The sequence below is a fragment of the Gossypium hirsutum genome, chromosome D05 (genome assembly GCF_007990345.1).
Source record: "Gossypium hirsutum isolate 1008001.06 chromosome D05, Gossypium_hirsutum_v2.1, whole genome shotgun sequence".
Classification (NCBI taxonomy): Eukaryota; Viridiplantae; Streptophyta; class Magnoliopsida; order Malvales; family Malvaceae; genus Gossypium; species Gossypium hirsutum.
The window spans coordinates 15,881,380-16,022,109 of NC_053441.1; the positions used below are offsets into that span (position 1 = coordinate 15,881,380).

The window sequence follows — 140,730 nt, forward strand, 5'->3', positions numbered from 1 at the left end:
CCAAAAAAATATTTGAAACAATTTTATTGATTTTTAATTTAAAAAAAGAAAAAACATGATTTTTAATTTCACGATAATAGGACGGTATATAATTAAGGACGCCAAAATTGATAGGTTAGAGAGTCTAAGGAGGCGGCCATTACTAAAATGAAGTAGCAGTCAAAACTGAAGTTGAATTTATGTAATATTCTATTTCTTGGTGCATTAGCAAGAGCAGTAAAACAAGTGTAATGACTCATGAGTGTTGAATTTTATTTAAATAATAAATGGAAGAAGCGCCTCTCCAATATTATGTGTATTATTTGAATGATGAAGTGGGTGTCAAATTTTGAAAGATCACAGATTACGTTGATTTTCGGTTTCTTGTGACAATAAATAAATGCATTTTGTTTTATAAAATAGAACAAGAAATGTTCCCCAATTTTATTGGTCATCTTTTTAATTGCATTTGTAACCTTTTTTTAATATTTCATTCGCATCAACTTTGAAAACGTTTATCTATTTTATAAAAATATTGATAAATTATTTATCCCCTGCATCTCTGATTGAATATAATAATATGCGGTGGTTGGTGGTTTCCATTGTTTCTTTATTTTTAAATATTAAGGAAACAAAAATTGTTGTATGCAGTGCTGCTCTATCTTCACATGACAGCAAAATTTAGCATCAAACCAGATCAGATCACCCCTGTCACATCTCTCTCAATCTTATATTCTTGTTTTTATTTTATCTCTTAAATATTCCATTTAATGTTTCTTAATAAACTAAAAATATATTTATTTATTTTGCTCTCTAAAATCCTCTCTTTAAATTACTTTTATCATTTTTGTCCTTTAAACTTACATTTTTTTTTGGTTAAACCACATCAAAATGGTTGTAAAAGATCAACATTTTTTTACCTTTGGTTGATGTGGCGTGGATGATAAGTCAAGGTTTAAATGATTTTAAATTTTTTAAAAATTAAAAAAATAAGATTTATTTTTAAAAATAAAAAATCATTAAAGTTATTTAAAAAGCATTAATATATATTTTTAATATTTTTATATTTTAAAAAATAATTAAATGTTAACATATTATCTATGTGGCAATCCATATGCATGACACGTCAATAAGATTAGCAAACGATAATTTTTTTATTTATTTTAGGATGATTTAATAAAAATATAAATTGAATGACAAAAAAAACAAAAATTTAAATGAATGTATACTTTTTTGGTATATTAGTCGATAAAAGGAAACATACGTAATCAATAAACTAGTGGTATAATCTCTTCTTTTCTTTATTACTTTATTGGTTCTCTACAAATATGGACATAGTGTAATGTAACCTATTTTCAGAAAGAAGAAAAGTAATGTAAACTAATTCTACTTTTTGTTTGAAGGTGTTGAAAGTGGAAACTTTTGAATGAATACCACATTGAATCTTTTCATGGAAAAGTTTTAATTACTGTGAAATGAATATTGTATAAACATTTTATATTTATAATTAAAGTAATAAAATTATATTTATTACTTAATAATAAACCATTTCTATAATAAAATTAGTTTTAATAAAAATTTTATATTTAACTCTTTTTATACTTAATCTATCGCTTCATGGGATGATACCTTAATAACACTGAATAAAAAAAAGTAAATTTAATAACAAAAAAAAATATTAAAAGTAAAATATCAAGCCTTCAATCTATTGACAATGGTTTTAGAGACAATCAAGTACAAGAATATGCATAAGCTAATGGATCGAAGTTGCATGATCACATCGGGTTTATCCTTTTCCGAGATTAACATAAGAGGAGTACGATTCTGCATGGTATAAAAATGGGTGCCATCACATATATTTTGTACTGGAGTTTTGACATCATTGCTAACAAATTATATAAGGTGTTTGGAAGGAGTGATGGGAAAGTGTATACTTTCTGGTACTAAATTTAGAAACAGAATATAAAATCATATATATAGGAATAGTTTATGCAGTTTGATTTTCCTACTTTATAGAGTCTAGCTCAACGAGAAATATATATTTTCAATATTTAGAACAAGTGATCCTAATCTATCAAACATCCATGACAATTTCTTCACATTAAAAAAAAATACTCTCATCACTAAATTCACTCATGTAAATTCAGCAAAAAAAACCACAACGCTAAAGATTTTACTATCAATATTCACTCACAAAATATAGTTCCTTACTTGAACAGATTTAGTGCCCTCAATTATCTGTTCATAAACCTATACACGTCTATTAATTTATAAAGAATATTTCGAGACTTGCTAACATAAGATCTATCATAATCCCTATAAAACAACCACAATACAATAATATTGAATAAGATAAACAAGGATTCTTGGCAGCTAAGTTTTTTGTGATTCAATCCAATTCAACTCCCTTGATTCAAGGGATTAGATAAGGGTGATCCGATTTTATCCAATCTCCAAAATATGTTTCCTCAAGTAATATGATCTTCATAGATGAGCCAGATGTCGTCCATATACTCAACATAGTCCATTCAAACCGTTCAATAAATTGCCAACACTTCAAATATGAAAACTGTTTTTGAACAAATACAGTGCTAGGGAAATGGGTACTTCCCTTCCACTTAAAGGCTAGTGTCATTTTTTTTCAACATGTAAAAATTAGTAACATTATGGTAAACTACTTCCCAATTTTTCCAGTAAAATTGAGCAAGGATCCCATCAATACCTAGGGCCTTGAAGAGTTGCATCTTAAAAACCACACATTTAATCTCCTCATCTATCACAATTTCCAGAAGACTCGTACTAATAAGAAAAAGGCGTTGGAAGCAACCTTTATACTGATAAGAAAGGTCCAATTCCGAAAAACAACCTCCTAAATAAAGTCAAGACCCTTCAGCAAATGACGTTTCGGTTATCATACCACTTGCCATTTTCCAACTGAATATAATCACACCTATGTCTCTAACTTTTTTAGGAGTCATTCACTCCAACACCTAAGATAATGTATCTCCTCAATTGAACTTGATAGACAACATAATAGTCGCTTGATTCAATTTGCTCAGTAATGAGAACTCAAAAGAATGAAAAGAAAACTAGAAAGAATACTAGTTGTATATTTTCAACCTTATATTTGAGAATACAAGTTCACTGTATTTATAACACAAAAACCTGACTACTAACAAAATACTAACTAACTACCTCAACTGCAGCTAACTATCACAACTGCTTGCATTCATTAACATGCCCCCATCGTCTTGACTCTTGCTGAGTGATCGGTTTTCATAACCACCTTAAGACACGATCTAAACTTTGTAAACAAATGTACTACTAAGGGCTTTGTAAACATATCTGCAACTTGTTCCTGTGCTGGAACATGCCCCACACTTAGCTTCCCAGCAGCAACCTTCTCTCTAACAAAATATAAGTCTAATTCAACATGTTTAAAATTTGAATACATTACTGGATTGGCAGAAACCGCAACAACTCCAGAGTTATCACACCATATAGTAGGCTTCCTTGATGGTGAAACATGAAGTTCAGACAACAAAGACTCCAGCCAGAACACCTCAGTTACTGCGCAAGCTAGTCCTCTATATTCAGTTTCCGCAGTGGACCTAGAGACCACCTGCTGCTTCTTCGACCCCCAAGCAACAGGGTTACCACCAAGAAAAACACAAAACCCTAAGGTTAACCTTCGATCATCAACATCAGTGCCCCAATTCGCATCGAAATAGCCTACAACATTCAAAATAGCAGACTAGTGAATTGAATACCATAATCCAAAGTACCTTGCAAGTACCGAAGAATTCATTTGACTACTTTAAAATGTGCATCAAGAGGTCGATGCATGAACTGACATATTTTGTTGACAGCAAAAGTGATGTCCGGTCTGGTGATAACCATATATTGCAGTGCGCCTACAATGCTGCGATATTCAAATGTATTCATAACCTCGTATCCAGGGTGCTGAGACAAAACAGAAGAGGCAATCATGGGTGTAGGAGAACTATTTGCTTGGTCCATTTTAGCCTTGCGAAGAAGATCGATCACATACTTGCGCTGACTGAGAAACAGGCTAGTAGAAGTGGAGACTACCTCAATACTAAGGAAGTAGCTGAGAGAGCCCAAATCCTTCAACGAAAATTGAGTATCCAAGTCAGTAACAAACTGATCAATACTGGCCTGATAATTTCCAGTAATGATTATGTCATCGACATAGACTAAGGCATACAAGATCACATCAGCAATTTTCTTAACAAATAATGAGCTATCAGATTTGGCCAAAGAGAATTGGGAAAACAATAGGAAATCTCGAAGTTTAGAAAACCAGGCCCTAGGAGCTTTTTAAGGCCGTACAAAGCCTTCTTTAGCTTACACACCAGTGGTTTTTCCCCATGAGTCTGTTCAAAACCAAGTGGTTGATGCATATAAATCTCTTCTAACAAATCATCATTAAGGAAGGCATTGTTGATGTCCACCTACCTAAGTTGCTAGCCAAACTGAATCGCCAATGCCAAAACAACTCTGATAGTTGTGGGCTTAATAACAGAACTGAATGTGTCCTAAAAATCAACCCCAGCTTCTTGAAGATACCCTTTAACCACCAAACGTCCTTTGTAGTGAGCAATGGTACCATCGGCATGCCTCTTGAGCTTGAAAACCCATTTACATCCCACCGCTCGTCGTTTTGCTGGTAGGGGAACTAAATCCCATGTGTCATTCTTCAGGATAGCTTCATATCCTTGCTAAGCTGCAAGCGCCCACTTCTTGCTCGCAAGAGCCTCGTTAATAGTAGCAGGCTCTGTGTCACTGAGCTTAGCAGTGAACACTCTTGGCTTAAAAATACCATTCTTGGATCTAGTTGTCATAGGGTGAGAATTGACATAGGAGTGATCGGGAGGATTCTGAGTATTCAATACTGGAGGATGACTAATACCAGGTGAAGAAGCAGAATCAGAGGTACCACTGAAAGATACAGCCTATGGTGAAGTAGGAATATGAGACTGCTCTCGAGAACTAGTAGACTCTAAAGGAAGTTGAGCAGTAAGAGACCGAGTAGATCCTAGCAAGCAACCTAGATCCTACAAGTTGGAGGAACGGGGAACACTAGGAGAAATAACTGAAGAGTGACCTTCAAGTGGTACCACAACAGAAACTGAAGATCGTTGATGCTGTTGTTCAGATTGTATATGTAAAGAGCCACCAGTAGAGCTAGCAGTACTGGCAAAAGGAAACCACCCTTTATCAAACACCACATGCCTAAAAATAAACAACCTGTTGTTGGCATCAAGATACTTATATCCATTGTGAGTAGGACTGTAGCCAAGAAATATATAAGACAGAGACCGAAATTGAAGTTTGTAAGTATTAAACGGTCTAAGATATGGATAGCACCTACATCCAAATACTCTGAGATGTTTGTAGTTAGGCACAGTCTTATGCAAAACTTCAAAGGGTGACTCACCAGCTAGAACTGAGGTTGGAAGTCTGTTGATCTGATAAGCAGCATTGATGAAGGTATGAGCCCAAAAGTCCATAGACATGCTAGCTTGAGCTAGTAATGTTAGTCCAGTGTCAACCAAATGCCTATACTTCCTCTCAACTAAACCATTTTGTTCTGAAGTGTGAGGGCACGACAGTCGATGCTGAGTTCCTAGTTGAGAAAGAATCTTTGGAAAAGAACAAAACTCTCCTCCCCAATCTGTTTGAAGATCTTTAATTTTGCAACCAAATTGGATTTCTACCAACTTTTGCAACTGAAGAAACTTATCTAGAGCCTCAGACTTTCGGTGAAGAAGGTAAATCCAAGTGTACCTCGAATATGCATCCACAAAAGAAATATAGTAAGAAAATCCTTCAGATGCCATAGGAGCAGGACCCCATAGGTCAGAAACGAGAAGCTCAAAAGGAGCTGTGTACACAGTTGTAGAAGGCGAAAAAGGTAATTTATGGGACTTGCCAAGTTGACATACTGAACAAATTGATGAAGTTATCTTTGATACCTTTGAAGTAAGATTACATGTTTGAAGAACTGACATAACAGTTTTATTACAAGGGTGACTTAGGCGTTTGTGCCATAGATCAAAGAAAGAAACATTAGAATCAAATGACTCTAGTGATGTGGTATTTACAATAGCAGAAGAAATATTAGAAGCTGATGCAGCAGCACAGCCTGGAGCACCTGACAGATTGAACTGATATAGACCATTATGAATGCGGCCCACCAACAGTGTTGTCCCTATCTTGATATCCTTCACAAAATAATGTAGGGGTGAAACTCAATGAAAACTTGATTATCAGCAGCAAACTGAGCAACAGACAATAAATTCTTGTAAATTTGTAGGACATGCAATACATGTTTGAGATGAAAAACTTTATTAGAGCTAGCAAAGGAAGAAGACCTGATATGAGCCACTAGCACAGACATACCATTACCCATAAAGAGCCTGTTGTTACCTGTGTATTAAGTAGCTTTATGCAAATTTTCCAGATTGCTGGTTATTGGAACCCACCCATTGTTTGAAAAGTCAAAAAGGGTGGGCACCGAAAGTAGAAAGTAAAATTGGTTGGCAAGTTGGGTTAAAAGTTGGCATGGGATAATTGCAATTTTGGTCCCTAATTGTATAGGGACATTGCAAGTTGATCCTTGAACCTCAACTATAAATAGGCCTAACCATTTCTTACTTTCTTCATCCCACACTTGCCATTCTCTACTTAAGGCAATTGTTCTCTCTCCCTATTTGTAAACTTTCACTTGTATTTTTGGAGTGAAATATATTTGATAGTGCCCGAGGACGTAGGCAAAATTTGCTGAACCTCGTTAAAATTCTAGTGTTCTTTATTTTTTTGTTCTGCATATTTTGCAAGTGTCATTGTAGTGATTTATTGTGCTATTAAATTACGATAGAGGGATATTCTGGCTAGGAAAGATCTGGTATGTAAGCGATTCTCGTGATCCACCTCTCTTTCCTGGGAATTAAACTTAGTGTGATTTTTCAGTACAATAATTTTACTCTTTCACACGCTTCCGCGCAACAATTGGTACCAGAGCCAGGTTCGTACTTGGGGAATACGACCGTTTACGGCACTATTCACGTATACGGCACTATTCACGTATACAGTACTATTCACGTATGCAACACTATTCACGTATACAGTACTGTTCACGTATACAGTAGTTGGGATTGAGGAGAAAAATGGCAGCAGCATCGTCAACAGCAAGGACTACTGTGACAAATGCAAAATTTGAAGTAGAGAAATTTGACGGTACCAATAATTTGGTATGTGGCAGTGTGAGATCCTGGATGTCTTATGTCAGCAAGAGCTGGATATAGCCCTTGAAGAAAAACCTGACAAGATGGATGACAAGGAGTGGGCCAAGATCAATAGACAGGCGTGTGGTACAATCCGCCTATGTTTGGCCAAAGAGCAGAAGTACTCCGTCATGAGGGAGACATCAGCGAAGAAGCTGTGGGATACATTGGAAGAAAAGTTTCTAACGAAAAGTCTTGAAAATAGGCTTTATATGAAAAAGAAACTTTTTCGGTTCACGTATGCACCCGGTATGTCGATGAATGACCATGTGGACTCATTCAATAAAATTTTAGCAGACTTGCTAAATTTGGATGAGAAATTTGAAGATGAAGACAAGGCATTATTGTTGTTGAATTCCCTTCCTGATGAATATGATCATCTTACCACCACATTGCTTCATGGGAAAGATTCAATCACATTTGATGCAGTCTGTAGTGCGTTGTATAGATCTGAGACTCGAAAGAAAGATAAAAGAGATCACAGAGATACAACTGCAGAAGTCTTAACAGTAAGAGGTCGTTCACACAGCAGCAAACCTGGTAGAAGGGGTAAGTCCAAAGGGAGACCCGCCAAAGATGAATGTGCCTTTTGTCGTGAGAAAGGGCATTGGAAAAAGAATTGTCCTAAGTTACAAAAGGGCAAGTATATTTCTAATGCATGTGTAGCGGAGCATGATGAGGAGTCAGACTTTAGCTTGGTTGGCATGGCAATGGCATGTCAAACGGATAAGTGGATATTGGATTCGGGATGTACTTACCATATGTGTCCTAATAAGGACTGGTTTTCTAGTCTTGAAGAACTAGAAGGTGGAGTTGTTTTTATGGGCAATGATAGTGCCTGTAAGACAATGGGTGTAGGTACAATCAAATTGAAGAACCATGACGGCTCAATCCAAGTTCTGACAGATGTTCGCTATGTACCCAGCTTGAAGAAAAATCTCATATCATTAGGGGCCCTAGAATCTAAAGGGCTCACAATCACTTTGAGAGATGGATTACTAAAGGTAGTAGCTGGGGTATTGACGGTGATGAAAGGCACTAGAAGAAATAACTTGTACTATTTAAATGGAAGTACAGTTATTGGATCAACATCAACAGCTTCTGCGAAAGATGTAGATTCAGAGGCTACCAGGTTATGGCATAGGCGATTGGGACATGCTGGTGAAAAAGCTTTGCAGACTTTGGCGAAGCAAGGCTTGTTGAAAGGTGCAAATTCTTGCAAATTGGAATTCTGTGAACATTGTGTTCTGGGCAAGCAGACGAGGGTAAAATTTGGTTCAGCAATTCACAATACGAAAGGAATTCTGGACTATGTTCACAGTGATGTGTGGGGACCTACCAAAGTGGCTTCTTTGGGAGGTATGCACTATTTTGTCACTTTTCTTGATGATTATTCAAGAAAAGTATGGGTGTATCTAATGAAAAGAAAAAATGAAGTTTTGGATGCATTTCTGAAGTGGAAGAAGATGGTGGAGACTCAGACAGGTCGAAAGGTCAAACGACTTCGATCAGATAATTGTACTGAGTACAAAAATGATCCATTTCTACAAGTATGTCAAGATGAGGGCATTGTGCGACACTTCACTGTTCGAGATACACCACAGCAGAATGGGGTGGCAGAACACATGAATCGGACTATACTGGAGAAAGTTCGATGTATGTTGTCCAATGCTGGATTGGGCAAGGAATTTTGGGCTGAGGCAGTTACATATGCGTGCCATCTAATTAACCGATTGCCATCAGCTGCAATAAATGGAAAAACTCCTATGGAGATGTGGACTGGTAAACCTGCTACTGATTATGATTCTTTACATGTTTTTGGTTCCACTGCATATTATCATGTAAAAGAATCTAAGTTAGACCCAAGAGCAAAGAAAGCATTATTCATGGGTATAACTGGTGGTGTAAAAGGATACCGTCTCTGGTGTCCTGATACAAGGAAGATTGTTTTCAGTAGAGATGTAACTTTTGATGAATCAACCATGATGAAGAACGAGGATTCACAAAAGGATGACAAAACCAGTAGTACTTTGCAGCAGGTGGAGTTTGAAAAGGTTAATGATGATCCAGCTAATATTGAAAGAACAAATGATGAAGAAGTTTCGACCCAAGAACTTCTACAGCAACAAGATTCAATTGCATATAGGAGGCCAAGAAGAGAGATTCGTAAGCCTGCTCGCTTTGACGATATGGTGGCCTATGCACTTCCAATTGCAGATGATGATGTTCCTTCCACTTACACAGAAGCAATAAGTAACTCTGATGGTGTAAAGTGGAAGCAAGCTATGAATGAAGAAATGCAGTCTCTTCATAAAAATAGGACTTGGGAGTTGGTGAGACTGCCCAAGGGAAAGAAGGCAATTGGATGCAAATGGGTATATGCAAAGAAGGAAGGATTTCCTGGTAAAAATGAAATTCGATACAAGGCTAGATTGGTAGCAAAGGGTTACGCTCAGAAAGAAGGAATAGACTACGATGAAGTGTTTTCTCCAGTTGTGAAGCATTCGTCTATTCGAATTTTGCTAGCCTTGGTTGCGCAATACGATCTTGAACTAGTTCAGCTTGATGTGAAGACCGCGTTTTTACACGGTGATTTGGAAGAGGAAATTTATATGACTCAGCCAGATGGATTCAAGGTTGCTGGAAAAGAAAATTGGGTTTGCAAACTGACAAAGTCGCTTTATGGATTGAAGCAATCTCCGAGGCAGTGGTACAAGCGATTTGATCAGTTCATGAAAGGGCAAAGGTACACAAGAAGTAAATTTGATCATTGCATGTATTTTCAGAAGCTACAAGAAGGAACTTTCATATACTTGCTCTTATATGTTGATGATATGCTAATAGCATCTAAGAGCAAAGTTGAGATTGAAAGATTGAAGACTCAACTCAATCTCGAGTTTGAGATGAAAGATCTAGGAGAAGCTAAAAAGATTCTCGGCATGGAAATATGTAGAGATAGAGCTCATGGCAGAGTTAGCTTGTCTCAGAAGCAGTATTTGAAGAAAGTACTACAGCAGTTTGGCATGAACGAGCAGACCAAACCTGTAAGTACCCCGTTGGCTTCTCATTTCAAGCTTTCTGCACAACTATCTCTTTCGACGAATACGGAACGAGAATACATGTTGCAAGTTCCGTATTCTAATGCAGTGGGTAGCTTGATGTATGCAATGGTGTGTACAAGACCCGACATTTCACAGGCAGTTAGTATAGTGAGCAGGTATATGCATAATCCTGGAAAAGGACATTGGCAAGCTGTGAAATGGATTCTACGGTATATTCAGAAGACCGTGGATGTTGGATTACTGTTCAAGCAGGATAATACACTTGGTAAAGGTGTTATTGGGTACGATGATTCTGACTATACCGGTGATTTGGACAAGCGAAGATCAACCACCGGTTATGTGTTTACACTTGCTGGAGGACCAATAAGTTGGAAGTCTACACTACAGTCTACAGTTGCATTGTCAACCACAGAAGCCGAGTACATGGCTGTAACAGAGGCTGTAAAGGAGGCTATTTGGTTACAAGGTATAGCTAAAACCATGGGGTTGGTTCAAGAGCATATTAACGTGTATTGTGATAGTCAAAGTGCTATTCATTTAGCAAAGAATCAAGTCTATCATGCACGTACAAAACATATCGACGTACGATTCCATTTTGTGCGGGAAATTATTGAAGAGGGGAAAATTTGTCTTCAGAAGATCAAGACTGCAAATAATCCCGCAGATATGATGACCAAGGTGGTAACAGCAACCAAGTTCGAACATTGTTTGAACTTGATTAATATCCTGCAAGTTTAACAGTTGAAGAAGGCACTATCAAGTATTGTTGTCAAAGGCAGAAAGAATTGTGTGAAGATAAGATTATCCTAATCAAATCTTCAAGGTGGAGATTATTGGAACCCACCCATTGTTTGAAAAGTCAAAAAGGGTGGGCACCGAAAGTAGAAAGTAAAATTGGTTGGCAAGTTGGGTTAAAAGTTGGCATGGGATAATTGCAATTTTGGTCCCTAATTGTATAGGGACATTGCAAGTTGATCCTTGAACCTCAACTATAAATAGGCCTAACCATTTCTTACTTTCTTCATCCCACACTTGCCATTCTCTACTTAAGGCAATTGTTCTCTCTCCCTATTTGTAAACTTTCACTTGTATTTTTGGAGTGAAATATATTTGATAGTGCCCGAGGACGTAGGCAAAATTTGCTGAACCTCGTTAAAATTCTAGTGTTCTTTATTTTTTTGTTCTGCATATTTTGCAAGTGTCATTGTAGTGATTTATTGTGCTATTAAATTACGATAGAGGGATATTCTGGCTAGGAAAGATCTGGTATGTAAGCGATCCTCGTGATCCACCTCTCTTTCCTGGGAATTAAACTTAGTGTGATTTTTCAGTACAATAATTTTACTCTTTCACACGCTTCCGCGCAACACTGGTGACATGATTAGAAGCACCAGAATCGGGATACCAAACCTTTGTGTTCAGAGATCCTGTAGGAAGATGACTGTTCGTGGAGACAGTATTAACTTACGGACAATGAGAACAACCCTGAGAGCCTTCACAACACAAGTTTGAAGCAGCCTGAAACTAATGACAATGAGGTTGCAGAGGTTGGTTGGATACCCCTTCAAAAGACTCATGAAACCTATAGTAGCATTTCTGAACCGTGTGACCAATGCGACCACACAACTGACACTGAGGCTTATTATGAGTAAAACGCCTGTCTCGACCTCTTCCTCAAAACGACGGAGAGCCACGGCCTCTATAAGGTGGTAGAGAACTACTTACAAACTGCTCAGTGTTGTTAACAGTGGATGCACCTTGCTGAGCCACATTAACCTGCAAAGGCATACTTAAACTCGAATCTTGCTGGCGAGATTCACAATCAACTAACATTTCTTCAAGAAGATCAAAAGAAACAGGCATTGCTGAAGTAACAACACAGACTAACTCATATTCGATGGGCAATCCAGCAAGAATAATACTATTTTGTTCCTGTACAGATACAGAATAACCTGCAGCAACTAATCTATCACACAAACTCTTTATCTTGGACAAATACTCTTTAATGGTGATATGCCATTTCTTTTGAAAATATAAAATATGTCTTAGAGTAGAGACTGGCATAGTAGATTTTGCAGCAAACCTCCTAATAACAACATTCCAGACATCAACACTCGAACGGGCATCAATAAGATGCACCAAAATATCATCACAAATTGTAGACAACAGCCAATAAGCCAACAACTTGTCTTGTTGTTTATGAACCAAGAAATCTGAATTAGCCACAAGATTGCCATCACCATCAACAAGAGATTACGGAGGAATACCAACGGTGCCAATAACAAAATATTATAATTCGTAACCTTCAAGAATTAACAAAACTTGTTGTTTCCACAATAAAAAATTGTGTTCACTCAGCTTTACTGTATCATGTTTGGGAAATTGCTGAATTTTCTTCAAAACACCACACCCAGGATCAGAAGAGGAAATATGAACCGAAGGATGATTACCATTATCATTACCTGAATCTGCATCTGTCGCCATTTAAAGAAAACAACTTATGGCTCAGATACCATAATGAGAACTCAAAAGGATGAAAAGAAAACTGGAAATAATACTAGTTGTATATTTTCAACCTTATCTTTGAGAATACAAGTTCACTGTATTTATAACACAAAAACCTAACTACTAACAGAATACTAACTAACTACCTCAACTGCAACTAACGATCACAACTGCTTGCATTCCTTAACACTCAGTTTGATTCCTCAAAGTACAAACTATTTAGATTACTTACTAATATAAGTTGCCTTCTTGCATCATAATCCATCCCTGTGGTGCAACTTAGTATTAGTTAAATATTAGGTAACCGATGAACCAACATTTTCTTTGTTTATTTTGTTTTTTTATGTAAAACCGGTGAGGAAAATTCTGTACAAGATAATACCTTAACCATGAATTTTTATTAACCAATCTATTCGAAAAATTACAAACATAATAATAAAATAACTGCATATAAGGCACAAAATCTCAACACTTTTTTGGTATGATGGCAAAAGGCTCTTAGTGTACTGATGAAGGGTTCCTAATGGTGCAGGTGAAGTGCCCCATTATTGTGCTACTGAAGGGTTCCTTGGGCGTCCCATGGTTGACCCCTTCTTGGGGTGTAGAGAGTGCTTCTGTTGACATATTTAAGGGAAGCATCTTTGTTTCCCTTAAAGTTTAAACCTCCAAGAAACCTAAATATTGCAAAAACTTAAAAGACCCCTTACAATATTAAAAGCCTCAAAAGATTCATTATTTGAGAAAGATAAAAGAGCTTGAGGGGATTAAGTCAAGGATTCTTACTTATGGAAGAGACATAAGTTTTTGTTCAGTTCCCATAGATGACACCAATTGCTGTAACATTTATGTTACACCAAAGGTAAAATGATACAATGGTTCCAGTTCACACCGTAAATGGATGTGAAAAATCGCAATAATATGGGCAATTTACGTTGTAAATGGTTGAGAGAGTTGTTAGAATGGAGGTTTGAGGAAGTTGGAGTTGAGTTTGAGTAAAGTATAAAGAATGTGGGCTACTTGAATGTCTTCCTCTTGCTTCAGAGTTGAGAAAGGGCATTTATAAAGGGAGGTTGGCTAGCAGGCTCCTAGACATTGAATTGCCCACTCTATAGGTGTGGTGGCAGAATGAAGACTGTTAGGTGAGGACATTACTGGAGTTGACTTGAAAGGACTAGATGAGATGCTGTGAGGTTAGAGACATAATAGATTGATGAATGTTAGCAAGAACTATTCCTCATATATATTTTTAGTACCATGTAGGCTCATTCGATGTGATGAAATATTCAGGTGAGACGTTGGAATCTATTGGTGAGGCCTTGAGTTTTACCATCCTCTTGAAATCATTAACTAATCTAGCAAAGGAGCAATTGAGTTTCACCAATATTATTTATAGTATTTTTAATTAATTTCACCATAATAATCAAAGCATTGATTTGATTTATATGAATTTTTAATAAATATATTTGTTACATTTCACTCATAGAGTTGATATACCGTAAATCTAATATTATCTATAAGTCTTCTTAATTAATTTAGTTTAAATAATATTCTCAAAAAAAATATTCTCCTGTATTTATTTTATTTTTGAACTGTTATTCTTTTTCAATATATATCACGTGAATCAGCCAAATTAGACTATTAATAAATAATCTTAGTACAGACATTTAAACACTGCCAAACTTTGGCTGCTGAAGAGTTAACGGAACAAGTTGAAGTTGAAGTTGAAGTTGAAGTCTAAGCCCGGCCGCCCTTACGTTCCCTATCCATATTTCTTTCTGCCTATAAAATACCGGTTGGTCAGAGTCTGAGTCAATTGCTCATTCTCATTTTTTTATTGGCCTTTTTTTCCTCTTTTCACCAATCACCGGTATTCAAATACTAGTACAAATACAGCTGCAGCAATTTGTCAATAACTTATTTGCTGCTTCACTGTACTTTGTGGAGAGGAGAGGAGAGAAGCCAGTTTCAATCGTCCCTTAAGAGAAACTGTTACGAAAAAGACATTGGGTCTTCCCAAATCTTGGCTTTGCATTGATGGCGGATCTCAAGTCAGCATTTCTCAATGTGTATTCCCAGCTCAAATCGGAGCTCCTTCAGGATCCTTCTTTCGAGTTTACCGATGATTCTCGTCAATGGGTTGAACGGGTATTCCACTTTCTCCCCTTCCTTTCCGTTTATACTTATCTGTCTCGCCATAGTTTTTCATTTTTCTTTTTTTGACCATCCGATTTCCTTTACCCTTCCAGATGCTGGACTACAATGTGCCTGGAGGTAATTTAACGACCGTTGTATGATTTGTTAATTTTTTAAAGCTTTTTCTAAGTTTCTTGGCTTGGATCTTCATATGCTGCAACTTGTTTGTTTTCAGGGAAACTGAATCGTGGACTTTCTGTGATTGATAGCTACCGCCTGTTGAAAGATGGAAAGAAATTGACCCAAGATGAGATTTTTCTTACAAGTGCGCTCGGTTGGTGTATTGAATGGGTATCCCTCTAATCTTGTCATTTTCTCTCCTTTCTTATTAACATAACAGACACTTGTGCTGCTTCCTCTAGTTGTTGTGCTGTTATTATGAGATGACAATAAACCTTGTGCTTGCTTTCTCGCAATAAAAACTGCAGCTTCAGGCATATTTTCTTGTTCTTGATGACATCATGGACAGCTCTCACACCCGGCGTGGCCAGCCTTGTTGGTTTAGATTGCCGAAGGTCTGTACCAAATCTGATCCTATTGTCGTATCATAATTTGCTTAAATTTTCCCTCTGCCAAAATCAATTAACTTTGTTTGAACTCCTTGTAGGTTGGTATGATTGCTGTAAATGATGGTGTTATACTTCGCAATCACATCACCAGGATTCTCAAAAATCACTTTCGTGGGAAACCTTACTATGTGGATCTGCTAGATTTATTTAATGAGGTAATGAATTGTGTGTATCTTAATTTCTCTTCATTCAAGAACTATACTAAATGTTTTCGGATATTTGGTTTACACAGGTGGAGTTTCAAACAGCTTCAGGACAGATGATAGATCTGATTACAACACTTGAAGGAGAAAAGGATCTATCCAAATACTCATTGCAACAGTGAGTGAATCTTTAGCAATTAATTTGTTTTATGAAACGAAAGTTTGTACAACCATCGTGCATAATCCAAGTGATAACTGACCTTTAATCATATTGTGGTCGAACAGCGAGAAAGTTCCACCCTTTGCCTCGTTTCAATTTCTGCCATTTCAGCTCTTTCTAATAGTATTTCTTATATATTGGTTAAAAATCTCTTTCAGGCACCGTCGCATTGTTCAGTACAAGACTGCCTATTATTCATTTTATCTTCCTGTGAGTATCAACCTCCATTTCACTTGAAGCATGCACATTGAATTATTGGCAATCTTTTTTTTCTGCAGTGTTTATAAAGGACATCGTTGCCATTCTAAATGATATTGTTTTAGGCAGCACTTACTGCCTATTATTCATTTTATCACCCTGCATCTGCTCTTGAATATTCTTAATGCATGCTTATGTACATCAATAGGTTGTTAGCTGGATTGATTAGTTGCTGCTTTATTGGCTATATCTCCTCTCAGATTAGCCATTTTGCTTCTAATGCTCCATCTATCTATTTAGGCAGCACTTACTGCTGATATTTTTACAGAGGATCCTTTCTCTTAATTCATTCAATCATCACATTAGAGTTTGATAGAATATAGTTGTATGGGTTATTTGCTTCTTATATTACCTAAATGAACCCAGGTTGCGTGTGCACTGGTTATGGCTGGTGAAAATCTTGACAACCACATCGATGTAAAGAACATTCTTGTTGACATGGGAATCTACTTTCAAGTACAGGTAATATTTGGCCAAATTCATTAGACTTTTAACCTCTACAATTTTATTCTGATATTAAAGTGGATAGATTTGAACTGAAAGTTAAATCCAAGAGTATATTTAATAGGTTAGTTGTTTGAATGTATCAGAGGTTTTATTCTAGTTGAACTTTTAGAAATTTGTGATTTCTGTTGAACATTGAGAAGGTTTCAGTCAAGAAGTACCCAAGACGGTTTGATTCCCAGAATGTGCTTGTGATCTGCTTTCTTGGCAGATGGAATTAGTTTCTTGGTTGCTCTTCTTTTATTGTCAGATACCGTATGTTAATATTGAATTTTCCTTTTCTGCAGGATGACTATTTGGATTGCTTTGGCAATCCTGAGACCATTGGTAAGGTAAGAAACTCTGGAACTAGAAGTCTTTTGGTGAAAGTTAGAAAGCTCACATCATTTGTTTTAATGAAAGTCTTACTCAAGCTCTGTGTAAATCTCAGATTGGAACCGATATTGAAGATTTTAAGTGCTCTTGGTTGGTGGTTAAAGCTTTGGAAATCTGTAATGAGGAGCAGAAGAAAGTGTTATATGTAAGATTGGAACTGTTTCTATCAGTTGTCTTATTTCTAATAAAATTTGATATGGTTACTCATTTATGTTATGCTTTGCTTCCAGGAGAACTATGGGAAACCAGACACTGCCAATGTTGCTAAAGTGAAGGCTCTATACAATGAGCTTAATCTCAAGGTTCGATATAATTAGGGATTTCTTCTTGGAACATAAAAAGAAAACAGGAAATGTTCTGTGATTTATTTAACGGTATTTCCTATTGTTGTATTGACAGGGCGTATTTGAGGACTACGAAAGCAAGAGCTATGGGAGGCTCGTAACCTCAATTGAAGCTCATCCTAGCAAACCAGTGCAAGCAGTGTTGAAGTCATTCTTAGGGAAGATCTACAAGAGGCAGAAATAGAATCCAGTTTCCAAAGATGAATGTGGCTGGATAACCTCTCCCACTCTTCTGTTCTATGCTCATTTGTTTGTCTTAAAATTTTATAATCAATCATCTTCTTGTTTTCTATTCCGACAAACATTTGGTTTCGGATTTAAATAAATTTCATAGAGTTCTGTCTCTAGCCAATTTGAATAAGTTTGCCAAAATAGGATGCATGCTCTTCTGTTTATAGATTCTGATTATTTGGATCACTTTTGTTATTATACCTAATAAGTCTACATTGGGGGATGGATGAGTTTACACACAGGAATCAAAGTTCAAACTAACCTTGGATATGGTGTTGATGAACTCGAAACCCATATTACTAATTGCCGGTAGACCAGTAACTTGTTGGCGTTTGATCTAGTTTCTACCGGCTGGATTATCGTTAAATGTTGGAAGAAATCATGGAGGTCATTTGATATTCCAGTGAACAATAATAAAATTAGTGTACAGACTCCAGACCTCCAGTTGCAGACATAGAGCAGAAAGGTAGACTGCTATAGCTAGGTTCATCATTCAAGGGCCTATAGATAACGACTCAAGGGGCTTAAGGCCTAAACTAAGGGACCAAATGAATATGAATGGGGGACCCTTTTGTTTGTTATCATACCTAACAATAAAGTTCATAATATAATTAGCAAGACAGCTACTGGCAGTATGCATAACCTAATATCTTTCATTTTTGGAAGTAAAAATACATCGTTTTTCCTTTTCACTTTTGTTACAGGTACGTATGCTGGACTAGTATTGTTCGTTCTTCAAGCGTGAAAAGGAATTATTTTCTTTCAAGATGTTTTGGAGTCCACTTTTTTGCCGCAGTTTTTAGTTGTTCTTGTTAGATCAGTTTGCTGGCCTGTGTGCATTGCTGACAGTGTGTAGTTACAATTTTTTTATGAGTTATATATCGGTTTTCTTTTGGCACCGGGATTTCTATTTCTTTATTTATTTTTAGATTGGCCCTTGAACTTTGTTACTGTTCCTCTCCTCTCCTGTTGGCTTTTAGTTGTTCTTGTTACTATTCATCTTGTATAAAAACATCTTGTGGTTTTTAGTTTATTCTCTTTTCTTCTTCTATATTCTTTTCCCTTCACTCCTGGTTTTATGGTTCTTCTTTTCTTTTTATTTGTCTTGGTTTTAAGATATCTTTTTGTCTCTTGGTTTTACCCGAAGCTGCAAAGGTTCTTGCCATTCTTTGCAGAACTTCCAGAAAATGCTAAATAATGCCTTGTGGATTCTGAGGCTGCAAGTATCATAGAAGGCATTCAGGAACAAATTGTTATACTCTCAAAGGATCATTCAACTATTGAGCTCCCTTCGTAATTAGCTTAATCAGAACGTTTTGATATTGTGTGGAAGGATTCATCGAATTGTTCAAAGTTATCATCTCTTTTCAGGTCATTTGGTTCAGGACTGCGGTATGAAAAGACTGGTAGCTCGTAAACGAATCCCCACTCTATTAGACGGCTTCTCAAGTATCCCTGATCTTCTCATTTCAGTTGAACTTGGTATATAATATAGACAATGTTCTCATCACCTGTTGCTTTACATGACATGTACCTCATGCGCTTCATCTCCTGTTGAACCATTAACTAGAATCTCTCTGGGCTCTTTCAAAATATGATGTATCCAACAGTGAGGTATCAGGTCTTAAAATGAATCTTAATTTTAAACAATCATGCCGCCGTCTGAGTTGCAATTTGTTGTCCAGAAATGGTTGAGGAAGTTTTTGCTCTTGTTACCCTTGGGAGGTAAAATTGGTTAGTATGAGTGCTTTCTTAAAGCTTAAAACAGCTTACTATATCCTAGCAGAGAAGAAGAGAATGATATGTTGCAGCATTGTTTAGTGGCGATATACAAAGTATCAGTAGTAGTAGTCATACAACTCTATTAACTAATATCGACACAGATAGCTGTAGTGGTAATAATCACTGCCACTGTCATTGGTAGTAAATAAGTAAAAATAAAATAAAATCAAGCTGAATTTTGCTTGGACTTGACAAAATCAGGCTGATTGGTGATAGACCTCACCCATTCCCATTTATGGTCCTTAATATTCACTTCATTCCTAGCTTGTGCCACATCCGCCAACGGGATATATGCATGGTTTGCGTTAATAGGACCAGTCACGAATCCAGAATACCCCGCCATGAGCCCATGGATAGCCGAGTGAGCCACGAGTGTACAATACAAGTTATCCGTAGCATTTGCTGGCACCGCACGTATCATGTAAGTAGGATCTATGTACTTCACCGTAAACAACTCATGTGGATGCTCCCTGTCCCACCATTTCTTCAGCTCTGTCTTTAACCACGCACCCACATCTAGGAAAACCATGTTCCCGGATTCGTCCCTTTCCTCTTTCTGGGCTGTGGTTCTGGGTATCAAATCCTGCCCTGCCCCTTCAGCAACCACCACCACTGCATGCCCCCTCTCTTTCAGCCTTTGTTCGAGGAATTCAAGTAGCCCTCCCTTCCCTTCCAAGTAAAATTCAGTTTCGGGAATTAAACAGCAGTCCACGTCTCGGCTGCTCAGTGTTGCATGGAGGGCTATGTGCCCTGTGCTTCGACCCATTAGCTTCACTAAGCCGATTCCATTCACTGCACTCTCGGCCTCCACATGAGCTGCATGGATTGCTTGCTCTGCCATTTCTACAGCTGTCTGGAATCCAAATGACCTATCAATTATACCGACATCGTTGTCAACTGTTTTTGGAATACCGGTAACTCCTACTTTCAGTTTCCGTCGCCGAACCTCCTCAAATATTTTGACAGCACCACGCATTGTGCCATCTCCGCCTATAATGTAAACCTACAATATATTCAACTAACTTGAATTAGACAAATTTATTATCAATTAAGACGAGAAATCCATCCAATTACTTTAGAAACTAATATATGTATACACATAATCGGCAGACAACAAACAAACCTGATTAAAGCCGTGGTTCTCAATAGCATCCACGATCTTTGTGAGGTCAAAGCCACCCCTAGATGTTTCAAGCACAGTTCCACCCCTCCTATGCCAGTTATGCACCATCTTAGGATTGAGCTCAATAGGGTGAATGGAATAGAAACCACGGTAGCCAGCTTTTATACCGTAAATTTGGCGCACCCCATAGAGGTCCCAAAGACCAACAACCAGCTCCCTTATAACAGTATTCATCCCAGGACAGAGTCCTCCACACGTGACGATAGCAGCCCTGGTGGCACAATGGTCAAAGAAAATCTGTTTGCGGGGACCTGCTCTGATATATGCCAAGTGGTGAGAAGGAGAAGCAATGGTTCCAGAGGGAGAGAGGCGGCAGGCGACTTGCCGGAGAACTATGTCGGACGTGTTTACGTAGAACCCGTCCGAAGGATGAAAAAATGGATTATGATCGAGTGGATTGGGGCCAGCAGGTCGGAGGTCTTGCAGGTAGTCGCTCAGATGAGGCAGCTTTTTGAGGGTTATAGGAGAGAATGAAAAGGCATGATCGTCAAGGCGATCCTGAAGTTGCTGTTCCGGTGGTGGGTTTTGACCGGCGGCGAGATTGGTGGCTTCGGGCTGCGATAAATTAGCCATAGCGGATGAGATGGTGTTGGCAACAGATTCAGACGGGTAGGTGTAGTGTGTTCTACTTTAAAAAAACGATGTTGTGAAAAGTGTACATATGCTCCTACGTATGCAAGACGAATGAAGGAAACACAGATGTTTTTGTTTTATTTTACCTTTGAATTTATGCATCATGGTCATTCTTGTCTATGCGTGTGTGGCATGTTACATTCTCCACACGTGGCGATCTTTTGGTGCCACTTGTAGCTACCTGGACTTTTTTTTTTAATTTCTAGAATCTAGAACTTTAATAGAATACTGTTCACTTGGGTTGGGCCTCGGCTACGCTTATTAAATTTATCCAAAAATATAAATTGCTGTGAAAGACAAAAGACTTGAACCGACCGCTTCACTATGCTTAATTGAATCAGATTCAAATGGAGGAACTGAAGTCTAAGATACTACGCAATGATGCAACAATTGCTGGGCCTTGCTTGCGTGCACCATGCAGATGAGATGCAGTACACAAGAACAGAGCCTGTCAAAAGAGAACTGAAATTATAGTTTCCATGCATACCACGCAGAAGTTGTGACTGCAAGCTAAGCTAAGCTAAGCGTTGTTTGATTATTTTGGAATTAGAAGTTTTAACATTTTCATTTTTGGGAATTTATTAGTAATTAAGAAGTAAATTTTTTAAAGTAATAGCCATTTATCAATCCATATATAATAATGGTAATGGTAGTACCAAAGTTTGACTCCATCGTCGTTAATGAATTTCGCTTATAGGTCCTACCTTCGACCAATCAAGTAGCTTAGCTTATCTTCCCTTAATCAATAATTAGAAGTTGTTCAAAAATAGAACTCTTCTTGGTATAGATTCTTATTTTTTCTGCTACATTTCCCTTCCTTCAAAAGTAACATATTTGAATTAAATTGATGTCTATCTATTTATCTATTTATTCAAGATTAAACAGAGTTCTATTTTGCATGAAACGGTGAGCAGCAACTGCAATTGCAAACTGGTTATTGGTATAAATTACTAGAATCTTTTATCCTCAAAGGCAAAACTGAATACAAAACCTGCTCCATCAATGTCACCATTCTCACGTCAAGGACCTAACACTATTACAGCAGAGGTCATTGAGGTTTGTAGTGCAAGTTCTTTTTTTATGAGGCTAATGCCAAAGGATCTTAATATCGGAAGAACAACATTTTCTATATATATCTGTGTGACAATGTTCACAGCCTGACATTAACGCACCTGGAGTGGACATCATAGTTGCTGTTCATGGAGCAGTGCCCCCCACGTTGTGTTGCCCTCACTTTTCTAGGGTTGCTGGTCTTTTGAGGACTTTTAAGCGCAACTGGAGTCCAGCCGCGATCATGACTACTGGTAAATTAAGCTTTCCTTTTTTCAGTCACCCGCGTTATCATCATCAGTTAATATAAATAATTGTAAACCAAGTTTTTGCGTGTCTGTGTGGTGTAATAGCGAGAACAAGACAGAATATGGTGATCGGATCATTGGTTAAGGCAACGCCATTTAATTATGTTTGTGGACATATCAGACCCAACCGAGCAATAGATCCTGGCTTGGTGGATGATTTGAAAGTCAATGACTATTTGGACTTTCATTTTGTCATTGGCTACAACCAGACAAGGGTTAGAGCTTTCTGTGAAGGTCCCAGTGTCACGTGTTCGGAATTTAAGCCTTGCTACTTGCGGCCTTAAGCTAAAACAACAAATGACTATCAAAAGATAAATCCAGAGCACGATTATTAAACTTATTAACAACAAAAGCACAATCCGACTTTAGAACGACTCTGAAAAACCCCTTCTCAAATGCCTTCTTAACAGCACAAGATAAAGCAAGAGCTTCAAAGTAGCATCAAAAGCCTCTGGAGGCTCATTACAAACATGAACAAAAGCATTAAAATTATTGAAGTTACTGGAGCGGCACTTATATGAAGTCTGCTTCTTAAGTTGGTTTGTCAAAGCATCAGTACTACGGTTCCCTTATCTGAAGATATGTTTGATCGTAATCATCGGAATAGTAATAGTACCATATTGCAATCATCAACCAATGTGACAAGAATGTTGCGATGATATAATATATGAGAATATATCCTACATACATACACGCAATTTATTAGAATATTTGGATCGCCATTCCTAAGATTATAAAAGTAAAAAAAAATATTTTTACTAGTACAAATATGAGTGATGAAATTAACAAAAAGTGAGCAATGTTGATGTGGACGTGGCAAGCGAAGAGAAGAAAGTAGAAAAGGCAAATGAGTGAGAGAAAGGAAAGGGAAAGGACGGCCTAATGTCTTAATCTAATCTAATCCTCTTGCTTTTCTATCAACTACGAACAACCAAGTGTCACCCATCTTATCTCACATTAAATATATATGTATTTATGTATATATATACATATATCAATATCCTCCCTCTCGTCTGCTCTCCAAACTCCAGTATTACCCCCACAAAATAAATACTATATAATACTATAGTAGTACATTAATCAACTAGTTCCTTCTTAACGGTTTTTAACTACCGGAAGAAGCATGCGCAGGGTGACTCAGCTAGTTCACACCACCACCACCACCGCCGCCGCTAATGTCTTGTCTCTACTACCCAATATTTCTACTTTCTGCACTCCCTTTGCGCCCAGTAGTAATAACTTAAGCCAAGACAAGTTTAATTTCTTCTCCCATAGGTCATTGTTTCTCACCCGGAACCAGAAATGGAGACAGCACATGTTGCTTGCAACAAGACCACTTCTAAAAGATAGGAACCTCAGTATTAATGGCAAGGAGGCCTTGAAAGATGTCCCAGAAAACATCGTAGTCATGCCATTAACGGATACCTCCGCTTTTGTTGGTGCTACCTCCCCTCACGCGACCTCCCGACATGTTTTCAAGCTCGGAGTCATTAAGTAACCACTCATCTTAATAAATTTTCGGATTTCCTTTCCTTCTTTATTAATTTACTAATACAAAATCTAAATTTTTCTTTGTTTATTTCGGATTATTATCTAATTCTGTCATTCTTTCATGTCATGTTACATAAAGGGATGTGAGGCTACTCTGCTTGTTTAGATTTAAACTTTGGTGGATGATACCCCGGACTGGAAGTTCAGCAAGTGACATTCCTCTTGAAACTCAGATGCTGCTCTTGGAAGCAAGGCGAGGACCAACTTCTAGCCAATCTACTTATATAATTTTCTTGCCTGTTCTAGATGGCAATTTTAGGAGCAGTTTGCAAGGCAACTCATCAGATGAACTAGAGTTTTGTGTTGAAAGCGGCTAGTATCATTATTTTTATTATTTTTACTTTTTTCTCCATGTATGACCACTAGTTGATTTTTTATTGATTCTCTAGCTACAGTTCTATCATGATGACCTTACGGATCCATGATTTCTTTTTTCTTTCTTTAATAGGTGATCCTGCAGTTGTTACATCAGAATCCCCGAAAGCAGTTTTTGTGAATTATGGAGACCATCCATTTGATTTGGTGAAGGATTCTATGATGTAGGTCAGCTCTCTGAGGAAACCGTTAAGTGTTTACCAACTGCTGGAGTTCATATAAATGTAGCAAATAGGCTTAATATGATCATGATTTGATTTGAACTATTCATATAAATGTACCAGGATTCTGGAGAAGCAGTTTGGAACCTTTGCCCTCCGAGAAACCAAACAGGCAAGTATTTGGCCTACCATTGTCTAGAGATAAACTAACACTAGCCAAGGAGCTTTCTTTTAATTTTCAGCTGAGGCTAACAGAGTGAAAAAAAAAACGGAAATATGTTGTGGTTTTTGAAGTGCAGACGCCAGGAATGCTAGATTGGTTTGGTTGGTGCACATGGGATGCATTCTACTCTGACGTTAATCCCCAAGGAATTAAAGATGGGCTAATGAGTTTATCCCAGGGAGGGACACCTGCAAGGTTTCTACTAATAGATGATGGGTGGCAAGATACCATTAATGAGTTTCTGGAACAAGGGGAACCATTTGTTGACGGGTTACAGTAAGCTCACTCTGCCTCTGCCTCCTTTCCTTCTATCTAATCATTAAAGCAACATATATATATTACGTATTTATATATGCTCATGCTCAATATCCCACTTTCCCTCCAAATTTCGGGTTTCGTAGCAGATTGGCTAACATTAAGGAAAATAAGAAATTCCGGAGAATAGCGAACGAAGCTAACAGCAAGACGCCCAGTGATCTTAAAGAATTTATTTCAGATATTAGGACTTTTGACCTAAAGTAAGCTTTTTCGAGACCTTTCACTAGTATAGTATAGTATGGTATAGTATAGTATAGTATAGTATATGACAACTGAAGGAGATTTTCATCTTCCTATGTGTTTTTTTCTGATTTGTCAGGTATGTTTATGTTTGGCATGCACTGCTGGGGTGTTGGGGTGGCTTGGTTCCAAATGCAGTGGCAACTAAAAATTATGATCCGAAATTGCGATACCCTATACTCTCACCAGTATATTTAGCAAATATGAGGGATATATCAATGGATTCAATGGGGAAGTATGGTATTTGTTTGGTTGATCCAGATAAAATATCTCAGTTTTATGATGATCTACACGGGTACCTTGCTTCACAAGATGTGGATGGGGTCAAAGTTGATGCTCAGAACATACTAGAAACCATCTCTGCAGGTTTAGGTGGTCGAGTCTCGCTTACAAGACGATTTCAACAAGCACTTGAAGGGTCCATAGCTGCCAACTTCAGTGACAACAGCATAATTTGCTGCATGGCTCAGACACAGACTCCATTTACCAGTAACTTGTGCTTTCCTAAAGCTCACCGAGTTGTCTATTTTCTTTAGGCAAACAAGAGGAAAAAAAAATCATCCAGCTCTGATTTTGTTGCTGCAGTTTAAAACAAAGTGCTGTCTCACGAGCCTCTGATGACTTCTACCCAAAAGAGCCTACAACATGGGCTCGACATGTAGCTGCTGTGGCTTTTAACAGCATTCTTCATGGTGAATTGGTTGTCCCAGACTGGGACATGTTTTATGTATGGCATGACATCCTTCTTTTTATCTTTATTTTTATAAAGGTCTCTCTCACATGGTATTCTGATAATCTTCTTAAAAACCTTGTAGAGTCTCCATGATGCAGCCGAGAGCAGTGGGAGGCTGTGGAGTTTATGTCTGGCAAAGTGTGCTTTTTTTTATGGTTTAACTGTGTAATTAATTAATCTAGTTAGCTATACATGTATATAAAACATGTTGCAAATGATACGATGATGCTGACAAAAGAAAAGACAGCCAACATACGTAACCTCCAATGATTTTCCAGTACTGTTCCATTTGCTCAAGGCAAGGATCATAAGAAAACCAGTCCACATGCTTTGGAATATGTCCTTGAGAATTGAGAGATAGCATTACAATATTCCTGCTTGCTTCCCTGCCCCATGTTTCTGTTTTTGGCTCACAAATAAATATGCAAACCACTGAGCCTGACCACATCTTATTTATTGCATGTATGTATGCATGTAACCTTTTTATTAACAGTGATAAACCTGGACGGCATGATTTCAAGATACTGCAGAGGCTTGTACTTCCTGATGGATCAGTACTAAGAGCTAAATACCCTGGAAGACCATCTCGAGATTGTTTATTCACCGATCCGGTCACGGATGGGAAGAGGTATAGTGTGTTCGAGTCTCTCTGAGTAATGCATAAAATTGGTCGATTCCTTATTTGGATGTTTGTTTGTTTGTAGTCTTCTAAAAATATGGAACTTGAACAAATGTACTGGAGTCATTGGCATCTTCAATTGCCAAGGAAGTTGGCCAGTGCCTTCCACAAACAAGGCATTCCAAATGGTTACTAGCTCCGAGCTCTCAGGACAGGTCTCTCCAGCTTGCGTCGAGTATTTGGAGGAGGTCATAGGGCTGCTATGGACCGGCGAATGCGCAGTCTTTTCCTTCAAAACAGGTATGCTGAATTTTCTTCTTCTTCTAATTTTATAGAAGAATATCATTTCATTTGATGATTGATGAACATGTGGTAAAAAAAACCGACTGTCAGGTGGTGTTTCTCGATAGCGGATGGAAGGGTCATTGAATGTTGCATTAAAACCTTTAGAATGTGATGTGTTCACTGTATCTCCTATAAAGGTCTTGCGTTCATACCTTTGCATTAAATTTACATAAAAATATTTCTAATAATAATTAATGATTTTATAAATACCAACAAGTGGGGCGAATCGCAGGTTTACTGTGAAGGAATCGAGTTTGCAGCGATTGGATTAATGAACATGTACAATTCAGGGGGAGCCCTGGAGTGTGTTTAGGACTCCACTGCCACTGATTCTTCAGGACGTAGTAAATATATAATACATGTGAAAGGGAAGAGGAGCTGGTTGCTTCGGTGCATACTCTAATTGCAAGCCCATCTCTTGCTCCATTAACTTGAAAGATGAGGATTTTAACTTCAATGATCAACTCAATCTTCTTACCATAACCATCCCTCCCACACATAACTCATCTTGGGACATCGCCATCTGTTACTAACTCTCTCTCTCTCTCTTTTATAACTTCATATTTACCATTAATATTTTGTTTTTAATTACTAATTTTGTAATTTTGACTTATAACATTAAAATCAATTATTATTTATATTAATTTTATCATACTCACTTTTTTAAGGTGACAAATAATTCAATTCATTCTCATGCATATATCAAATTAATTTTCATTAGATTTTTTAGGATTTATAGTTCATATATATCAAATTTATATTTATATTCAAATTCAAGTTTAACTGAAGTTATTATGAATATCAAAGAGTGAAAATCCCATATAAAAGAAATTAACTTTAATTAACAACACTCTTGGACAGGCAACTTAACTAAAAAGGCTGGTTTTAAAAATTAATTAAGAAATTAGACTTTTTTTTTTAATTTTGAAAAATAGATCGATCTTGAAGAGAAAAACAGAAAACACATATTTTCAGCTCTAACCCTGACAAGGATGTAACACCCCTAACCCACATTCGTCGCCGGAATAGGGTTACAGAGTATTACCTATCAAACAGACATAATTTCAATCATTTCATATCATATAATATTCAAGTCAAAAATAATCAAACTCATACATATTGTTCCTTTTTTGAGCCCTCGAGGCCCAATATACGTGTTAAAAACAAGTCGGGACTAATTCAGAAACTCAGGAATTTTTTTTTTAAAAAAATATTAAAATAATCATCTTAGTTGTCTAACCAATGTACCCTCATAGGTACCACAATTATATCATCAAATCCTATCAATAAAACATCATTCAAATCCAATTTATAAACATACTAAATTCAATCTATTTTGCCTATTTCATGTTCATTCAAACATTAACTTAAACATGCCATAATATGACTTCAAACATAAACTCATATTTATATGTATATACCAAACTAATATTAAACTTATAACCTCATTTACAATCAATTCACAAAATAATTATTATTTAGACACCCTAGGTACATGCCGACACAAAAGATAGACATCACTACATTTGAGTTCGGGATCATTGTTGGATGTTGAATTGGTAATCAAAATTAAGTACCTAACTTGCGCAGGGAAAATAAAACCATACGCTGAGTAAAACTCAGTGGTATTTCTATAATCCAAATATTTAAAGGTAAGAAATTACAAATACATGATTGAAATAATAACACATATTAATATTTAATTATTACAACAACCATATCATATTTCATTTATTTCACAAATATTTCAATTCTCATACTTGCTATATAAATAGCTTTTCACAATTTATTTCACATTTCACTATACAATTGCATTATTCATTCCATAATCATTTTATGAGTATATAACTCATATATTCCATATATTTGCAACATATTTCACATTCTATCTTCAATTCACTATTTCACTTCCATTTCTCATATCATGTCATTTCAATATCAATCATAAAACTTTATTATTCATTAATTACCCCTATTAACATGACTCGGACTTGGACGGATACACGAATCCAACCAAACACACCAGTTTGGCACCTAGTGCCTCATCGGATAATTCGAAGTAATAAATTGACACCTAGTGTCTCATCGGCTAAACCAAAGTAAATTGGCACCCAGTACCTCATCGAATTAATCCAAACTAGTAAATTGACACCCAGTGTCTCATCGACTCGAAGTCGAAGAAATCTCTGAACTCTTCCAATCCTATGGCATGCCATCTATATCTGACTCAACTCGATACAGTTAATAGGGCTTAATTTCACATTTCAGATATAATCAATATCCAATACTAATTTTTCATATAATCACATAATTACACATATTCTTTTCAATTCAAAAATCAATCCATTCAATGTGTATATATATCTACCAATTCAATTCATTCAATCAATTATCAAAATATTAATTACTTACCTCAACGCTTACCATATACATTAAATAAAAATTTCAACAATTAATAACTAACAACAATTAATAACTAGCTTCGGATTATAGAAATACAAACCAGAAATTTCGAGCTATTCCTTGTCGACTTTATCTTCCCCTTTTTAGTCAAGGATTCCGGTACGACGTTAGCTACGGAATTAAAACAAGTAAAATTCATCAATACAACACAATTCAATTTCATATTGAATATTCCAATTTTTACTCAATATTTGTCTAAATTCCAATTTAGTCCCTAAATCGAGACTAACTTTATTTCTTTACAATTAATTCTATATTTTCGCACAAATTTCACTTTAAACTAAATTCAACTCTCTAGTTTCACTTAAATCTCTAAATTTCAATTTTTTACAATTTAGTCCCTATTATTCAAAATTTACAATTTCATTCTACAACTCAACCCTTTTTCATTTCTAACTTAAAAATCTATCAATTTTATCCCTAATACTAAAATTATTCAACAAATACATCACTTAAAAACTCAATAATTTCTAAATTTTTGACATGGGATTTCAAAAACATAAAATTACAAGAAAATGGACTAAATTGACTAACCAATTGAACTTTGAAAAATTGAAACCCTAGCTTTCTCCTTTCTCCTTCTTTCTTTCCTTTTTCTTTCTGTTTCGTTTCACTTTGCTTCTTTTTCTATTTCTATTTCTTTTATTTTGTTTTATTATAAGGAATTTATTTTTTAATATATATAATAAATTCACAAATATCTTACTTATGCTGCCTCATTTAAAGTCAATAGCATAATTGCTTCTTTAGTCCCTTTAATTTTTATTTAATCTGTAATTCAACTTTTACCTTATATATAATTTAGTCCTTTTACCTAATTACTCTTAATTCGTGCAAATTCACCTAACCAAAACCTAATTAACCATATAACTAACTTCGTAAATATTTCTAATAATTTATTAGAAATATTTACCAGCCTAATTTACAGTAATGGAATTTCAGAAATATATTTTTCGACACCCGTGACTATCTGGTCATTACAAAGCAATCCCAAGAAAAAAATTCCAGAATTCGAGAATCCCAAGATAATTTTCAATCATCCCACACCGAGAATTTCGGACGCTCATGAGCTCCCACATAAATTTTTTTTAATTCCTCCCTGGTTGCCTATATAAATGGGGGTTTTGCTCCCCCTACTCAAACAGCTCTGTTGCCCACCGCTCCTTAGAATTTTTTTTAAATTGTTTCTCTTTTCTAGTTAGTGTTAAAATTTTGAGAAGGGAAGGTTGTTTGTGTTGGAGTTTTAGGAAGATATTGTGATAGTTTTAGGTCTGATTGAGTTCACGATGATGTAGTGGTGCTTGGAGACCCACACATTTTATTTGTCGTGTGGGAAGTGCACCATCACCATAAAGATGTCGCATTACAACTTAGACTCCCAATTTACAATAGTTATACGATCATGGGTTGAAGTATAACTAGTGCTCTCAGTTGATGGTGGTTCTGCGGTCACATGTTTACCTATAACTCAGGCCCTCAGTTCACAGTGGCTATGCGGTCACGGGTTCAAGTTTCATGCCACTAGAAAATGATACTTTATAAACTTCATAAGTTTGATATCATAATTATAGGGGAAAAAAAGGGTTCACTAGTACAATTAACTTTTTTTTCTCCATCAAAGCAGTATCCTTAATTTTATTGTCACATGTGGTAGAGTTGGGAGCAAGAAGACTTTCAAGGGGAGGAGTGTTTGTGATGATGGAGAAAAGCTGAAATGTGACTTGGGGCAGTAGCGATTGCTATGATTAAAGAACTTATTAATAACTACAATTGTTGTCGCCCCGACTCGAGTTTCAGTTTTTTCTCTACCGTCGCAGTCACTCCCCACCCTAAAAGTCTTATTGCCCCCACCTCTGACACAAGTTTTGGACAATGAGGTTAAGGATACTTCATGGAGAAAAAGAACAAGTTGATAATACTGGTGAGTCATTCCCCCTCTCATGATTACGATTTCAAACTTATGAGGCTTATAAAGCATCCTCTTCTAGTGGCATGAAACTTGATTCCGTGATTACATAACCACTATCAATTAGGAATCTTAGTTATACTTCAACCCGTGACCGTATAACCACTATGAATTGAGAGCCCGAGTTGCAATGCGACATCTTCTAAGGTGATGGTGCACTCCCCACACGGCAGATGAAGTGGGTGGGTCTTCGAGCACCATCGCATCACCGTGAACTCAAACATGCCTTCAAATTATCACAATTTTTCCCTAAAACACAAACACAAATAAAATTTTCTCCCTAAGTTTCCAATACCCAGCACAAAAAAATTGAAAGGAAAAAAACGCGTCCTCCCGAAAATATTTTTAGCTGAGGTGGTAGTAGTAAGGCTGAAAACGATTCCAACAGGAGGCATTTTCTGATTATCTCCAAAATTGACCTATTTTTTTAAATTTAGGAAAAAATGACTTAATTTCTTAATTAAAATTTAAAATCCACCTTTTCTCCTAATTTTCCCCTCTTGGACTGTTTTTTAGCAAGACAATAATATTGGACTTGGATTGTTGAGTTTGAGGCGGTTCTTCACCCTATTGGACTTGGCTTCTTTAAAATTAAATTCAGATTCAGATCATCCAACCGAAGATAATAACAAATAACAACTCATTTATTCGTTGTGTTTTGTTTGGTGACTTGGTCGTTCTCGTCGTCTTTTCTTCTTCAATAGAATCAGAATGTCTTACGCTTACCTCTTCAAGTACATAATTATCGGTGATACTGGTATGATTTACTCATCTCTTCTTTCTCCTTTATTATTATTATCGATGAATTCACCATCTAATCTTGTTCTGACCATCTCTCATCTGATTTGATCTCTCCAAGGAGTGGGGAAATCATGCCTCCTCCTTCAGTTCACCGACAAACGGTTTCAGCCGGTACATGATCTTACCATCGGGGTTGAATTCGGGGCCAGGATGATCACCATCGATAACAAACCCATTAAGCTGCAAATCTGGGACACCGTATTTTCTCCCTCTCTCCCTTTTTTTCTTCTTTTTTTTTAACCCATGATTTTTATTTCTTACCCAATTTTCTTTTAAAAAACATGGGCAGGCAGGTCAAGAATCCTTCAGATCCATCACAAGATCCTACTACAGAGGTGCTGCTGGTGCCCTGCTTGTCTACGATATCACCAGGTACCGACTTTCGTTTTTTATTCATATTCATGTTACTATCTGTTCATCTTTAAGTCTAATTTGATAATTGATTCGATTCTACACAGGAGGGAAACTTTTAATCACTTGGCTAGCTGGTTGGAGGATGCCAGACAGCACGCTAATGCTAACATGACTATTATGCTGATTGGTAATAAGTGTGACCTTGCTCATAGAAGGGCTGTAACCACCGAGGAAGGCCAGCAATTCGCCAAGGACCATGGTTTGATCTTCATGGAGGCCTCTGCTAAAACTGCTCAGAATGTTGAAGAGGTCTGCTCTCCTTTGTACTTCACAACTTTCTTCTCACTCTCAATCCTATCCTATACCATTACCAACTATTTTACCTCTCTCTCTCTTGTTATGCAGGCATTTATAAAAACTGCTTCAACCATATACACCAAGATTCAAGATGGGGTTTTTGATGTCTCAAATGAGGTTCTTACCTCTTCTTAACCATGCTTACATCTCCTTACATTGATTCTTCGAATTAATCACATTTATGCATACTGAGCACTCAAAAGAGTTGATTGATTAAAGGTTATGAACTTGTAGAATAGCTTGAAATACTGAAGGGATGAATCATATTGCTTCTTTATTTTTATTTTTTAACTTAATATAATTTTAAAAAGAAGTCCAAAATCATTTTTTTCAAGCATACCTTCTTACTAAGATAACATACTTCTATGCTATGTTTGGGAATAAGATGATGATATATTTGAAAGGTATAAAAACGTGAATTTAAAATTCGCACTTATTTTATAGGAATTTCTGTTCGTTTGCAAATTGGCATCCAATAAAGCCATGGACTTGAGAATTGATGACGAATGTTACATTTACTTGATTGCATCTGTGTCATCATACAACTTACACTATTTTTAATTCCAAATCCCTTTTAAAATTCATCCACATTCTACCCTAGTGGATATTTAAAATTCAGAACTGCTGAAAAGGATTTAGGTCATTGTTTCTGTACATGAACGAATGTACTTCCACTTTGTCAATGATCATTGCTTTGAAAGGTTATTCCATCTAAAAGGATAAAGTGAAATATGCACATTGACTGTGGAATTATAATAACAATGTAGAGACTTACAGAACTGGTTTGACAACTAAGAGTTAAGGTGAGGGTAGGAAGGTTGATGGGCTTCGTAGTATCCTGAATGACAGGATAATATTGTTTTATATTGGGTGCAAGCAAAGTTACCTTACATTTAGGCATCCTTGAATATTTGGCTGGAAATCCACACTAATCTTATAAAGAAGCTTTAATCTACTTAGATCTGGATTGCAGACTACTGCAATCCTTCTACAATGTGATACCATTATCGATATTTTTTGTTGAGGAAGTTTTGAATACTTGATGCAGGGCTAAATGAAAGTCATTGATCTTTGAATATTGACAAAAGAAGAAAATGAATTGTTTTGTTTCTTTTGCTTTACCATGTTGAATAGATAGAATGTGCGAATTCTGTTGCTGACAATCTATTCTTATTGGTTTGAAGTCTTATGGCATAAAAGTTGGATACGGTGGAATTCCAGGGCCATCTGGAGGCCGAGATGGTTCTTCTTCTCAAGGCGGTGGCTGCTGCAATTGAAATTCGATTTCTCGTTTTCTAAAATGAAATATAGCTTGTTCATGTAACTTTCTTTGTTTCTTCTTTTTAGTTCCTTGTTTAATTTGATAATCCCAGAATACTGTGCTTGAGTGTGTGACTTGTATAATCCATTTAGATGTGTTCTCCATTTGGTTGTAAATTTGATAGCTATTATTGTTTCATTTGTCGAGAACTATGGTGAAGAGAAATGGCGAAAATATGGGGAATTGATCTATAATTTTATGGTGTATTAATATTTGAATATTTGCATATGTTGATTAATAACAATATGATCATTTTTTAATTTTATCTGTTTATTGTCATTTTATTGAAAATTTTCGATAGGCTGGTTGGTAAAACGTATTCCAAGTCTTTTGGAACTCTATTCTATCCATTTCATTCCATCCCTGTACTAGTCTTAGGCGAAAAGAAAATTAAGAGATGAAAAATTGAAGGAGAAAAAAGGTAAATAAAAAAAAATATTTTTCTCATTAATGTGTTTAGTAAGAAAATTTGAAAATTCAATTTTCGGTAATTATTTGATAGAGTTGGAAAATGAGAGAAAGAAAATGAAGTGTTCCGAAAATTCATAATTTGAACTTACATTTATCATTCAATTGTTTGTTTTTATGTATAAGGATGTTTTTCAATAATTATTTTAGGTTTAAGGGTGTAAAAAATCATCAATTTTTTTTTTAAATTTAAGTCCCTTTTTTTTTGTGCATTCAATTGAGCACTTCAACTTTTAAAATGCATCAAAAAGTCCCTCAAACTACTTCAAAAAAAGCTTAAGGGCCCTTGCTTTTTTTTTTCCACTCAATTGGGCACTTGAACTTTTAACATGTATAAAAAAGACCCTTAAAATTTTTCAAAAAAGTAATTAAACCCCTACTCTTATTAAAAATTAAAAAAATATAAATAATAATAAATAATAAATTTTATAAAAATTATTAAATTTTAATAAAAATATAAGAAATTTAAAATTTATTAAAAATTAGATTTTTTTTATAAAAATCGTAAAAAATAAATTTTATAAAAATAAAAAAAAGTAATAACCCCTAGTTTTTTTCAATTAAAGTCATCATGTATTGCAACACAGCGTGACATGTGGCAAAAAATGATAAAATAAAAATAAAAATCAATAAAAGTTATAGAAAATTATAAAATACTTCTTTTGGTACGATAATTTTTATAAATATTTTTTTATGAAATTTATATTTCTTTACATTTTGTATAAATTTCTTGTGACTTTATAAAATTTTATAAATTTTTTTATATTTCTATGTATTTAATAATTTTTTTTCGATTTTTATAAAATTTTACATTTTTTTACGATTTTTATATTTTTTTCTAATTTTTTTCTAATTTATAATAATTTATTTTTTTAATTAAAATTTAATAATATTTATAGATTTTATTGATTTTAATTTTTTATAATTTCTTTTATAATTTTGAATAAAAGCAAGGGATTAATTACTTTTTTTGAAAAAGTTTGAGGGTTTTTTGATACATTTTGAAAGTTCAAGTACCCAATTGATTACAAAAAAGAGTAAGGGATTAGTTGCTTTTTTTAAAAAAGGTTTGAAGACTTTTTTTTATGCATTTTGAAAATTTAAGTACCCAAATTAGTGCAAAAAAAGCAAGGCCTTAATTTGTTTTTTTTTTTTAAGTTTGAGGGCTTTTTGCACCCTTAAGTCATTATTTTATAAAGTTGAAAAATGAAATAAAGAAAATGAAGATTTTAGAAAATGCATAATTTTAAACTCATTTTCTTTTTCTTTTATCATTCAATTGCTTGTTTTTATGCATAATAATGAAAAATGATCATCTGTGTGATATAGAATAGGAGATCCATGTTACTATTAAGATACACTCTTCAAATTCTCATTGATTGTTATTTTTTGTTTACACTAGTCCTAGGCTAGTTGAACATAAATTACTCTGGCATAATTTGAAACTAGTTTCTAAGTTACATCAACTTCCTTGGATTGTTACCAGGGAATTTAATGAGGTGGGCTTCCTTCGGCTCAAGGTCGGGTCAATTATTTTCATGCATGCTTAAATCATTGTAATCTTATCGATCTAGGGTTTAATGGTCCTAGGTTTACTTGGTATAATCTTAAAAATCAGACTAGTCTCATTTAGAATAGAATAGATTATGCCTTCGCTAATCTGGGTTAGAGGTTACTTTAGCCTGATACTCAGGTTACTCATCAGTCTAGGATTTGGCCCAATTATTGCCTTATTTTGATTTCCTTTAAAAACGATGTTTGGAAGTCTCAAAGATCTCATTTTCATTTCCAAAAAATGTGGATGAGTCATCCTGAGTTCAAATCTATCCTTAAGTTTTTTTTCTTGTCAAATTCGAATAGTTCTCTACCTTTGACTATATTTGACTTTACTTTTTATTTATCGGATTGGAATAAATCAATTTTTGGAAACATCTTTGCTCAGAAAAGACATCTCTTAGTAAGAATCTCAAGAGTGGAAAGGGCCTTGGCGGATGATCCTAATGATTTCTTGATTAATCTTCAAAAACTGTTGGTTAGTGATCTTAATAAGCTCATGCTCGAAGAAGAACTTGTTTGGACATTTAAATCCAAAGTTAATTGGATTATCAATGGGGAGCATAATACCGGATTTTTCCTCTTTACGCTTCGTAGAAATTTCAATCGTATTGCTGGTCTTTTTCATGGAAATGGTAGATGGGTTACTAAGCATTGAGATATTGAAAATTTGGTTCAGGATCACTTCATCCAACTTTTTACCACCTCTGATAAAGTATCCAGTTCTACCTTTTTAGGTTTTACTCTTGATTGGCCTAGACTTTCTGCTTCGGAAGCTCAAATCCACCTTGTAAAGGTTTCCCTGTTGATATTACCAAGGCAATCTAGTCTTTCAAGCCCCAGTCTAGATGGTCTTCACTTATTTTTCTTCCAAAAATGTTTGCTTGATGTCAAATAGAAAGTAATTAGGACAATGTCTGAGATATTCTCTAAGACTTCTATTTCGCCTTCACTGAATGGAACTCTGATTTCCCTAATTCCTAAGTCCAGAGAAGCTACTTCAATTTCTCAATTTCATCCAATTAGCCTGAGTAATATGATTTACAAGATCATCACCAAAGTATTGGTTATGAAGCTTCGACCTATTCTACGTAGGATAGTCTTCCCTTTTCAAGGTAGTTTTGTGCTTGGAAGGCAACCTTTGGGTAACGTCATTATTGTCCAAGAGATCATGCACTCACTCAATAAGATGAAAAGAAGAAGGGAGTCATGGTCATTAAACTTGATTTGGAGAAAGCGTATAACAAGTTGGAATGGAGCTTCATTAAGAAAGTCTTACACTTCATTGGGTTTCCGAATTCCTAGATAAATCTTATTATGAGTCGTGTTACTACTACCTCCTCCACAATTTTGTTAAATAGTTTTAAGGTTAAATCCTTCAATCCTTCTTGTAGAATTAGATAAGGAGATCCTCTCTCTCCCTACTTGTTTATCTTATGCATGACATTTCTTAATCTTCAAATCCTTCGTGCAGTTGATCAGAAGGAATAGCAACCAATCAAAGAGTCGATAAGTGTCTCGAGTTTCTCCCGTCTTTTATTCGCTGATGATGTCATCCTTTTTAGGAAAACTGATTTGAAAATGATGGAGTCTATAAGGTGAACCTTGGATCTATTTATGATGGAATTTGGTTAGTGTATTAACTTTAAAAAAAATTAGAATACTTTTCTCTCCCAACTGTCTACCAATATAAAGGCTTAAGTAGTTAATTTCTTAGGAATTGAGGAATCTTTGGACGCTGAGAAATATCTAGGATTTATGATCTTTCCTGGTCGGTCATTTTGAGGAGATTTTAACTTCATTATGGAAGATCTAGAACAAATTGAAAACTTAGAAGGTGAACCTCTTTTCCCCGACTGGTAGATTGGTCCTCTTGCAATCTACTATGGCCTCTATTCCTAAGTACTTTATCAGATTAGGTTACTCCCTGCGAGTATTCTCAATTTTTGAGATAAACTTAATAGAGATTTTTTATGGGGTAGTTAAAAAGGGTCAAGAAAACTTTATCCGGTTAATTGGGAGGATATATCTCATCCTAAAGCCCTAAGTGGTTTGAGCATTCTAGTTGTCAAATTTAGAAATCAAGCTCTTATTGTGAAATTGGGATGGAGACTCGTCCATTAGAAGGATAGTATTTGGGCTAAGTTGCTCATGACCAAATATGTTCAGGATCCTAGGAATTCTTTATCGGTGTAAAATGTTTCACTGACTTGGAAATCTCTCCTAAGTATTAGCTCGCTCTTGGCTTTTGGATTCAAATTGGTGATAAAGGACGGTCATTCTGTGAACTTCTGAATGGATAACTAGTCGAGCATAAGACCTTTGAGAGAATTGCTTCAAGAACTATTTTTAAGGGAGGAGGAACTCATGATTTTTAAACAAGTGTGGGACAAGTGGGAAGATCTGTAACACCCCTAACCTGTATTCGTTGCCGAAACAGGGTTACAGAGTATTACCAAAATTTACAGGTCGAATAACAAACATTTCATATCATCGAGCATTCATATCAGAAACCAATCCAAAATCAATCATATTGTCCCATAAGTGAGCCCCCGAGGCCTAAAATACACAATAGAAACAAGTTGGGACTGAACCGGGTATTCAAAGAATTTCTTAAAAAACATCAAAATTTTTCAAAGGTGCAGGGGACACGCGCCCGTGTGGCTAGGCCGTGTGGCTCACACGGTCAAGAGACACACCCGTGTCTCAGGCCGTGTGGCTCACACGGTCAAGAGACATGCCCATGTCTCAGGCCGTGTGAGTATTCGAAATAGGGCACACGGTCGTGCCCCAGCTCGTGTCCAAACTTGGGAGCTTTTTGACTTGGGTCACATGGCCAAACCACACGCCCGTGTGCTAGGCCGTGTGAATAATTTGAGTATACTGACTTGTGCAATTTATAAGATGTAAAGGAAACACAGCCGTGTCACCTGGTCGTGTGTCATACACGATTGAGACACACGCTCCTGTCTCTACCCGTGTGGACGAAAATAGCTCATTTTAAGGCCACATTTCTCACCCATTTTGGTATCAACCTAAACACAACATTTTAACACATCAATAAACCACAAAAAAGTAATCAAAACAAGCCAAAAAACATAACATATTATCACATATACCCAAATACCCAAACTTTCCTATTTAATCCATCTAACAAATCTACTAAAGTTCACCACAAATTAAGTACATACAAACATATATCACTCATACCAATATCACAAATCTGCCTCATTTCCAAACCAATATATATATTTTAAGTTGATTATATAAACAAAATTTAATTCATAACATTTACATAAGCCAAACTCTGATCAAACCCACACAAACCCTATACATGCCATATAAACCATATTGAACATTTCAAAAAGTACCGGAATAAACTGGATACTGTGACTTGAGTGTTGATCCAATTGTCCAACCTTCTGATAATCTACAAAGACATTGAACAACACACATAAGCTTAATGAAGCTTAGTAAGTTCGATGAGTTAAACAGAAATCTTACTGAACCTACTATAATAAATCATATAATAAAAATCATTCATATCAATTCCCTGTCAATCGCAACTTTAATCAATGAATACACTTGGTTTCAAGTCGATATCAAAAATAAATAACATGTCTTTCAATTTCAATAAATAAATCACCTTACCAAACCTTTCCCAAGTCAAAGAACAACTTAAGGATAATAGTACATCGTTAACAGAAGCTCATAAGAGCTGGGCCTCCCTGATACGCCAACAGAAGATCGAAAGCTGAACAGAAGCTCATAAGAGCTGAACAGAAACTCATAAGAGTTGAACAGAAGTTCGTAAGAGCTGAACAGAAACTCATAAGAGTTGAACAAAAGCTCGTAAGAGCTGAACAGACACTCATATGAGTTAAATAGAAGCTCGTAAGAGCTAAATAGAAAGTAAAACATGAGAGTTCACAACAAATGTTGAACCCCGATTTACTTGGGCAATTTGCCGTTATTTTCCTCCAATGTCGTCATGCGCCACATAATGAATGTACTCAAATCCCACGTTTCATTTAACTCGAATATTCAATTCAAAATTATAACTCCAACAATAATTTATTTCCAACAATAGAATAAATACATAATACCATCCATCAAATCAATATAAATATTAAAGTTTAGCCGTACGAACTTACCTGGATTGAATTGTAATATTTGTAAAAGTTCAGGGACTATTCTGATATTTTTCTTTTTTCACATGTATCTACAGGATATTGATCTAAAATACAAAATTACTCATTCATTAGAATATATTTCAGTTCTAATTCATTTCACAATTAATACTTTTCAATTTTTCAAATTTACACAATTACCCCAAACTTTTACAACTTTTACAATTTAATCCATTAACTAGTTAATCTATCAAATTAACTAATTTTTCTCAATTAATAATTTATATAAATATTTTAGGCCATCATACAGCCCTTAATAAACAAAAAATTTACTACCAAACCCTAATATTTTAAACTTTTCACAATTTGATCTTAAAATCAATATTTAATAAAATCACTTTATAAAATCATCATACAACAAAATTAAAGATCTAAATCCATTTTATTCATCAAAAATATCCAATATTCATGAATGATAACTTCCAAAATTTTCAATAAAATCAAAAACTAAAATAAGATTTAATTGTACCTATTTGTAACAATCTCAAAAATATAAAAATTATTAGAAACGGGTAAAATTAGACTCACATGAACCAAAAACCAGCTTTATAAGCTCTCTACCATGTCGGTTTACCAAAATTGAAGAAGAAAAATGTCTAGAAATCTCTTTTAATCTCAATTTGTATGTTTAATTTCATACAAATTACAATTTTGCCATCCATTTACTTTATTTTATTACTTTACACTAACATGCCGTCTCACTATATAAATTTAGGCATATTTATCCTTTAAGTCCTCCCTTATTTATTAATTAAGTCATTTAATCACTTATTTCTTATAATTAGCAAGTTTTACATATTTTTCAATTTAGTTCTTTTTAATTAATTATCTATCCAAACGTTAAAATTTTCCAACGAAACTTTAATACTACCTTAATAGCACTTCATAAATATTTATAAAAATATTTACGGTTCAGTTTATAGAAACGAGGTCTCGATACCTCATTTCCTAAACCACTTGACCTAGAGTTTTACCACTCGAACTTAAAAATTCATTATAAAACATAAATTGTCACTTCAAAAATCTTTTTAAACCACATTTGACTTGTAAGTACTAAATAGTAAAATTTATGAGTTTACTCATCGAATTTAGTGGCCTCAAACCACTATTTTCGACACCACTAAAAATTGGGTTGTTACAAGATTAAGGGCCTCCATGTCTTTCTTTGAATTTACCCCGAATTTTGATTGATGCGTTCCTGAGTGATCTAATTCCAAATTTTTCCAATGTCCCTGATTCCTTATGTTGGAGGTGCACTAGTAATAGAAACTTTTCTTTGGCTAATGCTTATGATCTTACTTCTATGATCTTGCTGCTAGTATTGATACCAAAGTTCCCGATCCTAATGCCTCTCTTTGGAAGCTAATATGGAAAGCCAACCCCCCCCCCCCAAGATTAATTTTTTATCTTTAGAAATGTGGGCATCTCACACTTCCAACGATGACCTTTTTTAGGAGTAGACATCTTCCATTGGAGGACCCTTGCCTGTTGTGCTCTACATCCCCTGAAGAGATCTCCCACGTTCTTTGAGATTGTGCTAATTCTCAAAATCTCTGGGAATCCTTGTCTAATTCCATTCATTATAAACCTAGACCTCAATCCTCTTGGATAGACTAGCTTACTTCTAACTTGTCTTCTAGGGACTTCTTCTTCCAGCCTCCCTTAGTATGTAGTGTTTGCATTTGCTCTTTCGGAACTCTGGTTGACTTGAAATGTTGTTATTTTTTTAACTGCTCATCCCAAAGAAAATTTTGCTCTTTGAGTGTTATCAGTAGTAAGGGAATTTGTTGCTTATTCTTCTGTGACTTGTCGTATTCCTCTCCCCACCTTTACCCCAATCTCTTAGAAACCTCCTGATATCAATGGGTCAACTCTTGGGAATTTGGGAAAGACAAGAGTAAGAGCAACTATTCGAGATTATCAGGGCAATTGGGTGATTGGCTCCTATAGACACATCCCTTGTGCTAGCAATGTCCAAGTTGAACTGTGGGCACCCAAAGACGAGCTTCAACTAGCTAAGTCTCTTAATCTCAACAACCTTGAGATTGAAGTTGATGTCACCAATGTTATTTCCTTCATGTCAAATAATAACTTTACTAATTTAATTTTTATCTCCTTTGATTAAAGAGTGCAGGATACTCCAGCAATCTTTGACTACTAGACCTTTGTTGCATGTTTTTTTGGGAAAAGAACAAATGGCACTGATGCACTTACCCAGTTAGGGAGTAGTTTACAATATAACTAATCTTCAAACGAGGCTTTACCGTCTTTTTACTTTTTATAATATTCCTCCTAATTATTTGGAACCTTCACTGCTTACTGATAAGTATGATTGTGTTTTATATGGAGCTCGAATTTTTTAAATTTCTATGAATCTAATTTCCTTTTCCAACCAAAAAGAAAATATAACCAGCATATGTTGTGTTTCATTGCAACTTTTGAGACCTACATGAGAACAAATTTAAGTAAATAGTTGAAAGAAACGGCCAACCAAAATAAAATGATACGTCAATTCGAAATTCTAAAAAGAGAAATCGCTTTTGTATCAAAATGCTGCTTTTTATTGCTATTTGCTTTTGAAACCGAAAGCAGATCGTTAAAATGAGAAAAGTAAAAGGAGCCATTTACTTCTACCTCGAAATCTGCAACACCAATGCGCTTGTATCAAAACTATTTTGTCGCTCTCCAAAATAATCTCATGTGTAGTGAAAATTAAAAAGGTAAATCACATTACTTCCTTCCTTAATCTAACTCTTAATTTTTATTAAGACTTAATTTTGATTATTAACTCTTTAAAAGAATTCGAATTATTTTTGTTAACTTTTTAAACATAACATTTTATATAACAAGTTTCATGTACTTCATTTTTTTTATTTGTTTTTATTTTTATTTTTTAAATTATTTTTTAACATGATCTATAAAATAAATTGTGTCATGTTAACTTAAAGTGCATGTGAATTGTCACACAAGTTGTCACATCAATATTATTAAAAAGATTAATGTTTTAGTCAAAGTTTTTAAAATCGACCCGGTGGTTGAACCACCAGTCTAACCAATATGATTAAAAATCACTAAAAATAAAAAAAATTAAAAACTCTGATTCAACCGATCCATACTAATTCTCAATCTAATTGGTTCAAAGTCCTTCTATAGACTAGAACCCTAGTTAATTTTCAATCCAATTGTTGTAACCAGCTAATCGGTCCACTTCACACATCATTGGTTTTAGTTAGCTTTTCTATTAAAGAAAAAAATTGATTAATAGTGAAATTTAATTAAAAAAATAAAGATTAAATTGATAAAAAATATAAATTAAGAGTTAAATTTATTATTATACGATAGTAGATAGATAAAATAATTGTAATTTCTTAATTTAGAAATACACGAAAAGAATCGCTTCAGCAAAAGAGAAGTGTAAATCAATGACAATTTATTTTTTATCTTTCCATGAAAAATCTTTTGATTAAGAAAATTCAAAAATGTACATGCATAAATGTAAGAAGAAACAAAAAAATAATAATTTTCTACTATTTATTTTATAAATGTTAAATAATTATAATCCGACTCAAAATCTGATTCGGGATTCGACTCGATTTAATAAAAGTTGACAAACGCCTCAAAGGGAGGGGGTTTCTTCTTCCTCTAGGCTTCTGGTTTTCTGCTCCTAAAGAATTGAACCACTCGACCTTATCTCTTTTCACGACTGTTGATTCAGTGCATCAACAATAAGATAAAGGTACAAATTTAGAAAACAGATAAAAGATTCAACATATATTAACAAGTAGCATTTATCGTTAAAAATTGTATGATAATATTTAAAATGGATTTAGTGATTTTTACAGCGGTTTTTAATTATTAGTGGTGCAGAATATTTTGTCACAAGACCGGTGTTAAATAATGATTTTGGCTTCTAGTTGAGGGATTAAGCTCAACTGCCTTTATTGTAACCAAAAAAAATGTATTTAGTGATTTTATTTTGAAAACTATATATTATTAATACCATAAATTTAGAAGTTTAAAAATAAAAAGAGTAGTATATACGCGCGGAAATTTGTATATCTCAACAGTAAAAACCAAAGAGTTTTAGTTCGAGTGTGTGTGTGTGTGTTTGTGTCCGTGACCGTGAGTCACCAACAGGACACCCTCGCAAATTCAGCATTATCTCACTCGCATAACATAATAAAGTAGATGGTAGAAACAGAATCCTTCTCCTCCTCAAATATTAACTCATCCTTTTTCTCTTTCCCCCTGTACTCTTTCTCTTTACTTTTGCTGCAAGTTGCAACTGTGTACTCTTTATGTTCTTCTCTTTTTTCTAGTTATTTGTAAAAAAATTAAAAGGAAAAATAAATGAAGATGAAGGTGAAGGTGAAGTATATAGTGTTGAATTTGCTATGGGTTTCCGTGTTTTCTCCCATCTTTATTTACACTTACGTGGTCGGCACTTTCTTCGATCCCTCTTTTTGTATGTCTACTTCTTCTTTTCTCTCTTTAATTATTTATTTATTGATCTTCCTGTTGTTTTACATCGTTCACGTTTCCCTTCTCTTGTTGTAATTTTCTGCAGCGAGACTCGATTTTCTTGACGATGTTGCAGCATTTGTAAGTTCCTTTTTGCAATTCTTTCTTCATTTCTCATTATATGAACTACCCAGAATTTTGAATTTTCCTTTCTTTTTTTCTTCAGACGTTGTCCGGGGATACCAGCCATCTCCATGTTGTTCCTCTGGTAGTAATATAATAAGATTAGTTCAGTTTATTTTTCATGGCTGGCTTGGCTTTATATGTTGACATTGGTATTGATTTTGGTCGTAGGAAACTTCCACAGCCCTCAAAAAACCCGTTGGGGTCGTATATTCCGACCACTCTGCTAATTCCTTCCCCAATGGTAAAACATGAAGTGAAAATTTATCTACTTATGTAATTTAAAATTTGGAGAATTGGATGATGATGATGATGGTTTTAAATTCCCAAATTACAGAGATGACGGAGCATAAATCTACAAGAGTGCTTTCTGCTGCGAGTGAAGAACGTCAACCCCTACTAAACAACCCCATTACACGGGCCTATGAATCTCAACTCTTGGTAATTTCTTTCAGTCTCATTACCATATCAATAACATGTTACTTGCAATCTCGCATTCGATTTCAATTTATGGTTGTTCCTCTTTCTTTAGTCTTACTATCCTACTTCCATGGTTACTTTCCTCTTTATGTGGTAAGGATTTTGAGTCTGCATGTAGGCCTTGTTTGCTACAATGGAAATGCTGACTGTTACTCTTTTCTACGGTCTGTTCTAAACCTTTGCTATATGAGGAGCTTCATTTGTCTGCAATACATATAACCCTGTTCTTCTACTTCTAACCCATCATTTTCTCTTTCGATGTCCTAGTTATCCAACGGTTTCCTTCAGTTTTGAGTTGCTATATAATCAAAGCATTCCTTTGATAATGTTTGTGTTAACTTTAACCTCTTAGAGATGGCATTCACCAACCCTTTCGAGGTTGTTACCCCTTTATTCTATTTTGCCTATCGATAACTGCTTAACATTTTGGAATAATTGTTCTCTACAGCTAAAACTAGTTTCTTAGTCTTTTACACGTTTCCAGGTTTCACAATGAAAGGAAACTTCTAACATGAATTTATATGTAGTTAACAGTTTTTTTTCTCCTGTTTTCTCTGTCAATAGGCTATAAGACTTGAGGAACAACACACGCTGCCCCCTGGTAAGATTGAGCAAAAAGAGCATTCAGTTAACAAATCTGACCAAATGACTGAAGCAGCAGATGCTCAGGTCCGTCGACTCAAAGACCTGCTCATCCGTGCAAAAGTGTACATCTCCCTTCCAGCCATAAAAAGCAACTCGCGTTTGACAAGGGAGCTTCGATTGCGGATTAAGGAACTTTCACGTGCTATTGGTGATGCAGCCAAGGACACTGATCTGCCAAAAAGGTAACTCATCTTTCTGAAACAAGGATGCTGCTCTTATTTTAATTATTTTTAATTTCTTTTTGTTTGGAGGATTTTAAGTGTAGAATGTGGCTTCCACTTTGATTTTATCCATCAACATGAATCTTATTGTTGCAGTGCCTTTGAGAAGTTGAAAGCAATGGAGCAATCATTAGAAAAAGGTAAGCAGATTCAAGATAACTGTGGTGCTTCGATAAAAAGGCTTCGGGCTATGCTCCACTCAACTGAAGATCAACTCCGAGTGCACAAAAAAAAGACCACGTTCTTGGCACAGTTAACTGCAAAAACCCTTCCCAAAGGTCTTCATTGCCTGCCTTTGCGTCTTACTACTGAGTATTATACCTTGAATTCTTCACAACAGAACTTTCTAGATGAAGACAAATTAGAAGACCCCCGACTGTACCATTACGCACTTTTCTCTGATAATATATTAGCAGCTGCTGTTGTTGTAAACTCAACCATTTCCCATGTTAAGGTAAATGTACTCCCCTATAGAGGCTTAACTCATACTTTCAGTCGCCAATGGAAAGTGAAAACGGTTTCATTTTTAATCTTAAGATTGTCTTAATCATTTTGTTCATAATTTTCATGATTTTGGTTGACTTATTTAACTTATTAAGTTTGCTTAATTCCTCGCAGCACCCTTCGAAGCATGTTTTCCACATTGTTACAGATAGGCTCAGTTATGCAGCAATGAGGATGTGGTTTCTGTGTAATTCACCTGGGAAAGTCACTATACAGGTTCAGAACATCGAAGAATTTACATGGTTAAACTCAAGCTACAGTCCAGTCCTTAAGCAGTTAGGTTCTCCTTCAATCCGTGATTATTACTTCAGGGCCCGCCGGTCTAATTCTGTTTCAAATCTGAAGTACCGAAACCCAAAATACTTGTCCATCCTGAACCATCTTCGGTTTTACCTACCAGAGATCTTCCCAAAACTCAATAAAGTATTGTTCTTAGATGATGATGTAGTAGTCCAGAAGGACCTTAGTGATCTTTGGTCCCTCGATTTGAAGGGCAACGTTAATGGTGCTGTTGAGACTTGTGGAGAAAGCTTCCATCGATTTGATCGGTATCTCAACTTCTCACATCCTCTAATCTCAAAGAACTTTGACCCACATGCTTGTGGATGGGCATATGGAATGAACATTTTCGATTTGGTGGAGTGGAGGCGGCAGAACATAACAGAGGTGTATCACAGATGGCAGAAGCTGGTAAGTAATGTGTAAATGCTGGCTAAACAGATAATAGGATAGGCATTAAAGTAACTAAGAAACCAAGTGAGTTCATCTTGTTTGCATTGTTAGTCTTCATTACAGATCAGCTACTACCCTATGCTAGTATATTATCTTTATATTATTATTGAAGGAAATTTTGTTTGCAGAATCATGACAGGCAATTGTGGAAGTTGGGGACCCTGCCTCCTGGTCTCATTACATTTTGGAAACGCATTCATCCCCTGAATAGGTCTTGGCATGTGCTTGGGCTTGGCTACAATCCTAATGTCAACCAGAGGGAGATTGAACGAGCTGCTGTTATACACTATAATGGCAACTTGAAACCATGGTTGGAGATAGGCATACCCAAGTACAGAAACTATTGGGCAAAGTACGTAGATTATGATAGTGTGTATTTGCGAGATTGTAATATCAATCCATAGAAAGCCTTCTTTAAATGTCCTTACACGTAATGAACCAAAAAAGAACCTTACATATTGTTTAGCGGTGACCGATGTTAATTTAGATTCATTCTTTCGTGTATACATAGTCAATTTTGGTTTAGGTTTTTTCAGTTTCTTGTCACATTTTGTTACAAAATCATGTTGATGTGGCTATAAGTAGCTACGTATGAATATGATCTGTGGCCATCATCTTTCCAAATTCCCTCTTGTAGCTGAGCGTCTTGCTCGTTTGAATTTCTTCTTATTATCCGCTCGCCATCCCACACATCATGCTAAAAGCTTTGTAACGAAACCTGCTTCTTCATCATATACGTGGGAGTGTAATGTGAGGATTAATGAATTTGGTCACCGTGGCAGTGTCGAAGAGGCGAGGAAACTGTTCGACAAAATGCCTCACAGTCTAAAGGATGCCGCTTCTTATGCTTCCATGATCAATGTTTATTTGAAAAATGATGATCTTCCCAAAGCAGAGACGCTGTTTCACTCCTTGCCCTACAGAAATATTTTTGCCGAATCTGCAATGATACAAGGATACGTGAAGGCCCGTCGTCTACCTGAAGCTCGTCGACTGTTCAATGACATGGTTGACAGAAATGCCTTTTCCTGGACTAGTTTGATTTCTGGGTATTTTGCAATCGGGCAAGTTGAAGAGGGTCGTCTGCTTTTTGAACAAATGCCTGAATCTTTGAAAAATGTGGTGTCTTGGACGACTTTTGTTTTGGTTATGCACGAAATGGTTTGATCAATGAAGGTCGCCACATGTTTGATAGAATTCCTGACAAAAACATTGTTGCTTGGACGGCTATGCTCAAGTCTTACGTTGACAATGACCAGATAGATGATGCGCTCAGGTTCTTCTACCAAATGCCTCAAAAGGAACCTGACAAAAACATTGTTGCTTTTTAATGTCTTGAGGCTAAGGATCTTGCCTCGTGGAATGCCATGATATTAGCATATTCACACCACGGATATGGTAAACATATATGCTAACATCAGGTGCCAAACCAAATGAGATCACTTTTGTAGAAATCTTATCGGCTTGCAGTCGGGCTGGTCTTATGGAGAAAGAACAATTGGTCGAGCAGGACAACTGGACAAGGCCATGAGTGTTGTCAAGAAAATGCCTCCATCCAAAAGAGATGGCTCCTTTCTAGGAGCTTTACTTGCTGCACGCAGAGCGCATGGGGGTCATAAAATAGCAAATCACATTAGCAAACAGCTTATTGAGCTAGAGCCCACAGATTCCGGTGTCTACGTTCTCTTCGCCGATGTATATGCAGCACATGAGAAATGGGATGAGTTTGCCCAAGTAAAGAAAATGATGAGGGAGAGGAAACTGAAGAAAGTTGCAAGTTTTAGTCAAGTAGAAGTAAAAGGAAAGAATCATTTATTCTTCGTAGAGGACAGATCCGATCCTCAAGTTTAAGGGATTCATGAAATGCTACGACTTATGCACTACCACCTTCTACGACCGAGGTGGGTTACATTAGATGAAATTGAACACCTAAATGTATCTTCACTCACACAGTTGTTGGATTTGCAAGGAGCTGAAGAAAAATGCAGTTTTTTTTATGTCATCTAGGTTTTGGTTCACACAGCAGTCAAAATTCGCTAACTGTAGGCATCTTGTGATGATAGACAGTGTAAAACTAACTGTCCACAAACTACACATACGTCATGAAATGCTACGACTTATGCACTACCACTCTACGACTGAGATGGGTTACGTTAGATGAAATTGACCACCTAAATGTACCTTTACTCGCAGTAGTTGGATTTGCAAGAAGCTGAAGAAAAATGGAGTTTTTGATGTCATCTAGGTTTTGGTTCACACAGCACTCAAAATTGGCTGACTGTAGGCATCTTTTGATGGTCGACAGTGTAAAACTAACTGTCCACAAACTACCCATAGTTCATTATATTGCTAAATGATAGTCTCTGTAGATGAGCATTGTATGGTTGGATATGCTTGGAGAAATGTTCTGTTCAATTTAAATACGTGGATGCTGCATTTACATTATCAAAGTAAAGCTCGGAAATCCGCATAATTATGCTTTGAGTTTAAAATGACTTGGAACACTTCATACTGAAAATACTAGAAACAAGAAAAAGAACAGCTTAATGTTTCCTGGGGTCACTCACGTGGAACCCTGCCTCCGGTGACTTACCCGTTTTAGGATGCAAAGGCGTAGCCGCTTACTAAGGGCTTCTAGCTTTTCTAATTTCTCATGTTTCGGCTTTGGGGTTGTTGAATCTCTCTTCTTCTGTTTCTTCTGCTTCTTCTGCTTCTTTTTTTCCTCTTTGGGTGGACCACTTGATTTTTGCTGCGTGCCTTTCAGAGGTGTTGCAAGCACATCAAGAGTCACCTAAAGAGACAGACACAGCCCTCTTTTCAGTAAGAAAGATATGACCGGAAATCAGATACAATTATAGCAATGATGCAGATAAAGGAGGCAGCCCATTCGAGTTTGAAATAAATCATAAATCATGCAGCAAACAAAAGCTTAGAATTTAATAGCCTCTTATATGCATTATGAGATGAAGGTAAGCCTTCATCACAAAATTGTTAAGATTCCTCTTGCCCTGAGCAGAGTTAGAGCAGACAGAGACGTAGAGCAACCTGATTTCCGTTATTAGCAGCCGTACACTCTGCTGAAGATTCTTCATCACTGCCCCCCAGTGAAGAGCACCTTCCCCAACTTTCCCTGTTTGAGCTTGTATATGAGCAACATTCATCACTTTGGCCATTAGGCTTATCCTGCAAATCGGAAAGCAAAAATCAGTAATGAAACAAAGTGTGAATAGCAGAAAAACAAGTTGCTCATAATTTATTTCAGCAGGTTCAGAAACCATGTTCAGTAACAGACAATAGTCACATTGGAGGTGAAGTCATGGGTGAGGAATGAAACTATTATTAAATTGAGTATAAATCAGGGCAATTTCTCAGGCTACCTTGAGAGTGCGTCAAGCAAAAACTCAATAAAAGAACTACCTACTCTTCCCTGTTAAAAGAATAAAATATACGTATGACAGACTTAAGTGCAGATAGAAACAAAGGAAATTCATGGATACCTGTGAATTTGATTGCTCATCACTGTCAGGTCTAATATTTCTAGTAAGCATGGGATCCTGCAATTATAAGAAATAACAACATTTAAAAATATACTTAGTTTTAGATTAACAAGCAAACAAATACCAAAAACAAAGTGAAATGGAATACTACCAATCTAGCAAGTGGTGCAACTTCTGAGACGAGTTCACTAACTGGCTTAGTCATCAAAACTCTAGGTGCAGCAGAAGATGAACTTGGAACATTGGTTGATTCAGTTTCAATGCCAGTGATTATTTCATACAACAGGCTCTAAAAAGAATTACAAAAAATTCAAGTTAATCCTTTGGTAGCTACATATCCCCATATTCCAATGTCTACAAAAGCTTTTACAGGACATACTACTATCACCAATTACTCGGGTCAGATCATCTTAGCCAAGACCTTTATCCAGGAAATTAATTTCCAGCCTAGGCATAGTAGTCTCCTTGTTGGTATGTCAGTCTATAAGAAATTTGTGAATACATGATTATGGGGATGTGTTAATACACTGAACATTACTAAAAATATATTATTTCTCAGCTGCAACCTAAAAATACCTAAAGACGAAGGAAGGTATGACATAATCATAATGCAGCCGGGCTAAACTCCTAAACTCTTGGGGGTTTACTGCTACTGATCCAAATCTTAACGGAAAAGCTTTACAATAGGCAGAGTTTCAGAAGAAAACAGAAAATATGGAAAAATATGTACATCACATAATGCAAACCGAAGGACACTGATATTTGACTCTTAAACTACTTTCTCAAAAGCTCCAACATGAAAAGAATTTCACCTCATCCATGCCAGCACCGACTTTCAAATCACCAAGATCATAGTATTTCTCAAGCTTACTTGAACAAGCAGAAGAAATTTGAGGAGGACGAAGCACATTGAAGAAGAAAATGGAGACTGAATCATAATAAAACTGTGGCCTGGAGGAGTTGTGATCACCATCAAATTTTATAACGTTTTTATCTCCCTGCATAGAATATGCATGGTTAAACACTTCCAAGATCAGCCAATACATCCAAGAAAAAGTAAGAATTTTTAAACGGTAAATTACCGCATATGATTTAAATATGAGGTCAGAGTGATGAGGTTGAATAAATTTGTCCTCACTGGCATGTCCAAATAAAGCTGGAATGAATGTTTTAGGTGCTACCTGTGAATAGAAAGTCTAGAATGTTACTCAAAATAATTAGCAGTAGGTAAAGAAACAAACCCCACATAAAATGGCGGGAAAAAAATCTGCCAATTGATCTGGAAAATAGGTTTTAACATAAAGAAGTATGAAAAAAAGTTAATTAACTCGCTAACTTGTGAACATCAACAAGTTCATTAATATGGACAAACCTTCAGACAGTTTAGATCCATAATGTCAAACTTCGCCTTCTTCTGAATTACACGTCTCATGTACTGCACAGCCATCTTAACCTAATTGAAACAGAAGGCAGAAAATACAATTTATTGCAACAAACCTCATTTTGTCAATTCACATGTCAAGACTATTTAAAAAAAAAATGTCAAGACCAATGGAGTAATTATCATTACTGTACTAGTACCACCAAAACCAGCAGAGATATACACATTCTGATAAAAGCAGCACATTAGCACCACTTACCACACCTCACATCTGGTACTTAGGTGTGGTGGCATTTTCTGACCATACCAACAGACTAATTTTGGACATTTTAGCTGGACCACTCTTTCTACTTCCATTGGGTGGCCATAATGGGTAAAATATGAGATCATGCCCCTCATGTTTAGCCCCATTATTTGCTTTGTTAGAGCATGCATATCATTCCATGGCTATTGGTCAATAACATATGATATCTTCACAAGGTATAATTTGGTCTGCATGCCTGGTTGCTTTGAACCCTCAAACTTAAGCTAACACAGATGCAGAAGATTCATACCGTGAATTTAGGAAGCCGGATTTTATACACATCAACCAGTTCCATCATAAGATCAAATAAGTTTGAGAAGGCACTGTCTAACACCATTCCTGCTATTGAAGGATCTTCTGCTCCATAAAGAAGGCTGCATTAAATAACAAAGAGAGAAACCTAACATACTAGTAAGCATACTTTTCCTAGGAAAACACAAAATACAAATCATAGAAGCATCATCAAGAGAACAAGCATTCCAAACAAGGGCTTTGAAACACATCCTGTTTGAGAAAGCAAAGAGTGTCTGAAAATGCAATAAATTAAGTGAAAATATGAAGCACCTGGTGACAGCACCCATTGATCGTCCCCAGAGACCTATACGTGATATTTGTCTTTCACTTCTCAAATATGATACCACAATCTTGAGATCGTCTCTCTGTCAAGAGTTTAAAAATCAATAAAGAAACATATAAAAAGACAAAAAGGAATACATAAATGTTCATTAAACTTAGATAACAGAGGCACTCAATTAGATTGAGTACATACCTCATGCCAACCAAGGCTAACATAATCACCATCAGATAAGCCTGACCCTGAGAAATCAAGTGTGAATACCGTAATATTTGATGGAAGAAGAATTACAGCAGCTTCATTGGCATCAGCCCTACATCCACTGTGATATCAACCACAGAAAAAAGAGGGTAAAACTTTATCTCTTTGTATGCTATGTAATCTTCGATAATGATTCAGGCCAACTCTTTTTTGAGGCACAATCCTATTTAAAAGCTATTTAAATCTAAGCTTTCATTTAACCAGAAGATACAGAAAGAATCTCATACCTATTTCCATGGCAGTATATAACACAAGGGAGTGGAGTTTCTTCAGGGAATGGTGAAGGCAAATAATGACTGCAACGCAACTTATGGCCCCTTGCATTTGTAAGCTGTATACATTTGAAATAGATAATCTAACATGTGCCAAGAAGCTAAATATAAAGCCCTGAGGTGACAGACAGAAAAAAGAGATAAAAGGCTAATTAATGTCCATACTTGCCTCCAAATCTTGTCTTTTGAATTGCCTGCCTGCAAGAGTAAACTCCTTTTCCCAAAGATACTGCTCTGGGTTATAATCAGCCCTGCACGTACACATGGCAAAAGCATAAAAGATAGTTACCGAAGGGAAGATCAATGATTGGAGCAGCAGTGCAGCACTAACTTACAAGTACTCAAAAGGTTGAATAATGAAAAAAGGAGTTGCAAATCAACAAATGAGATGGAGGCAACAGTAATTCACAAAGACAACTCTTTAACATGCATGCATCATTCAGTAGAAGTATGTCATTTTAACACGCCTCTTTAGTACACTAGTTATTGTTTGATAGTAAGACTCAGTTCAACATCTAATACACAACTTAAGAGGTCATGTAGCCCTCGTTTTCCATATTTTGAAAAAAATTGTTGCAATTGTTGAGATGCTATCCTTTTATGCATGATTTATTCCTTCCTTTAACTTAGATGTTTTCAAGATTGTCGTTGCTCGAAAAACTAAAATTTTAACTATAGCTTTTTCTCTCATCACTCATTCTAGCACTATTTTCGACTAACATAATCTATTTATTTGGTAAATTTTTTAAATTATGCAAATTTTATAAATTTATTATTTAAGAAAAACAGTACCAACTTTCAATTTTTCCAAAAACATTAATATTTTGTTTTAAGTTCTATTTTATAAAATTTTTCATTTTAAAAGATCGAATTAATTTTATTTTATAAACACAAAAAACATATATAAAAATAACATAATTGGTAAATACAGCATTTCAAAAAAAGAAAAGAAAATTTGGACTATATTATAAAACAATCTTCAAAATATGGTTGGCTTAGGGTTTTTTTATAAAGTAATACTTCAATTTTACTTATTCAACATTTTTGTCCACCAACTATTGTGAACTTTTACCATGTTATTACACTAACCAACCAAACAAGGCAGAGGAGGAGCGAAACACAAGGGTATGCAATTTGTTTCAACCCTGATACTAGCACAACTTTTTCGTTGCAAAAGAGACGATAAAGAACTAAAATGCAATGGAAAAATTAGGATAACGGCCTGGGTCGTTCCAGCTTTAAGAGATGAGCAAGGAATTAGAGTGTAGTAATGTAACAGAGACATACCTTGGCGGTCGAATAACAAAATTGATGAACTGATCAATCATCTTGCTTTGAGCGAGCTTTTTTGGTTATGATTGTGAATCGACAGAAGCGTGTAACTACTCCAGCGCAATGTACGAGCAGGTCCCCAAATTCACCTGTCGAACATTTTAGGTCGCTCCAATTGAACTGTTTCTATCTCTCTTTATAAATAGAGAGTGTGTGAGTGGGAGAGTATGGAAGAAACTTCCTTCTTTTATTGGAAGGAAGGCATCTTTAAGAAGCCGTACATTAAATTATTAAATTTCGCAGTCCCACGGAGAGAGTTGGGCAGAATGTCTCCCTCAAACATCGTCACGAAACGTCCAACCTTTCGTGCCAAAGAAAAAATTAATCGTGGAGCTGAATGTGAGCGGTTAGTAACTAAACAAGTAATAACAATTACTAGGAAAGGAGTTAACTAAAGAATAGAACACAAAACCTAGTTCACAACCTTTTTCCTTCCAGATCTAATGGGGCTGGACTTTTGGGTGAAGTCTTCTCGCAATTAAAGTTGTCAGCTGAGAGACGCGTGTAGTAGATGGATCTTTTACCTGTTTCTTGGGAAGAATCACCGAGAAAAGGGAAGCGAAGTTGAAGGAATCCGATTCCAGATCTCACAAAAACAGAAACGTACTTTTCGAACCAGAAGGTGGAAGAAAAAGTCAAACAAGAGAGAGAATTTTACCAAAAAAAATGGAGTATGGAGGGCTCACAGGTTTTGGTGCGGCTGTTGGCGGCTGAGAAGGGAGATAGCAGCCAGCAGGAGGCAAGAGCGAGCAAGCACAGCTAAGAGACAGACAGGGGCGGAGAGAGACGGAGCTTTTTCTTTTGTGCCCATTTTTACTGGGTTTGTTTATTTCATAATATTTTATTATATCCTTAAAAGTACTCATTTAAAGTTTTGATTGAATTGGTTTGACGAGTAATATTATAATACCAATTTAATTTAAAAAATATGATAAATATCTATAAAATAAATTCTGTCATTTATCTGGAAACTAATTTTAATTCTTCAAAAAAATAACTACAAACAAACTATTGTGAGCATTGGATCAAGTTTATCGAATTGAACTTAAACTTGTTAATTTAAAATTTTACCAATTTGAAAATAAATCTATAATCCTACCAATTTGAGTTCAATGAAAATAAATATGATTTGATTAATTATAAATAACATTAGTCAATCTTTTCTTAATTTCAAGTTTGTTGAGTGGATTAAAAAAACTCCCAGTTTTGGGTATGTTTTTTTTTACTTTTCTAACGTCTCTCTTGCATTTGGAGTCTCAAAATAGAAAAGAGAAGAAAAAAAACAGTTGCTGTCTCCTTAATAGATAGAAGGGTGGAAATGATTCAATAAAAGTTATTATCTAATCTACACTAAAAATGGATATTTTACTATATTTTAGAACATTTGGCAAAAATGGGAAATCCCACTTATAATGGTCCTCAAAACCAAATAAATGGCTATTAAATTCTATCCAAGTGGCTGATGACCAAAAAGAAAAATGAGTATTTTAATTTTGAAAAACTAAACGCAACCCAACCAAAAAACTTTTGAATTGATTTTGTGAATTTTTTCCCTCACCCCCCCCCCCCCCAAAAGTTAAATTCTTTGATGAATCATTTAATTTTTAAGTCGTTTTTATTTTGATTGCCTAAAATAATTTTTACAATTTCATCATTGTCATTAGAGAATGATTAATTTTAATCACCCAAATTTTAAATCCCTAACGACAGTTGACTGAATAGGCATATTATGTTTACATTTTATATTTTGATCATTCAACTTTTAAATAGTTTTTATTTTTGATCACCTAAAAAATTATTTAAAAAAAACTTAAAAGATTAATATAAAAAAAAGTATAAGCTAAAATAATGCATTAAAAATGGTCAAAATATACCTGCAAAAATTTAGAATTTTGATGCATTATTTTATTTTTCCAAATTTAAAGTTTAGAACTTTCCGCAGAGAGTCAACAAGTATATTTTGATAATTTTTAATGATTTTTTTTTCATTTTAAAAGAAATGAAAGGTTAAAAAAAGTAAAAAAAATTTATTTATTTCTTTAGCCAAAATTAATAAAAGAAAGTAATATAAAGTAATTTTAATATATTTGCTTAAGATATGGAAAGTAAAGTAAATGATTTGTTGAAATAAAAATTTTCAATTATAATCTTACTTAAATAACATATAATATTTAAATTAAATTATAAAAACTAATGTTCTTCATAAAAAAATAATTACAAGTGTTAATAAAAAATATAAATTAATTTGATAAATTGTTAATTTAATACGAACTTTTTAAAAACTAGAATACTAATAATTCAAAAATATAGAACCATTTACAATAAAGTAATAAGGTGTTATAAAATGAGAAAAAAAATCAATGCATTAGTAGGAGAAAATTTTAAGTAAAAAAAAGTCATTAAAATAAATAAAAGATAAAAATGACATTTTAAAAAATAAAAAATTATTGTCTTTCCTTTTCTTTCACTTTCCCCCAAATTGGAGAATTTAAAAGATGAAAGAAAACAAGGGCAAGGAGAATCCTTTCCCTTTGAGTTACTTAACTTCCCTTCTCTTTACCCCAATCGAAACATAATGTTAAAGTTTTTTATACCTGCATCAATACTTGAAAAAAATTCTTTCAGAGTGAACAACCTAAAAGTTGAGTGACTAAAATGAAAATATAAATATAATATGGTGTTTAGTTAACTATTGTTGGAGATTTAACACTTGGATGACTAAAATGAAAATTTAAATTTATTTTGGTAATCAAAATAAAAATAACCTAAAATTTAAGTGACTAAAATGAAAATGTAAACACGATGTGTATTTAGTCAATCGATGAAAGCATTCTCTGATGCATTTCTTATTTAAAGACCAAAATGAAAGCAAGTTAAAAAATTGAGTGACCAAATAGGGAATTTACCCAAAATAAAATAAAAATCCTCTAGGGAAGGTAATGTGATGGTAAACCCATATCACACGGCATATAGGACACAGCTGTTTCCACTCTGTAGTTTCTTTCTACCTTCTGAGTGAGCCTTTTTTTTTTATATCTTGTGAATAGTTTGCTTTCCAACTACAATTCAATTTGGGAATGCGAAACCAACTTTTTGTATCCTAAAGATAAACCACCCAATTTTCATGAAGCCTATCAGTTAGGGTCATTCACTCCTTCCTGAGGCCTCAGAAACAAACCAAAACCATAAAAACAAAACAATAAATGATCTAATGCGTAGTGTAATTGGACTCACCCAGCTGCTTACAAGGGCTTATTTCTTCCGTGTAGAATTACCTTTATACACAGTCAAAACTCTTTCAAGTAATTGTTTCACATAATCAGTTTCATCACATGCTACACTAGGACAGTATTGCATCAGGAAATCCGTCTTAACCGAAAATAGAGTTGCAGAATCTCCTTTTGTGTGTGGAATATAATGAAGCTACCAAATGACCCCAACTGTTTCAACATGGCCACCCATCAATTCGACATACTGAAACCTGTGCAAACTGGAACTGCAATGTTTCGATCAAGGTAGATTTCAACAGCTGCTACCTGCAAAGTGCAAACGACAGATCTGTAGGAACTGGAACCTGGTTTATACCATATATAGCAGCTCTTTCTCTAGCTATTGCTACTTTGAAAATTTTCTATTTTCCTTGCAGGGAGAACAGAGAGGGGAGGGGGATTAGATTTGTTCAAAAATTTTGGAATGTCTATGCTCTACAGGTTACTACTGGGTGTCACTATGCCTTGAAGCTTCCACCCACCATATCCTGCTACAGCAAATGCCTGAAAAGGTAAGACACTAGGTTCAGTAATGGTTCGCCCATTCAAACATTATAAATGATATTAAATCTGATATTAAATGGAGATTAAGCAGCACTGGTCAAGTTTTTGCATCTTCATCTCTGTAACTTTCCAAAACTGACATTATGATTGAACCATCGCTTTCTATATATGGAGATTTTCTAAATAAACAGATACATCAACAGGGGATCAGACAGAATGAACACCATAAATTCACAAGCTTAATTACACTTTTTTAGAAGGGAATCAGTAAATCTAGTTTCTAAACACGGTTAATCCCACTTCTCCCATCTGTCTACTAATGATTTATGATACTATGCCCTAATTTTCAAGGCAACACTGTTTATCAAACAAGTATCAGTTTTCAAAAGTTTTGGCACTAGGTTTCGCAGATGTTTATGCTTCAAGTGAATATACTTTGAAAGTCTATTGAATATCCATCCTGTAGCCTCTACATGAACCCCCTGAATAGCATGATTTTATGTAGGTCACACACTTCTATTCTTCTGACATGTGTCTGACTAATATCCAGCGCAGAATGCATGGCTTTCTGCTCCAAATATAAGGAAAAACAAAGAAAAATAGAATGAAACCACATTAAAATGTATATATCCTACTTTGATGGAGTACAAGCAAAAGAAACCTTATTTCATGCAATTAGTTAACGCAGAAAAAAGTAGAAGAAATGTCCAACTACATTTTTTTCTTTCAAAAAAGAAGTAGAAGAAAGACGGAAAGCTTGCATCAGCCTTGTCTATCACGTATCTTGTTCTCAAACAAAATTTCAATATACCAAACCATTAAATCTGCAAATTCTACAAGAACACAAAATAAAAATTTCCTTGAAACATAAACTGGATTATGCTTTATAAGAGCTTATGAGAATAGTTCACAAGTCCAAGTTAGCAGCACTTCTAAAGAGGTGCAGTTCTTGCAGATAATAAAAGTAAAATATATAGTAATAACGTATCAAGCGACTGGACTCGGCATATACTGAGCTTATAAATATAAGGGCAAATGAAATTGAGACAACATAACTGAGAATAGTTTATGAAGAGGGGAACTACAACCTCTTCCCATGATTTTCCAGGAGCTTCAAGCAAAGCAGCATTACAAGTCTTGAGCTCTACGGAAGCACCAGTGAACATGGAGGCCGCCTCTTCCCATCCCCTATTATGCCCCATACACCTGTATAACTAATTTAGTGTGAGTCTGGGATAAACTATGAGTAGACATTTTCTTAGGAAATAAGCACACCATTACACTAATCAGGTTTACATTAAAGAGTGGCAACCTAATGCTTGGACTAGAATGACACGTTGAAACAAAATAAAGACAGCCAAGGACTAATCAAAGCAGCAGGCAAAAGAGAAACTGACATAATGGTGAATAATTCATCCCTTGAATAATGACATATAGTTCGTTGGAGGTGTTCAGCAGTCTGACCATCCATGGCTGCAATGGAATAATAACTAGAAATGAAATGGACCTCCGCTTCCAGGAAACCACGCGCCTCTTCCTGCATGATATTAAGTGTTTCCCTGGTCCGCAGGGCATCACTGGAGCAACATAAATTAAGAGATTGTGGATTCCTTTTTGCTTTCTAATCTTCTGAAAAGCGATAGTGAGGTTTTCAAAATATGATATTTAGAGAAGATAAACTAGCTAACCTGCACAAAATAAGCTGAGGGATCCAACCCATACGTTGGAGCTTTCGAGAAACCGTTACAGCGTCAACTCGTCCGGTTTTACTGAGAGGGCGGTCATGATCTGATGGGGTTGGTGTTCGCCGAATTGTCGCATTCATCGATAAGAAAATTAAGATAGCAAGATGGATTAATAAATAAAATAAAAATAAAAAAACAAGAGGTCAGAATGCTAGTGAAAGGAATTAAAAAAGAAAAGGAACCTCGCAAAGACGGATGTTGCCAAGAACTCTTGGCATGGCGAAGTAGAATGAGGCGGCGAGATGCGGGTTGGGCCTCCGACGCGGCTAGCTCCACCTCCGTCTCCGCCCCAATCATCAAACACCTCCTCCTCCTCCGGAGCAAACAGATAGGAACTGGGGTCAAGCCAATGCTCAATGGCTTGGAGGTCGAGAGGCAAGTGCCCACACCCACTGTAGCACTAGCATTCATTTCTGATTTCAGTATCTGGAATCTTTGTGCCGCTATTTGCCAAATTGTTTTCCTTTGTATAGATGTGAAGTTAAAAATAATTGCTTGGTCTGAGAATGGGGACATGAAATTAAACATATTTTCCCATTACAATAATTCTTTTTCATATTAATCTAAAAAATGGGCCTTTTTTCTAATTTCATCTTTGAATTTTGATTTTGTTAACTTATACACCATCATTTAATTTTTTAAAAAATTTTAATTTCTTTATATCTTTAATATTTTTTGTATCTTTATTCTTGAAAAATGTCTATGTTTAAGAACCAATTAAAAAAGTTTACTATTGTTTGAAATTAATGTGGATCTGAATAAATTAGAAATCAAGTTTACAAAAATTACCCAATTTAAAGACTGATTGTTGCTTTAATCCAAAATTAGAAATCAATCTGTAGATACGTTAGAATTTTAGGTTTTGTTTGGTTGAGATGAATGAAAATTAAAATGATAAAATTAGAAGAATAAAAAATTATTATTTTCTTTAAAAATATATATTTAGTCTTTTCATAGGCAATTTTTGTATGAGAGATAAAAAAATTAAAATAAATTTTTCTTTTCATTCCATCAATGGTTTAATAGAGGTGAAAATAAAATGAAAAAATAAAATATTTAAAAAATATATAATTTTGAATTAATATTGTACATTTTTATCTTATTTTCTCTTTTTTCATCCTTCCAAATTGGAATGATTACTTTTTATAAATTAGATGAAAAACGATATCATTTTCTATTTTCTATTTTCTCGTTTTCCTTTTCAACCAAACACACTCAAAATTTATTTTTTTTCACTTTTTTTTCTTCCTCCCATTCTTCACTTTTTTACCCAACCAAACACACCCTTAATGTCCCAAGTGTTTGATGGTAAGTATGTGACCATTTTTTAAATTTGTTCAAGCTTCAATTTTATTAGATGTACCTTTTTTAGAATTATTTTAAAAAAATTTTTAATATATTCTCATTTTTATCTTTCAGAAATATATATTCCAATTTTGTAATTGGATTATACTTTATAATATTTTAATTCTAATTATACTGATTCAACCGTATATTATATATAGTTATAATTATAACTTCAAAAAATTAAATATATAATAACTTTTTTTTGAACGATCTCATTATAAGCTTTTGATTTTTTCTTTTTACATAATACTTAAAATTACTTATAATCTCTATCCACCCATAAATAAGAAGACGTGGGTTCAAAAAAATTGAACCTTGAATATGACATCCTTAAAATGAACAAACTTAAACTTCGAAATAAACTAAAAATCAGACAAAAAGCTCAATATTTTTTGTTGGGTTATGTTAGGGATTATTATTTTTGGTCATTTCTTGCCTACCCCTGTAGCTCTAAATCGATAGGATGAGTCGCTATACATTATTATTAATTTTACCAATATTATCTATAAGTTAGGAATAGGGCGAACCATTCTATCACTTACTATACATGATTATTAATTTCACTACCTACAACACATGATTCTTGAATTTATCGACACCGTTTATACGTTAGGGGTACCTTATACATGATTATTAATTTTATCGATAACAATCTTTTTGTTGGGTCTATAAGTTATGGGTTATTAATTTTTATCATTTCTCGCCGTAACACTTCTTACCTGAAAAACTCAAACAATGAATGTTATATTTATCACAGAATATTCTTTACAATCAAATACTTATAATTTGAACTTTTATCAATGTCATGCTAGATTTTTTAGAATTTAGTTAGTCTAACAATAATATTTCATTTCATTTCAAACTCGTTTCATGTAACACCCCTAACCCATATCCATCGTCAGAATAGGGTTATAGAGCATTACCGGAGTTTACAAATTAATTTACAGACGTTTCATTTCATCAAGCATTCATATTTATAACCAATCAAAATTAAAACAATAATGAGCTAACGTTGGCCAATTTAACTTATACATGCCATTATTACCAGAATCAAATCATCCAAAATTACCGATAAAACCAATGAATAGTGTGATATATCTCTAGCAAGCCTCCAACCCAATCGAGCTTTCGATAATCATTTCAATGCATCTAATAATTATACATATTACCAATAATAATTCAATTCCAATAATAAAACACATATTTATATAATATTCATCACCAAATAACATTCACTTTAAATAAAATTATACAGAATATAATTCATACGAACTTACCAGGCTAAATTGCAGAAATACCAAAATTCATGGACATTTTGGTAATTTTTTATTTTCCTCGAATTTCCACTCAATCTTGATCTAAATTAATATTTCATTCAATTTATTAATTTAAATAATAAAACAATTAATTTCATGCAATTTGGTCACTTTTTGATATTTTTACAAAATTACCCTTAAAATTTTACTTTTATTCAATTCAGTCTCTAAACCTAAAACATGTAAATTAGCTATTTTAAAATAAACTCATATTAGATGAAAATTCACATATATTTTTCCTCCTCCTCCACTCCATTCCACATCCTTGATATATACATAATACCACCATTTACTTGTTTACTCATAACAAGCTATTCACTTGAGTCATAATCACTAAATTAATTATATCTTAAGCTACAGAACTCCAAATTGAGATACAAAAATTTTATATAAAACTAGACTCACATATCTTCTTATCATAAAATTTTTAGAATTTTTGGTTTATTAAATAAGTACAGTTTATTCTTTAAAGTTTGCCCTATTTCACTGTTTGACAGTTCTGACCCCTCTTCACTAAAAATTAATTATCTCTTTGTACAGAATTCGGATAATGTTCCCGTTTGTTTCTATTTAAAATAGACTCATTAAGGATTTTAAGCATATAAATTTAAGCCTCTAATTATTTTTATTAAATTTTTTATGATTTTCTAAAGTCAGAACAGGGGAACCCAAATTTATTCTGACCTTGTCTCACAAATTTTATTATATCTCATGATTTACAATTCCATTACTTACACTGTTTATTCCATGAGAAACTAGACTCAATAATATTTAATTTCATATTTTATTCATACTATAATTCGATTTCCACAATTTATGGTGATTTTTCAAAGTTAACCTACTGTTGCTGTCCAAAACTGTTTTAGTGCAAAATGTTGATTACTAAATTTATAACACCCTTATTCCCTTTCTCTATAATATTTCCCATCACTTTCTCTTATTTTCTTTCACTAATTTATCAATAACATAAGACCTTATATAAGAAAACTCTACTATAACATTGTTTCCATGCTTTTTCAATAATATCAAACTTAAAAATATATTGAAATCTTGATATTCTTACTTTGTGCTATTGATTTCAATCTTTAACTTAATTTTCTCTCTCCTCCAGCTTCCATTTCTTGAATCTAACTTGATATTCTAGCTCCCCATTGTCTCATTGTTATTATTCTCTCTTGGAAGCTATGGAAATTATTTTGATTTCTAGGTGAAAATGGTAAATTTTTGGTGGAAGGACCAAATTGTAAAGAAAGCAAAACTTTCTTTCTTTCTCTCTTATTCTTACGTCAATGCATGGTAAAAATGGTGGGATGGTGGTTTTTCATATTTCTTTCCACATATATATATACTAAATAAAATAATAAAATATCGTTAAAAAAATCAAATCAAAATATTATAAACTAATATTTATTTATTTAATTATCTAAAATATCTCCAACACATCATTGCCTTCTAGATTTCTCTCTCCTTATTAATTTACCATTTTACCCTTCATGATCTGTTAAAATTCCATCATTGAGTCATCAGTCAATTTGGTAAAATTACGAGTTAGTCCTTTATAATTCTTCACTTATTCAATTTAGTCCTAATTCATCCATTTTCCTTAGTTTCTAGATCATTCCACCCTTAAAATATTTACACTATTGATCCTTCAACTTTTCATATTTACACTTTAACCCCTCAAATTTTAAATATTTACTATTGGGCAACAAAACTTTTCTCACTTATTCGAATTAGTCATTTCTTGCATTAACATGTCATAATATACTTTCCAATGTTGACATAAATCAAAATTTTCCTTTTTGTCACTTTATCTCATTATTTTACTATATCAAGTATACCTACATTCTTACTGTAGTAATTTTCGGGATATTACATTTCAAGTCCATTTAGGCCCAACTGAAATTTTTTAGTTTTAGGTCTGTATGTCTCGAGATATTGTCATATTACTATAGAACTTTAGCTTGAAAGTTGCATTGTCTCGAGACAAACGGGTATGGGTCTAAAAATATTGGAGCTTTTGTCTCTAGACAAAGTCCAATATGTCTCGAGACATGATATTGTAACTTTTTAACTTCGAAGTTTTTATGTCTTGAAATACTAGAGTGTATTTCTTAAATTGCTCTGTTTGGACTTAACACTCATTTTTTATCCATAAAAAACAATATTAAAAAACATTTTTAAAAAATGTATCTAATTCGAATATAAATTTAATGGCAATTCAATATAATTATCAAAAGAATTTAAATTTACCTTAAAGATAGATATATAAATAATTATCACAATCAGTTATTGGAGAAACATGTAAACTTGTAAATGCGTTATTAAGTGATTTAACTAACTTTTTATCAAAGTCAGCAAGGAAATGGTTTTTTGCATCGAAGCTCGAGCGATTCTGGAAGGTTTACGTATTGCATAGGAGAAATGTTATAGACAGTTGAAGATCGAATGCGACAATGACAATGTACTACTTGTAGAGTCCGTTCTTACAAGTAGTGCTGCTAGTAGTAACCTAACTGAATTACGTTTAATAGAAATTGAAAGACAAGAATTCGTCACATTCCTAGATTTCAAAATATGACCATTGATCGAATGATGAAATGTACTTATGCTAATCAATTCGGCTTGAAACTTTTCAAGAATCTCTTAATTTCGATTCAAGAGATTTTACAATCTGATAATAATCTCCTCAATAAAATTGATTGATTTCATTAAATTCACTCTATGCTTCTACTTAAGAAAAAGTCAGGTAGGCGCATGTCTTACTATATATTTGCTTTTATGCATTTAAATAATTTTTTTATCAAGACGGAATGGCAAAATTGGGCGACTGAGCCTATAAATACACGGCATCATGTTTAGCTATTCTTTTCCCTTTTTTTCGTTCAAAGCACCATCCGTACCTCTCAGTTCATATAACACATATAATATACGCATATTAGTTACAAATATTATGCATACGAGATATAGAATGCAAGCTATAAGTATATAGGGTTTTAAGGATTCCCGGTTACATTCGCAAAAAAAAAAAAATGGAAACAACGGTCTCATTCTTGTTGATTTATTCATTCCGTTGGTCTGTTCAAATTTCTCGGCAATAACATTTGAAATGGATAATTTCAGGGTGAGCTGGAGGGAGAAGAAAGAAGGCGACCGGTGGAGTTGCTCGAAAGCAATCCCGATGACTCTTCCCTTCATTTTCAACTTGTAAGCTGTAAATAAGAAGAAGAATAATAGCAATTATTGGTTCCTTTCTGTTTCCTTGTTTGTGCGGGTGTTTGTTCTGAGCTAATATCGGTACTAACAGAAGAAATGCACATGTGATTTTGCACTGCAGGGAGTATGCTTGTGGGAGACTCAGACGGAGAAAGAGAAAGCGGCGGAGCATTGGGTGATTTCCGTTAAACAAAACCCTAAGAACGCAGCTGCCTTTACCTACTTGGGCCATTACTACGCCACCGTTTCGGTCGATATCCCCAGAGCCATCAAGTGTTACCAGCGAGCTTTATCCCTTAATCCCGATGATTCCGATTCTGGGGTATCTATATTCCTCCTCCTCCTCCTCCCCTCCCATATTTTTCTCTTTCGTTTTCTTCCTTCTTGGATTGACCTTAAATGAAATAAAACACGCCTACAGGAAGCTTTGTGTGATTTGTTGGATAGTCAAGGCAAGGAGACCTTGGAGGTCGCAATTTGCAAAGATGCTTCTCACAACTCTCCCAGGGCTTTCTGGGCTTTCCGCCGATTGGGTTTTCTCCAGGTTTTCTTTTTTTCTTTTATCACTCGAAAGACTTGATTTTTTTTTATAGTTTTTTTTTATTGGTGTGCATCTGCATTCATCAAATTGGAGCAGGTGCATCAAAAGAGATGGTCTGAAGCTGTACAAAGTCTTCAACAAGCTATTCGGGGCTATCCGACTTCTCCTGATTTGTGGGAAGTAAGTTTTTCATTTAATTCTACCATCTACCTGTTCTGTTTTCAAAATGCTGTTTAATTTTGTTCACCCTTTTCTAATAATAACTAATTGTCTTCTAGGCTCTTGGTCTTGCCTACCACCGGCTTGGCATGTTTACCGCTGCTATTAAGGTATTTCACTTTCCTTTCACCTTTTAAACTCATTTTTACCTTTACTTTCCCCTTTTCTATTTGGAGCAATATACTCTCCTAAACTTATTCAGTATGTGATTCGCATATCAAATGTGGAATTTGGGCAAGAAAGCAATAAACTTGAATGCCCTCATCAGATAATGCTACGTAATGCTACTATCTCTCGTGCTTAACTTGGAAATACTTGAAAACAAGCAGTTAACTGCATGCTGTTTTCTCGTGGACAAATGAACATGTAGAAAGCAAGACAGTCCATTCATTTTCGATATTTTCTTATTTGTCTAAATCATATCTATGCTCACCATAACCAACGTTCATCTTCAGCTGTCTAAAGAATTCTTTCATAAATTTATCTGCTGGGTCCTATATAACCATTGAGCAATTAATTTATTTTGGCATTTTTAACAGTCCTATTCGCGTGCAATTGAATTGGAAGATACAAGAGTCTTTGCGCTAATTGAATGTGGAAACATCTTTTTGATGCTTGGTTCCTTTAGAAAGGTAAAACCTTTTTGTTATGTTTTCCCTTCTAACTCACTGAATGTCATTACCTTTTAATTTTATGAGATAGAACCTACCTTTTCACTTTTTAAGCAATATCCATGTGATAGCTTAGAGTTAAAGCTAATCTCAATGGGATCTTATGAGGCAGTAGTTATGAAATGTTTCACAGTTAGCTATCGATATCCTTTTTTGGCTCAAAATTAGGAATTTATTCCGTTTATTGATTCTTCATTCAGTCATTTGACAAGCGAGTCTATTGAAATCTTGTGTACTCTAATGAAATGTTTCACAGTTAGCTATTGATATCCTTTTAATTGATTCCTTTTTTGGAGTGCTCACGGATGTTAATCTGACAAGCTATGATTTTCATTTATTGCACTACTCATCACACACTCTTTATGAAATGATGACAATCGTGTGTGGTAACATTGTCTTTGTTCATCAAGGGAATTGAACAATTTCAGCAAGCACTAAAGATCTCGCTACAAAACATGTCTGCACTCTATGGACTTGCGTCTGGACTGCTAGGTATGGCAAAAGAATGTAGAAATTCAGGAGCGTTCAGATGGGCAGCTTCATTATTAGAGGTTAGTCATCTTTCAGTTTGATTGAATGGCTTGTAACTTTTATGACAGAAAAAGACAAGAATATAATATTAATATTTTGGTACTGGATTGTCACAGGATGCACGTAAAGTTGCAGAAGCAAGCATCAAATCAGCTGGAAATTCATCATGTACATGGAAGTTGCATGGTGATATTCTGGTAAATAATCTATATTTAGCCCTTAGATGTCCCTTGATTTTTTTTTGGGGGGTGGGAGGCTTTTTCTTTTGGTGGGGTGGGGCCATATTTTTTGCAACCCTATTTTTGAAACATGACTGATTCAATTTTGAGGGATATTCTTCTCCTGGCCAGCTTACATATGCACAAGTTTTTCCATGGACAGAGGAGAGCCAGAGTTTAGAATACAATGCAGAAACTTTCAAGAAGTCCGTATATTCATGGAAGAATACCTGTGGTTTGGCTGCTATATCTGCCAGAAACTCTTATCAACGAGCTTTGCACTTAGCTCCATGGCAGGCTAATATCTACATTGACATTGCAATTAGTTCTAATCTTATCTCTTCTTTCAATCAGGATAACACACTTGATAAGTGTACTTGGTAAGATCTTAGGTGGTTTTCTTTACAGAACCGTTTCATGCTCCTGCAGATTTGCTCTTTTGACTTACTATCTTTTTTATCAGGAAGTTACCCGAGAAGTTGACACTGGGGCTTTAGCACTAGAGGGTGAGAACTCTGAGTTCTGGGTGGCTTTGAGCTGTTTGTCTGAGTGTAATGCACTTAAGCAGCACTCGTTAATCAGGGGACTGCAGTTGGATGTGTCTTTAGCCTATGCTTGGGCATATCTTGGAAAGGTACCATCCACTTATTTTATTTTCCTGGATTTAGATTGTAATTTGAAAATAAATGAAACCAACTCTGTTATTTATTTATGAATTGACTAATATTGCATTTACAATGTGTTTAGTATGTAGAAAAATAAATCCTGTATAGGCAGGCCATATTCTATGGGAAGAATGTTAACGATTTCAGATGTCATATTCAATAGATGGTTAGTAGTTGCTGTGTTAGAAGTCACTTTCTATGGATGGTCAGGAGCTTGAAAAATGTGCAATTCTTAGCTTAAATGCAACCCTAAGGTTAACCTTTGAAGTGTGTGCTTAAACTTGTCTTGATCAACTCTCGTTGTTAAGAGTCTAATTGTTGATGCCTTGATGGGTATCTACCGCCTCTATATTTTGGCAGCTTTATAGAGAAGAGAATGAGAAAAAATTGGCTAGGCAAGCATTTGACTGTGCTAGAGGTATAGATCCATCGCTGGCATTACCATGGGCTGGGATGTCAGCTGATGCTCATACTGGGTAAGTTTTTTACTTTTTTCTGTTTACAAAAATATTTAGAAATGATTTGTCGGTTAATAGTCATATCAATACTGAACCATACTTAATTTTTTAGGGATTCAACACCAGATGATACTTTTGAGAGCTGCCTACGTGCTGTGGAGATATTTCCGGTAAGTGTTGATATCACGTTTTATGCTCTTCCCAAGGTATGAAATTAACCTTGAATTAATTGTTTGCTGCATAATCCTGTGCGGTCAGCAAAGAAATTGAGGCCGTAACCATATCCTACCAGAGCAGTTTTAACTGCTGGGCTTGACCTGCATTTTACAAATACTTTATGCAACTGTAATCAGATCTTTGCTTTATTTGCAGCTTGCAGAGTTCCAAATTGGACTTGCTAAGCTTGCTTTACTTTCTGGGAACCTTTCTTCTTCGCAGGTATTGTAGCTAAAATGTTACAGCACATCATCTTCATAAAAAATAAGAAAAAAACACACGAGAAAGTCACTAAAAGAAAGTCAACCGCAAAAATATTTGAAGCATACCACTATCTGGGAAAGATATACCTGTAGCAACAGCTGATAAGAACCATGCTTTAACAAGTATTTGTGTGATAGTTCTAGTGTTTTATAACAGGTATTTGGAGCTATCCAGCAGGCTGTGCAACGGGCACCGCACTACCACGAATCCCATAATTTAAATGGGCTAGTTCACGAGGCACGTATGCAGTTTCAAGCTGCCATTGCTTCTTACAGGCTAGCTCGCTATGCCATCAACATTTCTTTAGGCACTGTCCTCAAATCTCACTTGAAAGACATATCAACTAATTTGGCTAGATCACTTAGTAAGGTAAAGAACCTTCGCACTTTTTCATGTAAATGTGTAGTTTTTGCAGACTTTTGTTGATATATTCTTTTAATTTAATCTTATTGTCACAGACTCAGTAACATAAAACATGTAGTTTTCCTTTCCTTAATAAGCAAAAGGCTTTTTTCCCTTTTATTTCATGGGCAGGCAGGGAATGCCATTGGTGCTGTGCAAGAATGTGAAGACTTGAAGAAAGAAGGTTTTAATTATATTGATATCTGGTTACTCAGTGGTAGCTTGTTTACATTTTCTATATTGCCATGCTTTAATCTGGTAGGGGAAGGAGTTGGACTCATGCAGCAATGGTTGTTTCCAGTGAGTCCAACATTTCACTGAAGTTAGTGCAACGTGCATCTGCTAACATATCATAGTTTCAACTTTCAAGCATAATAGGTGTTTTCTTGGGAAAGCATACCCCTTCAGTCTTTTAATGGCTATCATGTTCTTCCTGATCTGATTCAGAACTGTGGATAAAAAACATAGTTGACTTTTGACTTCACAAGATTCTATGTTTTTTTTTTAATGATCTAAATTCTATGTTTGATCTTTCAAAAGGCGTGATTAATCTCTTCTATGTTAATATATATTTTTTTGTAAGGTATGCTTGATGCTGAAGGTTTGCAAATATATGCTTTCTCCTTATGGCAATTGGGTGAGAATGATTTAGCCCTCTCTGTGACTAGGGCCCTGGCTGCCAGCGTTTCTACCATGGATAGGATATCTGCAGCTGTGTCTGTTAGTTTCATTTGTAGATTGCTGTACTACATTTCTGGACCGGATTTAGCAATTGGTAGCATTCTGAAAATGCCGAAGGAATTATTTCATAGTTCAAAAATAAGCTTTATTGTGTCTGCCATTAACGCTCTGGATCAGAATAATAGGCTAGAATCGATTATTTCAAGCAGTCGATACTTTCTTGCATCACAGGAGGAGATCACTGGGATGCATTATCTAATAGCACTTAGCAAACTGGTATGCCTTCTTTGTTGATTTTAAATTGAGTATTCTATTCTGTACTAGTTTAGGCCCTATGCATTTAGTGTATGTCACTATACCTTTGGTTTACGCAGATTAAACATGGGACAAAGCACCTCCTTGGGTTTCAGAATGGAGTCAACCATCTTAGAAAAGCTCTTCACATGTACCCTAACAGTATTTTAATAAGGTATATTTTGATTCTAGCTAGCAGTTTTTGGAAGTCCCTAAGCAATGATTAGGAATTTTAATAAGGTTCTATTAATTATTACTGTGTGCATATTGATGCTACCTATACTAAACATGCAATATATAATATTTTTTACTCTTAGCTTTCTGTCAACCTACTTGCAATTCTAACATGAGTGTTGTGGGAACAGGAACCTACTTGGTTATATTTTGCTATGCAGTGAAGTATGGGGAAATAGTCATGTGTCAAGTAGATGTTCCATCGTTGACGATTCTGACTCTAAGAACAAAGAGGGCTTAAAATTGGCCTGGGAGATTTCCAGTGCTGGGGCAGTTGCTTGCCATGCGATCGGCAATAGTGAACCGAGATTCTCTTTCCCAACATGTAGCTGTCAATGCACGAGTTCTGGAGCTATGCAAGAATTGCAGAAGTATTTTAACTATTACCTGCTATCAGTTTATTTATTTCTTTCATGGTTTTTGGCTTGTAGGTTATTACTCTAGAAAACCAGTTGGTTTTTGTCTGCAGTTCAGGGGGAGTATGTTATTGCAGTCTCTGCATGGAATACATTATGCAATTCCTAAATTTGGTGCACATAACAATTTTCTTTCCTGTCCCTTAAGAAAGGCTGCCTGCATCCCCTCCCCTCAAAGGAGAGGATGCAAATATCTTTGTTTTTAGTTGGAAATTGAGTCTATGAAGATATTCCTTGTAGTTCAGTCTGAACTGTTTTTGTTGGTTATGTAATTAAGGATGAGTTGTTGTGTCTATTCTAAATTTGCAGGTGCTTACGGCGAGAGCCATGGAACCATAATGCCCGATACTTGCTTATCCTTAATCTTTTACAGAAAGCACGTGAAGAGAGATTTCCTGTAAACATCTGTATTGTTCTTGAGCGTCTCATAAGTGTGGCTCTTTCTAATGAGTTCTATTCTGGAAAAGAAGCCATTTGTCAATATCAGAAGTTTCAGATTTATTTATGTGCTTCTGAGATTCTTTTGCAAAGGGGGAATATAATGGGCTGTATTGACCAAGCCAAAAATGCTTCAGCACTTTCTCTTCCGGATAGCTTCCAGTTTTTTGGACACTTACTATTATGTCGTGCCTACGCTGCAGAAGGAAATTTAAAATTTTCTAAAGAAGAGTATGAGAGGTGCTTGGAGCTTAAGACAGATTTTCTAGTTGGTTGGCTATGCCTAAAACTAATGGAATCTCAGTATGAAGAGCAACCTGCTTCAAATATTTTTGAGTTAGCCTTCAAGGAAGGCTCAGAAGGGAGGAATAATTCATGGAATATGTGGATGGCTGTATATAGTTTAGGGATGGGCCTGATATGTTTATGGAATCAGGACTTTCTTTCAGCAGAGGAATTTCTGGAACAGCCTTGTTCGTTAACCAGTGCTGAGAGCTGCATTTTCCTTTGTCATGGTATCCACCTATTGATGGAGATTATTTTTTTGGATGATTTCTTTTTAAGTGTCAACATGCTTCTTTAAAGTTCAGCTGCATATGGATTTTTTTGTACTTTTTTTTGAGTTATAAAATTTCCCTTCACATGGAGACTATAATCGATGATTCAGGTGTCACTTCTATGGAGATTGCAAGGAGGTATCATGATTCGCAATTTTTATCCAGTGCCATAAGGAGTCTCAGCAAAGCTCATATAACTTCTTCGGTCCCAATACCCATTGTCTCAGCATTGTTAGCCCAAGCAGAAGGAAGCATTGGTTCTAGGAAAAAGTGGGAGAGAAATCTTCGCCTTGAATGGTTTTCTTGGCCACCAGGTTCACTCCTAGTCCACCCTATATTTTTAATGTCTTATATATACATACACGCATTTTTCCACTAAAGGTTTATGTGTGCACACGTCTGTGAAATTGGTTGATTACTTGGCATGTTGCTTGAAATTTTGAAGAGATTATAAAAGAACAAGCTATACCATCAATTGCAATGTTAACACCTCCTCCCTTGACTGGTTGATGGATGAGAGTTTCTTGTTCCATATAAAGGGGAATGGCAAGGAGTTGGGGTTGGTGCACTAAACAGATTTCGAAGTGCCTGCTATAGTGTTCAGTGCCTAAATAATGTTTATGTTTTTTAAAGTTAAGCTCTGACCAAAGAGCTATCGTTTGATGTCTATCCCAAAACCGTTGAACAAAAATACAAAGAGCCACAAGCAAGTATTTAAGAAGGCTATAGTCGGGTTACTCTTCCCCTTGGAAACATTACCTTTTCTCTTGTACATGTAAACCTAAAACCTCCCAATTAGCTTTCATCAACTCGTGCCAAGGACCCCAGTTGTCTTGTCAATTACCAGATGTATACCAAGTACAATGATATTTGACTGAATGATTAAAAAATAGGCAAACCTCAAGATCTGTCAAATAAATATTAAGAAATAAGAGCATTATGATGTTATGTAGCACTAAGGATTTTAATAGATCTGTGACTATTATATCAGATCAATCAGTTTATTTGGGTCTTGCAAAATCGGATCTTGCAACTCTGACCATTAATTTTTATGGCAGTTGTATGCAGAGTAATTGACTGGTGCCAGACATTAGTATTCGTTGCCACTGAATATTCCTTCTAATTTCATAAGCTGGCTTGATACATAAATGTTTCTTGACTATGTGATTCAAGGGTTCGATGCTAATTCCTTCAATGATAATTCAGGTTCTTTTTTGTGTGTGTATGTGTGTGCGTGCAGAAATGAGACCAGCAGAGCTGTTTTTTCAAATGCATTTGCTTGCAAGACAGATTGCATCCGAGTCTGACAGTTCATCCAGGGTGGAGGGCTGCCAAAGTCCCCTGCAATGGGTTCTTCGAGCCATTCACACAAACCCTTCTGACTTGAGATATTGGAAAGTTCTGCCAAAGCTTTTGTAACAACAGAGACTCAATTCCGCACATTAGCACACAACTTTTCAAGATCCTACTTTGTTTATACAGATTATAGAATGAATCCCTAGGACTACTTGTTCCTCATCTTACAATCGGGTTTTGTAGATTGACCTGTGTTTTCTTGAATGCAATTAATTAACCTCCAATTTTGTCAAGTAATTGGCAGCTGCTTCCTAAATATAGTTATGGAAAGTTCTGACACTCATTGCAGCGATCTGCTATCCAGAACCAAATAAGAAATTAAGAGAGACCGTGAGCGTTCAACGACGAACCTGGCAGTTTCTTCCGAGTTCTTTTTCATTTCCCGATGTCATTTGTAATTTTTCTAGAACAACAATAAAAAAGATTGTATGTATGTAGGGTTGTTTGGTTAGTTGAATAGGAACGAGCTTATCTTGTTAATTGGCATTTGCCAAGAATAACGTGCGCAAATGGTAGCCGGCCACGTACTTATCAAGATGAGGCTGGTGGTAGCAAATATTAAACTGAAACAGGGTGGGAGTGAGAAATGATACATCTAATGTCCATAAAGATTGATAGTAATTTTCAATATCAGACATCTATTGTGAAGTGCTAACTACAGAGCAGTGATAAATTTCGCAATATTTGTCCCTTCACTACCACTCAAGTTTCCCATCCTAACCACACATATTGAATTTGAGGGTTCCATTCAATTTGCAAAATGGCCCAAAAAATATCAATGATACATGTGGAGCATAGAGGAGCCCGTTCGCATCGCAATACTTTGCTCTGGGTATGGGCTTGATCAGCTGAATAACTAGTAGCCTAGTCATGTGAAATGAGTGGGTTAGGTTACAAGTTAGAAGCTTTGGGAAAGAAATCGGAAGATGTTGATGCAAAGCTCAGCAATATTTTCATCAAAGCCTGCGTGGGTGAAAGCAGTACACCGCACATCCTCCACCGATTCCAATTCCATGGCTGCTACCGTCCCCGCCCCCAAGTGGGCTCAGAAGACCGTAACTCTTCCTCCCCTTCGGCGAGGCTGCCATCTCGTTACGTCTCAGGTAACAATCCAAGCCTCCTGTTCTTGCCTGCCAATTCCATTTTTTTTCCACCGTTAACTTTTCTTTTGTGAGTCAGATATTGAAGGAAATTAGACCAGATTTATCAGAATTTAAGTGTGGCCTTGCTCATCTATTCCGTGAGTCTCTCTTTCACTATTTTTCACTTCACTCCTTTGATCCTCTCTCTGTACAATGATTTTTTTTTTTTAGAAAAGAGTTGTATCTATATGTGTAACGATTTCAAAATGCCAGTGCAACACACGAGTGCTTCTCTTACTATCAATGAGAATTATGACTCGGACGTTCGTGACGACACCGAGACGTTCCTCAACAAAATAGTCCCTGAGGTATAGAGATAGCAGAATACAGGGTAGAGGATTTTGTTTTTATTTTCTTTTAAATGGTGCTTGAAATTTCGTTCTTCATTTTGCAGGGAAGATCTGCACCTTGGAAGCATACGCTTGAAGGCCCTGATGACATGCCAGCCCATATCAAATCATCAATGTTTGGCTGCGCCCTCGCGTGCGTATACTTCGGTTCAATAAGAATTAAGATTCACTTTTTTTTTTCTTTTAATTGCTTCAAAGGATTTGATCTTCAGTCTTCATTTTACCTGATCTTTATGTTATTCTTACAGGATTCCCATTACAGATGGACGTCTTAACATGGGAACTTGGCAGGTACATCATATTTGGCAAATACTGACAATGATCATCAAACTGTATATATGGTCTTTATCTTTGACTGCCCATATGCATTAAGAACATGAATGTTCCCACTTCTCATGCATTGCATCTCATGCTTTGAATGCCCTCGCTTAATTTGCCCCTGCGATTGCTAAATCTTGGGTTACGTCTTGATTGAATTTGCTTTACGGTTTTCCTACTCAACAAATCGTACAATTTATGCATTGAGAAAATGAATGTTCCCACTTCTATGCGGTGCATTTCTTGCTTTGAATGCCCTGTGATCAATTTACTCGACAAATGCTAAATCATGTGTTACATCTTGTTTGAATTTTCAGTTTATTTATTTATTTTTTCTCACTGTTATGCTTCAGGGGATTTGGCTTTGTGAGCATCGCGATGCCCCAACAGCTCGTAGAGTGGTGGTGACCCTCAATGGCATCTGAGGTTCTATATACAGAGATGCTATGTTTCCCTCATCTGTGTAATGGTATTGTACTTAAGATGGTCTCGTAATGAGATTTGATGGGATACATCAATATGAGTTCGAACTCTATAAACTAGTCAGTGTTCTTTTGTCGAAATAACATTTACAGCAAGATGGCATGATTATAGTTAGTTTTGATCGATCTGTTCTGTCCTAATCTCTGCTCAATCGATTTCATAAGAGTTCTCCCTAACCTTAAACTTCTCTTCCATAGTTATTGTCGAGTAAGAATTTTTACTTCTATCCCTTTGCTTTCGTTGATTTCTTCTCTTTTTTTTTTCTTGTGTAGCCTACATCGGTCTTTTTGTTTGTTAATTTTAATTTTAGAGACCCAGCAAAAACGTGGAGAAACACCCACAAAAAACCGGCGAGGGAGGTGTCAGGGAGACTACAGCCGCCAGAGGAAGTTTTTAACCCATCTCATTCTGCCGGCCAAGGGCAGAAGAAAATGATGGAGGTGATCGGAACCCACTTTATTGTTAAAAAAGCTAGAAAGCTGGGATAAGAGAGAGTTAGAGAAAGCGTTTTAGAGACCTATAATGGAAAATTTTCAATTCACTCCATTTCTCTGTTAAGATTAATTGATGAGATATTTTGTAAACTTAAAAAATATGCTGGATATTGTTGATCGGTTCACGAAATATCCAAATTTTATTTTAATTCAGACAACATTATTGAAAAAAAATGAAAGTAATTTTCATAAATGCCTTAAATTATGATATTATTTATGATATTATTTATGATATTATTGGGAAGGACAATTGTGAATTCTAAATAATATAAACGAATATCATGAAAGTTGTGATTTTTTTCTTTTTAGTTTTTTAAGTTAGAATTATAGTATTAATAGTTTCAATTGTTTTAAAAGAGAATTTATACAAATTAAATTCAAATTAATTAACTTCTGAAAAAATATCAAATTAATTACTTATAAATAAATCAGATAAAAAGTTATTAAAATAATTTGGTAACATTATTATTGTAAGGGTACTATTGCTTCAATAGGTTAAATTGTATCGAAGATAATTTTTTACTTTTTAGAGTATGTACTTCTGATCAATTTTATTAATACTTTTTTCAAATAACTTCACATGAGTTTTCTTTAAATATCTCATGACATGAAATATACATTTTAACTTTTTTTTAGAATTGGACACATAATATTCATATTTTTTGTTTTTATTAATATGTAAAAAGATCATCCAATCCTATGTGATCACACATTTAAAAAAAAAAAGTAATCCCTCTGAAAAATAAAGATAATAGAAATATCAAATTATTGCTGCCAAAAGAAAATCAAATTATAATAGAGGGACTAAATAAGATAAATAATATATACTAAAGGAACTTCAATAGAATTTGACCACTACTAAAGGGGCCGAAAATAGTAAAGTAGAGGCCGACGGAAAAGAGAGAAAGAAAGGAAGGAATGGCAGAGAAATCACCGGTGAAAGAAGCTGCTTCCTCAGAGAGCATCCCCATCTCGAACTCAAACCAGTTGAAGCCATCTCCCCAATTACCCTCCAAATTCTCTTCCCAAACGGCACCCAACTCTGAAGTGCCCTCCACGCCCACAAGCCGTCCTCCTTCCGCCGATGCCGACGTCGTTTACGTCCCCAGCTACTCCCGTAAGTGCTGCTGCACTGCCTCTTCTCTCTCTCTCTCTCTTCTCTTAGACTTCTTTCTTCCCTCTTCCCTCCCCCTATTTTTTCTCTTGCTTGGTTGTTGTTAATCGATGCTGTTTTTCTTCCCTTGTTTTTTTGGGGTTGAAATAAACAGGGTGGTTCTCGTGGGATAAGATAGACTCTTGCGAGTCCCGTTTCCTTCCGGAGTTTTTCGACGGTCGCTCGGCTTCCAAAGGCCCCAGTCTTTACATTTATTACAGGAACTCAATTATAAAGCTATTCAGGGAAAACCCTTCCCGTAAGATTACCTTCACTGACGTCAGGAAGACTCTTGTTGGCGATGTTGGATCCATTCGGAGGGTTTTCGATTTCCTTGACCACTGGGGTCTCATCAATTACTCTGCCTCCTCTGCTCTTTCCAAGCCCTCCAAAGATACTGGTTCTAATATTAAATCCTCAGATTCCCCTTCTGTTGAATCCCCTTCTTCTGCTGCCCCCACCTCCAAACACTCCTCTAATTCCAGGCGAATCTGCGGGGCGTGCAAGTCTCTTTGTACCATTGCTTGCTTCGTTTGCGACAAGGTATCCTTTTTCCCTTCTTAATGTTATTAGCATAGTTTTCTTGCACCCTTTTCTAGTACTGTTCCCTTTGATTCTTAAGTCCTCATAATCATTATCTTAGTTTAATTAAGGAAAGGCCACTACTTTACACTCATGCTTCTAGGTTAACTAGCGATTTACCAAAAGCTGCTGTGTTTTCTTACCCTCTTTTTTTGTGCAGTATGACTCCACCCTGTGTGCAAGGTGCTATGTTCGGGGCAACTTCAGGGTTGGTCTAAGCAATGCTGATTTCAGGCGGGTAGAGATCACTGATGAAGCCAAGGCAGATTGGTCAGAAAAAGAGACATTGCTGCTTCTGGAAGCCATTATGCATTATGGTGATGACTGGAAGAAGGTTGCACAGCATGTTGGTGGTAGAACCGACAAGGATTGTGTGGCTCATTTCGTTAAGCTTCCTTTTGGGGAGGAATATCTTGGACATCCATTATCTAACGACGATGAATCTGGATTTGAAACTAATAAAAGGATGTGCCTCACGCCTCTGGCTGATGCAAGCAACCCAATCATGGCTCAGGTATGTCTTTTTCTCTGTTTAACTCGGAACGTCAAATAACATGGACTAGGAAATTGCTAAGCTAATATTTGGGCACAAAAGCACCTAATGCTTGTACTTGCATCATCTTCATCACGAGTTCCTGCTTGGCTCTGCTTAACTTGCTTTTTACACTGGTGCCACAAAGGTCTAGGAAATATGAAGTACCTGCATAAACTCAGTCATCATTCAATCTGATATGCATTGCATGCCAGTGTGGTTTTCTTATCTTGTATTGGTCTATGAAGTGCTTTCTGAGTAATGGATTTGGATCATTTACAATTAGTTGCTGCTGTTCAACAATTTGTTTCTGTCGGCAATATTTATCCCATGATTCCATTTGAGGGGAAAGGGGTGCTTAGTACTTTTAGTTGCATGCAAGATCCAATAGGTTATAAGCATTGACTTTATACACTAAATATATTTTAATTTTGTTCAGAAACATCAATTATTGGATGATGATGTAGTTCTGTTTTAGTAAACAATTTGTTTTTACTTGCTACCTCCTTTTTTCAGGCTGCCTTTTTGTCAGCTTTGGCTGGTGTAGAGATTGCAGAAGCAGCTGCCCAAGCAGCTGTTTCCGTTCTATCTCAGGTCGACGACATCACAGCTAGCAGAGTGGGGAGTGGGTCTCTTGAAAGAAACTCGAAACGAGGTTTGAATCTCTTCTGGTTTTACCCTAACATCCAAGCATTGCAGCATTTACTTATTTAGTCGTACTGTTTCCACATTGGTATTAATTGCAGTCTACCCATATCATTGCAACAAATGATGTAACTCTGTATTAAGCTTCCTTGTAGTCCGGCCATTTTCACATTTGATATGCTAAGAAGAGGTGGCTCCAAATAGTTTACATTTTAACATCTTCCTTAAGAACCAACCAAACCCGAAAGAAGTAAAGTTAGATAAATAAATAAGAAAGATCATCTAGTATTATTATCTGCACATAGTCTCTTATCAGACTTGTTGGGATTTTGTTGGTGAGATTATTTCCTTCTGTCACAGAATCTGAAATTTCATCTAATGGTGACACCAACCAAAATGCATTGGAAAGAGCAGCATATGCAGATGCAAATTCACTACTTGACAAGGAAGAACAAGATATTGAAAGGGCAATTACTGGGATTACAGAAGTGCAGGTATGTATAAGATTTTCAAGATGAGTGTCTAGGATGTTAGATGTCTTATGGTTATTTACTGTGTATCTTGAGGTGTGCAGATGAAAGAGATACAAGACAAGTTTCTTCGTTTTGAGGAGATGGATTTGCAGACTGAGAAAGAGAGGCAACAACTGGAGAGCATGAAGAATCTACTTTTTATTGACCAGCTCAATCTTTCATTTCGTAGAAACTATACATGAAATACTGAACAAGTGGTGAAGAACAATTGTTTTCTTTTTCTTCTGTATTCTGCCTCTGCAGATGGTTATGGCCAAAGGAGAAAATTTCTTGAATTGCAGGTAAATTGCGTTACAATCTTTCTGAAGTATGTAGGCAAAAAAGTGAATCGTAGTTATTATATAACCAAAGCTGGAAAAACCTGGTCCAACGTTATACGACATATGCTATGTGCTCTCTCTATTATAAATGAAAAATTGAAAACCATAACATCAGGAGCCGGAGACTGTAATTCAGGTCTTGAGCAAACAACACATGCAATTCTGGTTAAATGGTAAATAACGTGAATTCCTCTGATAATTGCTTGGGATGGCACATTAGACTATACAACTTAGATTACTTTTTGCAAAATAATCAAACTTCAATTTACTATACAAAAAATTCTTTTGCAAATATATATAATAGTTTGATTATTTTTTTATTTACATAAAAAAACTAAGTACATAAGGAAAGAAATTTGAAAGTTTACTAAATAATATGTAAGATTCATAAATTAAAGTTTATTTTTTCAATTCAAAATTAATTTGAAAAAATAAAAAAAAATAAATAAAAGAAGTCTAATCTCAATTGAAAGGAATGGAACTCAACCTGACTGTTACATCAGCTGATTTACCAATGAAATTGTGAAGTTTATATATAATAGGGTCCAATTGGATTGAACTGATTTTATTGTCGTTGGATTCTTGTATATTCGTCATTCTGGACAGATCAGACCTGTAAAAATAACCTCTTTCTTTTTTCCCTTTTAACTTATTTTGGGGTTCATTTTTCCCTTTAAAAATAAAAGATAATCTCTTCCCTTTTTCCTGGTTACTTTTTTGGTTGGTTGCAAAGAAATTACTGCATGGTAACGCCTTAGTTGGAAAAGTCAGAATTTTCTAAATTAGTGGGTCAAGTTAAGCTCACAGGGCCCATGACTCCTTTGATTAGTGGGCCCTACAAGAGCCCGGCGTGGTTTTTGTTTGTTTTTGCGTTGAGACGTTACGAAAAAAGGTGCTCAATAATCAGAGCTAGGGAGACCCCCTGATAACAACAGTATGTAAGAAAACAACGAAAATCAAAATAATTGATAAAAGTAGCCCTAAAACCTACACACCTGCTACTAGCAGCTGAAGTTGATAGGTAATCTTTCTTTTTTCATACATATATCGAATCATTTTGTTTTGTCCAATTTGATCCAAATAGTTGAAATTCAATTGAATATACAAAATTAACCACCCAAACTTGTAGCGCTCGCATCGCATGTATCTTCATTAATGCTGATGTTGTTATCTTTTACTACACAGTTGAGAGACAGCGGCAGCTTACGACACCCCTTTAAATTTATCTCATCATCATATGCCTACACGTGCCAGTGCATCGCCGACATTTCTTTTACCTTTCAAGAGACCCGTTAATTATATGCACCCCCGCCCCATCGGGCAGTAAGTCAGTGAGCAGCTCATTACTTATTTAATTCATTTGCCAATATTACTTTTCCACCAACGGTGAGTTTGATTTTGGGAGTTTCAAAAATTAAATAAAATTTTCTGACCAAATAAATGTTGGTATTTAAACGGAATAGTGATGATTAAAGTTGTAAATGCGTTTGACGTATTATTTGTAAATTGTTTATATAATGTTCACTTATGTTTATTTTTTAAGTTAAATAAACAAAGATATATTCTTTTTTTTTAATAAACGAGTTTAAATAAAAGTGTGTTTGATTCATTTATATTTGCGAATATATTTATTTATAAATTTATAACACCCTTAACCCGAATTCGTTGTTGTAACAGGGTTACGAAGCATTACCGGAGTTTACAAATTAATTTTCAGACATATTCATATTTAAACCCAATCAAAATCATACATATTGTCCCTTAAACCAGCCCTCAAGACCCAAATTTACGCATTAGAAACACATAGGGACTAAGTAGAAAACTCAAAAATATTTTCGAAAATATTTAAAGTTTCCAACACTACAGGGGTCACACGGCCGTGTTTCAGCCCGTGCCCGTGCCCATGTGAGTATACTGACTTGGGTCACACGGCCAAGTCACACGCCCGTGTGCTAGGCCATGTGAGCATTCTGTCTTGTGCAATTTTAATATACAGGGGACACACGACCGTGTGTCACACACGGTTGAGACACACGCCCGTGTCTCTGCCTGTGTGGATGAAAATAGACCATTTTACAAGTTATATTTCCCACCCAATTTTGTGTCTATCTACAATCAACATTACACGCATCAACAAGCCATAACTAGACATTTAAAACAAGCCAAAATAAGTGGCTAAACTCAACACACTACATATAAGCCATCATTAAACAAAATACTTATACATGCCATTATAACCAAAATCAAAACATTCAAAAATACCGATAGAACCGATGGATAGTATGATATATCTCCGACAAGCTTCCAACCCAATCGAGCTTCCGATAATTTTAAAAGTAGGAGAAAACAAATACATAAGCAATGAATGCTTACTAAGCTCATATAAACTTTAATCATAATACTTCCTTTTCAAATATGAAATTTATACTTATCAAGAATAATCTAATATTGCTACCACAATACTCATGAAGTTATACTTAACAACTCACTAAGTGAATAAATATATAATATCACTTATACATAATATTCCTAGCATAGTAGGATTTTAAACAATTTTAACTCTTCCAAATTTTCTTTATTTTCATTTGCGTTTCTTTACTTTCCACGCTCAATCCATATGCATAACACACCAGTCATAAGCATATCATTCAACCATAGATACAAGCTAGTGCATTTAAACATTGACCTTTTTTGAATTAATCACACGATAACTCATTTTATAAGAAATTGCATAACTTAAAACTTACCACTCTTTCATGAGCACAGTATATTTTCATTTGAGCACTTACCCTTTCAACGCATCATATAATAAACATATTACCATTTAACTAGTAACCTGGCACTTGTCTAAGCGTCAACAATAACACTTGTTAGCATATTTGAACATATTTCATATAAATTCAACATTGATAAACTTATTTTATCAACATATCACACTTGAGTTTATTACTCATCACAACTTACATAATTTTCATGTATCAACATATCAAGATATTGATATATATACATATCATGACACATATCATTCTCTTATTGTTTTTTCATATACATATATCATCCAAAAACAACTCCTGTTATTGTACCATTCGAAGAACGACTTACGGATATGAGTACATTGTTTTCAGAAGCCCGAAGGCTGAACAGAAGCCCGAAGGCTGAACAGAAGCTCATGAGAGCTAAACAAAAAGTAAACACGAAAGTTCGCAACAAATGTTGAACCTCAGTATAATTGGGTAATTTGTCGTCAATTCATCCTTTACATTCGTAGTGCCATAAACCAGTTATGGTCTTATCATCAGAATGCCATAGCCCAACTATGGTCTTGCATATAAACACTGCCATGGTCCAACCATGGTCTTACGTTCACAGTGTCATAACCCAGTTATGGTCTTATCCGTCAATTCATCTTTTGCCACATAATAATTGTACTTAATCTCACGTTCCACTTGTTTTGAACATTTAATTCAATTTCATAATTTAACAATAACTTTGTTTTCAGTAATAGATATAAATAAATACATAATACCATTAATCAATTTAATAAATAAACATTAAAGTTTAACCATACAAACTTACCTGAATTGAATTGTAATAATTGCAGGAGTTTAGAGGCTATTTCGCTATTTTTTTTTCAGGAGTATCTACGAAATCTTGATCTAAAATATATAATTACTCATTCATTAGCATATATTTCAGTTCTAATTCATTTCACTATTTATAACCTTCAATTTTTATCAAATTTACATAATTAGCCAACTTTTACAACTTTTACAATTTAGTCTATTAACTAATTAATCTATCAAATCAACTAAGTTTCCTCAATTAAAAATTTATCCAAATATTCTAGGCCATCAAACAGCCATTGATAAAACATAAATTTAATACAAAACCCTAATATTTTAACCATTTTCACAATTTGATCTTAACATCAATATTTAACAAAATCACTTTATAATATCATCATGCAACAAAATTAAAGCTCTAACCCCACTTGATATTAATAATTTATTTTAATATATTAATTTAGACAAAAAAATTCATTTCATGCAATTTAGTCATTTTGACATTTTTACAAAATTACCCTTAAAATTTTACTTTTATTCAATTTAGTCCTTGAGCCTAAAACATGCAAATTATCCATTTTTAATGAAAACCCATGCTAGTTGAATATTCATATATTTTCCAACTCCTCTCCATTCCACATCCTTAATGTATATAACATGCTTATATGTAATATTATCTATAATTCTACTATTTACTTATGTTCATATCAAAGTTGTCCATTTGAGTCATAGTCAATAAATTATTTATATCTTGAGCTACAGAATTCTAAATTAAGATTCCCTTAATGTTTTTGAAACTAGACTCAAATACCTTTCTACCATAAAATTTTTAAAATTTATAGTTTAGCCAATAAGTACAAAAAAAATCTTCAAATTTATCCATGTTCTGTTGTTTGACAGCTTTGACATTTGCTTACTAAAAATTAATTATCTCTTAGTATGGGGTTTGGATGATGTTTCCGTTTGTTTATCTTGAAAATAGACTCATCGAGAATTTAAACATATAAATTTAAACCACTAATTATTTTTTTACAATTTTTGATGATTTTCCAAAGTCAGAACAGGGGAACTTGAAATCAATTTGACCCTGTCTCACAAAAATTCAAATATCTCATAATATGAAATTCTTTTGCTTACACCGTTTCTTCTATGTAAAATTAGACTCAATAGGATTTAATTTAATACTTTAATTAACCTCTAATTCAATTTCTAAAATTTTTGATGAATTTTTAAAGTCAAATTACTGTTGCTGCCCAAAATTGTTTTAGTGTAAAATGTTGATAACCAAATTTATAGCACCCTCCTTTCCTTTCTCTACAATATTTCCCATCACTTCCTCTTATTTTCCTTCACTAACATATCAATAACATAGAACCTTATATAATAAAACTCTACTTTAACATCATTTTCATGCTTTTTCAATAATATCAAAATAAAAAATATATTAATATTTTGATGTTCTTACCTTGTTCTATTGATTTCAATCATTAACTTGATTTTCTCTCTCGTCTAGCTTCTATTTCTTAAATCTAACTTGATATTCTAGCTCCCCATTGTCTCCTTATTATTTTTCTCTCTTGGTAGCTATGGAAATTCTTTTAATTTCTCAATGAAAATAGTAAATTTTTGGTAAAATAACCAAATTGTAAAGAAAGAAAATTTTCTTTCTTCTCTTCTCTTCTCACGTGAGTGCATTGAAAGATGATGAAAATTCTTCATCTTTTTTTTATACTAACAAAAATAATAATAAAATATCTCATTAAAATAATAATAAAATAATATTTATCTAATTAAATAATTATAAAATATCATAAAAATATTTCTAATATCATCATTGCCTTCTAGAGTTCTCTCTCTTTCTAATTGACCATTTCACCCTTTATGATATTTTAAAATTTCATCTTTGAGTCATCACTTAATTTGGTAAAATTATGATTTAGTCTCTCATAATTCTTCACCTATTAAATTTGGTCCATTTTCCTTAATTTCTAAATCATTCCACCCTTAAAATATTTGCACTATTGGTCTTTCAAGTTTTTCATATTTATACTTTATCCTCTCAAATTTTAAGTATTTACTATTGGGCAACAAAACTTTTCTCACTTTTGCGATTTAATCCTTTCTTGAATTAATATGTCATAACTCAAAATTTTCCTTTTTGTCACTTTATTTCCTTATTTTACAATATATAAATGATACTATCTTACTTTCTTACTATAATAATTTTCGAGGTATTACAAAACTATTTATTTAAAGATAATATTTTGTTAAAATAATATTTTCCCTCTATTCCTATATTTAAATTTAATTAATTTAATTAATTTTTTTGTTTGTTTGTTTGGTTTATTTTTCGACAACATGTTCATTAAGCATTCGTAAATATTAAATGAATCTAGCATAATATATCAAACAATTATTTAAACATATTCTAAATTCTCATAGTCTCCTAGAAACTGGAATTGGATTCTTCAGGCTTCGTCTCATCTAACTACGTCCAAGTGCCCCGACCAAATATACGACAGACAGATCACGAATAAGAGACGGACCGACCATCGGCATTAATTGGCAAATTAAAAGGACTTTCACGTTACAACGATAAATAAGAAAGGTATTCCGGTGGGTGTGTTCTAGACCTGACAGCCTTGTTGTGCAGCAGCTAAACTAATACTGTTCATATTTTGTTTGCAGTAAATAAATAATTAAGCCCTGATAATGATGATGATATGATGATCTCACTGTTACCGATCTGAGAACCTGAACCTCAATATGAAGCCATCTCTCTTTTCTCTCTCCAATATGCTCATATACGCACGCATAAATCCCTGCCATCTGCAACCAACTATGCATTTGCATTTATTACCCCTCTCCTCCTCTCCAATGACTAACTAACATGAATCCCTATTAGATTTTTTTAAGCCTCAACTTCAATTTCTCTTGTCTTTCCGAGAAACCACTTCTAAGTTTTTCCCCGTTTTGGAAGCCCTTTCAGGTGCGCTGTAGCAGCTGCATCCCCCCGACCCTTAAACCATTTTAAGATCAACCCTTCTCAAAATAACTTCTCTCCTTCATTTTAAGTGTTTCTCTTCATATATATTTAGTTTGCATGTTACTTACCCTCGTTGTCCTATCCATTCCATTCATCCCCAATCACAACGATCCTTCATTTGTTGCACAATCACAAACTTTTCTCACTTCCCGTCTCTTGTTTTCTCATTGCAAGACATACAAGTTGGATAGCTGTGCTGGAAGATGTTAGCAGTTGAAGAAATTCTGAGTGAACTTGCCGAGGAGGAAGTAAATGGGCATGGGTTGCCGCCGGGGTTTCGGTTTCACCCCACTGACGAGGAACTGGTAACCTTTTATTTGGCTTCCAAGGTATTTCATGGAAGCTTCTGTGGAGTGGAGATTGCTGAGGTTGACCTTAACAGATGCGAACCTTGGGAGCTTCCAGGTATATATATGTTTTGCTTATCGACAAAGCCAAAATTAATAGCGTGATTATATGATATTACCCGGAATATTCTCTATCCGCCATACATCATTGCATCTTTTTTAGCATCGTACTGGATGCTTCTATAGATTCCTCAGATGAGTTCCGTTTCTTTCTTCTCAGCTGAGCCTGAGAAGATGCTCTTTTCCATGTCCCTTGTATTTTTCTTTTTGGATAAGCTTAAAATGCTGGTTTCCTTTTTAGTGGAGTCTAGTTAAGACAATGTAGACTAGTTAAGCTGTAGTTGTGTCTTCATAATCCTGTTGCATCTTGGTTTTGTTCTTCTATGAAGAAGCATAGTTTTGTGTTGGCCAGCGAGCGCCGAGATATTTAATATTAAAATAGGCCTAGAGCATTTCGTAAGGAGGAAGTTGCAGTACATAAATGTTTAGTAAGTATGTTTCCAGGAAATCCTTCAGCACACTCTAAACGGAAGAGCCCTTGCTAAGAGCACGGGTCTTGTAAACTGTTAACATGTCCACCAAAATTCGGAGACATGTTGGGTTTAACGCCATATATATATTTATTTAAAGGATTGGAACATTGTCTCATTGTCATGCAATATATACCATTAGTATTCTGACTCAATTCATAAATTTAGTGCACTTGAGAGACGGAAAAATTAAAGGATTATTGATGAATATATATACGCTATTAAATATAAATATAAAGTCTTGTCCATCTTTAGTTGAAGCTAGTAAATATGTGTAGTAGCAATTAATTTGATGTGAACGGTGATCAGATGTTGCGAAAATGGGGGAGAGGGAGTGGTACTTCTTCAGCTTGAGGGACAGGAAATACCCAAGCGGGCTGAGAACAAACAGAGCCACTGGAGCTGGGTACTGGAAAGCCACAGGCAAAGATAGGGAAGTGTACAGTGCCTCAACCGGAGCTCTTTTGGGAATGAAAAAAACCCTTGTTTTCTACAAGGGCAGGGCACCCCGTGGAGAGAAGACCAAGTGGGTCATGCATGAGTACCGCTTGGACGGTGACTTCTCCTGCCGCCCCTCCTGCAAGGTAATGGGCCCCACCGCCACACGTGCGCCGTGGGAATCTCATCTCAATCAACTTGTTTGTCGCTTTCTGGGTTTGACTTGTTATGTTTATACGATATATATTGTGGAACTGATCATCTGCAATTGATAAGGAGGGTATGGTGGTATTATGGTGTTGCGTGCATGCCGATTTGACAACTTTCACCTTATTGTTAACCACTAGAGGAAGCAGGGTAGTTTTTGATGTGATTGGTTTGGTTTTTCACTCCATCACTGTTATATGGCTGTCAGTACGTAGCAGTTACCATTTCTACATTTAATTATTCTTACAAAGCTGCTTCACCTTCGACCACCGTTTTCATAATTAGTAGTTAATTAACCTGTTAATGCACTAATTAGAAAGAAGGCTAAACCATGCACCCGCGAAACATGTTCCTAAGTCCAAACTAAATGGTTCTAATATAACCTGCTTTGTTTGTGCTTAAATCTTCTTATCCTTGTTACCACTTAATATGGTTTTTTTTGTAGGAAGAATGGGTGATTTGCAGAATATTTCATAAAACAAGTGAGAAGAATGGTCCAAAGTCTAAACTAAATGATTCTAACATAACCTGCTTTGTTTGTGCTTAAATATTCTTTCCCTTGTTACCACTTAATATGGTTTTTTTTTCTTTTTGTAGGAAGAATGGGTGATTTGCAGAATATTTCATAAAACAAGTGAGAAGAAGAATGCCCTTGCTCAAGGTCAAAGCTATGTACTGGCAATGTCTTCGTCTTCAACAACTTTCTTGCCTCCGTTGCTTGAAACTCCGACACCGTTGTTAAAATCTGAGTCTCAAACTCTAATGCAAGCTCACAACTCTTTTTTGATTCAACGCCATGAAAATGACCTGAAAAGCCTGATAAACCCAGTTGTCTCAGAGTCACAATCCCAATCCCAGCTCTTCCCATCTAATGGGTTCCAACCCTCCTTTTCACCCACTTCCACTTTTGCCACAACCGACAAGAACGCTGTGACAAACACCACCTCATCAGCAGCTATGCTCTTCAAGTCCCTACTCTCACATCAAGATTGCTTATTTAAGGAACAAGCTACTTTTCCCAAACAGTGTAAGGCAGAGGCTGATTTTTCCTATTTAAATCTGCCTGCTGCCAACAACACCTTGAACTGGATGGATAGGATTCATCCCAGCCCACCATGTCAAAACCCTTTGTTCTTCGACATGGATTATAGCGTGTTGGGGTTTGCTGAAGGTGTTAGGGGCACTGCTCGGGGGGACACTAACGCACATGACATGTCCACTTCAATTGCCATTCATACGGCCAGCGGTCAGATGATTTTAAATCCTCCCACCACCACAGCCTCTGGAGAATCCGGGCCGCTAGATTGATAAAATCTTAAATATTGTTAAGAATAGGATTCCTACTATCTATCTATGTCCATATCAGTAGATTGGGTGATGAGTTTTAATCGCTACATTTACGTTTACGTGTATCTGGAGCAGAATTTAGTATTTATCAGCTCTAATGAATATTGTTCTACTTACCTTTGTATTGTAGAACCCGCAGCCCGCTCTGCCAACAGCTTTTCTTAAAATTGTGATAAAAGAAAAAACCAAAAGCTGCTGCCGTTCCAGATGTACGCTTGAAGAGCTGCAATATAAAATTCGGTTGGAGTGTGAGACAAGGGCAAAGAAAAAGCAAAAGCTCTAATTGAATTATCGCTAATTGATTTAATAAAAAAGTTCAACTGAAATTTGTGCATGTGTTTTTTTGTTCAAAACAAATTTAAAATATTAAAAAAAATTCATGACAATTTATTTTTGTGTTTAATTCAAAAAAGTTTAAAAGAAATAAAAGAACCAAAAAAAATATAATAACAAACATTACATTATAAACATTAATTTTTTACTATTCTTTGTTTAAAATTTTTCTTGTTGACTTTTTAAAGCTTAATTTTAAGTTTTTTCAAATATTTTTAGTTTTCATATTTTTTTCAAGCTCATTGTCAAAATATTTATAAAAATATTAATTTTTATATGTTGGACTTATATAAAGTATTAGATATTTCTTTTATTGGGCCTATAATATACTCGTTTAATTTAATTAATGATGTAATTTCAAACAAAATTAATGGATAACTGAAATGCTCAAAAACATTTAATTCATCTGACCAATTAATCGAATTAATTTAATTTAATAGATAAATTCAATTAAAACCAAAACAAGAAAATGCACAAAGCAAATGAGTGAGCAGCGAGGGTAAGGTTTTGTTTGATGGGATGGGATGAAATGAAAGGTGTTTACAATGTTTGACGTCACTTATAGGCTATAAGTAGCCATCTGGGGATGGGGGAATAGGGTGTTTTGGGCATTGTACCTTGTACCTAAAGTTAGTAGGGGCATTGTGTAGGGAGACAAGAGGTTTTGGGCATGGATGGATGGATATATCATGCATTTATGAGGTATTAGTCATTATTGGATTAGAATAGTGGATGTCATCATCAATTTCTTGAGCTATTAGACGTAGATTCACTTGTCGTCGTTCATTTTCTTTTTCACTCTCTTCTTCGGCTCCCTGAAATGCATGCAAGGAAAACAGATAAAAAAGCTGATTCATTGAAGATTTACTGAATTTGAAACCAATGATCTATTGGCTATTCAACGTACGTTCATCAGTAATTGAATGCACCGACGTCTGAAATTTAACTTTTACCATAAACCATTTTTGTTTTAGATATTGATTTACCATAACCATCCAGTAAAAATTGCAAACTCCAATTGATCGTGGAAATACCCTTTCCGTCCTTGTTCTTTCTTTGTTGTACGTCATCCTTACTCTTTCTGTCTTTCTTTTAAATCTTACCTTAAATATATTTCCCCTTTCTTTTCACTTAAAATTTTCAAAATATTGGCATAAAAAAATTAAAATATCTTTTTTCAATATATAAAAAATTAAAAAACATTGTTTGATGTAATACAATTATTTCTAATAATTTTAACTGTTATTTAATAAAAATATAATTCTAATTATATTTTATTATTAAATTTTAATTATACATTAAATTATCAATACATTCTAAACTAATATCTTTAATAATCATTTTATATTTTCATCTCACTACCACAGTTACGATTAAATCTAAATACATATACCACCATTGAATTTAATCTCACTACTATAATATTCAGTCTTACCGCTACCACTATTTTTAATTTCACCAAAAGCAAAACACATCACCTATCCAAAGGAAGCCTTAAAGGTGATAACAATGAACTAAACATCTTCAAACTCATCTTTGTCCAAGGAGAAACATATTCTACTCCCTTTCATGTTAGGATGGCAATGGAGTGGGGTGAGGGCAAATGTTACTAAATTCATCGCCATTTCACAATTGATGCACTTTACTCCACCACTCATCCCACAATATTATAGATATATAATCTTAAAAACCACTAACACCTTTATGAATGTTAGATGTATCCATCCTCACCCCATCCTGCTCTACCTTAATTTAATTTTTGCTAATTTTCTTTATATTTTCAATATTTTTAAAGTGAAGTAAATATTTAAATATAAAATATATAATTTTTTTCCTATAATACTTTATTATATTTTTACCATTTTAATATATATATAAAAAGATAAAATGATAATTTTATGAAGCGAGACGGGGTAGGATGAGGTGTGGCAATTACCATTAACCGCTTCATACTCATTGTCCAAAAGAAAAAAACACATTAATATAATGTGTTTGGTTCAGTGTATTAGCTAATCCATTACGCCCCGATTACGCGCCTATTACATTACGCTCCTATTCCGGAGTTTGGTTCGCTGTAATAGGTATTACGCGCGTGATACAATCCCGACCTAATCCCCAAATTCCCTGCTTTTTTAATCCCTTCCCAAATCGAGTATTACACATTACGTCCGGCTTCCCTCCCCAACTCTCTGTTTTACCCTCCCTCCCTACCCGACCCTCTCCTCTTCTGTCCTCATAATTTCTCCTCGTCTGCCTTTACCGATTTTCTCTGTCGATCGTTTTTTCCCTTTCATTTGTTGCAACACGTTTGAAAGCCACTGCTTCATTAGGTTCTCTCGGTCTCGGCGTGAGGTATGGATGAACTTTTCATTTTAGTTTTCTGTCTTTGCCTTGGATTGTGGGTGCTTTGCATGCTGATTTGCTTGTCTTTTCTGAAGCATGATTAGAAAGGGTTATAAATCATCATCTTCATTGCATGAGAAGCATCGGTTGTTTATTTCTGATAGTTGAATCGATTGTTTATTTTAAAAAATTTTTTAATTGAATAATCATGATAAAGTTGGAGATATTATAAGCAGTAATATGTATATATTGGGCTGATAATAGGATGTGAGTTATGAAATCTGTTCTATCGAAATAATTTCTGTTTAAAAGAAAATCCGACACCCCCACCCTTAAGAAATTGTGCAGTGCGGTGCTTCTCTACTGTTAAATACAATAAAACTGCATTTCTCCATCCCCTGTCTTTTTCCTTCTCAATAAACCCCAGCTCTAAGGAAAACTTTGGTCTTACCTATCTGCCATTCAAGTTGTGTTAAACAAAGAGTAGTAAACAAATTATAAACCCACTGATAAATGAACACTGATTGTTGTGTATGAATGATCACACAAAATCTTTAATCATGGAGCATAAAAAATATGTTCTAATAACATACTGGCAAAGGTATTGTCCAATGCAGGACTTTCATTTGATTTTACGATAAAGCTGAGAGTAGATGATGTTCTAATATCTGATCTATGATTTGAATGTTGTTTTCATTCTTTCATGCTTCGAGCAAGTATTGTTCTCAATTTGACGGCTTACTATCTTTAAATGCTTCTGACAGTATCATCAACTGATTAATCAAATTTCGCAAGATAACAACTGTATTTAGTTTCTGATTTTCTTACCTGAAAGCTTCAGTAGACCTTTCTCTCTATGCTTGGATATTTTTGTTTTGTTTGGGTTAAGGGTGTAAACCATGATGGATGATATGACCTGTATATTTTCCTGTGTTATGGTGGAGATTATGTTTCTCAGACTAATGCCAGATATGCATTTTTGTTCAACTATCTCTTGGGGAAAAAATGATTTGTGTGGTCCAATGCAGATAGAAGGGAATAATGCGAATGCCAATGATGCAATCATGCTCGACAAGGATGGTTATGTATCTGAAACAAATGCCACAAACATTGTAAGACTAGGATTTCCCCCTAATAGCTTAGATCTATATATGAATTGGGGGTTTGGGGAACATTAAGACTGAGTATTGTATCGATATGCATCAATAATCTTCATCTTTGTTCTTGGTTATTTTCCGTTGTTTTTACCAAAAATGGAAAACTGTGAAAATACCATAGTTTGCCATTCATCTCGATAACTGATAACATTGATGGTGTGGAATGTTCAAATGCATTTAGTTGGTTATAGAAGGAAAAGATTTTTTTCTAATGCATATGCTTTGAAAGTTGAAAATCTCTAACTGAAACATTCTTATGTTTTACGTTGCAGTTCTTGGTCAAGAAAGGCTGTGTTTTAACCCCTCATGCTGATTATTGTCTTCCTGGGATTACTCGAGCAACTGTAAGTTTCTTAAACATTCATTTGAGCTGTAATTTATATTTAGGCTCGTAAATATCAGAACTTCCTGGTCTCAAGCAGACAATTTTGTCATGAGAATTTCAACTATTTCATTTGTACTTTTATATTGTATCATTGGCACTGATATGCCTTTCATGCCGTTTGGATTGCAGATTATGGAGCTTGTTGTAAAGGAAAAATTTGAGCTAATGGAACGAAGAATTAGCTTATCTGAGTTCCATGCAGCAGATGAGGTATCCTGTTGTTTTTTTATCGAAAGCATTTATATGGAATACTTCTGAAATTCTAAAGTAACTGCATATAATTGATGAAGTTCCTTTGAACCATATGAAAAGGCCTTATTTGCTTCTATCCTATGTTATATTTTAAAGTTTATTGTCACGAGACAAGTGTTAATTATGGTAGCTAGCCCAGTAACCTTCATATATATATTTTTCTGAGTTAGTAACCTTCATATCAAATAAAAGATGTTCGGGTTGTTTCTATTAATCATATTGTTCATGCTTCTTTCAGTGAGTCCCAGTTACTTCTCTTTTAGAGTTTGATTTAATAGCAGGGCATCAATTTCCACTGCTGGTTATATTTTGTTTGGTTCCTGTTGTTGTTGCATTTGTACAAAATATTATCCAGTCCAAGAAAGGGATTTCCCCCCTTAACTTCTTAAAATCCAAACATTAAATCTAAAAAGATTTGATATTGAATTGCATAAGCAATTGCTGTTATTGTTCTTGGATTTGTTCATACATTTTTGTCTCACAATTTATGCCAACAAGTATATACAACAAGTCTATTTAACAAGTCCTTCCAAACACATTTTGTAATGGTGGGATCTTGTGCACATCTTGTAATGGTCAACTCTTCATGGACTCAGTCTCACATCGAGAAACTTTGGGGTATTCCTAAGTGCATTAAGCGAGTTTATCCACCTTGTGATACTTCAGGACTTTAGGTTCTGTTTCTCGTTATTCATCACCAATCATAGTGCATTTTATATTTTTTAGTGCCATTCATCTGTGATTTCTTACCAGTTTACATCTGAAACAGGCACTTCCTTTGGAAAGGTCGGTGGAAACTCCAAAAATCATATCTGTTGCACAATTTCGTCCCGAGAAGGTGCACATACTTACATAGACCTTCTAGCTAAATTTTTAATGGTTTCGGTGTTTCAGTTTTGGAACCTTGATTAGTTCTAGAAACTCCTTACTGTTTGATTTTTTTTAACTCAGGAGCTGCAGGAGTACATGGCTGCAGGAGTACATGTGTAACACCCCTTACTCGTATTCCGGCTCGGAACAGAGTATGAGGTATTACTAAGTTTTTTTAAAAAAAATTTCGACAGCATTTCTGCTTAATTTTGCTTAAACCTCCTGCAAATTTAAATCACAATCCAATATATATATATCAACCAAACTCATTTATAATAATACTCACAATTTAACTATTAATGAACACCACATTTTAAATCAAACCATAACATATATTTACATGATGATTCCATATTTCATAGGTCGTCTATACATGCCATAATTTTCCGGAACGATAGTAGCAAAATACCCCAAGTGTGAAGGATAGTGTGGATGATTGTCTGACTTCGTTCCAAATTTCCGAGTTGTCGGAAGTCACTATAATCAAGGGAAAAATAAAATCGAGTAAGCATATAGCTTAGTAAGTAAACACATGATAAATAAGTAATTACTCACATAACTACACCAAAATATAAACTTATTCATGAATAACTTCATTGTTTAGGCAATTTCCAGCAAACTGTTTTTCTGCGTCATAGTCGCTAATTTATTTTTATCCGGAGCTACAGGGCTCCAAATTGAGTTTCGTAAATTTTTCCTGAAACTAGACTCATATACCATTTCACCATAAAAATTTCAGAATTTTTTACCCAGCCAATTAGTACAGTTTATTCATTAAAACTTCCCCTGTTTCACTGCCCAACGGTTCTGACCCTTCCTCAAAAAAATTCACTTAACTCTCTGTACAAAATTTTAAAAATGGTTTCGCTTGTTTCTATTAAAAATAGAGTCAATAAGGAATCCAGGAATATAAATTTCACACCATAATTATTTTTGTACAATTTTTGGTGATTTTCCAAAGTTAGAACAGGGGATCCCGAAATCAATCCAGCCCTGTTTCAGTAAAATTCAGATATCTCCAAAAATACAACTCTTTTGCTTATTCTATTTATTTCATATGAAAATAGACACATTCAGCTTCAATTTCATATATTATTCAGCTTCCCATTCATTTTCCACCATTTATGGTGATTTTTCAAAGTTACCCACCTGCTGTTGTTCAACACAGTTTATAACTAAATCGTTCCTTTTTTCGTTTTTGATATTTTCTCCCATCTCATACATGGATCGATTTAGTATCCAACTCAATATTTGCCCCATAAAATTTCCACCATATGGAAATATTCACCTTCCACACTTTTTCATTGAGCACTCGGAATGTTAACCGTTATTGGTGGATCTCGCACTTAGCACCACCACTTAATCGGGGAATCAGCACTTAGCAACCCCTTGGGGGAATCAGCACATAGCAACCCCCTTTTTATTTCAGAGATACGGTGGATATCGCACTTAGCACCACCAATGAACTGGGGAATCAGCACTTAGCAACCCCTCGGGGGAATCAGCACATAGCAACCCCCTTTCACATTTCAAAGATACGGTGGATATCGCACATAGCACCACCAATGAATCGGGGAATCAGCACACAGCAACCCCTTTATGTACAACATACTTCGGCTTATTCCGAGTGTTCAACCCATAAATCATATATTGCAACCCTTTACCACCTTTCCCGATTTAACAACATTTTTAGGATATGGCCAAACATTTATTTTAATTCCAAATAAATCTCAACATATATCAATTAATGTCAAAATAATACATCAAGTCACGTGTTTACTTACCTCGGTGCAAAATATCGTAATATTGCACTTCACTCCACTATCTTTTCTTTTCCTCGTTTGAGATAATCTTCACGTCTTTCTTGATCTATAATAGCAAATTTAACTCATTTAATGTTCACATTCATTAAAATAATCCACCACCCAACTTTTTGAAAAATTACAATTTTGCCCCCAAACTTTTGCATAATTACACTTTTGTCCCCAAGCTCGGAAATTAAACTTCATCACTTATTCTTAGGTTTTATGACATGCTGAACATTTTTCCCTTCTATGGCAACATCAAATTCTCACTCTAACATACACTTATGAACAATAATTATTTTTATCGATTATGCCTATTTACCCGTTTTCGCTTAAAATCGCTTAGCAAAAGTTGTTTAACATAATTTATAGCTTCATATTCCACCATAAAACAGCAAAATAAACACATTTCACCTATGGGTATTTTTCCAAATATGAGCCCTAACACGAATTATTGCTAGAATAAGCTAAACCGAGTTACGAGGATTCCAAAAATGCGAAGAACATTAAAAACGGGGCTAGGATGCACTTACTATGAGCTTAAGAAAGCAAAGAAACCTTAGCTATGGCTTCCTTCAAATTTCGGCAGCAACTAATGAGGAAGATGATGATTTTTGTCATCTTTTTCCCATTTTATTTTTTTTATTACCAAATGACTAATATGCCCCACTTAAAAAAAATCTATTTCTCTCATTTCTTATGTCTATTTTTGTCCATCAACTAACTAATGGTCTAATTACCACATAAAGACCTCCAATTTAAAATTTCATATCAATTAGATACTTCTACATATAGAACTCAACTTTTGCACTATTTACAATTTAGTCCTTTTGACTAAATTGAGTGCCCAAACGTCGAAATTTTCGAACGAAATTTTTACAAAAATTTTCCGTGAAATTGTAGACCATAAAAATATAATAATAACCATATTTTCCCTCGTCGGATTTGTGGTTCCGAAACCACTATTCCGACTAGGCCCAAAATCGGGCTGTTACAACTCTCCCCCCTTAAGGATTTTCGTCCCCGAAAATCTTACCGGAAAAGAGATTTGGGTACTGTTTCCTCATAATTTCCTCCGGTTCCCACGTAGCTTCCTCCATCCCATGTTTTTGCCACAGTACTTTTACTAAGGATACACTTTTATTCCTTAACTGCTTGACTTCCCGAGCCAAAATCTTTATTGGTTCTTCCTCATAAGTCATATCTGGTCTGACCTCAATCTCTGTAGGGGAAACTATATGTGAAGGATCCGAACGGTAACGTCGCAACATCGACACATGAAACACATTATGTATCTTTTCCAACTCCGGTGGTAAAGCTAACCGATATGCTACAGGGCCAACTCTCTCGGTAACTTCATATGGTCCAATAAATCGTGGACTTAGTTTGCCTTTACGACCAAATCTCAGAATCTTCTTCCATGGAGACACCTTCAAGAACACCTTATCACCTACTTGAAACTCAATTTCTTTTCTCTTTAAATCCGCATACGACTTTTGCCGATCTGAGGCAGCCTTTAAACAGTCACGAATTATTTTCACCTTTTCTTCAGTTTCTTTCACCAAGTCGACTCCATGAATCCGGTTCTCACCGAGCTCAGTCCAATATAAAGGAGTTCTACACTTACGCCCATATAATGCTTCATACGGTGCCATTCGTATACTTGACTGATAGCTATTGTTATAAGCAAATTCAACCAATGGTAGATATTTCTCCCAACTGCCTTTCAATTCTAAAATACAACACCGGAGCATATCTTCAAGAATTTGAATCACTCTTTCCGATTGCCCGTCAGTTTGCGGATGAAACGCAGTACTGAAATTCAATTTTGTACCCAAGGCTTCCTGCAACTTTATCCAAAACCTCGAAGTAAATCTCGGATCTCTATCCGATATAATAGATTTAGGCACCCCATGTAATCTCACTATTTCAGCAACATATAATTCTGCCAACCTGTCAAGTGAGTAATCAATGCGTATCGGAATAAAATGAGCCGACTTTGTCAATCTATCAACAATTACCCAAATAGCATCTTTCTTCTTTGGAGTTAAAGGCAATCCTGTCACAAAATCCATCGTAATACTATCCCACTTCCACTCTGGAATCGTTATCGGTTGAAGTAAACCCGATGGTACTTGATGCTCAGCCTTCACTTGTTGACAGATTAAACACTTTGATACAAATTCCGAGATATCCTTTTTCATGCCTGGCCACCAATACAACTTCTTCAAATCATTATACATTTTCACACTACCCGGATGAACTGACAAGTCACCACTATGTGCCTCACATAAAATGGTCTGAATTAACTCATCATTTCTTGGTACACATACTCTATCCCGGAACATCAAGCAATCATCTGAACCAATTTGAAAATCTGAGTCAACACCTGCTTCACACTGAGCTCTCTTGGCTTGCAATTTACTGTCATTCTTTTGAGATTCCCGAATTTGCTGAAGAAATAATGGTCTAGCTCTCAATTCAACCAACATTGAGCCATCATCAGATAAAGTTAACATCGTACCCATAGCTCTCAAAGCAAATAAAGATTTTCTGCTCAAGGCATCAGCAACCACATTAGCTTTCCCGGGGTGATAATCAATCACTAGCTCATAGTCTTTGATTAGCTCGAGCCATCTTCGTTGCCGCAAATTCAAATCTTTTTGGCTCATCAAATACTTCAAACTCTTATGATCAGTGAAGATTCGGCACTTTTCACCATACAAATAATGACGCCAAATTTTTAAAGCAAAAACAATGGCAGCCAATTCTAAATCATGCATCGGATAATTCTTCTCATGCGGTTTCAATTGTCTCGAAGCATAAGCTATTACTTTGCCCTCTTGCATTAACACACACCCAAGACCATTCAACGATGCATCACTATAAATTACAAACTCCTTCCCGGACTCAGGTTGCACCAACACTGGCGCCTCAGTCAATAATGCCTTCAACTTTTCAAAACTCTGTTGACATTTATTGGTCCATTCAAACTTGACATTCTTCTGCAGTAACTTAGTCATAGGAGAAGCAATCATCGAAAATCCCTTGACAAAGCGTCTGTAATACCCAGCTAAGCCCAGAAAGCTTCTAACTTCTGTCACATTCTTTGGTGGCTCCCAATCAACAATTGCTGAAATTTTGCTTGGATCAACCCGAATACCTTCACTTGAAACTATATGTCCCAAGAATCCAACCTCACGAAGCCAAAACTCACTTTTGCTGAATTTAGCATACAATTTCTTTTCTCTCAGAATCTGCAACACAGTTCTTAAATGTTCAGCATGCTCAGATTCATCCCGAGAATAGATTAAAATATCATCTATGAACACCACCACGAACTTATCCAAGTACGGCCGAAAAATTCGGTTCATCAAGTCCATAAAAATAGCTGGAGCATTTGTTAACCCAAAAGGCATTACCAGAAATTCATAGTGTCCATACCTTGTTCTAAAGGCGGTTTTCGGCACATCAGACTCTTTAACTCTTAACTGATAGTAACCAGACCTCAAATCAATCTTACAAAACACTGTTGCCCCTTTTAATTGATCAAATAAATCATCAATTCTCGGCAAAGGATACTTGTTCTTTATAGTCACCTTGTTGAGCTGACGATAGTCAATACAAAGTCTCATAGAGCCGTCCTTTTTTTTCACAAATAACATAGGAGCACCCCAAGGAGAAAAACTCGGTCTCACAAATCCTTTATCTGTCAACTCTTGTAACTGAGCTTTTAATTCCTTCAACTCAGTCGGAGCCATTCGATACGGTGCAATAGAAATCGGTGCAGTACCAGGTAACAGATCAATAGAAAACTCAACTTCTCTAATCGGAGGTAACCCAGGCAATTCCTCTGGAAATACATCTGGAAATTCACAAACTACCGGCACTGATTCAAGCTTTGACCCAGTAATATCCGTGTTCAGCACATAAGCAAGATAAACTTCACATCCCTTTCTCAAGTATTTCTGAGCAGACATGTGCGAAATCACCATAGGCAACTTATTCGGCTCCTTTGTTTCAACCCGGAGAATTTCACCGTTTTCACAATTTAATTCAAGAATTTTCTGTCTACAATTTACCTTGGCATCATGCAATATCAACCAATCCATCCCCAAAATAACATCAAACTCATCAAATGGTAACAACATCAAATTAGCCGGGAAACAGTGACCTTGAATCATCAGGGGACAATTCTTGCAAACCTTATCGACTAAGACATATTTGCCTAAAGGATTTGATACTTTAACTACAAATTCAGTGTTTTCAACAGGCAATTTCTTACTAGACACCAAATTCATGCATATATATGAATGAGTAGAGCCGGGATCAATCAAAGCAATAACATCAATATCATGAAGAGAAAATGTACCAGTAATCACATCGGGAGATGAGGCATCCTCTCGAGCGCGTATAGCATAAGTCCTGGCAGGCGCTCTAGTTTCTGATCCTCCAGCTGCATCTTTTATCACACTCTTACCACTGGCTTTGCTTCCCACATTTCTCGGTGGTCTGCCTCTACTGACAACATCACCCGATCCAGCTCTTTGTAATCTTTCTTCTTCTATTCTCTCAGGGCAGTCTTTTACATAATGCTCTTGGGAACCACATCTGAAACAAGCTCGTTTAAATCCCCAACACTCACCAGTATGTCGCCTGCCACACTGTTGACATTCAGGTCTGGTGTTTCCTACATTACCCACACTTGCCACTGAGGTAGCTCGAGTTGTAGTTCCGGAATATGACCTCCCTCGGTCTCTGCGTGAATACCCAACTGAACCGGTTGGTCGTGGATCCATCCCTTTAAACTTCTTCGGGTGAGATTGAAATGTTCTGCCCATTGACCTCTTCCTTACATCTCGAGCTTCCATCTCTGCCCTTCTCTTTTCTCTACTCAGCTCTTCAGCTTTGCAAGCACGATCAACTAATATCACAAATTCTTTTAACTCTAAAATTCCAACATGTAATCTGATGTCTTCATTTAGCCCCTCTTCAAATCTTTTACACATAATAGCCTCCGTAGGCACACATTCCTGGGCATATTTACTAAGCCGGACAAACTCCCGTTCATATTCTGCTACTGACATTCGGCCCTGTTTCAATCCGAGAAACTCTTTGCGCTTCTGATCAATAAACCGTTGGCTTACATATTTCTTTCTGAATTCTTCCTGAAAGAAGTCCCAAGTAACTCTTTCTTTTGGAACCACCGTTATTAATGTTTTCCACCAACGGTATGCCGAATCCTTCAATAAAGACACAGCACATTTCAAACATTCCTCAGGAGTACAAGATAATTCATCAAATACCTGGATAGTATTTTCAAGCCAAAACTCGGCTTTTTCCGAATCATCATCAACATTGGCCCTGAAATCTTCAGCCCCATGCTTTCGAATTCTATCAACGGGTGGTTTACTTGATCTCACCAATTCAGCACTTCGTGGAGCTACGGGGACCGGCGGAGGAATAGGAGGGGGTGGAGGAGGTGGAACATTCGGATTTACACGGACATATTCTGTATACCAATCACTCATCATTCGGAGGAAGGCTTCTCGAGCCTCATCCTGTCCATGTGTCTCATGTCTACTCTCTTCATGCGCGGTCCCTTGTGCGGGAACCGGCGTGTTACTTTCAACATCATCTGCCATACTTCGATTAGGATCCATTTACTATATAAAACAAAATTTTAAATTGTCAGAAATCATCACACTATCACAATATATTGATGGCATGTATAGACTGACTTTCACACATATTTTATTGGTCCGAGAACCGACTAAACCGTAGCTCTGATACCACTAAAATGTAACACCCCTTACTCGTATTCTGGCTCGGAACAGAGTATGAGGTATTACTAAGTTTTTTAAAAAAAATTTCGACAGCATTTCTGCTTAATTTTGCTTAAACCCCCTGCAAATTTAAATCACAATCCAATATATATATATCAACCAAACTCATTTATAATAATACTCACAATTTAACTATTAATGAACACCACATTTTAAATCAAACCATAACATATATTTACATGATGATTCCATATTTCATAGGTCGTCTATACATGCCATAATTTTCCGGAACGATAGTAGCAAAATACCCCAAGTGTGAAGGATAGTGTGGATGATTGTCTGACTTCGTTCCAAATTTTCGAGTTGTCGGAAGTCACTATAATCAAGGGAAAAATAAAATCGAGTAAGCATATAGCTTAGTAAGTAAACACATGATAAATAAGTAATTACTCACATAACTACACCAAAATATAAACTTATTCATGAATAACTTCATTGTTTAGGCAATTTCCAGCAAACTGTTTTTCTGCGTCATAGTCGCTAATTTATTTTTATCCGGAGCTACAGGGCTCCAAATTGAGTTTCGTAAATTTTCCCTGAAACTAGACTCATATACCATTTCACCATAAAAATTTCAGAATTTTTTTACCCAGCCAATTAGTACAGTTTATTCATTAAAACTTCCCCTGTTTCACTGCCCAACGGTTCTGACCCTTCCTCAAAAAAATTCACTTAACTCTCTGTACAAAATTTTAAAAATGGTTTCGCTTGTTTCTATTAAAAATAGAGTCAATAAGGAATCCAGGAATATAAATTTCACACCATAATTATTTTTTTACAATTTTTGGTGATTTTCCAAAGTTAGAACAGGGGATCCCGAAATCAATCCAGCCCTGTTTCAGTAAAATTCAGATATCTCCAAAAATACAACTCTTTTGCTTATTCTATTTATTTCATATGAAAATAGACACATTCAGCTTCAATTTCATATATTATTCAGCTTCCCATTCATTTTCCACCATTTATGGTGATTTTTCAAAGTTACCCACCTGCTGTTGTTCAACACAGTTTATAACTAAATCGTTCCTTTTTTCGTTTTTGATATTTTCTCCCATCTCATACATGGATCGATTTAGTATCCAACTCAATATTTGCCCCATAAAAATTTCCACCATATGGAAATATTCACCTTCCACACTTTTTCATTGAGCACTCGGAATGTTAACCGTTATTGGTGGATCTCGCACTTAGCACCACCACTTAATCGGGGAATCAGCACTTAGCAACCCCTTGGGGGAATCAGCACATAGCAACCCCCTTTTTATTTCAGAGATACGGTGGATATCGCACTTAGCACCACCAATGAACTGGGGAATCAGCACTTAGCAACCCCTCGGGGGAATCAGCACATAGCAACCCCCTTTCACATTTCAAAGATACGGTGGATATCGCACATAGCACCACCAATGAATCGGGGAATCAGCACACAGCAACCCCTTTATGTACAACATACTTCGGCTTATTCCGAGTGTTCAACCCATAAATCATATATTGCAACCCTTTACCACCTTTCCCGATTTAACAACATTTTTAGGATATGGCCAAACATTTATTTTAATTCCAAATAAATCTCAACATATATCAATTAATGTCAAAATAATACATCAAGTCACGTGTTTACTTACCTCGGTGCAAAATATCGTAATATTGCACTTCACTCCACTATCTTTTCTTTTCCTCGTTTGAGATAATCTTCACGTCTTTCTTGATCTATAATAGCAAATTTAACTCATTTAATGTTCACATTCATTAAAATAATCCACCACCCAACTTTTTGAAAAATTACAATTTTGCCCCCAAACTTTTGCATAATTACACTTTTGTCCCCAAGCTCGGAAATTAAACTTCATCACTTATTCTTAGGTTTTATGACATGCTGAACATTTTTCCCTTCTATGGCAACATCAAATTCTCACTCTAACATACACTTATGAACAATAATTATTTTTATCGATTATGCCTATTTACCCGTTTTCGCTTAAAATCGCTTAGCAAAAGTTGTTTAACATAATTTATAGCTTCATATTCCACCATAAAACAGCAAAATAAACACATTTCACCTATGGGTATTTTTCCAAATATGAGCCCTAACACGAATTATTGCTAGAATAAGCTAAACCGAGTTACGAGGATTCCAAAAATGCGAAGAACATTAAAAACGGGGCTAGGATGCACTTACTATGAGCTTAAGAAAGCAAAGAAACCTTAGCTATGGCTTCCTTCAAATTTCGGCAGCAACTAATGAGGAAGATGATGATTTTTGTCATCTTTTTCCCATTTTATTTTTTTTATTACCAAATGACTAATATGCCCCCACTTAAAAAAAATCTATTTCTCTCATTTCTTATGTCTATTTTTGTCCATCAACTAACTAATGGTCTAATTACCACATAAAGACCTCCAATTTAAAATTTCATATCAATTAGATACTTCTACATATAGAACTCAACTTTTGCACTATTTACAATTTAGTCCTTTTGACTAAATTGAGTGCCCAAACGTCGAAATTTTCGAACGAAATTTTTACGAAAATTTTCCGTGAAATTGTAGACCATAAAAATATAATAATAACCATATTTTCCCTCGTCGGATTTGTGGTCCCGAAACCACTATTCCGACTAGGCCCAAAATCGGGCTGTTACAACATGGCTGTGATTTATTACCAGTTTACAGTTTGCATTAGTGTTGTAGAGTACATGGCTACAGGAGCCATACCTATAGGTGAGCTAGCATGGCAACTGATATTATAATTTCTGATTCGAGCTACTTTTGTTTTCCATTTTAAAAATGTTTTTAAAATGATATTCATTTTGCTCGACTCCCCTCAGCTCATAATTCTGCTGGCCCGAAAATGGACATTGTTTTAGATGAAGATGGACACAAACAGGATTTCTTGCTCAAAATGTAGAAGAATATGCAGATGCAGTCCTGAAAATCGTGAAGATGCCCGAGTCTGAAAGACTCAAGATAGCTACAGTAGCAAGGAGAAGAGCTAGCAGATTTTCGGAGCAAAGATTTTACGATGATCTCAAAGCCGCAATCCGACCAATTATATGCGGTTCTTCCTAGTTATAGGATTGCATTAGAAGATCACAGTGACATAGAAAACAATAGTTATACTTGTTCTTGTTTATTGGGGTTCTTCACCCTTTCGATCCAGTCATTAGAAAAAGCTTAGTTTAGATTTGTCAACAAAATAGATATACTTAATACACTAAACCAAATCCTCATTCTTTATTTTATTTGTTTTAAACTTAAGTTACCTTAATTAAACTAATTTTATATGTAATAATTAAATTATATGTAATAATTATTATTTTAAATTATACAAATTCATAAAATATAAGTTATTAGTTATAATTATTTTAAATTTTATTAAATCGTATATTTTAATTAAAATATATTTAATATTAATTATTTCAAATTTTCTTTTATAGTATCATATATTATGATTTGAGTAAATTCATATAAGAATATTAATTATTAAGAATTTTATTAAATTATATATTTTAATTATAATATATTTAATAATAATTATTTTAATTTATATTTACAGTATCATATATTATGATTTGAGTAAATTCATATAAGAATATTAATTATTAAGAATTTTATTAAATTACATATTTTAATTATAATATATTTAATAATAATTATGTTTAAATATGATTAAATTATTTATTATTGATATTAATAATCTTATTAAAATTTAAATAACAATAACAATAATAATTTACCAAAACAAATTTCTGCTAATTATTAAGAATTTTATTAAATTATATATTTTAATTAAAATATATTTAATAATAATTATGTTTAAATATGATTAAATTATTTATTATTGATAATAATAATCTTATTAAAATTTAAATAACAATAACAATAATCATTTACCAAAACAAATTTATGCTAAGGGTATTCTAGTCATTTTAGTTTTTTCCATTATGCTATTACACCTCTATTCCATTCAACCAAACACAAGATTACTATTACGCCTCTATTCCATTACATTCAACCAAACAGTTGATTTGCTATTACACCTCTAATCCAATACACCTCTAATCCATTACACCTCTAATCCAATACAGCGAACCAAACGTGGTGTAAATATATTTCCCCTTTCTTTTCACTTAAAATTTTCAAAATATTGGCATAAAAAAATTAAAATATCTTTTTTCAATATATAAAAAATTAAAAAACATTGTTTGATGTAATACAATTATTTCTAATAATTTTAACTGTTATTTAATAAAAATATAATTCTAATTATATTTTATTATTAAATTTTAATTATACATTAAATTATCAATACATTCTAAACTAATATCTTTAATAATCATTTTATACTTTCATCTCACTACCACAGTTACGATTAAATCTAAATACATATACCACCATTGAATTTAATCTCACTACTATAATATTCAGTCTTACCACTACCACTATTTTTAATTTCACCAAAAGCAAAACACATCACCTATCCAAAGGAAGCCTTAAAGGTGATAACAATGAACTAAACATCTACAAACTCATCTTTGTCCAAGGAGAAACATATTCTACTCCCTTTCATGTTAGGATGCAATGGAGTGGGGTGAGGGCAAATGTTACTAAATTCATCGCCATTTCACAATTGATGCACTTTACTCCACCACTCATCCCACAATATTATAGATATATAATCTTAAAAACCACTAACACATTTATGAATGTTAGATGTATCCATCCTCACCCCATCCTGCTCTACCTTAATTTAATTTTTGCTAATTTTCTTTATATTTTCAATATTTTTAAAGTGAAGTAAATATTTAATATAAAATATATAATTTTTTTCCTATAATACTTTATTATATTTTTACCATTTTAATATATATATAAAAAGATAAAATGATAATTTTATGAAGCGAGACGGGGTAGGATGAGGTGTGGCAATTACCATTAACCGCTTCATACTCATTGTCCAAAAGAAAAAAACCCACCTCGCCTCGCCTCAGAAGTCGCATTCACTTTTCAAAAAAAAAATCCGCTCCATTTGAAGTGAATTAGTTTAGAATCCATTGGATATTTCGGGTTTTGTCAACCCTAATCCTTATGCATTGTCGCTTCATATGGCTCGCAACAAAATGAATCAACAAGCAGCCTCACTTAAGTTGATTAAAATTAATTTCACTAACTCCAAATGAAGATGATTATTTATTGTAAAGTTAAATTTTATTATTAGTCTTTATGTAAGTTGCATACTGAGTTCATATGCCTTAATTTCGACATTTTTAGTTTTTGTACTTAATGAATTTTACAATATTGTATTGAATAAATGTTAGTTGTTAAATTCATTAAATTAAGTTATGCTCTTTTCTAAAATCTGATACTACAAAAATATTATATCATCTTGCTATTTTCATATATTTCTAAGAAAACAGTTAAAGAATTTTAAGACATCGTTTGTGTTAAAATTGAAATTTCAAAATTTTAAAATTATAAAAATTAAGAATGAATGATTAAATTGGATAATATAGACTAAATCTACAAATTTACGAATGGTATAAGGCTAATAGTAAATTTTCATCAAATAAATTTAATTATTATCATTTGAGTTAAGATTAAAATTTCAAAAATAAAAGTCAACTATTCCAAAAAAAATAGAATGTCAAAAATTAGTCAAATTAATATATATATATATATTAAACTCACAATTTACATAAACTTCAACAACTAATAGCAAAATTTGACTTTGTCAAGATTCAACAATTCGGCACTCAAACTCAAAATAGAACATGAGTCATATACAGGTCCAGGAAAACAACCCACAACGATACGTGGGTACACGTACAACAAAAAGAAAAGGGGGGATTTGATTGGTCCAAAAGCGATCAATTAGAGCATGTAGATTAAACAAACATGCAAATCAAATGAACATGAAAATCCCCAATAGAGGTAACATATGAACAGGTAGAAACCTCATTCAGGCACAATAGTTAGAACATGTTTTCCATGATCGGAGAGTAACCAGCCAAACTTAAAAGCTGTGATAACACTGTAGAATAACGTATTTTTATGTATTAATTATGTATTTATTGTAACACCCCTTATCCGTATTAAACACCGGAATAGAGTACGACGCATTACTAGAACACATACACTTGTAAACGTATTTAACTGAGTTATAAAACTTCATTTAAATTAAAACTTTCAAATTATTAACATGCTTTTAAAATTCTTCATAATATATCCTCAAAATATTATATTCATAATAAATAGGACATACAAGACCTGATACATATTCATGCAGTTTACAAGTCTTAATAATTCAATGCTTCATTTCCATTTCATTCAATTCACAAATTTCTCATGTTCACAATTCAAATCATTAAGTTCAATTTTAATATGTATTTACCATTTAACTCAACCTTTATCGATTGTACCATTTGTCGAAACCGTTTTTTGAAAAACAAAAATTTTAGTTGTCGACTTTAAAAACAAAACTGGAGTCGCCACCGATCATTTATTAAGGTGTTATCGGCCCACCTTAAAAAATAATTTTGGTCTGCGAAATTTGAGAAAACAGGTTTGGGAGTCAGTTAAGCACGAGGAAGGATTAGCACCCTTGTAACGCCCAAAATTGGTACCAAATTGATTTTTTTTAATGTCTTGGTGTCGAAAATTTGAAAAGATTTTAAAAGGAAACTTTTTATTTCATGAACGAATTAAAATAATAAGACATTCTTATTTCAAAGAAATAAAACACCACACCCAGTGAGTTAGGGCACAATGTTTTTAAATCTTCAAAATACCCGAATATTGCCTTTTACTTTTGAAAATTCTTATTTCGAGAAGAAAATGTCATGACCAGTAAGTTAGGACCCAACATTTTGAATTCCCGAGAATAAACTTTTATTTAAAATTTACGAATTTATTGCAAAACAAATACTTGGCTTTCTAAATTCATCGAAAAATAATCGCAATCCAGTAAGTTAGGACACAATCTTTCCCGAGAATCATGAATGCCAAATATTTTGGAAATTTGTAAAAATATGATGATTTTAATGCTTCGATAAAACCAAAATATATTTCCCGAAAGGTATGTTAAAAGTTAATGTATAATATGAAACACAACTTTAATTTCAAACATATGTGAATAAATATTTACAAATATATATACAAGTACAATATACAAGTAAATTTGCAAACAAAAAGAAGGAATGCAATACATCAAACCAAAAAAAAACTAATAAAAAAATGCATGTATATATGTATATGAAAATCAAGAAAATAAAATAAAGATAAAAAAATGTATATGTGTATATATTTACAAAATAAAAAAAATGTATAAGTGTATGTATTGGTAAATCATGAAAATATGTATATGTATATTAAAATATTTACATATGTACAATATGTATAAAATAATAGAATATATATAGAACAGTAAAAAAATGTTTTTTAAAAAATATATATATACGTACGAATTATAAAACATGGAAAATATATGAACATTATAAAATACAAATGTATATATATATGTATAATAAACTATGAGAATAAAACTATAACGAAATATATCAAAAAAAATGTATATGCATTAAAAACATTTAATATATAAAGTACATATTATATAGTATATATGCATGCGTATGTATATATAGTAGTAATAATAATAATAACAACAAATGGGGACTAAATCAAAATTAAACAGACTTTTAGGGTCAAAAATTAAAAAACAAAAGGGCCAAATTAAGTTGCGCATGAAAGGGGAAGGACCAAAAAAATAAATATCCTCGCGCTGGCCAAACGGCGCCGTTCTAGTGGGTGCAGGCACATGGCCCCTGGACCAAATTGAAACAAGAAAGAAATTTCGTTGCCGAATTGAAAACACATGAAATAACTGTATTAAAATCAAATAAAAAACGGGGGACCAAATGCGTAAATTCCCCATTTAGAGCCAGAACGCGCTGACCCTATTGCGGGTCGGGTCGACGCGCGGGTCTGGCCCCTTTCAAAACGGCGTCGTTTGGTCTGTTATAAAACCCAAAAAAAAAAAACAGTTTATATTAAAACACCAAACAACCCTAGCCTTCTCTGCTAGGGTTTTTCAATTTTTCTATTGTCGCCGCCGCTAGGCCGACCTTTGGCCTCCGATGACGCCCCGGCCTCCGATTGCGACGGAGAGGGGACACCGCGACGGCACCAGGTAAGCTTCTTTCCCTCTTTTCTTTGTTATTTTAAGTGAAATAAAATCCAAATAAAAGAAAATACAAAAATATATATATACAAATAAAAAGACGATGGACACTTCCAAGAAAAAAAAAATCACCTAAAAATACTGATCTTTTCTGTTCTCTATTGATTTTTCTCTGTAATTTTACCTCCCCCCCATTTACAGATTTTCCTCGGCTTTATATAGTCGAAAAATGAAGAAAAAATCAAAGAAATAACACAACACCTTTGTATTTCCGTTATTCTCTCCTTTTTTGCGTTTTTCTCTTTCATTTACTTGTTCTTTGCGTCTATTTTGCCGTTTGTTGTGCAGATTCGGCCAACTGGGGATGTACGTGGGACACGTACGTGCGCAAAGGGTAGTGGTGCAAGGCTGATGTGCGGCGGCTAGGGTTGAAGGTTGTATGCTGCTAGGGTTGCTGCTGGAATTTAGTTAGTGGGCTGTTTAGTTTGGGTCAGGTGTTGGGCCATTCTAGGTTTAGTTGGGTCCGGGCATTATTGGGTTTGTACACCATTCATTTACACATTTATAAAATTGTCAATTTTACAATGAAAATATCAATTTAGCTTAAATAACAACATCAATTCAACTCATCATCCTAGTATAAATTCACTACCACTTATCCATTTACTATAATTCTTTTGGTCCCATTTGTCACTTGCCATCCTTAATCAAAGTAGGGAACGGTTACGGAAAATTGAGTACTTCACTTCCACTTTGCCATAGTCTAACTATGGTTTTGCGTTTGATCACTTAGCACTTTCCGAAGCCAAAGCCCTGCCATGGTCTTACACGGATCACATTTATCACTTGTCACTTGTCACTGCTCAGATAAGTGTAGCTAAGCTACCACTTATCACTTGTCACTTATCACTGATTAGATAAGTGCAACTAAAGCTACCATTTGTCACTTGTCACTTATCACTAATCAGATAAGTGCAACTAAAGCTACCACTTATCACTTGCTAAAGCTACCACTTATTACTTGTCGCTTATCACTGATCAGATAAGTGTAGCTAAAGCTACCACTTATCACTTGTCGCTGATCAAAAGTACTCAAATCCGACGTTCCGCACAATTTGATCATTTATTCGGTTTTGCGCATTGTTATTTTATTATCAATTCATCAACAAATATATCTCATCATACAATATATAATTCATGAAATTAACATGTAATCATTAAATTTCAACCATATAAACTTAATATTTTATTGCATTTCTACACTAGTTTCTTATGTATATCACACAAGATATAAACATATCATTCGACCATAGTCGCAAGCTAGTGTATTTAAACATAACTCTTTTTGGAACTAACCACATGATAAACCATTTCACTAGAGATTACATAATTTAAACCTTACCACCCTTTTTTTTTATGATCACAAGCATATTTCTAATTAGGCACTTACCATTTCAATGCATAACTTATAAAATTAACGTGGCATAATCCAACCACTACTTGGCCAAAGCTTAAGTATGTACACCAAATATGTTGGCCAAATACACATATAGCATAAGCATTATAAGCATGGATGAGCACAACATTTATTCATATATCACGCTTATCAACATGTGTTAATTCATAAACCATTCATGACATTACTTCATGTCAAATCATATACCTAATATACCATACATACATACTATGAAACTTTATTTTCACACATGAGCTTAAACCATGACCAATAATGCACAATTATAAGCATCATTTCTATTTCATCATTTATCAATTATAATCAAACATATGACCAATTATACACAAATTATTTATATATTTTCCCAATTTTCCTCCTCTTCCTCTCCATTCCACATCCTTAATGTGTATAACACATTTAAACCACATTTTCCATACTATCACTATTTTCCTGTATTTAAATTCAAGCTGTCTATCTGTGTCAAAGTCACTAATTTATTTATATCTCGAGCTACAGAGCTCCAAATTAAGATCCGTTAATTTTTCTTGAAACTAGATTCACATATCTTCTTACCATAACATTTTAAGAATTTTTGGTTTAGCCAAATAGTACAGTTTATTCTTTAAGTTTTCCCCTATTTCACTACTCGATAGTTCTGACCTCTCTTTACTAAAAATTAATTATCTCATTGTACAAATTTCAGATATTTTTTCTGTTTATTTCTAGTGAAAATAGATTCATTTAGGATTCTAAACATAAAACTTTATCCCATAATTATTTTTTTACAATTTTTTAAAATTTTCCAAAGTCAGAACAGGGGATTCCGAACTCATTCTGACTCTGTCTAACTAAAATTCAAATATCTTAAAATATATAAATTTTTTGCTTTCTCTGTTTCTTTTATGTGAAAATAGACTCATTCAGCTTTAATTTTATATATTATTCAGACTCTAATTAAATTTTCACTATTTTTAGTGAATTTTCAAAGTCACACGGCTGTTTCTGTCTAAATTGTTTTGTTGCTAAATGTACTTTTTCATAATTTCAATTTTTCTCACTTTTCTTTTTATCGATCAAGGTCAATTTCTCGTCTTTCTTGATTTATAACAATACATTTAACTTATTCAACACTCACATTATTCAATTTAGTTAAAAAATCACTATTTAAAAAAATTACATTTCCGACCCTAAACTTTTCAGTAATTCCTATTTCGTCCCTAGGCACGAAAAATGAAATTCATGGAATTCAACCCCCTTTTCAAGCCTAAACAAAATTCATATGTATTTATAACAGTTCACATATTTCACAAAAATCAGAATTTTTCCTTTGAATTTCACAAGTTTACCATTTAGTCCCTAAATCTCAATTTCACCCAAAATCACTTTGTAAAGGTTGTTTATTTACTAACAACCTATCATTTTCTACCATAAATTTTCAATTTTCAGCATATTCATCCATGACACAATTTCCATACCTTGATAACTTTTCAAATAAATCCTCAAAATAAAGAGAACATGTTATCTCGATCTCAAAAATATAAAATTTATTAAAAACGGGACATGATTACTTACCAATTTATGCCAAGAAAGTCTTTTCTCTCTCTCCTAGGGTTTCCATGTAAATTTTGGGGAAGAAGATGATAGAAAAAGATAATATCAATATGTCCATGTAATTAATTATCATCTTTTAATTTCCCCAAATTCCAATTTAGTCCTTTTCTTTTTCTCAAATTCCATGGATGATTCATCAGTAAAAATCTACCGTCTTTTGATTGATAGTCTATTTACCATATAAGGACCTCTAGTTTTGAATTTCTACCTTCTAGAATTCACTTTCTACATTTTATACAAATAGGTCCTTTCCTTAATAAATCACTAAATCGATAAAATTTTCATATCAGTATTTTCATGCAACCTTCCTATCATAATGCAACCCATGTCATAATTTTAAAATAAAAGTTTCCTCGTCGGATTTGTGGTCCCGAAACCACTATTCCGACTAAACCCAAAAATTGGGCTGTTACATTTATTCTGAGTATGATCCTGCTAATTTGAGCTATTTATGATATTTTATCTCATAGGGACTAAATTTGAGGCAAAAGCAAAATTAAAGGTCAGAAGCGTGAATTTAAAGATAAAATGGGCCAATGTGCGACACAAGGAAAAGTTGGTGCCAAAAGTGCAAGTATGGAGGAAACATGGGTTGAAATGCAAAAAGAAGAGATTTTATTCTATTAAAATCTATTTTAATTATATTAGGATAATTAATATTAAAATATTTATTAAGAATTATTTTATTTTAGGATTTTATTTTATTTATCTTTATTTATCTTCAATTAAATGTATTTATCTTTTGGTAGTTTAAGTATGATTAGACTATCTCCCCTAGCACTATAAATAGAGAGTGAAGTGACTCAAAAGGCATCCATCTTTTTCTGTAAATACTCTCTTTCTAAAAGTTTAGGCTTTTATTCTTCTTGAGATTTCACGGAACAAGACATTGTGCAAATCCAGTCATTGAGGATTGGACTCTACTTCCCTTTTTACTATTCTTTTAGATAGGTTATTTTTGTTGCTTTCAATGACCGCATCATGTTGGTACCCATTGAAGTCTTTTACATCAAGCTCCTGATGCATTAACAGTGCAGGATATAATCATTCAATATAAGATAATGTCATATTGAATAGTGAACATCGATTGAACGAACAAAAAGAGAACCTTCAATCGAGCTATCTTTAGATCTTCATAAAAGGTGGTCTGAGTCCTGAGTCCTGAGTCCATGCCATCACTCTCACCACTAATGCTTAAAACTCTCCACCAGGTTTTATGGATCCAAATTCCAAAATTTATTCAGTTATCAAATCTTGAAACCTTCTCATAGAAGACGAAGAAGATTCGCAAAAACAATTTAAAAAACTTAAGAAAGATCGAAGTCCTTGAGAACAAAAGTCACGAAATAAATTAAAAAGGGAAAAAGAAAAAGGAGACCTAAGGAATCCACATAAGGCTCAAAGAAACCCTTATCTCTTTAGAGAAAACTCGAGAGAAACGAAAAAGAGAGCATACAAAGGGCCTTAGTTTTGGTTTAATTTTTTTAAAGCCTGGAATATACCTTCTCCTTACCTGTATTGTGGGATGTTTTATCATAAATCCAGAATGATGAAACAGAGAAGAATTTTGAATATTATCATCCTAGACAGTTAGCTAGCTGCAAAAGGACTTATCTTTTGCATATGACCCTCTTTTTTAACAATGGTGTTATGGATGTGTGCTATTCTGAAACAATTTTATTACACGTCTCGCCTTCAGCTCAACAATAATAATGTAATGAGATATTTTCTGCCAACCTTGATCCCCTGCTTCTTCAAGTTATTAAGCAAAGTACTGGTTTCAAAATTGACACTCTGGCTACATGCTAAGTACCATGGTGGGGGACTTGTTACTTTCGGCAGGGTAAACTTACTGCTAAGCGTATATAGTACAGAAAATCTAATAGAGTTGAATGCTGTCCATCCAAAAGATTATCTTATGCAGCCCGGCTAAAGTTAATTTAATCTCTCCATTCCAGTTCTGGTGTTCTCTGTTCATTTTACCGAGCAAAGTAATCCTGAGAACTGATCAATTCTATGCTGATTGTTAATGGAAGACTTAATACAACCGCATCAGCATCTGCTTCACGTTTACACGCGTGCTTATTGCTTTGCTTGGGAGGAGTGCTGGGGTACGCACTACGAACGGCAGCAACGCCTCCTCTTGAAACAACAAATATGTAGTTATATATAAAACTCAACAGTGGAGCAAAATGGAACATATGAAATAGGATGAAGGTGCGGCATTCAATTCTCCAACAGGACCATATAATTGCGAGGGAAGAAAAAAAATCCCTCAACATGGAACAAACTGCTTTTTATAATAAGGATCAAATCTAATACTCCATTATATGTACAACTTTGCTCTCCCTTTTACAACTGCAGCTCAGTTTGGGCAACCTAGTGCTAATTCACAAGGACATTATCTTTAATATACTACAAAATCAGGAGTTCATTGGCAAATAATACTAGCATTCAATAAATTGACACTAAGTCCAGCAAATATTTCAGGGTTGCTGCATTTCCCCTGAAGACAAGTTGCTTTCAATTGAATCGGAGGCACGCTCTGGTTTTGTGGGCTTAGTTTCAACTCTGGGATTGTTATTGGGGCCCTGCTCAACAGGTTCATCTGACCTGTCATTTAATTTGAATGGTCTCTGGAAATCTTTAGCATTTCTACTGTCGATAAACAAATTGTTCAACTTCTCCTCCTGCATACAAACAATTAAAATTTTCAAAATGAGGCAGCAAACTGCATGTCTGGTAACCACACAAAATCGCTTGGTAACTTTAACCATGTAAATATGACTTAGAATATATAAGGTTCCGTTAACCATTTGGGTAGATAAGAACTTCAAAATCATAAGCCCGCAGATGCGAATCCCCAACACATTATGCCACTGCCTTCCCCCCCCCCCCCAAAACAAAAGAAAGAAAGAAAAAGAACAAATTCATTTAAGATATGCAGATATGTTAGAACAAGATTCGTACTTCCATGCGAGCATTGCAGTTGCCAAATGTAAGTGCAAACAAATGAAATTTCACGGTTGATACAAAGGCACTAATCTGGTCCATTAGTCACTTGTCATCCAAAACTATTGTTGACCATGCAAACAAAGTTAATTACTTAACTAATTTTAATGGCTACATTATATCTAAGCTATCTATCCTGTCAGTAACTTGATAGTAATAATTCATTGCCACTGCATGACTTCAAAACTACTTACCTTTTGCATTGCTTCAAGTTTTCTCTGGAGCGCATCATGCTCAGCTTGAATACGGAATGGAACACCATGTTTCTGGTACACATTATTTTGAGCCAAGTCTTCATCAATGTCATTAGCAGTGGTCGCAAAAGGATGATTTGCAGGAATCCATCTGATTGTGTCAGGGTCAACATCAGGAGGAATTGAATCCCCCTCTTTAAGGAAAATTGTTGGTCTCTTCCACTGGTATGCTCTCGACCTCCTTTTCTGATGGATAGCTTGCTGTTCTTTTGTAAGTGTAACTGGAGCTAAGCGATAAAGCTTTCCACACATCTCTACGGTTGAATTGCTCTTCCCAACCTTCACCAATGGATTGTTAAATGGATCATCATACTTGAGAGGTCGCGATCTGCAAAAAGAACAGATAACTAACTATACCATTAACACAAGGAAAGCTCACTGTAGCCAAAGCTGTAAAATGAGAAGGTAGAAATTAAAATTGATACGGGACATGCAATGAAATGCTAGCCCTTAACTAAAAATATTTAGTCTGTAATGTCAAGTAAGCAACCAAAGATAAAATATAACATAGAACGAAATCATACATGCCTCTTCTATCTGATCTTAGCTGGCCACGCCTTACAAGATCAGCTACAGAACCAGGCTGGCTCTTCCTTGACTTCCTCTCTGCGTATGCTCTCAGAGCAATAACCATAATTGCAATTGCAACGAACAATCCCAGTGTAAGGTTGTTTTTAGGGCGGTTTTTCATCTGAGACAAAAACGAAATGGACAGGTTCTTCATGTCAGACTTCCTTTTTCTAGTAATTCATACAAACACCATCTCTACTGGCTTTACAGACATGAAAATGAAAAGCAATATAACAAATACTAGCAATACAAGTAAAAGCAGAAACATGCTGGAGTGATACTTTGCAGTTAGCACCAATAGAGGAGCTGATGTTGACAAAATATTTACAAACAGTAGACGGTGTGGAGTAAAAGACTTGTATAAGCACAATATCTAAGTTAGCAATTACATTTAGCAGCACAAGTAATAAGCCAGAACTTGCTTAATAATAACACAAGAAATATGATCCGTTCTCATCCTACTGAATACAGATAACCGTAAGTGAGCATTACCAGGAAAACAACAGGAGGGAAGGATGTAATGGATTCCTGAAATAAGGCAAGTGGGTGTTTGGAATCCACCGCCAGAGTATGTTTCGCTGTATCAACAACCTCGTTCTGGGCACGATGGTCCTCCTCGGAGCTCACTGAATTATCAATGGCTCTCGGCGAAAACGTCCTATTAGGTAGTAGGTGAATCCAGTTGAGCCGTTGGCTTAGGCTATGCCTATGATGTAGTAGCAACGATGTTCCATTTAAAGAAACTTGATGCTTCCACCCCCAAATTGAAGGCTATTTATCAGAGAATTTACCAAAAGAAAGAAACCCAATTCAATAATAGTATATATGACGGCAGTAAAATAAAATCCTAGGAAAATTTTGGGAGTTACCTGGCCAGGGAATTGAAAAAGCCAAATTGATGCCATTAGATTTAAGAGATAGAAATACTCTCACACTGAAAAACAAGATTCATTTCAGTCCCCTCCATATGATGATAATTTAGGATATAGAGTAGTGAAAATTTACCAGTAGAAATGAAACACGATGTCAGCACCGCCAAGCAAGGGGCAACAGAGCAGTAACAGTAGTAGAAGTCAGTCACCTCACATTTCATTCAATCACTATGTGGATCGGATCCTCCTAAATCCTCATCTCCAAGGTCCAAGCTTTGGGTTTGGCTTTGCCGTAGGTAAAGGTTACGTGTTCGATCCATGTCGCACACAAAGCCCGTACGTATTTTTGTTGGGTTTACATTAGAGGTGTTGATACTTTTTAACCTGGGCCAGCCTGACTCTGTTCACACTAAAAGCTCTGTTAGCAATGTACCCAAATATTTTCCCAAAATTTAAACTAAATGTAAGTTTTTAAACTTGTGAAAAAATAACACATGACTAAAGGGATAATTGAAAATATATATAAATGAGACGCATGCCATCTTTACGTCTTTACTTGTCTCCTACTGTAAAATAATTACTCTTTTAAATAAATTTTTAATTTTCAAAATATTTTTATTGAACCCTCAAAATTTGACTCGCATCATATTCAAACAAACATATGTTTAATGTTAGTATTGACATTTAGTTGATTAAAGTACTTGATATGATATTGATCTTCTGATAACTTAATTAAAATATTTTAAAGTTTAAGGATTAATTTATAATCTGAATAATAATTTCAAAATTAATAATGCAATTACCCTATTTATTGTGTTTTCATTTATGTTTATTTTATTTTTCAATGAGACATTGTCAATGAAGATAGAAGCTTTCGTCATTTCATGTGTGAATATTGTTGAATTATATTCAAATATTTTGTCTATTTATACTTTATATTTATTTGATTTTATTTAGAGTTGCGCGAGTATAGATGAAAGATGAAATCTACAATGATAATACTATTTAAATTTGACATATTTTGTTTTAGTATCGAAAGAATTTTCTATCAAAATTAATGTATTTTGGATAAACTACATAATTAATTAGATAAGTGTGTTTTTTTTGATTACTTTAAAAAAGTTACAATTTCATCGTTAAACTATTCAAAAGTTTTTATTTAAATTATTAAATTATACAAAAGTTTTTATTTAAGTCATTGGCTGTTAACTTAAAACAAAATGTTTTACCAGCGAGCTCTAAGCGACGATTCGAATATCTGTAGACAGATCAATACCCATCGACAAGTAAAACATACTTTAGATCTAAGTTGATTTGATCGTTAGTGTCGAAGATATAAAAAAGTTGTTTGAATTGAGTTCGTCAATTTATGACATGCAAAACTATTTCATGGAAAAAAAAACTAAACTATAGAAAAAAAAGAGAAAAAGAGCTTTTAATTAGTACATGTAGTGCTAATTAGTCCAAGTGGTTCGAAAAGAAAGAACCACATATCATCGATTTTAACAACTCAATAATTTAAATAAAAACGTACTCATAGTTTAATGACTATTTTTATAGTTTACCTTATATTTTTTATAATATAATGCTGAGAGAAGGAAAAGAGGTTTACACTAAGGATTTGAGAATTCCTATTGCGTAAGTGTGAGGCTCTATATAAATAAACAAGTACACAAAAATCTGAAAATTTTAACTAAATTTTTGAAAATTTATAGAGAAATAAACATCAAAATCAAAATAAAGGGTAATTAATGGATAAACCATTTTTTTCCTCTCCTTCGGTTCTTTGTTCTTCGCAGTCCTAAATGAGACACAAGCCTATTAAGGGGGGAAAAACAAACTAAGTCCAAACAACAGATTTGTAAAAACCAAGCAATCATAAGTCGTAACACCATTTACTCGCCAGCTGCTCACAGGTCTTGGATGTGCAACACCCTCTTTCTTCTAATATACTGGTAAAAGAAAGATTTATTAAATCTTATTTTAGATCAAACCAAACTCTCCTGAATCAAAGTTGGGTTCTTTCCTCAATGAAACCCAAAACGAAACGAAGAGAAAAAACTATTATTTTAGCAACAGAACCAAAAACCCAATCTTTTTGTAACGAATATACCAAAGAAACCCAAAATCCTAAATTGGGTTTTAAACGTGTCATTAGCTTGGTTTTTTGTTGACACCCTCAACTTTGACAGTGAAAGAAATGGGCTCTAAGTAGAATTTCTTGTTAGTAATACATTCGCCAGACTTGAAGGGAAATGAGTCGACTCCACCATCGGTCACTGGACAGTCGTTTGCAGTTCCAGTTCCCTTATTTCTAGAAATTCTAATATAGCCACATCTCAGCTGATGGGATTGGACAACTACTAACAATGAAGATATTAAGAGAGTCCGATACTACAACACCAACTCTTTTATCATGAAAAGGACTACTTATACGACTTGTAGAGCGGAAGAATTTCATCAACTGCTAATACCCAACATCCACACTTCCACCAAATTAAAAATTGTGACAGAAAGGCCATACGCTTCTACATAACAAATAATAATGATAATAAAATACAAGGCGACCAAAGCATTAAGCCTATAACCGAATGGCCATGCTTCCAGTTTGAAAAACAGCTTGGATCAGCTCTGCTCGGATAGGCAGTATCAATGAATTTAGTTACTAAACAGCAATCTTTTGATCATGGTTACTTATGGTTTAGGTTTAGTTCTACATTGGAAGGGATCAAAATAACACACAAAATAACACACAAATAACACACAAATGTTTTCAATTTTCGATATTCTTAACTAAGCCATATCTAAGACGGTACAACCTACAAGGTGTGGGATCTATCTTCTGGACATATAATTCACCATAAGATTTGTATCAAGTAATCCCAACAATGTTGTTCTACCTTTTTCCTACTTGCAGTTTCAATCAAAATATGAAAATGGCATGATATCAACCCTAAAATCTGCTTGTCGATTTGTACCGTTCCTGTTTTCTGCCTCACATTCTACAATCTACATCTGGACTTATTCATTTGCCTTATCAAGGCAAAACCATTTTACGGGCAGTTGCAGAAAAAGAAATTCCCAAAATAGCAAAGAAAAATAATTAATGACCCATCCGTGACATTATTGGGTTTCTATTTTCTACTAATCAGCATTGACGCAGCAATGTCTGTTCCACCAGAATTGAAATGAACGTTATACATGTTTATAGCACTTACATTACATATCTCACCACCAAATGTGGTCCATCTCATGCATTCTCACAAATCGAATCTTATATTCCATCTACCATTCATGTCAGCATTGAGGGTCCAATTATTTTCCCTAATCTGCAGATATGGCACCTGAAAGAGCAATAATCACCAAGTGAAACACTAAAGTATAAGGGTCAAGCAAAATTTGACTCAAGAATTCTTGTTAATTGTATTGAAGACGAATACTTTCAACATCAGAAATAACTTCGTGCTAAAATGACTTCACTGATGTTAATCTTAAATTATCAAAAAGAAAGTGGTTCCACGGCGTATGCAGGATTCAATAATCTAAAAGATGGCATTTGGGAGGGGATTATATGGTGTTTGCAAAAAGCACAGCAGGTAAAACATAGAAATTTAAAATGAGATGTTTCACTGCTTACAAACATGACTTGGAAATCGAAATGCAATTCAGATCCCACAACTCAGACTAGTTCATATGCTCAAGGCACTCCCCGAAAACAAAATGAAAACCGCCCAACTTTAAGTTCGAATATTGATCAGATTGATCAAGATTGATGATTGGGGTGAGGGGGCAGCACCGAAAATAGAAGAAGCAAGAATAGGAAGACCAATACTTTAAAGTTTAGACTTTCAAGCAGCATTACAAAATGGAATTACCTGCTCAAATACTTCATAGCCAACTTTGAGTCTAACATCTTGGTCTTTCTGGAAATTGAAGATTTTATAAATAAATTCAGCAGCTCCTTCTGACTTCCTCTGTCATGGTAGTTGAATAAACTATTAACAAAAGAAAGCTAAAGCCATACATAAATTACTGCAGTCTTCTCGCTAAAGAATCACTAGATTAAAGGAAACTCTGATGGCATTATCCCAAACAAATATGATAAAAGAAAGAACAACTGTGAAAAAATGAATCATAAGACCCAACTATTAACAAAACTATTATTCAAATATGAAGATTATTCAAAAAGGAAATAATCTGAAAACTTAAAAGGTTGCACGTACCCCCTTGAATTCTTGATCAACATCATATCTTCCCTTGATAACAAAATTGACTGAATCATCGTTGGTTACAAGGAAAGATTTTTTTCCTCGCAGTGTGTACCGCACCTTATCACGCTTATCATAGCGCATTCCAACACCAAGGCTTGTGAACAACTACAGAAAATTCTCAGCCACGTTAATAAACTTGGAAAAGAAAAAAGATCCCAAGTTTGCAAGAGAATGTTGTTAGAACAAGAGCATAACCATTGGGGATAGCATACATCATGATATGAGTGCCTTATCATTGCACAGAAGTTATTGGGGACTCCAGTTCTTGTGTCCAGCTCGCCTTGAACCTGATATATAGATACACAGACACATACAAAGATTGCTCAAATAAAATAGACCCAAGATGTATAAGTATGTAAATTATCCCGTACAAAAGCATGAGAAGACCTAAAAAGGGTTACTTTTTGGGTATTCGGAATTCCAGACTGACATTCACACCCAAATCTTAAATCCTATATCTCTCAGAACATAAGTCACAGAAATAATCCATAAAAAGCTGGAAAGAAGCACCGAGTAAAGTTGCAATCTTTAATCATCTAGTGTAGTCTAAGTCCAGTAATGAAATCCTTTATCACTGAGGGGATTAAAAAAAAACATGAAAGAGCAAACTTATCAAAGTAGAATAGTAGAAAGCTTCACGAAGCAAGCAATAGGGACCTGCAAATGGGTTTTGGAATCGAAGGGGAACTTCTCCTTGGCGTGGATTCGTAGAGCTTTGGAGTCACCACTGTATCTCAACGAAGTCTGCATTTTTTCCTGCTTTGTTTCTGGTTTCCTATCTATCGAGTCGTATCCAGTCTTTGCTTGCCTGCTTCTTGACGCTCTGACGCTATGCACGGCTAAGATAGTAAGATAGGGCTTGTTGGGCTTTACACCCTTTATAAGCCTCCGTTCAAATTCGATGATTACTTTTAAATTATATATTATTATGTTTATAATTGTACTTAAAAACATTTCATTTTTTTTCTATAAATTTGATTATTATTAAATAAAAGTTTTTAAAATTTTAAAATATATTTGTTTGTTATTAATTAATATTTTTAGTTAATTTCCATTGAATGTACTTTATTCCCAAATTTCATCTTCCTCTTCAAAAAAACAACATTAGCATTTGCTTTGAATATATATAGATATATAAAAATATAAAAATTAGATTTTTATTTAATTTTATTAATAATAAAAGAAAATTTTATTATTTATTAACGTCACGTGTGTTGAATATATTTATATTAATAATAAAAAGCTTACTGAATTAATCTTACAAGTTAACTAATTATCTTAATTTTTAAATATATTATAACTATTAAAATATAAAATAATTTTCATTTCAAATTTTTAAATTAAATTTTATTTTAGATAATAAGATAATTATTCACTTATGCTTTAAAAAATGAATAATTTTTAAAATAATATTTTATAAAAATAATATTTCATCCAGATAGTAACAGTCGTGAAATCTAATATAGATTTAAAATATAAAATACAATTTTCGGCCGTTGCTTGAAATGGTGGCCCACTCATTGAAGCGAAGAGCATGTGGATCTTGGGTGCGACAGATTGGGCCACAACGGAGATTCGATGTTGGGTTTACTTTAGTTAACAACCGTCATTCTGGCATCTCCAGCTCTCTACCATCTAGGAGACCGACACGTAAGACGTGATCTTTCCATCTCCTCTATTATTCAGTTAATAAATAAAGAATGAACACTATTTCTTGATCATTATTCCTACAGATTTCATTATCAAGAAAATAGTGGCCATATAATAAAGTCGTAATGGATATAATTAAATAGCAGAAAACCCCTTTGGATGAATTGGAAATGCATTATGCATTGCTAACTAATGTTCGATCTTGTAAAGCTAATTCGTTTGCGTTTCCTGTGAAATAATACATTGCATTAAAAAAGCCTGGAACTTACACCCTGCAGCAGATATGAACAAGCTGCACGGGCAAGTTAAATTAAAATCAAATGAAGATTTTAACTTCAAAACCATATTACTGTCCTTATTTTGGTGCTCATGGAAATTGCTTTGGTTGAGAGGGAGAATCAGTAGGAACAAACACAGGTAGTTGGGCTCCTCTCTGCAATCTACCCTGCTGATGATAATGATGACTCAATGTAGAACCCCTACCCAACCCGACAGACATTGAACTAGTACTCCTCGTTCCTCGGTTAGCCAGTTCATTCATAAGAGGACTGCCAAAAAATATCGATTGACCACTATACAAAAGCTCTGATCCAGGAGCCTGCAAAGAGCCTGCATTTCTGGATGAGGAAGAGACAAAGCGTCCAGCTTCTGGATCCCAAAAAACTGAAGTTTTGGAGCTTTCTATCGAGCTAGAATTTTTCCTGATGGGATATCCAGCAGCATGTTCAATCCCTTCACTTTGTTTTGTTGACAGAGGGGATTGATTGCCTGACGTTTCATACATGGGGTTGAAATGTTCTCTATTTGAATGTTGCTGTGCCATTGGAGAGGGGGTTATGCTGAAGAGATGAGCACTGCTAATTTCATCAACACTTCGAGCACATGATTCGGCGTCTTCTCTGCTAGCATGGCTTGAAGGATAAGAATTCAATATCCCTGCTCTAGCAGTTTTTGTCTGAAACCCGTGATCAGTACTAATGGGACTGCTTCTTCCACTAATAGTACTACTAGACACTTGATCAGCGCTGCAAGGATGTTGCCTAGCGCCTATAGGACGAAGGACGGATGAACTTGCTCTAGCTTTGGTAGCAGCTTTAACTGCCTCATTAGAATCCAATTTTGCAAGTTTCCATGCACTAATTCGGACAGGACGTTGGGGTAATCTTTTACCCTTGTCTGGTGGCTGTACAGCATCTGGATCTACTGTGGATGGTAAGCGGCCCGGGTCCAAATGTGGGACAATTTCATCCTTGCAAGAAAACATATTGATCAGTTATAACTTCTAATGAGTAACAGCAAATTTATGACAGATGATCGCCCTGATAGAGAATGCAGCAATGTTTATGTCCCTTAATAAGAATAACAAGAAGAATTTTAGATTCATCTTTGTAGTGTAGCCACAATTTGTAAATAAAAGTGATAACTCTTTCGAAATTACAAACTAAAATCAAAAGTTAATGACAAAAAATATATTCAGCTGCAAGTATAAGAAAGAATAGAGATGGAAGAACACAAAGCACCCAGCAGAAAAGGATACAAAGGGATTTATTTTAAACATAAAATTCCTTTTGCAAACACTATCGTTTCCCCTTCATTTAAACTCTTAACAGAAGATACTGATAGGGATGTGAGTCTACAAAACAGGTTTCTCTGACAAAGCAAACTGCAGAACTATCATGAAATCACGGGTGATAATAGAACTAATAAAATCATATATGCATGCCCCGCCTTCATTTTTTGTATTTGATGGCATACACTATCACTGATATAAATGAGAGTTTTCATGTTTAGTAGGTATGGTAGTGGTACCTGGTGCTCCATGAAGATTCTTGGTGGGGTACACCAAGCACCTTTGTATTGCAAGCTCTTTCCAAGAGAGCTTCTTCCACTTATGGCAGTCACAGCTGAACTGGTAGGTGATGATGGCATACTCTGCTGATCTCCACCATCTGCAGACTGTCCAGGTGGTTCACTTTGTGTTCTCATTGCAACAACATATTCATATGTTGTGATGCCCTGCAGTTAGAAATTACAATGGTTCAATATTTACATATTATAACAGGATGTATATGTGTGTGTGTGTGTGTGTGTGTGTGTGTGAGAGAGAGAGAGAGAGAGATTGAAGGACCCACCTTTCTAATCAAAATTATATGGAAAAAGAACAGTTCGCCCAGAGGCACAAAGGCAAGAAAAGAAACAGCTGTGCAGATGGCCTGTGGTCATTTGTATAATGTTAGGGCAAAACCCATGGCAGCCAAGGTTTTCATTCATTCTTAGAGAAATGAGCGCTATCATTTATGTACTCCAACCAGTCTCAGGGAAACAAGAATACATATAATTACAAAATATTTTGAAGTACCAAATTCACATTTTAGAACTAGGAATTTTGCTTCTCAATGCCCAAGAAAATCAGAGGTTTAAGTCAATATTCACTCTCTAGAGCTTGCAAAATAGATTGTATAAAATTCATGCAAATATTCTACGATCTTAGCATATTTTGTCTTGGAAAGTGACTAAATCAATCAAGGAGCTCTATCACAAGCATAGTAATACTACAGAAGCAACCTGAGCTGTTGGGCAGAGAATGCAGACAACATACCACCACAGTAGCAAAGGGGGGGCGGGAGAATCCAACTCCAAGCTTCTCGGTTATCTCACTTTCTGTACCCTTTCTATCAGTAAAACATCGCACAAGGACAGCAATGCCAACTCCAAACTCAACAATAAGCTGACGACAACATGCATGCATACATGCAGGCACATGAGAATAAGTTCAGTTCTTGCCAGGAGATGCCAATGAGTGACATGAACCATTGTCCAAAAGTTATCCAAAGAACTTACCCAAACAAGGCTAGCTGCCATCAAGCACACAAAACTGATGTAATTTTTCCTGCCCACGCAATTATTCAACCACTGTATAAAATGGTCAAACAGTTAGCTATGTTCAAGATTATCTAAATAAGTACAAAAAGGCGGGATTGTTTTCAGAACACTACTACGAAATTACAATTTATAGAGCAAAAAGCAAAACTTACAGCACATGGCCAAGGAACTACAATTAGTCAACCAGAAGCCCTAAGTGATTTCCAGTTCAGTTGCATAACTTACATATTCTGGCTATTCAATTCTTAATAGTTCTCAAAAACCAAGAAATTTAGCCAAAAATTTAAGAAACTGAAAAAGATGAACGTTTGATAACTCACTCGACAATGATGATCAAATCCATCAACACATTTTTCACAACTTCTACAATGCTTGCTGAATTTGCGCACCTGCAAAAGGTGAGTTGGAAGGGCAGGAAGAGAGTTATTATAGCTCAACACCATGCAATAAGAAACAAGCTTCATCCAGAAAAAGCAAAATATATGCAAGCCAGTTGTTTCAGAAGCATGGAAACTCTTTAAGAATTAGTATGACTACAACCCTGGGGAAATTCTTGCTTGAAAAGCACGAACGTGTCTAACAAGACACAAGTAAATGAATAGAACATTAAAGGTAATTTATTTTCATCATGTAGGAAGAGAAAGCTATATAAAGAAGCTTTTTTGTATCTAAGCATGCACATAGTAAGAGTGCTAACGCACAAGTTCAGGCTAATGGCAAAAGAAGATATAGCAGTATTCTAGGTTTTCCTGTTGCTAATTTTGATAAAGATAGCTTTGCTTTGCCTTCTCATTTCTTGTATTTCATTGAAAAGGAAGAAGAAAGTGAGAGGAAACAAAGGATAAGTCTTTTTTTCGGGGAGAGGGGAGCATTCAGGTGCAGGGAGCGACCAAGAGAGGACTATCCTGCTAGTGTGAACCTTACTTCTGCATTACACAATGTGCAGAATAAAGCGTCTTCTTCTCCAGATTGTTGCTGCAAAAGGTCTTCATCTTTGCAGCAATCTTCTTTTACAAGACAAGCACAAAAGAAACCTCCAAGTTTGGAACACCATTGTGAACGATGCCTATTATATTGTCTTCCATACTTTACTCTTATCTTGCAAGGCTCTTCGATAGAAGATGCATTCCCTGGTTAAACAGCATGAAATCCAAGATTAGTTGAGACATACAATGAACTACAGAGAAGTTCATATCTTAATACAGGCAGCCATTAAACAATTCCCAAATGAGAATTCTAACTATCAACCAGTTAAGTTCACAATTACCATACAATCTATTAGCAAACCCGTACAACAATTAGGAAAAAAGAAACAGTTACCAGACAGATCCATTTCAGTGTGTGATTTACGAGTTGGTGTCTTGTCAGCTTCAAGAAGAATTCCAGGATCACAAGGATCGATAGCAGTGCATCGAACATAGAGGATGAGAACAGAGAGTGCCTGAAAACAAAAATCAAGCATTAAGATAATAATTAAGAAAGCAACTGACCTAAGGAAGTTTTAAACCTTAAGTAAAAGCATATTAAAGGTTATTATGCTTACCACGATAGAGTAGACACCAATAGCCACATATTCATAGATATCTTTTCCGAGAAAGGGAGCAAAGAAGGCATAATATGCAACCGATAGCAAAAAGAAAACAGTAATGGCCACAACCTGTCCACCATTTGAAAAACAAACAACAAAAGAAAACGAAAATGAGTGATTGTTGAAACGAGACACACGCAAGAAATTTATCACATGAATCCTGCTAGAGGCTGGACCTTACAAGAACATAAACCAACAATATGTAATGATTAGGCAAGAAAATACCACCATGTTTAATATCAAGTCTACCATATATGAATTCATAGACTATTATGGCTCTCTTCTAAAGTCACAACTTGGTTTCAATTTGTTTTATTTTATTATTGGTAGTCTTAGTGATTATTTTACAGGTCAAAAGTAGGCATCCATTTGCAACGACAAAAACTTGGTAATCAAGGGGAATCAACAATAATGACTTTATAAGCTAAAATCAAAACCTTATTAGCATATAAAATTTTCCACATAATCTAGTAGCTTGTTTTGTTTGAAGCAATAGATAACAATTAAGATGTCAGCTTGTTTCAACGTTCTTTGGTACTTCCAAAGTAAAGTAAGACCAACTATGCATACTCAAAGGTAGATGAAATTTTCGATGAGAAAATTGAAAATTTTTCAGCAGAAATCCTTTTCCCCGAGTTGGATTACTTCTTCATGTGAAGGATCAATAGTATCAAATAAAAGAAACTCGCATAAACACCTCAAAAAGATGGCGTTTAGTTCATTACTTTTTTTTTCGTACAAGTCGATGAGGACAAACAAAATCAATATGCATCACAAACAATAAAACTCCGGTAACTGGTACTCATAAATTCATAATATATATATGCATCATACATATATAAAAAAATCCCCTTGCAAAGATAGAAAGAATTAAAATATGCAAAAGAGATTAGGAAAAGCTACTCATCGCTAGAGACAATAATGTACATAAATGAGACTAAAATAAACATACGGCAACTGAAATGATTTTTCAAAGTATTAACGTAAATGACATAAGAAGCAAAGACCCCAAATGCTATTAATTTTCAAAGTCACTCCAAGCATTACTAAAAAGAGCAGCTGGCCGTATAATAAAAAGAAGGGGGAAAAAACCTGAAATGTATGAGCCGGCAGTTCCCATCCATGACGCCTCACCATTGTCAAACAACTGCTCCCAACTCCCTTATCCACCACTACATTTGAAAAAAAAAAACCAGTTTGCAAACACTTAATGCAAAATCTAAGAGACGTTTGCTTCACCGCTGGCCTGGTTCCTTCTATTTATTTGTGGCATAAGAATCGATGTATCCCATGAATGAAGAAGAAGGGGTTCAATCTTGACCCAGTAGCAGTAAAGTAATTTGGAGAAGAAGCATAAAGTTAGTTTTCGGTTTTAGGGTTTGTAGAATTGAATGAATGCATGTCGATCAGAGATATGGAGAGAGGGAGCCCTTGAAGTTGAAGAAGAGGAGAAAAAATGAGGACTTGAGTGCAGGTACAGTATAGAAAAAATATAAAAATGGGATTCGAGTAGACGGCGTCGTTTGCGAACTAAAATCTGAAATAAAATCAAACCCCCCTCCGTTTTGAACACTGAACATTGATTCCACGTGCAAAGGACATGACATTCACTGATTCACATGCATGCCATTATTTCCGTTTAATTGTTGGGTTGTTTCACTTGTTTGTTTCTTAGTGCTTGGGGGGCTTGGCTATCATGTCGAAATCAGAACAAAGGATTGACCCACATGGACATCCTAGTGCTTTTCCTTCACAATTCTTACACCATCATCATCAATCAAGCAAAGCATAGCATAGCATAGCCTCACCATAGAAATTAAGGAAAATGAAATATATATGTTTTCGTTCACTTCCATCTAGAGGTGCTCATGGCCGGGCGGCCCGGCCCGGCCCAACGGCCCGCCTGAAATATGAGAGGGTTTGGGTAAAAATATAGGTCCGAAATATGGGTTTGGGCAAAAAAATGAGGCCCGATTAAAAAACGGGCCGGGCCTCGGGTACCACTTTTTTAGCCTGGGCCCGGCCCGGTCCGAATATAATAAATATTTTTATTTTTTATTTTTTTAATTTTAAAATATTTTTAAAATAATTTTTTAAAATTTTTAAAATAAATTTTTGGTATTTATTTAAAAAAACGGGCTGAGCCGGGCCGGGCCCGGGCTTATGAATTTTTTCCCGGGCCGGGCCTGGGCAAAATTCTAGGCCCATATTTTGGGCCGGGCCAAAATTTTTTTCTAGGCCCGGCCCAAACCCGGCCCATGAGCAGCTCTACTTCCATCACTTGAAGCTGGGTACAGGGGCTTATACTTTTATCAAATAAACCTTTAGGATAATATTTTATCTTACTCTATAATTTTACTACCAATATTGTTCTTATTACATCCAAGATATAATCATATATCAGTAAAACCTTTTATAATTTTATTACTAATCTTACACTTGACAACTTTCTTGTTACATCCGAACTCACACGTAATATAGTCACTTGTAATTTATCAAATTATCTCGAGTAATATCTTATCACATCTTAATAAAGCATTCCATGATTCAACTATCAAGGTGAGACACTTGTCTAGAAGAACTCATGTCAAATTCTTCTTTTATATAAATTTCTTTCAATCACTAAAAGACTTTAAAGCTATGATTCCCTTGTCGATACTTTGCTCAAACCTCACCATAATTCTATAAGCACTTCCAAACCACTAATAACTCTCAATAACCAACCTCTAGTACTAAGTATGAACAATATTCAGTATATATAAATATATGTTTGCAATTAATAATAAAAGAATATTGAAAGATAAAAGATGTAAATGCTACATACGACGAACTCTTGAAGTTATTAAAATCACTGGAACGTGGAAACTAAACCCACTAATATGCGAAGATTTTGGTGATAATTAATTGATTGATGGGCATTTTGACATTGCATAGCTGCTGTTGAGCTTAACTTGTATCACATCACATGCATTCTTAATTATCTTAATACAAATTGACTATTTCCTCCAACTTAGATTTTTCTATAATTTATTAGTGTTATTGGCTTAGCATTTAGCGGAATATGCAAAATTGAATCAAGACATCCGGTCAACGCAGCCAAATAAGAGAATCTTTAAGTAAAATAAAAATATTCAAAGAAATATTGATAAGTTAGCTTTGGACTTGGATTCATGTAAAGCTGTTGATGGGCTCAGGGTGTTGGACAGTAGCTGGTAGTACTGATACATATTTCACATGGAAGCCAATATCATTGGGGATTTAATGGCTACTAGATATGCAAGTGGCTTGTGTCGGAGATGAAAGCGACTCTCTAATTATTGTCAACTAGTTGTTGTGAACTACCTTACAGACAATAATCCTATAGTGTCTTTGATTGAGGACATTAGAACTTTTTGTTCCAGATTTAGTGCTTTTAAATTTAGCCATGTATGAGGTTTCAAAATCAACCAGCTCATCGTCTTGCTAAGTTTGTTTTGTTAGACACTGAAAGTAGTTTTATGGTAAATTTCACTTGAGGTCACTAAATTATCAGTAGATTTACGTTTTGGTTTGTTAACTTAAAAAAATACAAATTTATCGTTGAACTTTTCAAAAGTTTTTATTTGAATTACTGAACTGTTAACATCGTTGTTAAATGGCTTTTCCTGTTCGCATCGCCTAGATCAATCTAAAGCTTTCTTTTCCCTTTTACAGTTTAGTTTTTTTTTTCATTAAACAACTTTGAATTCACAAATTTATGAACTAAAATTCAAAACTGTTTCCTTCTCTTATCTCCGACATTGGCTGTTAAATCGACTTAGGTCTAAGGTATGTTCTTCTACTCGTTGATAGTACCAATCATTGAATCATCGCTTGAAGTTCGCTAGCAAGATTTAAAAAAAAACCTTATCAATCTAGTGGCTTAAATAAAAAATTTCAAATAGTTCAGTGACTTAAATGAAAATTTTCGAATAATTCAGTGATCATTATGTAACTTTTTGAAGTTGAGTGACAAAAATATAATTTTATTAATAGTTTAGAGAGCTTGGGTGTATTTTACCATAAATTTATTGGGTGAGAATAGTCACCCTCTTAGCTTTGTAATTGGGTGCAATGTTTTTTACTCTTTCATTCTACGAATTAGAGATACTTATTCAATGAAACAAATTGCATTATCACTATGTAAATCAACAAAACATTCGATGGATTATTCGTGATTCGTTCGTATAATATTCGTTTATGTTCGTTTATTAAACTAAATAAATGAGTATGAACAAAATTTTTATGTTGATTTAATAAACGAACGAACACGAACAGAGATGTGTTTGGTTCGTTTATGTTCACGAACAAAGTTTATGACTCGTTTATTTATTAATGATATTTTTTTATAAAAAATTTATTAATATATATTAATAAAATTATCTTAAAACTCATTTATTGTTCCATTAGATATATTAATAAAATTATCTTGACTTGTATTTTTTCATTTATAATATAATTATTAATATTTATATTTGACTATTTTATATATAAACAATGTGTGTATTTATTTATTGTTTGTTTATTATTTATTAACATTTTTCGTGAACATGTTCGATTAAGTTAAATGAATATATTTGTGAACATTAAACAAACGAACATTAATAAAAATTTGAAATTCTTAACGAACACTAGCTGAACAAGAACAAACTTAAAAATAAACAAACAAACATGAATAGAAATTTATTCGTTCAAGCTCGGTTCATTTACAGCCCTAATTATCACACTATGTAGTCCTGACCAACTCCTGTAGGCTGTTTTCCGATTTCAATGCCTTTATTAATTACTAGTGAAAATGCAACGATGTTCATCTTCTTACTTGTCAATAATATATATAAATGAACATATATTGGGCGATTAACTGTTAGATTTGATGAATGGATGGTCATTATTTCTCATTTGGACATTGCGGATATTTATTTATGTGGATTTGGTGCGGGCTGGTTTCATTTCTCTAATTTTAGCCTCAAAATAATTTTATGTCTGAAATGACACTGATATCTATATCCTCTAATTTCTTCACAGCCAGAAAATTGCTTGTAAAAATCTGGTCCGATCCCATCCATCCCAATGACCCAAAGTACTTTCTCTCTTGGAGGAAATGTAGCAACTGTACCTATCTGTGGCTCAAATTATGAAGTGGCATCACGGACACAATCTTAGTCTTTTTAAATCTTATCGCATATATGCACCGTCTCACTCCATATTCACCACACATTCCTTATACTTCACTTTCATCCATAATTTAAATGCTAATGTTTTAGCTGAAACACCAAATTCAACTGCAAAAATAATATTACTAGTTTTGCTTGAACCCGACATCCATGGCTACACACGCAAGTCTAGCTCCTTCAAGGATCCCTGCAACAACCAGGCTTCCTTCTAAGACCACACACTCTTTCCCCTCTCAAATTCAATGCTCTTCCACGGTTTCTCTCTCTCTCTTTTTCTTTTCAGGTTTTGGAATGAAGTTTTTGTGCTACCTGTTTTGCTCTTGGGATACTCATTTCGGTTTTGTTTTGCAGAGATTACAAGTTACTGAATTCTCTGGACTGCGCTCCGCCTCATGCGTCACATTCGTCAACAATGCTAGAGATGCGTCCTTTTTCGATGTGGTGGCTGCTCAACTTACTCCAAAGGTTCGTTCACTGCTTCAGATTTTGTTTTTTGAGTTTCAATGTTTCGTTGGATCGTTCTCAGCCTTGTACACAAGCTATGGATTTCATTAGATATAACCAATATAAAAACTAAAATGATCAATGCAAAGCACCTAATTGTATATGGTACTGATCACTTGAAACTGTGGTGGAATTTAGACTGCAGGTGGAGCAACACCTGTTAGGGGCGAAACAGTTGCCAAATTGAAGGTTGCTATCAACGGATTTGGACGCATCGGCAGGAACTTTCTCCGATGTTGGCATGGCAGGAAGAACTCTCCCCTCGACGTGATTGTTGTAAATGACAGTGGTGGTGTCAAGAATGTAAGTAACTCTGACTCGAAATACTGAGATTTGGTTAGTTTCAATGTTTTCATTTTATTAACCACGATATACATAAAATAAAAAACACAGGCTTCACACTTGCTGAAGTATGATTCAATGCTGGGAACTTTCAAAGCTGATGTAAAAATTGTTGACAATGAAACTATCAGTGTTGATGGTAAGCCCATCAAGGTCGTCTCTAACAGGGACCCCCTCCAGCTTCCGTGGGCTGAACTTGGCATTGACATTGTTATCGAGGTAGGTCGTTGTCCTTAATGCTTTAAGATTTTTGCCATAGATTTACACTTCTACTATCTTCTAGTATACCACTTCATTGAGAGTATCAATGATAACAGAACAAATTTTACATGCATCTTGCAGGGAACAGGAGTCTTTGTAGATGGCCCTGGAGCTGGGAAGCACATACAGGCTGGTGCCAAGAAAGTTATCATAACAGCTCCAGCTAAAGGTGCAGACATTCCAACCTATGTTGTTGGAGTCAATGAAGGGGATTATGACCACGAGGTCTCAAACATCATAAGGTTGGTTTGGAACAGAGTTGCCCGCTAATTAAGCAATCATGATAATCATTCTCCATTTCTTTATTGTTATAGTGGTTTAGAATTTGATGGCAATTTTATGCTTGCAGCAATGCTTCATGCACCACAAATTGCTTGGCTCCTTTTGTGAAAGTCATGGATGAAGAATTCGGTAAGCATTGCTAGTATTTATATATCATTTCATAGCTTAAACAATCGAGGACAAACTTTTTCGGTTGTTTAGGTTAATTCCCTGCGTGATAACAGTTCAAGATTTGCTAATCTCCTTTCACTTTTTGTCAGGCATTGTCAAGGGTACAATGACAACCACCCACTCTTACACTGGAGACCAGGTAAAATCATACTGTTTAATCAATCACTCTACAGTAAAGTCTACTGAGGAACCCAGAAGTTGCATATTCTCAAAATTTTGGTTTTATGATAGATTATATGCTGAAAGAATTAACTGCTTCAACAAAGAAGTAAACTAGAATTTTCGGTTGTGATTGTCCAGAGGCTCTTAGACGCTTCACACCGTGACTTGAGGAGAGCCAGGGCTGCAGCATTGAACATTGTACCAACAAGTACAGGTGCTGCCAAGGCTGTCTCCCTTGTGCTTCCTCAGCTCAAGGGCAAGCTCAATGGCATTGCACTTCGTGTACCAACACCCAATGTATCTGTTGTTGATCTGGTTGTGAATGTTGAGAAGAAGGGTATCACAGCTGAAGATGTGAATGCTGCATTCAGAAAGGCAGCCAAGGGGCCATTGAAGGGCGTATTGGATGTGTGTGATGTTCCTCTTGTCTCGGTGGACTTTAGGTGCTCTGATGTTTCCTCCACCATTGACTCTTCATTGACCATGGTCATGGGAGATGACATGGTCAAGGTGGTGGCCTGGTATGACAATGAATGGGGTTACAGGTAAGCCTAATACAAGCAAACAAGCTAAAGTAGTTCAAAATCAGAACTTGTCAACGTTTTAATCTTCTGTATTTGTACACTAATAACTGTTACTATGTGATTGATATTTGTGATTTACAGCCAAAGGGTTGTTGATTTGGCACACTTGGTGGCAAGCAAGTGGCCAGGCATGCCTGCAGGAGGAAGCAGTGACCCCTTGGAGGATTTCTGCAAGACAAACCCAGCTGATGAAGAATGCAAAGTTTACGAGGCTTAAATGATTGCAATTTTCATTTTTTTTTAAATTGTTTTCCATGCTGGTGGTATAGTTAGTGGTCAAGATTTTCCAGTGTTCATGTTATCAATAAGCTCATTTTGTAATAACACCAGAGTGGATGAAGAGAATTTATCAAATAACATTTGAATGCATGAAGCTATAAAAGAACAGCAATAATCTTTGGAATGATTTACTTGTTGCTGTGGATGAGATACTAGGAAAGAAAGGCTCATTGTATGAATTCAATCGCGTCCGTAGTTGCTTAATTTGACTTTGTAAAATTTAATCCTTTGTATTGGACTTATATTGTATCTATCTGTCTCTGTATGTGAATGCAATGTTTCCCGCCCTGAAGCTAGTTGGAAGAAAGGAAGCAAAAAACTCGGCATCCAACTTGAACTTTGAAGTATTAACCATAGATTTCATTATTATGGCCCCATGTATGCATCATTATGGCAAGTTACCTCTAGAATTAAAAATATTCTGTGAATTGTTATTGCACCAAATGAAACACAGTTTTCATGAAAAGGCATGATACTGATGGGCGATGGCAGAAGCAGTTTCCATGCCAGACCCGGACCTAGTATCGACTGTGGACTAGGAAAGAATCCAAGAGAAAGGATGTACATGGAAAGTGGAAATTGAATTGCAAAATATACAAGGATGACTGGCAAAAATATTAGGTAGCATTACATTATCATCCCAATAAACGGACTGTGTTTGAAATCAAAGCCCTCCTAATATATAATATAACCTAAAGTACACAACCAATGCTTTGCCTTTGAATACATATAAATAGTTACGTTGCTTTAAAGATAAAAAAGGCGTGACTCACATGAACGTGTCACAGTTTCAGTTAGGTATGCGCAACTCCAATGAATGAAATGAGAAGTAATTAATGCATTGCTATTGCTCCTCTCTCTCCTCTTGGTCTTAACTACCAAATTCATCATCCCTTTCGTTGTCTACTTTCCTTCTCTTCTGCCCACTTCTTGATTGCTCTTCTTTCTCATCCATTAGTGACAAAAACCTCCGCAGCCGTCGAGAATGTGAGCTATCTTGACCAGTAATTGATGCAGATTCAGGAGCAGGAGGTAGCTGCTGCAATATCTGCAGAAAATATATAAGAAGGGCAATGATGCAAGCAATCCCACAAATAAGGAACAGACCCCAGAAGCTGGATAGATTAAGTTGGTTTGTTTCTATCTCTGTACTCTCCAAACTGCAGGTGCTTTGCATCAGCCACTTGTCATGTATTCGCTGCAGATCACCGTTCTCAGCGAGTGCTAGAATTGCAGTTGACATATCGATTGCCAAGGGAGAGTCCCGAGGAAATGCCTAGGAAGAAATTATGCATGCAAACAACAGATCAGAATATTATGTGACTTCGAGGATGCCTGCCAATAATAGGTGAATTTCAGTTTTTTATTTAATGGATGCATGAATTTAAGGAAAAAACCTTGTCTTCAGATGCCATGCCACAGAACAACTAAAAATGGTCAATGATAATAATATGCATGTGATGTGATGTTATTCCAATACTCATGATCACTTCTGACAAGGATAGAAAATAAATACTCACAAAACCCCAGCCACTTTTGGTAAATTCTTGACCTACAACCTTGAATGTGCACTGGCTTGAGAGAAAAAGCTCAACATACGGACGTTCATCAACTACAGCAGCGACACCTCCATTTCCAGGACCACGTTTGAGTGCCAAAGCATAAGCTTCAGGTGATCCAAGAGATACAAGCCTAGATCTAGATATGTTAAGTTCCTCGCTTAGATATCGCTCAGCAAAAGAGCCTTCTTGATATCCAATAGGCTCGTTAGTAGCTGCCAAGCTTTGAATTCCTTTAATTGGAGAAGATAAATGCTCCACTGTCAGGATTGACGTCAGACTTGCAGTGTAACTGGAGTTGATTATTAAAACCACAAAGAGCCATACAAGCAACACTAGACGGCCAAGAGTGCTCATAGTATTCTCTCCTGCAAAAGGAATATAAAGTGGCCGGCTTAATCAAACTTTATCATACACCATTTCTGCCTTGCCTTTTGATTTATTATTATAGTGGGAACTTCACTTACTGTGGGCAAAGAACATAGTTGAGAAGCTAAACCTGCAAGTTATTTCACATCAGGAAACAGCTAAAAGGGATGAAAGTAACTGTACACTTTGTTCTAGAAAAAGAAAATAAAGTGGCATGACAAACATATACAATCAGATAACAACAACAACAACAATAATAATAACAACAACGATAAAGTAAAAGCTTACTGTAGTTAAGCATTATGATATTGATAGTGTTATGCACCCAACCTAAAACCAATAGGTAATAGGTGGAGGGGCGCAATTTCAATATAAGACCATGGGAAGCCTAATAGATGTGGGATAACATCAACAAATAGACAACAAGACCAGAAAAGAGTGATATAAAGGGGAGGGGGAAATGCTTGTGACAGCTCTCATTAATTTTTTACTACACAATGCACTGCTTGCAGATTTCTCTTTGCAGTGCCATTTCAAGATTGACAGAAAAATTTAGCCTCTTGCTCTT

General features: G+C 34.9%; 16 protein-coding genes and 2 pseudogenes across 44 annotated transcripts in view; 11 read left to right on the forward strand and 7 right to left on the reverse strand.

Moving 5' to 3' along the window:
* Positions 1-14,702: 14,702 nt before the first annotated feature.
* Positions 14,703-17,809, forward strand: LOC107905737 (farnesyl pyrophosphate synthase 1-like). Its single transcript, NM_001326961.2, has 12 exons — positions 14,703-15,001; positions 15,103-15,127; positions 15,225-15,340; positions 15,478-15,564; positions 15,657-15,773; positions 15,851-15,939; positions 16,140-16,191; positions 16,606-16,701; positions 17,031-17,075; positions 17,174-17,263; positions 17,349-17,420; positions 17,518-17,809. The coding sequence occupies exons 1-12, from the start codon at positions 14,891-14,893 to the stop codon at positions 17,644-17,646; spliced, it is 1,029 nt and encodes a 342-aa protein (NP_001313890.2). The 5' UTR covers positions 14,703-14,890; the 3' UTR covers positions 17,647-17,809.
* Positions 17,810-19,496: 1,687 nt separating this feature from the next.
* LOC107905736 (ATP-dependent 6-phosphofructokinase 2) lies at positions 19,497-21,335 on the reverse strand. Its single transcript, XM_016832463.2, has 2 exons — positions 20,599-21,335; positions 19,497-20,478 (listed from the first exon to the last, which is right to left on the reverse strand). Exons 1-2 carry the CDS (start codon positions 21,229-21,231, stop codon positions 19,642-19,644), a joined length of 1,470 nt encoding a protein of 489 aa, XP_016687952.1. The 5' UTR covers positions 21,232-21,335; the 3' UTR covers positions 19,497-19,641.
* A 2,326-nt stretch (positions 21,336-23,661) lies between these two features.
* Positions 23,662-27,898, forward strand: LOC107905738 (probable galactinol--sucrose galactosyltransferase 2; annotated as a pseudogene).
* Positions 27,899-32,150: 4,252 nt separating this feature from the next.
* Positions 32,151-34,736, forward strand: LOC107905740 (ras-related protein RABB1c). The gene is made up of 6 exons (XM_016832465.2): positions 32,151-32,400; positions 32,503-32,642; positions 32,734-32,816; positions 32,903-33,107; positions 33,204-33,272; positions 34,340-34,736. The coding sequence occupies exons 1-6, from the start codon at positions 32,355-32,357 to the stop codon at positions 34,430-34,432; spliced, it is 636 nt and encodes a 211-aa protein (XP_016687954.1). The 5' UTR covers positions 32,151-32,354; the 3' UTR covers positions 34,433-34,736.
* Positions 34,737-44,773: 10,037 nt separating this feature from the next.
* On the forward strand, positions 44,774-48,538 carry LOC107905704 (probable galacturonosyltransferase 4). The gene is made up of 9 exons (XM_016832408.2): positions 44,774-45,153; positions 45,256-45,290; positions 45,376-45,417; positions 45,504-45,576; positions 45,670-45,773; positions 46,377-46,639; positions 46,775-47,132; positions 47,297-47,872; positions 48,043-48,538. Exons 1-9 carry the CDS (start codon positions 45,039-45,041, stop codon positions 48,316-48,318), a joined length of 1,842 nt encoding a protein of 613 aa, XP_016687897.1. The 5' UTR covers positions 44,774-45,038; the 3' UTR covers positions 48,319-48,538.
* LOC107902675 (pentatricopeptide repeat-containing protein At4g02750-like) lies at positions 48,512-50,342 on the forward strand (annotated as a pseudogene).
* LOC107905705 (uncharacterized) lies at positions 50,309-56,368 on the reverse strand. Of its 14 annotated transcripts, none has more exons than XM_016832414.2 (16): positions 56,194-56,368; positions 55,960-56,059; positions 55,757-55,836; positions 55,491-55,624; positions 54,373-54,454; positions 54,159-54,262; positions 53,866-53,992; positions 53,661-53,755; positions 53,347-53,470; positions 52,784-52,864; positions 52,494-52,592; positions 52,224-52,409; positions 51,563-51,700; positions 51,412-51,468; positions 50,960-51,097; positions 50,309-50,705 (listed from the first exon to the last, which is right to left on the reverse strand). In XM_016832414.2, the coding sequence occupies exons 4-16, from the start codon at positions 55,529-55,531 to the stop codon at positions 50,478-50,480; spliced, it is 1,500 nt and encodes a 499-aa protein (XP_016687903.1). In that variant the 5' UTR covers positions 55,532-55,624; positions 55,757-55,836; positions 55,960-56,059; positions 56,194-56,368; the 3' UTR covers positions 50,309-50,477. The 14 variants fall into 14 exon arrangements, with proteins under 14 accessions (XP_016687903.1, XP_040949926.1, XP_040949930.1 ...); XM_041093992.1 differs by having other exon boundaries at positions 55,960-56,065; positions 56,194-56,362; XM_041093996.1 differs by having other exon boundaries at positions 55,757-55,868; positions 55,960-56,065; positions 56,194-56,362.
* A 2,406-nt stretch (positions 56,369-58,774) lies between these two features.
* LOC107905707 (uncharacterized protein At3g52155, chloroplastic) lies at positions 58,775-61,638 on the reverse strand. Of its 6 annotated transcripts, none has more exons than XM_016832424.2 (6): positions 61,236-61,638; positions 60,997-61,096; positions 60,706-60,885; positions 60,397-60,514; positions 59,287-59,308; positions 58,775-59,071 (listed from the first exon to the last, which is right to left on the reverse strand). In XM_016832424.2, exons 1-6 carry the CDS (start codon positions 61,579-61,581, stop codon positions 59,058-59,060), a joined length of 780 nt encoding a protein of 259 aa, XP_016687913.2. In that variant the 5' UTR covers positions 61,582-61,638; the 3' UTR covers positions 58,775-59,057. The 6 variants fall into 6 exon arrangements, with proteins under 6 accessions (XP_016687913.2, XP_016687910.2, XP_040949936.1 ...); XM_016832421.2 differs by having other exon boundaries at positions 59,244-59,308; XM_041094002.1 differs by having other exon boundaries at positions 60,364-60,514.
* Positions 61,639-66,579: 4,941 nt separating this feature from the next.
* On the forward strand, positions 66,580-75,326 carry LOC107905709 (tetratricopeptide repeat protein SKI3). The gene is given in 23 exon segments (XM_016832425.2): positions 66,580-66,760; positions 66,840-66,923; positions 67,054-67,254; positions 67,354-67,476; positions 67,570-67,653; positions 67,752-67,802; positions 68,232-68,324; positions 68,774-68,914; positions 69,011-69,091; positions 69,245-69,492; positions 69,576-69,595; positions 69,598-69,746; positions 70,138-70,253; positions 70,348-70,405; positions 70,608-70,673; positions 70,872-71,084; positions 71,250-71,301; positions 71,701-72,074; positions 72,173-72,267; positions 72,458-72,697; positions 73,052-73,695; positions 73,848-74,051; positions 74,978-75,326. Coding segments are annotated over 23 exon segments (3,528 nt in total). The 5' UTR covers positions 66,580-66,748; the 3' UTR covers positions 75,157-75,326.
* A 360-nt stretch (positions 75,327-75,686) lies between these two features.
* Positions 75,687-77,500, forward strand: LOC107905710 (UPF0047 protein YjbQ). The gene is made up of 6 exons (XM_016832426.2): positions 75,687-76,196; positions 76,273-76,333; positions 76,449-76,543; positions 76,630-76,718; positions 76,834-76,876; positions 77,257-77,500. Exons 1-6 carry the CDS (start codon positions 76,020-76,022, stop codon positions 77,326-77,328), a joined length of 537 nt encoding a protein of 178 aa, XP_016687915.1. The 5' UTR covers positions 75,687-76,019; the 3' UTR covers positions 77,329-77,500.
* Positions 77,501-78,586: 1,086 nt separating this feature from the next.
* Positions 78,587-81,600, forward strand: LOC107905711 (SWI/SNF complex subunit SWI3B). The gene is made up of 6 exons (XM_016832427.2): positions 78,587-78,997; positions 79,149-79,576; positions 79,776-80,129; positions 80,664-80,802; positions 81,153-81,286; positions 81,367-81,600. Exons 1-6 carry the CDS (start codon positions 78,799-78,801, stop codon positions 81,505-81,507), a joined length of 1,395 nt encoding a protein of 464 aa, XP_016687916.1. The 5' UTR covers positions 78,587-78,798; the 3' UTR covers positions 81,508-81,600.
* Positions 81,601-88,370: 6,770 nt separating this feature from the next.
* Positions 88,371-91,153, forward strand: LOC107905712 (protein CUP-SHAPED COTYLEDON 3-like). Its single transcript, NM_001326960.1, is given in 3 exon segments — positions 88,371-88,659; positions 89,441-89,715; positions 90,374-91,153. Coding segments are annotated over 3 exon segments (1,188 nt in total). The 5' UTR covers positions 88,371-88,457; the 3' UTR covers positions 91,085-91,153.
* Positions 91,154-94,806: 3,653 nt separating this feature from the next.
* Positions 94,807-95,775, forward strand: LOC107903186 (branched-chain-amino-acid aminotransferase-like protein 1). The gene is made up of 3 exons (XM_016829229.2): positions 94,807-94,911; positions 95,229-95,300; positions 95,471-95,775. The coding sequence occupies exons 1-3, from the start codon at positions 94,822-94,824 to the stop codon at positions 95,597-95,599; spliced, it is 291 nt and encodes a 96-aa protein (XP_016684718.2). The 5' UTR covers positions 94,807-94,821; the 3' UTR covers positions 95,600-95,775.
* Positions 95,776-117,564: 21,789 nt separating this feature from the next.
* On the reverse strand, positions 117,565-120,330 carry LOC107905714 (protein MULTIPLE CHLOROPLAST DIVISION SITE 1). Its single transcript, XM_016832429.2, has 6 exons — positions 120,199-120,330; positions 120,063-120,127; positions 119,686-119,964; positions 119,148-119,314; positions 118,564-118,951; positions 117,565-118,047 (listed from the first exon to the last, which is right to left on the reverse strand). The coding sequence occupies exons 2-6, from the start codon at positions 120,096-120,098 to the stop codon at positions 117,844-117,846; spliced, it is 1,074 nt and encodes a 357-aa protein (XP_016687918.1). The 5' UTR covers positions 120,099-120,127; positions 120,199-120,330; the 3' UTR covers positions 117,565-117,843.
* Positions 120,331-123,152: 2,822 nt separating this feature from the next.
* LOC107905715 (outer envelope pore protein 21, chloroplastic) lies at positions 123,153-125,219 on the reverse strand. Its single transcript, XM_016832430.2, has 5 exons — positions 124,994-125,219; positions 124,549-124,623; positions 124,289-124,441; positions 123,941-124,039; positions 123,153-123,409 (listed from the first exon to the last, which is right to left on the reverse strand). Exons 1-5 carry the CDS (start codon positions 125,084-125,086, stop codon positions 123,326-123,328), a joined length of 504 nt encoding a protein of 167 aa, XP_016687919.1. The 5' UTR covers positions 125,087-125,219; the 3' UTR covers positions 123,153-123,325.
* Positions 125,220-126,146: 927 nt separating this feature from the next.
* Positions 126,147-132,263, reverse strand: LOC107905754 (protein S-acyltransferase 21). The gene is made up of 10 exons (XM_016832497.2): positions 131,550-132,263; positions 130,413-130,526; positions 130,190-130,310; positions 129,794-129,999; positions 129,190-129,258; positions 128,828-128,899; positions 128,586-128,714; positions 128,119-128,199; positions 127,796-128,002; positions 126,147-127,235 (listed from the first exon to the last, which is right to left on the reverse strand). The coding sequence occupies exons 1-10, from the start codon at positions 131,592-131,594 to the stop codon at positions 126,354-126,356; spliced, it is 1,926 nt and encodes a 641-aa protein (XP_016687986.2). The 5' UTR covers positions 131,595-132,263; the 3' UTR covers positions 126,147-126,353.
* Positions 132,264-135,428: 3,165 nt separating this feature from the next.
* Positions 135,429-138,361, forward strand: LOC107905717 (glyceraldehyde-3-phosphate dehydrogenase B, chloroplastic). The gene is made up of 9 exons (XM_016832439.2): positions 135,429-135,904; positions 136,001-136,114; positions 136,292-136,456; positions 136,547-136,714; positions 136,838-136,998; positions 137,106-137,167; positions 137,299-137,348; positions 137,510-137,916; positions 138,037-138,361. Exons 1-9 carry the CDS (start codon positions 135,800-135,802, stop codon positions 138,170-138,172), a joined length of 1,368 nt encoding a protein of 455 aa, XP_016687928.2. The 5' UTR covers positions 135,429-135,799; the 3' UTR covers positions 138,173-138,361.
* A 435-nt stretch (positions 138,362-138,796) lies between these two features.
* The window catches only part of LOC107905716 (glutamate receptor 3.3), a 5,918-nt gene continuing 3,984 nt past the window's right edge, over positions 138,797-140,730 (reverse strand). For 8 of the 11 annotated variants that reach the window (XM_041094003.1, XM_016832436.2, XM_016832434.2 and 5 more), the window contains exons 5-7: positions 140,261-140,292; positions 139,755-140,161; positions 138,797-139,510 (exon numbers count right to left, since the gene is read on the reverse strand). In XM_041094003.1, coding sequence (XP_040949937.1) covers positions 139,106-139,510; positions 139,755-140,161; positions 140,261-140,292 — 844 coding nt within the window. In that variant the 3' untranslated portion in view covers positions 138,797-139,105. Of the gene's footprint in view, positions 139,570-139,754; positions 140,293-140,730 lie in introns of those variants that run through there. The other 3 variants (XM_041094005.1, XM_041094004.1, XM_041094006.1) reach the window with 2 other exon arrangements.

What these genes read in the sequence shown, in the direction of transcription:
- LOC107905714 (XM_016832429.2), bottom strand. Translation starts at nt 120,098, where the DNA reads ATGGCATCAATTTGGCTTTTTCAATTCCCTGGCCAG. An exon ending in AGATCAGATAGAAGAGGCAT is followed by an intron (nt 118,952 to 119,147) that starts GTATGATTTCGT and finishes TTCTTTTTGCAG; the next exon opens with ATCGCGACCTCTCAAGTATG. An exon ending in AACTTGAAGCAATGCAAAAG is followed by an intron (nt 118,048 to 118,563) that starts GTAAGTAGTTTT and finishes GTTTGTATGCAG; the next exon opens with GAGGAGAAGTTGAACAATTT.
- LOC107905737 (NM_001326961.2), top strand. Translation starts at nt 14,891, where the DNA reads ATGGCGGATCTCAAGTCAGCATTTCTCAATGTGTATTCCCAGCTCAAA. An exon ending in GAATCTACTTTCAAGTACAG is followed by an intron (nt 16,702 to 17,030) that starts GTAATATTTGGC and finishes CCTTTTCTGCAG; the next exon opens with GATGACTATTTGGATTGCTT. An exon ending in ATCCTGAGACCATTGGTAAG is followed by an intron (nt 17,076 to 17,173) that starts GTAAGAAACTCT and finishes TGTAAATCTCAG; the next exon opens with ATTGGAACCGATATTGAAGA.
- LOC107905736 (XM_016832463.2), bottom strand. Translation starts at nt 21,231, where the DNA reads ATGGCTAATTTATCGCAGCCCGAAGCCACCAATCTCGCCGCCGGTCAA. An exon ending in AGAACCACGGCTTTAATCAG is followed by an intron (nt 20,479 to 20,598) that starts GTTTGTTTGTTG and finishes AATATATTGTAG; the next exon opens with GTTTACATTATAGGCGGAGA.
- LOC107905711 (XM_016832427.2), top strand. Translation starts at nt 78,799, where the DNA reads ATGGCAGAGAAATCACCGGTGAAAGAAGCTGCTTCCTCAGAGAGCATC. An exon ending in TTACGTCCCCAGCTACTCCC is followed by an intron (nt 78,998 to 79,148) that starts GTAAGTGCTGCT and finishes TGAAATAAACAG; the next exon opens with GGTGGTTCTCGTGGGATAAG. An exon ending in CTGGGATTACAGAAGTGCAG is followed by an intron (nt 81,287 to 81,366) that starts GTATGTATAAGA and finishes TGAGGTGTGCAG; the next exon opens with ATGAAAGAGATACAAGACAA.
- LOC107905704 (XM_016832408.2), top strand. Translation starts at nt 45,039, where the DNA reads ATGAAGATGAAGGTGAAGGTGAAGTATATAGTGTTGAATTTGCTATGG. An exon ending in CCTATGAATCTCAACTCTTG is followed by an intron (nt 45,774 to 46,376) that starts GTAATTTCTTTC and finishes CTCTGTCAATAG; the next exon opens with GCTATAAGACTTGAGGAACA. An exon ending in CAACCATTTCCCATGTTAAG is followed by an intron (nt 47,133 to 47,296) that starts GTAAATGTACTC and finishes AATTCCTCGCAG; the next exon opens with CACCCTTCGAAGCATGTTTT.
- LOC107903186 (XM_016829229.2), top strand. Translation starts at nt 94,822, where the DNA reads ATGCAGATAGAAGGGAATAATGCGAATGCCAATGATGCAATCATGCTC. An exon ending in AAACAAATGCCACAAACATT is followed by an intron (nt 94,912 to 95,228) that starts GTAAGACTAGGA and finishes TTTACGTTGCAG; the next exon opens with TTCTTGGTCAAGAAAGGCTG. An exon ending in CTGGGATTACTCGAGCAACT is followed by an intron (nt 95,301 to 95,470) that starts GTAAGTTTCTTA and finishes TTTGGATTGCAG; the next exon opens with ATTATGGAGCTTGTTGTAAA.
- LOC107905717 (XM_016832439.2), top strand. Translation starts at nt 135,800, where the DNA reads ATGGCTACACACGCAAGTCTAGCTCCTTCAAGGATCCCTGCAACAACC. An exon ending in ACAGTGGTGGTGTCAAGAAT is followed by an intron (nt 136,457 to 136,546) that starts GTAAGTAACTCT and finishes TAAAAAACACAG; the next exon opens with GCTTCACACTTGCTGAAGTA. An exon ending in GACAATGAATGGGGTTACAG is followed by an intron (nt 137,917 to 138,036) that starts GTAAGCCTAATA and finishes TGTGATTTACAG; the next exon opens with CCAAAGGGTTGTTGATTTGG.
- LOC107905705 (XM_016832414.2), bottom strand. Translation starts at nt 55,531, where the DNA reads ATGATTGATCAGTTCATCAATTTTGTTATTCGACCGCCAAG. An exon ending in ATATACTGCCATGGAAATAG is followed by an intron (nt 53,993 to 54,158) that starts GTATGAGATTCT and finishes TTGATATCACAG; the next exon opens with TGGATGTAGGGCTGATGCCA. An exon ending in TCCGGCTTCCTAAATTCACG is followed by an intron (nt 52,865 to 53,346) that starts GTATGAATCTTC and finishes TGTTTCAATTAG; the next exon opens with GTTAAGATGGCTGTGCAGTA.
- LOC107905707 (XM_041093999.1), bottom strand. Translation starts at nt 61,581, where the DNA reads ATGTTTAATTTCATGTCCCCATTCTCAGACCAAGCAATTATTTTTAAC. An exon ending in GCAACATCCGTCTTTGCGAG is followed by an intron (nt 61,097 to 61,235) that starts GTTCCTTTTCTT and finishes CAACCCCATCAG; the next exon opens with ATCATGACCGCCCTCTCAGT. An exon ending in CCTCAGCTTATTTTGTGCAG is followed by an intron (nt 60,886 to 60,996) that starts GTTAGCTAGTTT and finishes ATGTTGCTCCAG; the next exon opens with TGATGCCCTGCGGACCAGGG.
- LOC107905710 (XM_016832426.2), top strand. Translation starts at nt 76,020, where the DNA reads ATGTTGATGCAAAGCTCAGCAATATTTTCATCAAAGCCTGCGTGGGTG. An exon ending in ATGTTTGGCTGCGCCCTCGC is followed by an intron (nt 76,719 to 76,833) that starts GTGCGTATACTT and finishes TTATTCTTACAG; the next exon opens with GATTCCCATTACAGATGGAC. An exon ending in TTAACATGGGAACTTGGCAG is followed by an intron (nt 76,877 to 77,256) that starts GTACATCATATT and finishes GTTATGCTTCAG; the next exon opens with GGGATTTGGCTTTGTGAGCA.
- LOC107905715 (XM_016832430.2), bottom strand. Translation starts at nt 125,086, where the DNA reads ATGCAGACTTCGTTGAGATACAGTGGTGACTCCAAAGCTCTACGAATC. An exon ending in ATTCCAAAACCCATTTGCAG is followed by an intron (nt 124,624 to 124,993) that starts GTCCCTATTGCT and finishes TCTATATATCAG; the next exon opens with GTTCAAGGCGAGCTGGACAC. An exon ending in GCTATGAAGTATTTGAGCAG is followed by an intron (nt 123,410 to 123,940) that starts GTAATTCCATTT and finishes TTGCTCTTTCAG; the next exon opens with GTGCCATATCTGCAGATTAG.
- LOC107905740 (XM_016832465.2), top strand. Translation starts at nt 32,355, where the DNA reads ATGTCTTACGCTTACCTCTTCAAGTACATAATTATCGGTGATACTG. An exon ending in CTTGTCTACGATATCACCAG is followed by an intron (nt 32,817 to 32,902) that starts GTACCGACTTTC and finishes GATTCTACACAG; the next exon opens with GAGGGAAACTTTTAATCACT. An exon ending in TTTTTGATGTCTCAAATGAG is followed by an intron (nt 33,273 to 34,339) that starts GTTCTTACCTCT and finishes ATTGGTTTGAAG; the next exon opens with TCTTATGGCATAAAAGTTGG.
- LOC107905754 (XM_016832497.2), bottom strand. Translation starts at nt 131,594, where the DNA reads ATGGTGAGGCGTCATGGATGGGAACTGCCGGCTCATACATTTCAG. An exon ending in TGGCAGCTAGCCTTGTTTGG is followed by an intron (nt 128,715 to 128,827) that starts GTAAGTTCTTTG and finishes TGTTGTCGTCAG; the next exon opens with CTTATTGTTGAGTTTGGAGT. An exon ending in GAATCTTCATGGAGCACCAG is followed by an intron (nt 127,236 to 127,795) that starts GTACCACTACCA and finishes TTTTCTTGCAAG; the next exon opens with GATGAAATTGTCCCACATTT.